This window comes from Thamnophis sirtalis, unplaced genomic scaffold (genome assembly GCF_051295495.1).
Source record: "Thamnophis sirtalis isolate CommonGarterSnake01/CBP01778 unplaced genomic scaffold, rThaSir2_p1.2 scaffold_9, whole genome shotgun sequence".
Taxonomy (NCBI): domain Eukaryota; kingdom Metazoa; phylum Chordata; class Lepidosauria; order Squamata; family Natricidae; genus Thamnophis; species Thamnophis sirtalis.
This window is the reverse complement of record NW_028261389.1, coordinates 29,160,418-29,285,333: the sequence shown is the minus strand read 5'-3', so window position 1 is coordinate 29,285,333 and position 124,916 is coordinate 29,160,418. Positions and strand designations below refer to the sequence as shown.

Here is a 124,916-nt window from a genome sequence, read left to right as displayed (position 1 = left end):
GCAGGAAGTTGGAAGTCACTGTCATGTAAGGTCGGCGTTTAATGATCCACACAATGGTCTCTTAATGATGAAAACTGGGATCGCCATCCCTAAGCAGCACAGTCACAGGAAAATGCACCACTGCATTGCTTACCAATGGCAATTCCAGTCCCAATTGTCTTTATAACCCGAAAAACTACCGGTACTGCCTGCTGGCAAAGCTGACTTGACTATTTATTTACAACTTTTCATAAGTTATCTAAAAGATGTTACAAGTGTCAATTCCTAGAAGCATAATTTCACAATTAATTTTATAAGACTATAAAAGCTATTATATTCATCAGTGAACATTTCACTATCAGAGAAATGCTAGGTATAAGAGGATTTTTTTTAACACATGCCTTGTTTTTGCTGATATTGTCAAGTGGAAATCAAGACATTCAGAAAGTTCACATGAGTAATAAAGATTTATTGCAAGCTTAAGCTCTCTACAAATCTGACCCACTAACAGTCAAGGGAAATGAGTAGAAGAGAAGCATTCAAGGTGGGCTGGACTTGCACGTCTTGTGAACATGCAGGGACTCGTAACTTATAACGCATTTGACCCTTCCCTCGGGCTCAGCCTAGTTATCTCCTGCAAATATTTCTGATACCAGACAAATGTTCTTAAATCATCCATCGAATCTAACTAAAATATCTTCTACTTCAATTTGCTAACTTTCAATATTTTTAAACTGTAAATTGGTTTTTGATAAAAATAGAGAATATAGTTCTGAGAGAAATCTGTCCCTTAAGAAATCTTCTTTCTGATATTTTTCCCCTGAAACTTATGGATCAATATACTTTTAAATATTTTGTACACATATACTCAAGTTAAAGACTGTTGGCTTACGTGAACGGTTGTTCTCAGGGCACTGCGAGGAGAGTCCAAGTGTGGGTTAACACAGTCTATCTGCTCTAGGACTGAGTGAGTTTTTTCTCTTGGCCACGCCTCCCTTTGCCTCCATTATTCAGTTTAAAAAACGAGGAACCACCGAGCAGGAAGCCCATACAGTCATGTCCAGTCATCACCCTCACATCCGCGAAGACCCGGGGTGGGATTGGACTCTCCTCACAGCGCCCTGAGAATGACCGTTCAGATAAGCCAACAGTCTTTCTTCAGTGTGCTGCTTGGAGAGTCCAAGCGTAGGACATGCCCAAGCTATAGTGTCCCCGGGTGGGAAGAAACTTGAGTCTCCGGAACATCCACAACCTTCTGTAGAACTCTTCGCCCAAAGGAGGCTTTGGCTGAGGCAAAGGTGTCAATCTTATAGTTCCTGATAAATGCAGTGGGAGAAGCCCACATGGCCGCTCTGCATACATCGAGAATAGATGCCTGGGTCGCCCAAGCCGCAGAAGTGGCAGCGCTCCTCATCGAACGCGCAGTCACCCGGCTAAGCACAGACCTGCCCTGATGTTTGTAGGCAAGCTTGATGCAGGCCTGCCACCAACGCCCAGTGGTGTGGGAAGACGCTTTGTGACCAAACGACCCCAGATGAATGGCAGGTCCCAGGACGGGTAACGGTGAACAGCTCGGGGGCAGATGTTTGTCGCTTCCTTCAGGAAACTCTTGACCTGCGGGTGTTGGCTCAAGGGCCAGGAGGACCCCTTGATCAGGATGGTAGAAAGGGCCACAACCTGATGCTGGAGAGTGCTGGGGGCCAGACCCCTGTCCAAACCCTCCTGCAGAAAGTCCAGCAGCTGGGGAACAGACACGGACACATCCCTTATGCCTTGTTTCTGGCACCAGGAAGAAAACGCAACCCAGGTCAGCTTGTATAGCCTGGTGGTCAAAGGCCTCCTGGAAGCCTGGATAGTGTGAATGACCATGTCCAAGATCTTCTGCCTCCTCAGGAGCTTCCCCTCAAGTGCCAGACAGCTAGTTGCAGCCACTGGGGATCCAGGTGGCGAACCGCCCCCTGGCAGAGGGAGATCTGATCCTGAGGAATCCTCCACAGTCTCTGCATCGAGAGACCCACTAGATCCAAATACCAAGACCTCCTGGGCCAATGGGGGGCGACCAGGAGGATCTCCGCACCTTCTGCAATGAGCTTGGATACCACGTGCGGAATGAGAGGTAGAGGAGGGAATGCGTACAATAGTCCTGGAGGCCACTTGTACTTCAGTGCATCTGTCCCCTCCGTCCACTGAGAACGGTATTGGGAGAAGAATCATGGCAGATGTGTGTTGGTATGTGTGGCAAAGAGGTCCACTTGTGGTTTGCCGAATCTCCTCACAATCTGTTGGAACAGGTCTGGATGCAGCTGCCATTCGGAGTGGTCAATCTGCTGCCTGCTCAACCAATCTGCCTCCTGATTGCTGGACCCTGAGATGTGGTCCGCTCTGATGTATGCCAGGTGGTGTTCTGCCCACCTGCCCACAGATTCCGCCTCTGCCATGAGCTTTTTGGAGTGGGTACTGCCCTGACTGTTTATGTGAGCCTTCATGGCCATGTTGTCCATCAGCAAGAGTACATGGTGCCCCGCAACCAGGCTCAAGAACTGCCTTAGGGCGAGGCTGGCGGCCCTCAGCTCCAACCAGTTTATGCTTTGGGAGGCTTCCCTCTGGGTCCACAGTCCTTGTGTGAGTTGGCCCTGACAGTGAGCCCCCCACCTGAAGAGGCTGGCGTCGGAAGTCACCACAATCCGCTCGGGTTCCTTGAAGAGGCACCCCTTCTCGACTGTCGCCGTCCTCCACCAGGCAAGGGACCAGATCACCTTGGGGGAAGGCATCACCCATCTTGAAGAGTTGCTGGTCTTGGCTCTCTGCATCAGCAGGAGAAACCATTGCAGCTCCCTGGCATGGAGATGTGCCCAGGGAACCACCTTCAAACAGGAGATCATGATCCTGAGGAGCTGTGACAGCATGACAATCGGCACCAACTTGGATCTCTGACATTGCTGTACTCTGTGTCTGAGGTTCTGCAGGCAGTCTGGAGTGAGAAATACCTGACAGGTGAGAGAGTCTATGACCGTGCCTAGATTTTGGATGCGCGTGGTCGGCTCCAGCTGGCTTTTGGCCAGATTCACTGAGAAGCCGTGTAGATGCAACGTGAGAATGGTCAGCTGGACGTCTCACCTGGCCTGCTCCCAACTTGCGGAGTGAATGATGATGTCATCCAGGTAGCATTCTAGATGAATCGGGTGGTTCCTGAGTTGAGCCGCCACCACCGCTAGGATCTTTGTGAAGGTCCTGGGCATGGACGAGAGGCCAAACAGCAAGGCACGGTTCTGGTAGTGCCTCCCATCATAGAAGAACCTCAGGAACTGTCTGTGAGTTGCGTGTATTGGTACGTGCAGGTAGGGCTCCTTTAGATCTATTGACGTGAGAAGATCTCCCCGCCTGACGCAGTCCAGGATGGAGTGGAGCGACTGCATCTTGAACATCTTATACACCAGATGCTGATTTCGGCGTTTCAGATCCAAGATGGCTCTCCACCACTGTTCCCTCTAAGGTGCGTGGCTGCGCGGCCGCGCACGTGGCAAGAAAACCCCGCACAGCAGTTTTAACTGCCGTGCAGTGATTTCTGCCAAAGCAAACGTGGGGAAATCCTTTGCGGGCAGCTAGAACTGGCCGTTCACAAAGGACCTCCACAGACTTGTTTTGATGAGCACGGAGCTGGCCGCGGCCGCTCAAACTAGCGTCAGTCGCCCCTGTGTTCAGCAAAGCAAGCCCGGGGAGGTCCTTTGTGGGCCGCTAATCCTAGCCGCTTGTGCCCGCGCTGCGGCTGAAGTAACCCCTCAATGCCCCTGCCGCCACCAGAATATCTGCTGCCTCTTCCTCCTCCTCCTCTAACAGCACCGGATTTGCCGCCCGACGCCGCGGCTGAGATGAAGCCGCCAAAGCTCCCGTCAGCAGCACCCCTCCCTCCCCCTCCACGCGGAGCACCTGAGCTGGCCCTCATGTTATCCCTCCCCCTTCCACCTCTGCCATGCTTTTGAGGAGCCATGAGGCCACAGGAGTTAGTAGAAAGGCGACGAAGGGGGTGGGAGCAGAAAAAAAGGCCTCCTGGCTTCTGAAAAGCACTGTGGAGGTGGAGGCAGTGGCAGGGGTAACCCAGAGCCCAGATGAGGTGCTCCGAGCAGAGTGGGAGGCACCGCTGTCGCTGCCATGGGCGGGGGCGCCTGCGGGAGCTTTGGAGGCTTCACCTTGGCTGCAGTGCCGGGCAGCAAATGTGGTGGTCCTCTTGGAAGAGGAGGGGGAGGCGGCAGCAGTTATTCTGGTGGGGGGGGGCTCGTTGGCATCTTCAGCAGCAGCCCTGCCCCCTGTGAAAAAAAAATGAAGATGGAGCAGATCCATGCAGATGACATCGCCGCAACATGACTGGAGGAGGAATTCTGGGAATTGAAGTCCACAAGTCTTAAGCTGTCAGGTTTGAAGATCCCTGTGTTTTTTTCCCTAAAGGGTTATGGATGCAAGGATCATATAACTTGACAGCTGTAAGACTTGCATGCTTCACTGCCAGAGTTTCTGAGCCAACATGACTGGAGGAGGAATTCTGGGAGTTGAAGTCCACAAATCTTAAAGCTGTCAGGTTTGAAGACCCCTGGGTTTTTTTTTTCTAAAGGGTTAGGGGTGCAAGGGTGTTGTAACAACAGCTTTAAGATTTGCGTGCTTCAAAAGCCAGACTTTCTGAGCCAACATTTTGGTTGCTAAGCAGTAGCGTTGTTAAGTGATACTGATATTATATAACACTTTTAATTAAGCGGGTACCTTGAATAAACATAACTTTGAGTTTCAAATAATACTGATTTTGTTGTTGTCTTAGGTGACATCTGTTAAAAAAATTCAGGTGCTCAGGCATGAAAATATGCCGCTCAAACACTATACTTTTCTGCTCACACTGAAAGAAAATTAGAGGGAACATTGCTCTCCACCCCCCTGAGCTCTTGGGGACTAAGAACAGTATGGAATAGAACCCCTGCCTCTCCTGTTCTTGGGGAACGGGTTCTATGGCCCTGATCTGGAGAAGATGAGCAATTTCCTCCTGCATAAGGGACCTCTTCAGGGGATTCTTTGGGGTTGGGCACCGGATGAATGTCCTTTGTGGAAAAGAGAGAAATTCTAACACCAGGCCCCTCCTGATCGTGTTGAGGACCCAAGAGTCTGTGGTGATCTCCTCCCACACATTGGCGTATAACTGAAGCCGACCCCCTATGCGAGGACCCCTGTGATGGTCACTTGCCCTTACGGAACTGGCGGGAGTTGTTCCCACCACAGTACAGCTTCCGAAAGGAATGTTGCTGCTGCTGCCTGCCGTGTGACCCAAAGGAACCCCTGTTCTGATTCCTATCCCCACCCTGAGAATAGGGTCTCTGGTAGGTGGAAGAAGTGGACGGCTGGTTGGCGTCCGGAGCCCGAAAGGACTGCTTCCGAAGGGAACCAGAACCCTTGCCTTCGCCCTTCTTCAAGGTGGCCAGGAGAATCTTACGTTTGTCTTTCGTCTCGATGACAAACTTGTCCAGGAGCTCCCCAAAAAGCAAGCTTCCATTTGGCTTCATGTTGGCTTGCCAGTGATGAAGCCACAGCCGCCGCCATGAAGTGACATTGATGCCAATGCTCTAGAGGCAAATTTTGTGGTGTTCAATGAGGAATCTGCCGAGTATTCCACAGTCGTAATGATCTTGCTGAGGTCATGCTTCCACTGGGATCCCCCGGCGGGAGGCCTAGCCCTCAGCTGTCTGAGCCAAAGAAGGGACGCCATGATGAAGAAAGAGGCCGAGGTGGATGCCCTGATAGTCCAGGTGGCCGCCTGGTGCGTCTTATGGCAGGCCTTCTCAGAACATTTATCCTCCGCCTTTAGACCTTCCAGGAGGTCTGCTGGCAGGTTCAAGTCGATGTTAAGGAAACCACTGGCGCATCCACCTCGGTCAGTTTCAGCACATCCTCCATTTTACCCTCCATGGAATAAAGGGATTTATCCACTCCGCTAGGATTGGTCAAGGTACCAGGCTGAAGCCACTCTCTGGACTACGTCCAAAAATAGATCTGGAACTGGAATTAGCTCCTGAGTGGGAGCAGTCTCCTTGAACAGACCTTCTTTGGAATCCTTGGTAGAGGAGGATGCAGCAGCTGTAACCTTAGGGGTAGAACCTAAGTCGGTAGCCACCTTGGCCTTATGCAATATGGACCTAAACAATGTTGGTTTGAACAATCCTGTAAAGGCTGGCTTGTCAGGAGGCAAATCCACATCCTCAAACAATTCAAAACTTCCAGCCTCCCCCCATCCTAAGACTGACTCCTCTGTGGCGACCGAAGTGCCCGGAGAGGCTGGAGCCTGAGCCTGAGCGGAACTCGAGGTTCACTTAGGCCTGGGGGTCCCAGATGCCCCCGCTTCTCTGTGCTTAATGCCTTCAGCGATCCCTTGGGATATGGCAATGGAGATGACCTCCTTCATCTCTGCAGACAAGGCCGAACCTTTGTCCTCCCTAGGCTGAGGCCTAGCTGGACCAGGCCCGCCCTGATGCCTCTCTGAGCTGGACCTCTCCTCAGCAGGGAGGAGACCTTGGAAGGGCCCCAGCTCCTCCCTGACAGAGGAGCTAGGGGAATCGGGGTAACCCCAGGATGCCTCTGGGGAATCACCCCCAGATCTTTCGTCTATCAGGGAAAGGGACCTGCTGCCCTGGAAGGAGTGGGAGTCCTGCATTTCCCCATGCCACGTGGGCGAGCCCACCTCGTGGCTCATGTTCACCAGAGACCCTTGTGGTTATGGGGCCTTAACCTTAATAGCCCCCCCTGGTTGGGAACCTTCCCTGGCCCTGTCACCAGTCCCAGAAGTCCCCAGGGAGGCTTCTCTCCTTTACTTCCTACAGGCGCCCTTCCCTCCTTTACTTCCCTTGGTTTGAGGGGATAGCTTGCTGCGTTTAGCGGAGGGCCCTGCCTGCACCTCCTGTGCCTCCTTGCCATCGTCTGCCATGATGTTCTACAAAGACAGGAACTTTCACTGCAGCAGCTGGGCACTGGGCACCCTGCCAGCCGGCAAAGGTGTGCCCGCAGACCAAATGGGGAGGATAGGGCCACCCAAAGGCCGGATTCCCTCCTCCTGCCTCCCTCGGAGACTCCGAGCAGTGGGGAACAGGAAGGCAGGCCTGGCCGGTGCCCTGGACAAGGCCCACTTTCCTGGCGGTAGTCTGCAGCTGAGGGGCTTAACAAGGTCCTCTTCCTTGGTCCGACGGCACACAACTGCTCCCTCCGTCCACGAAGCTCAACCAAAATGGCGGCCGATATGTGCGTAGCCGCAAGCAAAAGCATGCAAACTACAAAAATGGCCGCCGCCTTTCCCAGGCAAGAGGAACACCGCCGCTCTCGCCGGAGTGCCCAAGCTCACCGTGCGAGCTCACGAAGGCCCAGTGGGGATCAGCGCCATTCAGGAAGCTTCCCAATGTCCCCTTGCTGACCAGCCCTCACCGGACAAGCGACCTCTCGTTCCTGCCCGCGTGCGACCAGCAGGTGAAGAAACGGCCCGGAGCCCTCTCAGCACATAAACTACCTGTAAGTCGATCTTCCGATCCTCATAGAACACCTGAAACAAAAAACTGAAGCAAAACTTTAATCTCAACTAAATGCAACCAATTTAGACTATATAGCTAATGTGGGGAGTCCAGTTATCTGTTCTAGGACTGGAGCGCTCCCCAGAACAGTCCAAATGGGCGGACTGAGTTTCTTAAACTGAATAATGGAGGCAAAGGGAGGCATGGCCAAGAGCAAAAACTCACTCAGTCCTAGGGCAGATAGACTGTGTTAACCCATGCTTGGACTCTCCAAGCAGCGCACTGGAGAAAAAATAGGATTATTGTTTTAGTATATCAAGGCACTTACCTGGCTCAGCTTATTTACATAAAAAAATATTTAACTATTTTATATAGAAAATCTGTACAAGGTGGAAAAATACAAAAATTATGAAATCATTCTAGTGTAAATATTGGTTCCTGCTTTTTCTTAAAATTCTTCTTGCCTAAAAGCAGATATGAAAAATTATTGAGGGAATAGATTTTATTAAAAACACACAAACACATTCATTATCATGTTGTCTTACAATTTAGAAAGATGCAGCAATTTTATGCCCATTTAAAGTGGAAAAAGTATGGCTGTGCAGGCTTCTGAATATAAAGAAATGCTCTAGAATATGCCAAGGATTAAAGGGGCACTAATGCTGCATTGGTTTGCAAGTCCTTAAAACAGCTACACTTTATTCTGGAATCAATCATACAGCTTCTGCACAAAAATGCATTTCATTTGAAGAAGTGCAGAGTTGCCTGCCTTCAAAAATCTGCGTAGTATTTTTAAAAGAAACATTGTAGCAGTTTACTGTTTATTTAAAACCAAAATGGGCAACCATCTGAACATAAACTACATTTAACAGGTGGTCTAATTTTATACAACCCCCAACATGTGTTATTTTCCTTTCTCTCCTTTTCCAAGTGATTCATGGAAAACAAAGAGTACCAGCAGGTTGAAACTAGGATGCCTGTCACAGATTGTGGTGTTTATATTGTTCTCTGTTTCATGTCCTGCACAGCTTAGTCTTTCCAAAGAGGTATTCACATTCTTTTCTCTACCCATATTCCTCACCCACACAATATTCATAATTTCAGGCATGTCCCTATACAAGCCTGCAAGCAATCATTATTACTACAAAGCAAATTGACAGTCCTACCACCTTTACACCAAAGTTAGCATTTGAAGTTTTGAACATTCCAACTGCTGTTGAACAATAAAATCATAGTCACATTCTCTGATTTAATACATAGAATAATAAGGTTGGAAACGACCTTGAATATCTTTTAGCCCAACCTCCTGTTCAAGGCAGAACTTAATTTACCTAATTAATACATTTTGTAGGTGCTCAAAAGCATCTTGTTTCAGTTTTTTTGAATATGCTACCAGTTTAAAAGTATCATGGAAATCATCAATTGAACCAATTTCTTTCCCTTTCTAATCAAAGTGTAGAAATATCTAATAATCGTTAACAATGTTAACAAACCAAAGGTCCTTTTACAAAAGGCATTGGGACTTCGCTTTTCATATCTCATGATCCAAGAGGCTTCTTCAGTTCGGACCATGGATGAGAAGCAAAAGATCTTCAAGGGGAAAAACAAAATGCAGCTGCCTTTTGAAAAAGCCCCTTTGGGCTAACCATGACCTGGATGGCCGAGAATCTCCAAAGCCATTAAGCGTTAACAACAGGATTTCTTAAATAACACATGCTTAAATCAGTGTTTCCCAAACTTGACAACTTGAAGATGTCCGGACTTCAACTCCCAGAATTCCCCAGCCAGCATTCGCTGGCTGGGGAATTCTGGGAGTTGAAGTCCGGTCATCTTCAAGTTGCCAAGTTTGGGAAACACTGGCTTAAATAATGCCAAAAGCTCTGTGGCCAATCAGTTCAAAGTTGAGTTTCTCAATAAATGTGCTTCGGCAGGATGAATCCAGTGGTCGTACGAAGCCCAATTCAGTTCCGTTCCCGTTCCTGTTCCCATAGACCTATTGTGTGCCTATCTTAATACCTCTTTCTTTTCGTTATACCCTACGATAACACCACCGCTAGTCTCCTCCTTTTGCGCTATTCCCTATCTCTCCTTGTCCCAACAGTTAGGCTAGACGACGGAGGGTGTCCCCGTTATTATGGGATACACAGCCCTCCAGCGCCTCCTTTGAAGAAGCTCGGGTCTCCCACCGTTCAATTTTACACTCCCTTCTCCGAGCCCAGCCTTCAAATGCCGCAGCGGAGGACGCTTAAGAAGAAGAAAAAAACCACGGCTCCTGTTTTTATTCAAAAGCAATGACGTCAACTTTTAGAACGCCCGCTAGAAAAGTTGGTTGGAGGGGGGGGGCGGAGGGCAGGAGAGCGTCGAACTTAAGCCGCGCCGCAGTTCCATAACGGAGGCGGAAAGAAGAAAAAACGACCACCGTCCATAACAGTATTTCCCAACCGTGGCAACTTTGAAGATGTCTGGACTTTAACTCCCAGAATTCCCCAGTTGATGGTGTAGACAGCTGGCTGGCTGGGGAATTCTGGGAGTTAAAGTCCAGACATCTTCAAGTTGCCAAGGTTGGGAAACACAGATCTATATGGAGATTCTCAGTCATGGTTGTCCCAAAGGAGCTTTTTTTTCAAGAGGCAACTGGATTTTCTGGGGTTTTTTTTCTCCTTTCCTTTGAAGACTTTCACTTCTCATCCAAGAAATGAGCTGAAGGAACTTCTTGGATGAGAAGCGTCTTCAAAGAAAATAACAACAACCAGAAAGTCCAGTTGCCTCTTGAAAAGCAGCCACCATTCTCCAATGAGGGTTTTGTGGAGGCAGCTTATAATTCACTAGCTTGGCTTCAGTGGCATCCCAGGCGTGAAAAGCTGTTGGAAGGGCGAAATAACTGTGAATGGGAAATAGCCGGAGGTTTTGAAAGCTGCCTTTCAATGTTGAGCCTGAGTGAAACTGCAAGGTCGGAGTGAACTCCGGTTGTAAAATCCGTCTTTCTAGGCGTTGCTGCTGCTAGTACCATATCAAGCCTGTCATAAGAATGATGGTGTAGACACCCAGCCGGAGGGTAGCACGAACCTGACAAATGGTCAAAGTGGGACATAAAATAAAGTTCTTACTAGCAATAATATTCCACAAGAGTAATTTTTAGTTCCATTTCTGGAGAGCCACCAAGATATTTAAAGTCATAAACAGTCATCAACTACTATTTCTCAGTCGCCCCCTCCCCCACATTTCTATTCTTGCAGTGGGGATAATCATGAACTATATTGCAAAGCTGTGGGTAAATTGTTTACTTTTATCTGGAGCTTCTTGGGATGATAGAAATAGACAACGACAAAGCAATTTCTTAAGTGCACACACTGCCTTTATAAAAAGCCCAACAAAATCTTTTTGAGAGGCTGCTTTGTACAGTCACAGTTGTGCTGAATGCCTCTTTCCCTTTCACCACCATGTAAGCAGTGCAAATGCTGCAGGTATACAGGAGGTCCTCAACTTACAACAGTTCATTTAGTGACCGAAGTTACAGTGGCACGCAAAAAAGTGACATGACCATTTTCCACACTTACGACTTGCAGCATCAACATGGTCATGTGATTTACATAGATACCTGACAGCTGGTTCAGATTTATGAGAGTTGCTGTGTCCCGGCATCATGCGATCCATCCTTTTGCGACCTTCTGACAAGCAAAATCAATGGGGAAGCCAGCTTCACTTAACAACCATGTTACTAATTTAACAACTGCAGTGATTTACTGCAGGAAAAGTAGTAAAATCAGGCAAAACTCACTTAACTGATTTTTCACTTTACAAACACAGTTGAGCCCCGAATTTATGTTGCTAAGTTTAGGGCTACCTATACATGTGTAGCCAAGAAGCCCCCTCTGTAGATAATCAGCTTGTCAATTGAGAAATATGTCCTAATTATGTACAAGTATTTGGTAGCACTTGTGGCAGATTGGCCGAAATGTGCTCAAACTGATCCAATCTTATCATTTACAGAAAACACTGCATGTGACATGGTGGGCAGGGTGGACTCAATTCTACATTTTCTCTGTATTACTGAAAAGGTGTTATGTGAGTGTCTTTGTTCACCAAAGCCATGATGGGCAACTGAGATCAATATTTGGTGGGCCCAACTGTGATATACAGAAGGCTTTATACAATATAGGATGTAGGAAGAGTAAATGATAAATGGCATGGATTAACATATGGAATGGAAAAAAGAAGGGGGAAGGATGTAATGTTTCTGATTGAAAGTGGTCTGATCTTGTGGAGCAGAGTTGATGTGGTGGCATGGTGGTTAGAATGCAGTATTTGCAGGCTCTACTTCTGCTGATTGCCGGCTGCCAACAGTTTGGCAGTTTGATCCTGACCGGCTCAAGGTTGACTCAGCCTTTCATCCTTCTGTGGTCAGTAAAATGAGGACCCAGATTGTTGGGGGCAATATGCTGACTCTGTAAAGTGCTTAGAGAGGGCTGTAAAGCATTGTATATAAGTCTAAACGCTATTGCTATTATTAAACTGATTCCCTGACAGCTTACAGAAGGCAGTAATAATTTAACAACAGTTAAAGCATCTACAGTAACCTATAATCCATACATTTGAAAACTCTAATGAAGATATAGACTTAATATATAAGTGTGTGCTTTGCGCAAAAGTAACCAATGATGATCTTTATACTACAGGTGTCAAACTTGCAGCATCACATGGTCATCATGTGACATTTTGCGATGTTTCCCTCTTCTTGGAGCTGGGTGGGTGTGGCCTGTGTGTGATGCATCTGTCCCGCAGGCCGCCAGTTTGACACCCATCTTATACATATTTGTAGTCGCATTATAAGTCACATTATCTCATACTCGAGATGCAATCCTGTGTTGTGTGCAGTACTCAAAATATGTCCCACTGAACTAAGTAGGACATTTTATCAGGTGAATTGATATAGTACAACTTTAGTATTCCCTAGGAAGCTTGGACCACAGCTTCAGGGACACTTCATTCTCAACATGTGACCTAGCATATAGCATATAGAAAATGCAGTGCAATACCAGAAAAACTTTAAAAGCTTTAAAAATTTCAGTGATGTAATTATATCACTACATGTAATTACGGAACTAGCTTAGGGCCTTTCAAATACCACTGGCTTAGTACTTGGTATTAACTGAGCCACTATAATCACAGCTTATGGCTTGATAGGAAAAGTGAATTTGGCCACAGAATGCAATGGAAACTTCTGACTTCATACTGAACTTCAGTAGATCCATCTTTTCCTAATACTTAATACCTAATGAAAGTATGCTGTATAAAACTCGATTATTTTTTGTGAGTCCTTTGCAGTTATTCTTCTCATATTTACCATCTAACTACAATGAATAGTAGTTTAGGTAGGAATAGATCTTTGAAAGTACTATTTATAAAAGGAGAAAATGGAATGAAAACACAATGTCTGCAAATCTCAACACATTTTTTTTTTGTTTTAAGCTAAGTAGGGACTCTTGTTAAACAGTATTTATCCCACTTGACTCCAACCCACCAAAGCCCATCACAACACTAGTAACAGTTGCATGGACGTCAGCAACCGTAGTTGTATTAATTCATGAAAAACTATATAAATTCATTGTTGGCTTCACCAACTAAAGTGGCAAAAAAGTACACGCAAGTGTTACCTTCTCTAGAACTCAGTCTACCACAGAAACAAGATTTGGGGGGGAGGGGAGGGGAGCCCAAAATTTAAATTTTCACAATGTTTCCACCATAAGTGCTTGTATGGAAAGGAATCACTTTGTTATTTAATATACTCAAGAAGTAGAAAGCAGACTGAAACTAAAGCAGCCTTTCCTACTAATACCTTCCTCAACTGCTTGGCTATAATTCATATGAATTACAAATATCATGGCCTAACAAGCCAATGGTGGAAGGCAACCTTAAAAATAAACTGCAAATCACAGCCAATTTCAGTTTACTGATAGTAATTGGAATAATTTTAATTTTAAAAAAAATACTTCAAAAGTTGTCAGTTTTTATTAAGGTGCACTAAGATGCTCAAAAAAATGGCCAAGGATTAATATAACTAAATCACAGATAATATATTGCTGAGTATCAATTAAAATTCTTGTACAAAGCTTATTAGTAAACACTGTATTTCTATATGTATTTAAACATAAGCATAGCCATATATGATATACAGGCCACTTAGGTTTTATAACTTAAGGTGTCTAGAAGCAGGCTAAAGAAGGTTCATACTCAGCATTAAAAGACAAGGATGTATGTGTTCCTTGTGCATTGATTTTACATCCTTTTTCGAGCCAGTTATACCACCTATTCCATATCTTGTGGTACTGTTTCCTCTCTATCTCTTAGTTCCATCGTAAACATAATGAAAAGAGATGGCATATACTTAGAAAGCAATAGAAATGGAAATATTGTATATAGATGTATATATTGTAAAAATGAGAAAGTATGAAACAAAGAATATGTATAAGATAATAGAATGGAAAATGGTAAACCCGAAATCAGAAAAAAGAAATACTGATAACGGAAAGCTGTAAAAGTATAATTGTGATTTTAATGTTTAGAAAATGTCAAATAATACTTAAAAAAATAAAAGACAAGGATCACAAAGAGAATTATTTTAAATAAAGGACTGTTATCACAGAACTTTTAAGTTTTTGGAAATATTTTTATTTTGCATTCACCTGTGTTTCAAAGAAAAAAAACATGCTAATAATCATTTATAATTTTCATTAAATTAAACAAAATGGTAACAATCTTTTAATATATATAAAAATAGGTTTAAAGTTAAGGCTCATATTTCAGCGGCAATATTCAGAAGTACTTAGCAATCTTGGCCACAAAACTAAACACTTAAAGCTGCAAAAAAGGTCAACTTGCTAGAAATCCTGAGGGATTCATAATTCAGAACATGTAATATACCTCAAGTTAGGTATTCTATTGCCATTTTGAGAATTTTGAGAATTATGCCCCGTCAACTAAAATAACTTCAGTAGCTAAAAGATAAATTATACTGAAAACTGAGTCAACAAAATAGCAACCTTGCTGAATTTTCTTACTTTCTTCAGCTAAAAAAACCTAGATAGTTGCCATAACATTCAAACCATGTCTGCCATTCTTCATATACTTTATGGATTTCTTCCCTTATGAATGTTTATAAATCAAATGGTGGTGTGTCTGTCGCCTGCAACAGACATCTCTCTGGGACTGCCTTCTGCCAATTACCTCCCTGCGTCCCATCAGATCGCACAGGGTAGGCCTCCTCCGAATTCCATCCGCCAGTCAGTGCCGACTGGCGACTACGCGGAGGAGAGCCTTCTCAGTTGCAGCTCCGACGCTATGGAACAATCTCCCCGTGGAGATCCGCACCCTCACCACCGCCCAGGCCTTCCGCACGGCCCTTAAGATCTGGCTATCCCGTCAGGCCTGGGGATAAAAAATTTTAGTTCGTCCCCTCCCGAATGATGAATGAATGTTGTGTTCTATTTTTAATATTATGTATTGTCTTATGTTTTTTTGTCTTTGTACCCCCTTCCCCGTGTTTTGTAAGCCGCCCTGAGTCCCCTCAGGGAAAAGGGCGGCCTATAAATTATAATAAACATTAAACATTAAACATTAAAAACCTAACTACTACCTTAGTTGAACTAGTCAGCAGTATTAAACTCCATTCTTTGCGAGCTTAAAATCTTTCCCCTCTCCAGCTTTGTTGGGTTGTTTTATTTTTTCTCTTGAAATAAAAGGCACGATTTGTGAGGGGTATTTCAGAAGATTGATTGTCTTAAAATACAGTCTACAAAGGTCGACAGTCCCACCATTTAAGATTTCTGCTCTCTACTCATGCAACATCCTCTAGGTAATCTGCTTCAACGCTTAACTGAGAAACAGTGAAGTCTTGTGTGAGGTCTTCAAGCTAGAAAGAAAAAAAATAGGGAAATTACTAATATTAAAATTTAGATTAATGTATGTTGTCTGTTAAATACATTATTTTTGTTTAAAAAAGGCTGTATCAGAGACTTTAGGAAACATACAGTGCAAAATATATATACAATAATACAATAGCAGAGTTGGAAGGGACCTTGGAGGTCTTCTAGTCCAACCCCCTGCCTAGGCAGGAAACCTTATACCATTTCAGACAAATGGCTATCCAACATCTTCTTAAAGACTTCCAGAGTAGGAGCATTCACAACTTCTGGAGGCAAGCTGTTCCACTCATTAATTGTTCTAACTGTTAGGAAATTTTTCCTCAGTTCTAAATTGCTTCTCTCCTTGATTACTTTCCACCCATTGCTTCTTGTTCTACACTCAGGCGCCCTGGAGAACAGCTTGACTCCCTCTTCTTTGCGGCAACCCTTGAGATATTGTAACACTGATATCTGTTATTGAAGAAAGGTCCCGTTCAGAATGTGGCATAATCCAATCTTGATTCAAAGTTTCAGATTAGCTTCAATTTTGCTTTCGAATTGGCAGCGAGAAATAAACTAAACTAAAAGGCTCATACCTATTGGCAGCCATGGTGGTGCAATGGTCAGAGTGCAGTATTGCAAGCTAATTCTGCCCACATTCTGGTTTTGATCCTGACCAGCTCAGGTTGACTCATCCTTCCATCCCCCCCGAGGTTGGTAAAATGAGGACCCAGATTGTTGGGACAATATGCTGACTCTGTGAACTGCTTAGAGAGGGCTGTAAAGCACTGTAAAGCAGTATATAAGTCTAAGCGTTATTGTTATTCTTCAGGTAAGATTATCGTACCCTGCATATCTTGAATATCTGGCCATCAACCACTTCAAATATTGTATTCTGGGACTGGGTTAACTAAATGAAATTCTGTCACTTGTAGCCAGGTTTTTCGGTGCAGGTTTTTCCTACTTTGTCAATGGAAGAAGTATGACTAGATTTTGTATTTGTCCCCCATTTTGCCATGCCTTCTAAAGCAGCAGGGCTTCTTTTTCAAGCACAATATTAGAGCCGTGATGGTGAACACAGGTGGCACATGGAGCCATTTGTCAGGGCACACAAGTCATTGCCCTGTCAGCTGGCCAGCCTTCTTTTGAGGCCATTTTTCGCCCTCCGGAGCATGCGAAAACTGGCCCTACGGGCAAACCAGAAATCACTTCCAGTTTGCTCGTAGGGCCGTTTTTCGCCCTCCGGAGCCTTCAGGGAAGCCTCCTGAAAGCTCCTGAAGCCTCCGGAGGGTGAAAAACGGACCTATGGGGAACCCGAAGTTCGACTTCTGGGGCCTTCAGGCTTCTCAAATCGGAAGTCACCATTCCCAAACTTCCAGGTTCCCCGTAGGTCCATTTTTTGTCCTCCGGAGCCTTCAGGGAAGCTCCTGAGGCCTCCAGAGGGCGTCGGGGAGAAAGCTGTTTTCGCCCTCCCCAGGCTCCTAGAAAGCCTCAGGAACCTGGGAAGTCCAAAAAAGTCATGGCAAATGTGGGGTGGGGGTGTTGCTGGTCGCGCACATGTGTGCAGGTGGTGGTGGTGTCGCACGCATAGCATTATGGGTGTGGTACGCTGGCGCACGACCCCCCTTGTGCTCCCCCCACTTTTGGCACGGCAGCCAAAAAAGGTTCGCTATCACTGTATTAGAGTATACAGATGATACTTTCGTGGTCATTGTTCTCATTAGTTTTCCCCCTATTACTCATTTTGTTATTTGTGAGCTTTATTAAAAGCTGCAATCGTATAGATGACTGCAAAAAACAGTGCATGCATTGTGTTCCCTTTTTCTCTAGCTCTTCCCACTCATGCCAACAGTTATACTAATCAAAGATGAAAAACGTATGGTGGTGTTCAAACTGGAGTTTATTACATTTAAGATCCTAAATGAGGATTTGCTTTTTGCTTATAAATTGTGGACTGAAAGAAGTAAAATCAGCTAGGATCTTAGACCTGTGCATCATATTAATATTTGAGTTTCTGATCATTTAGCACTGCTTACACTAATGCAAAAAGCCACACAGAAGCAAACAAATGCAGTCCATATGCATTTGTAACAATTAGTATTTCTGCAATTCCTCCTTTATATTTTTGTACAAACTGGGGACCTGCACAAACAAGTATGGGAACTGCTCACTTATCTTGGAGTAATATTCTCAATTCAGCTACAAAAATATCATCTTCCTTCCCTTTTCTTTACCATATGATTGTCTCAAACCTTTGTTGTTTTAAAACATATCCTATATTGAAATCTGCTAATATTCAATAGCCACCTCATTTATATTTTATTGGGAACAGTTCTGGATCAAAAGCAATATATTGACTCTGTGTGTGTGTGTGTGTGTGTGTATCAATTTGTGATATTAATTCCTTTGCAAGTAATGGTTTATTTTGCTATATACTACATAGATATATCATCAACCCCAATTAGAGTGTTAAATTAAAGCAAATCATACCTTTTCACTAGTAATGAAGTCTTCTATTTCCATAGAAATATCATCTATTTCTTCACCAATGCTGACTTCACTTTTCTCTGACCGATGACTGGTGCTATAAAAAAAGTTAAAATATGAAAATTAAATGATCATATTACATAAATATTACTGCACTGAAATTTGTCTTGAAACAGTACAATATATGATTTATAACATTACAATAAACATGGAGGCAAAGAACATTTAATCCCATTTATTCTTTTTTGAAACCTCTACAAGAAAAATCTGAAATCCAGAGATATAAGAAGCCAGAAGCATTTATTACACAATAACATAAATCCTGATTTCCTTTTGAAATGATTTAGTATTTGTGCAATGAAATTTATTATAAAGGATTTATTCCTACATATAATATTGTGCATATAAAATGATACATAGACTACTTCAAACAAAGTTCATAACTTGGCATCAAATCCAATTTGATATTGATTTACAAATAATTTTGCTCCTAAAAACTCATCTAAGCATTTAATCAGATGCAATGTCAACTGACTTTACAGTTAATGACATATGAATTGCCAGATATCAAAGAATTTATAAAATTAACCAAACTTAAAATTTTATAAAATGTTTAAAATATTAAATATAAAACAAATTTTCAAGCCCCGCTTTTTAAAGTGTAAAGCACTTGAGTAAATTGAATAGTGCTACTGCAGAAAACAATTATAACAATGAAGAGATTTAGGTGAGTTTTCCTGAAAAAAATGATCTCCATTTTGTATTCCTGTGCATAGCATGGCCAAGCAAGATTAGATTTCTAAAAGCAAGCTTTTCCTCCAGCTGCTTCTCTTAATTAGCTATTTCCCCATCCAATTTATCTCAAGTGTTATCTCTCTCCTTTGGAAATACTCAATCATAGCAGGCCTGAAAGGACCAGATAGGTAAAAGGTACTGTTTCACATAACATTTTTGATCATTTCTAGGGAGGAAAATATAAACAATGTAAGCTTAATTAGAAATATGTGAAATTATAAATAGAGTATATCTACTATAGCGTATAAGCTGGGAAAGTCCTCCTAGGAGTGACCTATCCTTAAGGTGACCAGATTTTCAGATTGGTAAAGAGGGACACCATTGACCGGGGGGGGGGGGGCACGGCGGCGGCTTGATTAAAATTTTTATATTTTGTCAAAAGGTCACACATGGCGATTATATGACCCCAGGACACTGAAAGCATCATAAATATGAATCTGTTGCCAAACATCAAAATTTTGATCACGTGACCATGAGGATGCTTCAACGGTCGCTAAGTGTGAAAAATGGTCACTAAGTGTGAAAAATGGTCATCGGCCGTTGTAACTTTGGTCACTAAATGAACTGTTTGAAAGCTAAAGCTAGCTTGCATTATGCTAGCTTACATTTTCAAGAGAGAGAAGCTAAACTCCTTATTAGAATTGAAATAGAAATGAGTAGAGTAGAGTAGAGTAGAATAGTTTATTACCCAAGCATGATTGGACACACAAGGAATTTGTCTTCGGTGTACATAAATAAAATAAAATACAATACATTCATCAAGAATCATAAGCTACAACACAGTGATAGTCTCTCTCTCTCTCTCTCTCTCTCTCTCTCTCTCTCTCTCTCTCTCTCTCTCTCTCTCTCTCTCTCTCTCTCTCTCTCTCACACACACACACACACATACACACACACACACACAAATACACACACACTCCTCCTCTGGATTCAATGCGGTTTAGGACAGTGTTTTTCAACCTTTTTTGTGCAAAGGCACACTTTTTTCATGAAAAAAATCACGAGGCACACCACCATTAGAAAATGTTTAAAAAATTTAACTCTGTGCCTATATTGACTATAGGCGGGTGTTTTTCCCACGGCACACCTTACACTATGTCACGGCACACTAGTGTGCCGCGGCACAGTGGTTGAAAAACACTGGTTTAGGAAATCCCCCCACCCTCATACACTCCCTTTCTTTCTTTCTCTCTTCCCTCCTCTGGATTCAATGGGGTTTAGGAAATCCCCCCACCCTCATACACTCCCCTTTCTTTCTTTCTCTCTTCCCTCCTCTGGATTCAATGGGGTTTAGGAAATCCCCCCACCCTCATACACTCCCCTTTCTTTCTTTCTCTCTTCCCTCCTCTGGATTCAATGGGGTTTAGGAAATCTCCCACCCTCATACACTAAGGTGACCAGATTTTCAGATTGGTAAAGAGGGACACCATTGACCGTGGGGGGGGGGGGGGGGGCTTGATTAAAAATTTTATTTTTTGTTAAAAGGTCACCCCAGGACACTGAAACCAGCATAAATATGAATCTGTTGCCAAACAAAAATTTTATCACGTGACCATGAGGATGCTGCAACGGTCGCTAAGTGTGAAAAATGGTCGCAACGGTCGCTAAGTGTGAAAAAGGTCATCAGTCACTTTTTTCAATGCCATTGTAACTTTGGTCACTAAATGTTTTCCCCTTCCTCAAGACTCCTCACTTCTTCCTTCATTCCTCTTGCTTATCTACCTTCACCTTATCCGTCTTCTGCTCTTTCCCTCTCTTCCTTCCTTTCTCCTTCCATCATCTCTTCTTTCCTCACTCACTCCCTTCCTCCTTTTTTCTCTTCCTTCCTCCTTCCATTCTTTCATCTTCATTTCTTTTGCCTATCTACCTTCTCTGTCTTTCTGCTCTTTCCATTTCTCTCTTCCTCTTCGCTTCTGTTCCTTCCTCCTTCCCTCCTTTCCTATTTCTTCCTTCTTCCTTCCTTCTGCCTATCTACCTTCACCTTCTCTGTCTTTCTGCTCTTTCCCTGTCTTCCCCTTTCCTCCCTCCCTTCTTTCCTTTCTAGTTCCATCTTTTCTTCTTTCCTCTCTCTCCCTTTTTCTTTCTTCCTTCCTTCCTTCCTCCTTCCTCTTGCCTCTCTCTCCCTTTTTCTTTCTTCCTTCCTTCCTTCCTCCTTCCTCTTGCCTATCAACTTCATTCTCTTTACCTTTCTGCTCTTTCCCTCTTCCCCTTCTCTTCCTACCTCCTTCCCTCTTTTCTCTCTCCCTTCTTCTTTTTCTTCCTTCCTTTCTTCTTCCATCTTCCTCCTTCTCCTTCCTTCTTCTATTCTTTCTCCTTCCTTCCATCTTTTCTCCTTCCATCTTCTCCCCCCCTCCCTTCTTCTTTTCCTTCCCCCCTCCCTCCTTCCTTCCTCTCCTTCCCACTCTCTCCTTGGGAGGGGACAAAACCCAAGGGCTAAGGGGGCGGGGTGGGGGGTAGCAGAGACCAAATAAAGTCAGTAGATCTTATTAAAACTTTCCTATTTGTTGGATCGCATTGCTGCGAACTTATAAACCAAATCAGGGGAACATTTTGCAACCGAGGGTGCTGCAAGGAAAGTCCACTCGGTTTCGGAGCTTCTGCCGCCCGTGGCGGCGCAGCACAGGGGCTGGCTGTGACGCGAGGAGGTGAAATGAACTCCGCAAAGGGGGAGAAGGAGGAGAGGAGGGCTGTCTCCTCCCCCCCCAGCGCCTCCCGATTCCCACCGGTACCAATTCATAACATGATTACTCACCAGTGAGTAAGCGCAGCTGCAACCCCAAAAGACGAAATGAAATGGAGACTCGCGCAGGGGTGTTCAGCTAAGCGGAGTCCAGCCAATCAGTGAGCTGGTTGGGATGGAAAATTTTCAGCACGTGGCATGCTGAAAATTTCCCATCCCAGCCAGCTCACTGATTGGCTGGAGTCCAGGCCAATCCAATCAGTGAGCAGCAGGCTGGGCTGGCTTAAATTTGTAGGATAGAACGGAACGATGAGCCAGCCCAGCGAGCTAGCAGCTGATGGGTGGGGGAGCGAGGGAGCTGCGAGCGCCAAAAAAAGTGTGTTTTTTAAAGAACCGTGCAGGACACGGGAAAATTTATGAAAAAGTGTGGCTGTCCCGCCAAATGCGGGACGCCTGGTCACCCTAAGCTACACCCATCCCAGCTCTGTGAAGGGGGAAAACATCTTGAATCATCATGTGACAGCAACGTGACGCTGCAAGTTTGACACCCGGGAATTCTAGAAGATCTCCAAAGTCCCTTCCAACTGTTATTCTGTTAAAATTCTGCCTTAACAAGTAATAGGGCATGCCTTTGATTTCCTCCCATTAAAACTCCAATTGTTATAGAACTTGCTATCAATTCAGAATTTTGCAATAAGAAGGGCTTTGGATCAGTTATGAATGTGGCTGATGACATCACCAGTGCCAGAAGGCCAATTATGAATTATTCTCTATTATTCATGCCTTTGTCCCTAGACTGAACAAATATGGTTGGGCATCTTCCTGGCTATTTGCTTTATTATCTTATTCCTGCAAGATTCCAGGAAAACATCCTGTCATATATTATGCAGCACAAAATAGATTTGTCAGATCATAATACAATAATTTTCTTCTACTTCTGTTTTCTACTAAAGCTGTGTTCTTGGGGCTACAATTAGATTTGCAGTTGTTTCTAGAGAGTTGTTCATGATGGTGCTTGGAAATATTATTTCAGACATGCATATTTATACCATGTCTTGATTGATCTTGTTTATTTTTTTTAAATTTTATTTTATTTTCATAATTTTGTTTGTTCTGACATAAATGACATAGACATAAATATTCTGCAATGCTAGTAATAATAGTGCCTCCCAAATGCTGATTTATATTGCATCCCAGTATCCTAATTCCAATGAGGGAAATATTTTTTCTTTTTCTTTTTTTAGTTTTCCTTTCTTTCCACAGAACTGAGTAACAGGATGCACACATTTTGTTAAGACCCAGTGTTCGGCTTAGCACATTGTGGGAACCTAATTATTCTTGGATGTAGAGTTGCTGTTTTGTTGTACTAAGATTTCTTAGCTCAACATTTGTTTGGCTATGGAGGAAGATCCAGTTGAGTGCAAATCCAAATGGAGTATCCTTTCTGTAATGGTAGCTAGGGAGTCACATCTTATCCCAATCCACTCAATTTTAGCTAGGATTGATTACACTACGAGAGAACATTGCAGAAGGAGAGCTTCATAAGACTGTGGTAGCCAAAAATCAGAACTTGTCTGGTAGTTATTGGGCTACAGATGCTACACATTATCTTCTTTTAATGCAATGTATGTCAGCATAACCCTTCAATGCCCATCTGGATTCTGCATAGGATAATACGACACATTGCACACAAAAGAATTAATGGGCACACATTTGACATCAAGACTCAAAACAAGGACAAAATAATAGCAAAGCTTTTTAACTTCCTGGCCAGTCCATTACAGATGTCAAAGTAGCTGTTTTGGAATATAAAGGCAACACAACCGAATGTGAAGCAGCTAAACATGCATACATCAAAACATTCAGGCTGTCTCAGAAGGTCTGAAAAAACTGCCAGTGAGAGAAAAAAATTACATGTGCTATATAATCTATTTGGTTGTTACAGAGCAAGGGTGTCAAAATCAAGGCCCGCAGGCCAGATCCGGCCTGCTGGGTGCTTAGATCTGGTCTGTGGAGCCACCCTGGAAACAGCGAAGGACTGGGCTGCGATGCCTCTGAATCCCAGTGAATATGGAACTCGGGAGCCCCCCCCCCCCAAAGCTCCATTTTCATGACAGAGGGTTGCAGGAGGCTGTCGCAGCCGAAAACTGAGCTCAGGAGCCCGTTTTTGCTGGCAGAGTGCTCAGGTCACCACAGGCACCCCCTGACACAATTGATGTTAAGCTGTCCATGCCCAACCTGGTCCCCCAAGGTCAGACACAACCCTGATGCGGCCCTCAATGACATCAAGTTTGACACCCCTGTTATAGAGTGACTTTATAGGAAGCCGCATAGCAGAGTTCTTAAAAACAAACAATATTAAGCAAATACTACATATTTATTCAATATTAAATAAAAATAAAGCTGTAATTCTGGGTTAGATCTAGTTAGTGTCCAGTCATTTAAAAATAATGGTGAGCCAACTATTGTTTGTAGATTGAATTATATCCCACAGGCAGATACAAATCTTAACTTTAATATTTATATTAATCAGTCTGAGCAAAATCTAGCACTAGCAAATAAACATTCTACTGTGTTTGACTCTCCTGTGAGTTTGAAAACCTGTTATGTTTTTATAAGTTGTAATTATGTCACTTATAGGAGGTAACATTTTCTGCAAATTTGTAAGAGCAAAAAATAATTAATGCAAAATATAATAGAACATCCAGAGCTCAAATATGAGCTAATATCAAAAGAGCTTTGTCTTGCCAGCCATTTATCATCTACTGAGAACAGTAAGAACCATGAATGTTCTTTAGGATAGCCAACTCTATTTTTCCCCTCTTCAGCCCATGTTTTTGTTCTCTCACCCATAAATTAGCCTGCAACCTCTGCCCTCTATCAGGCTTGGTTCTCCCTGGACTGCTCCTTACCCTTTTCCATGTCAAGTAAAACCAATTACTCAGAGAATGGTGGGTTCCCTTCATTGGTTGTGTTCAAATGGAGACTAGGCAGACATTCATCCAGAAAACTTTAATTTGGATTCTTGACTTAAGCAAGAGGTTGAACTTGATGATTCTATAATGTTGAGGTTCCTTTACGTGGAAAGATTTATTTATGCATAGCTTTCACCTCCCTCAAGCAGATATTTTTTAGAAATAGTTATCCTTTGTGGTTTTAATGCTTTTAATGCTGTAGGCTGTCCAGAGTCACTTTGAAAAGAGATGAGTGGCAAATAAAGCTAATAAATAAAATTAATAAATAAAATATCCATCTTCTTTCAGTAGATGGCTGAGTGTCATTTTGGTCACATAAAGATTTATGAGAATTTATTCCCACACTGGTAGTTTTAGGTAACTATTATGTCAACAACTAGCTATAAAAAATAGCTTTATCAGTTAAGATAGTCACTCTCTTCCTTTTGGTATTAAGAACCTGCTGCTTTTAAGCAATATCACAGCAGCAATCTCAAGTTCCACCGATTTGGGTCATATGTATAACATTTTGATGTAGGTAGAAAAGGTTTGCATCCAACAGGGCAATGCTACCTTCCTCGGTCTCACTTGTTTAATCTCTCCTTACGGATGCTGTAAACAAAAGAACCAGAAAGATTTTTCCTTAAGTTACATGGAGATGCTTTGTTGATGAATTGGAAATTGTTCGCATTGAAATTCTTGTCCCCCTACCCTTCTTCATTTCAAATAGATCTTGCTGAAAAGAACTTTGTGAGAATCAGAGAAAAGAATCCCTTTTGATTTAGGCAGCCTGCTCACTGGGGAATTCTGGGTGTTAGTCCACACATCTTAAAGTTGTCAAATTGGGTGGGGGGCACATTGATTTAGCTCAGGGGTGGGGAACAATGCCTCTTTATGACCTGTGGACTTTGACTCCCAGAATTCTGGCTCAGGAATTCTGGGAGTTGAAGTCCACAGGTCGTAACAGGACCATCGTTCCCCACCCCCAATTTAGATGGCTTGAAGAGTATGGCACTGGCAAATTTAATCTAAAGAGATACGGATACGGTAATTTGAAGAGTCCTGATGCTTTTAGTAGGAGACTTCTGAGCAGGTGGGGGGAAAGGATAGGAAACCTATTGAAGTGAAATTGGACAGATGCTATGGAAGGGGACTTTGAAGGGCATCTGTACTGAACTATGGTTATCTCACGGACTTTCTATAAAGGACTGCACAATATCATTTATAATTATCTTTTCAAGTTGAATAGTTTCTCTTAGAAATATATGGTTAAACATTGAACAGAGAAAAAGGGGAGATCACTTCTTCCTGAATGCAAATGTTTTGTTGCTATGGCAATTGGTACATCTGGAAATATGTGGCCTTCACAGTTAGGCATTGTAAATAAAATGTTCCTGTCTCTCCTTGCCCATTATGTAGTTTTGCTCCAACAAGAGCAGGGCCTTTCAATCACACTTCTGTTTGCATGCATTAAGCCAAGGTTAGTTTACTTCAAGGCTTCACATTCTCTAACCCTGACAGTCAACTACTGATTAACCTATTTAAAAAATCCTCTGTTCTTATACATGATAACAGCAGCATTATGTGCAGACATCGAAGGACTCACAAATACCAACAATGGAAGAATGGCTTGTGAAGAAAATAGATTTTGAGGAGAGGGGGAAATTGGCTGCTTTGATTAAAGAAACACTTTATCCATCTTTGTTTTTATATCGAAACCATTTTTGGACTTTTTGCTGGACACTAAAAGAAAATAGATTTTAACCTTGGGATTTGAGGACCAGAACTGCTAATGAGTACAGAAGTACAGTCTACTATCATTTATTCCAGTTCAAAGGAACATTATACCTCATGTTTGTACAATTGTATATAAAAAGTTGGAAGTTAATCTTTTTTATAGCTTTTTCTACAAATTGTCTGCATCCCCCTATTTCGTTTTATTCCCTGCTCACTCTTTTCCTCTTTCTAACTTTCCTCTTTGTTCTTGATGAAAGAAATGTCCTTCTGGGTTCGGCTCCAAGTGGGGAAAAAGACACTGGAGACATGGAGGCTGCTTGCAAAGATGGTTTAATGGTGCACAGGACCCCATCGCTTGAGTCCTGAACAGAAAAGGTGATCACGTGCTTCAATGTTGGTGGAGAAGAAGGGAAGGGCTGAGGGAGGGGCTTGCTAGGCTTTTTATAACCTGTTCAGTCCCACCTCTCTGTTTCCTGTTCCTGTGTAAGAAATGTATTCTGATTGGTTGTCAGACTCCCATGGGGCCATTCAGGGGCAACTTTCTAAGCTGTGTTTTGAATCCAGGTTTGGTTGAGTTCTCAGTTGCCATGTGGTCAGTTGAGTAAAGGGCCAATATTATCATGCTTTAATCCCATCCCCCTGGAGCTGAAGTGGAGAAGTCTTTATTATGTAAAGGAACTAGCTTGGCCTTCTTAATGGCCCATTGACAAAGTGGGGATGGGCAGGAAGCTACAGGCAGCTATTCTGTTTCTTTCTTTTCACATCCAGAGAAATATTCTGCCTTTTCAATATTTCCTAGGATATTTCATTTTTCTGGGAGGGGCTGGGTGATAACTTCCTACATTCTTTTGGAATGTATGTATGTTTTTGACATTTAATAAGGTTTTATTGGAGGGGAAAAACACAAATTGCCTGCAAGACTTTCTTGCAGTGAAAAAAGGACTGAGGGGCAAGAGAAAAAGTCAGACCCCAAAAGGAAGAGGGCAGACCCATAGAGAACCAGCAAAACCTGTTGGAGCCATAAATTGGCTGACGTAGAATATGTAGTTTCTACCTCCTCCATGAGCAGAAATGCATTCTACCTGACCAATAGTCTTCTGGGACATTTAATAGATTGTCCCTGCATCAGGACCAAGAGACTCTGCAGGTTTTCTCTTAGTAATATGAATGTGAACCAGGTTTTAGGAAGAGAGTTAAGATGGCTGCATTTATGAAGAACTTTATATCTCTTGTGCCTGGATTGTTCAAATTATTATTTTGGTTTCAGAAAAAATACTGGCAGGTGTGCCCTCCCAATTTTTGAGCTGACAATCTGTGGAAAGGAAAAACAGTAATTTACGTACATGATCAAGGTTTAATTTTTTAAAAATTGAATTGTATTAGAAACGTAACATTGTACATGGTTTTTCATCTTTTATTAGTCTTGTATTAAATACAAATAACAATTTAAAAAGAAATAAGGTGTACATGAGCAACTGGCATCGCAAGGTATCACCCTGGGAACCTAGCATTAGGGCATACTTAGTTAGTGTGGTGCACTCCTTCAGAAAAGCTGAATGAAGTGGCCATTGAAGATAATTTAAAATGGCCAAAACAGGACAGCATCTTCCAGTGAACAGGAAAGCAGCGGACTAGACAGAAGAATGGTTTAGTTTTGTTTTCTCAATCATGTGTCTTGAAAACATTACACTAGTTTTGTGACAAAAACAAAACATGTTTTGTTTTTAAAAAAAATGAATTTGGAGGGAGGTGAGTTATAAGTTTCTTAGAAGTAGCTGTTTTGTGTTTGTGTCTGTATAACTGCCAGAGTTGCCTTGGATAATATGAATAGTACTGTTCAGATTCCCAAAATGCAGGGGGGTGGCAATTCAGATGCATAAAGATACTCCAGCTGTAAAACTAGATGTCTTGTCAGTATGGGAGTTTTAAGATGGGGCACTTCTTATAAAGAAATAATAGGGGCTGGTTGTAACAGCTGACATCTAGGCATAATAGTGATGGTTTTAGCTTAAAAACTCTCCATTTCCAAGAGCTAATGCTAGAGGTATGTTTGAATAATATCTTGCTTTTGCACCAGATAATTATTGTTCTGATGTAATTACCGTATTTTTCAGAGTATAAGATGCACCTGACTATAAGACACACCTAGTAGATATTAGAGGAGGAAAACAAGGAAAAATATTTTGAACCAAATGGTGTAATAATATATTTCACAAAATATAGCAGAATAATTTTTACAACCATGTAAAAACAACAGTGGTATAAAGAACCATAATCACTGTCATTAACAAATGGGGAGAGACTTTAAGGTTCAAGCACCCTTCCAATTTTAAAATTATTTTTCTTCCTGGAGTCTTATCACAAATGTATGAAAAAACAGAATCTTAGATTCATACTCTTTTGGCATTTTTTGTGCAATTCTAGTTTTAGTGCGCATAGCAACGCCATATTGCCTCATAAATCTGAAGCACCACGATGGTGATCCAGTAAAATCCTGAATGCCTTTCTGTGCAGCAATGCATTTGGCTTCACATATCACTGTTTTTGTGGAAACTGTGAAGCTATTATTCTGATGACATGTGATTCAGTCTTTCATGTCCACCAGTAGGTTCGGCAGCAATGCAATGGGGCGGCAGGTCCGGTGGCAAGGTGGCAGGTCTGTTGGTGAGGGGGGCAGCAACATTTGATGTTTAAGACACACCCAGATTTTCACCCTCTTTGGGGGGGGGAAGTGCTTATATTTATACTCCAAAAATACAGTATTTTTCTCATGACTGATCTATTTCCTGATGAAGCATATTGTTTATTATGAGTTTTCTCTGTACTGATTTACCATCTATGCAACAGAATATGATTCCTCAACATGTTCTACTGCTTCATTGTAATGTCAGAATGGGTCCCAGGTCACGAAAAGATCTATAAACTGGGCTAACCATTATTGCCTTTACAAAACATGCTAGAGTGAAGTTTCAGATAGGATTTTAATGGAAGAATTTTCAATTTTCCAGAGAAGATGAGGCATGTGTCATCTCTTACGCCTGGCCATTGAACATTTGTCTTATTGGAGGATTTCTAGTAAAGGTATAGAGTAAAAAGAACCATTCCCAGTTTTTCATATCCCATTGCTGGAGATGAAATCAAATATTTGAATGGTTGCAAGGTCTATCTATGTTCAGGTTCCAAAAGAACTCACCAATTCCAGAACCACAACTGTTATGCCAAACATGCAAATTATCCAAATGCAATTCAAGCAATCGAACCAAAGCTCGGTATGCAATAATCCAGAAACCACTTTAGTGTTACAATAATCTGCATACATACCAAATTAATGGTCTACCTTGAGGAGGAGGGGGAGGATTTAGTAAAAATCTGAGATAGCCAGGAATGATGGATTTGTGATCTGATCCATCTGCAGGGTTGGGGAATGCTGATATAGACTAAAAATTCAGAACCACGTCACAATTTGACAATGGCTGCTGAATCCAAGCCCTAGCAATTTAAAACAATTGCTGAATTTAGAGTTATTGAACTACTAATGCTGATTATAGCATATCATTAAAACCGTAGGTTATCAAAAAGAAATGTCCAAATGGCTTAAATGAGGGCTATCCCCCGCCCCCTGTCTCTGTTTATGTCAAGGGGAGCCACAGTGCTGTTTGTTATCAAAGCCTGCAAGTAGGGTAGAGGGGAGCTGCTAAACTCTGGGTCAAAAGGCTGATAATAAAAGAGGTGGAGAGAAAGAAAGCCTCATAAGAGTTAGCTTGCAGCAACTGAGACAGCTTCAAGTCTTGGAAGAAACATGGACGTTAAAGTGTGGCTGGCTTGTATGCTGCTTCTGGAGCAATGGAGCCCAGGCTTCCACTACATTGAAGCAATTTTTGCCTCTCAAAAAGGAGGCTTTTCCTTAAGTGGAGCTCCCCGACCATCGAATAACATCAGAGCACTGGAGCAGTCCAATCCTGACATACATCTTACTTGGAGTAAGCTGCCGACTCAAGGAAAGCCTTACAGCCTCTCCCTCTCTCCTGAGGACTACCACTACTCTGTGCCCAAGCCAAAGCATTTGCGTACTTCCAAGCTGATGAAACTTCTGGGATCTTCCTATGACGCTTTCTGGATGTCTCCTGAGGACCCACGAGGTCGGAACCCAAGTGCTGAAGAACTGAGCACCCAGAACCGAGAGCTGGCTAAACATACAGCCCGCTTTAAGAAGACGCTTCTGCAGGAGACAAGCAGATTACAGCTTCCCAAGTTGCAGCTGTTGCTGCCTTTTGAGGATGGGATCGCTGGTAATTTGAGCCAGTCCTTCATTTATCGTCTACGTCGATGGCTAGTGGACAGCGCAACCTGTTCTTTAACCTCTTCCTGGGTAGACATGGGATCTGTCTTCTGGCCACGCTGGATACGCCACACACACTGTGAGCAAGCAGGATGCTCTTGGCCTCCAGGCATGACTTGCCAACCAGCCCAAATTACTCACATCAAACTCCTAGCATGGCACTGTTGGATAAATGGAACCCAGTCTCTGAATCGCAGAAAATCTCGTAAGGAATGTGTTTGGAGACAGATTCCTTATCCTGTTGTGACTGCATGTAAGTGTGCTTGCTCGTGATACGGGCTGAAGGGAAGTTTTATACTGAAGCATTGGGCTTTGTGAGGATTTTGTGGTCATTTCCCTTAAGACCTGGCTAGCCCGTCAGGCCTGGGGATAAAGATAATCTGTCCCCACCCGAATGATGAATGAATGTTGTGTACTATTTTACTTTTATGTATTGTTCTGCGTTTATTGTCTTGTACCCTCCCTTCCTTATTTTATGTAAGCCGCCCTGAGTCCCCTCAGGGAAAAGGGCGGCCTATAAATATTAATAAAATCACTAAAAAAAAAAAAATTCCCAATTAGATGAAAGGTGGTCCTCAAGATGACATAAACTTGAGGTTCAAATCTTAAGAGCAATAATTGTCATGAAAATGAGAGAAATCCTTCATGAACATCTGAAAACCTCTGCCTGGAGGAATCTTCACAGCTATGTAAAAACAAAACAACACCAGGTATTAAATTTCTCTGTCATATCCAAAGAATGCTAGCCAAATGCAAAACAGAAGCACCAGCAAATGTGCAATGATAAAATAATAGCAGAGACTAAACATGTTTTCATCAAGAGATTTGGGACTCTGGAAATTTAATAATAGCATTTTTTTTCTTTTAATTGAGATGATGCATGAGGTTAAGATGAACAAATAAAGAGGGACAAAGAAATACAAGGTATGAATTAGAATTTGGCTTAACTAATTTCATCATATTATTATCACTATGTTACTATAGAGGTTTGTAGTCTTGGTTATGCATAATTTAGTAAGCCTTATATATAAGGTATATGGACCCAACCTTTGACATTTTTCATTGTGGACTCTTATTAAAAAGTTTTTTTTTAAAGTTCTGCTCTGTGGTTTTGATCTAGGTCTTTGAAATTAAAGAACTGCTATTCAGTTTACTTTTATCTCTATGAATTCCTAGCAAATATTTATGTAAGTAAATGGAAGATTCCTGCTTTGCTAAAACCTCCTTTGGCCTGGTTTATTTTCTATGTATTCCTTCCAAATATCTTCCATGTCTGGGAACATAAATGATGCATCTGGGAATTGGGATAGGCTGTTGTATAAAATCAACAAAGTGCAATGCAGCTGCAACACTATATACATGGTTCCCTAAGACTTCTAATTGGACTTGGGTAGGATGATATCACAATAATAATTTCATAACCTTCAAGAAAGTTACATACCTGATGGCATATGTCTGAAATGACATGTAAGTTACTAAATAATCCAACCTTCCAGCATCTCAAAAGATGCTTGTCTGGCTTGTCTGGAACCAATCTGGACAATTTTAAAAAGCTGAGTGATATTTTGATGTAATTTAATTTACAGGTAAGAAATCTTTGTGATTGAATGGCTTGTTACATGTGAGATAGATTGCCAGTATGTTATCAATTAATTGCAAACTGTTAAAAATCTGAAACTCAAATACTTTGGCCACCTAATGAGAAGGAAGGAGTCCCTGGAGAAGAGCCAAATGCTGGGAAAGATTGCGGGCAAAAGAAGAAAAGGACAACAGAGAATGAGGTGGCTGGACGGAGTCACCAGAGCAGTTGGCATGAGCTTAAATGGACTCCAGAGGATGGTAGAGCACAGGAAGGCCTGGAGGAACATTGCTCATGGGGTTGCGATGGGTCGGACATGACTTCACAACTAACAACAAAAATCCTTTGTGATGAGATGTTTTGATGTATGGGCTTAGCAATCTTTTGCTTGGTGTTGCTTAGAGTAAGTCTTCTTCTTTTAAAATGGTCACCTTGAGGTCTGTAATACAGTATCTTGGGAGACTGAAATGCTCTGATATAATTTTATTCCATTTTCTGACATTGCTCAATGACATCAGGACTGAAAACAAGGACAATGTAGACTATCAAGCTCAAGCAGATGTTATGCAGTGCTTGATCTCTGCAGGGTAGGAATTCCTTGGCTTTTGCCTCATAAAACAGAACAGTATCATTGCTTGAAAGAATGACTGATAGCTGTTTTTCCTTCCAGTAGATGATATCAGGGGCCTCACTGTGAAGGCAGAATATGATACAGCAGTGAAGGCAGCATGAGGTATACCAGAATATTTTTGTGACATCTCCTTGCCAGAAAAACACACATTACTACTGCTTTGAGGGGAAAACCCTGGCCAGAGGAACTCCTTATTCAGCTTGACTTAATGAAAAATTAGACAATAAGGACCTTATCAGGAATCAATGTTGACTTCGTAAGGCAACAGATCTTCCAGAATGCACTTCCTCCTAAATCGTTTCCTACAAATGCAACAGAAACCCAACATTGCAAGACAGTTCTGGGCTCATAAGACAGAAGCGCTCCAAATTCTTTGAGTGTTATATTTCAAACCTTCCTACCTTGCCTAAATAATGTCTCAGTATTTGGGAATATCACAATAGCAATAGCATTTAGACTTACTGTATATATTGCTTCAGTGTTTTACAGCCCTTTTTAAGAGGTAACAGAGTCAGTATATTGCCCACAACAGTCTGGATCCTCATTTTACTAACCTCAGAAGGATGGAAGGCTGAAATGCTGAGTCAACCTTGAGCTGATGAGACCTGAACTGCTGACAGTCGGCAGAATTAGCCTGCAGTACTGCATTCTAACCACTGTGCTACCACAGTTCCACAATAAACATTCCAGAACATTAGTGTCCATAACTAGTGTGAGGTGGGAATTCCTGCTAAGTCTATTATTAATTCCTGAAGCTGAGTTGCTCTTTCAACAGATGTCCCTGTGTCTTGTTTTGTAATTGTTGATTGCCTAAAGGCTTGTTGAGTCAAAGGCTCTCATAACGTAATGGTCATAAGAGCAGAGCATGGAAGATCAGACGTTTTCCAGCAATTGAATTCAAACAGGCACAACACATATTATTACAGTTATTGTTCTTATCATGAAATCTATGTATATGCTAATAATTCCATTCTAGCATCCAGTCTGATATAGTAGTTACAGACTAGAAACCAGGAGACCATTAGTTCTAGTCCTGCCTTAGGCACAAGCCAGCTGGGTGACTACGGGCCAGTCACTTTCTCTCAGCCCTTGGAAGCAGACAATGACAAACCATTTCTGAAATCTTATCAAGAAAATAATAAATAACTCAAGAAGGAAGTCAGTTGCCAGGTGGCAAGGCTGCTTCAAAGGAATACATACAATTTCTAATTTTGCAATTACCGTATATCCTATGAACATTGGCAAAATGTATGTGAATATCCTACTTCATCATCTTTTTAAAGTGTTCATTTCTTGTACCCTTGACCTTCCCCACTCAGCAAAAGCACCATAACTTGGAAGGCTGTAATAATGGAAAGGATGAAGAAAAAACACTTTTACTTGTTTCTTTCCTATTCAGTTCGCTGTTGCTCAGGACAACAAAGTCCAAGAGATAACACTGCAAAACATCTTGAGTAAGATTAGTCATTATTGCAGGAGATTAGTGAGAAATAGGAAAGGCACATATCTCTGGTTTTTCTATGTATTTCCCAAAGGTACCTCATGTAATTCATTGATAGTACAGAATGTATGTTTCTAGCCATTATAACCAGCAGTGGGTTTCACATTTTGTTACCACTGGTTCACCTCGTGCCCCTTCCATGCATGCGCCTGGCCTCAAAAACGTGCCTAAATAATACGGCATAGAACTGAGGCAGGGAGGGGGGCACCCACGATTTCCGCTACTTGTTTGGGCAAACCAGTCCGAACCGGCTGAATACGACCTCTGATTATAACTGGCTCACTGGTTGCCACAATCCCTGTATGTAACATGAGATGGGTAGAGATTTTATTTTTGCCCCAGACAGAAAAAAGGTTGGGTTTGTGCTAATTTAATGAGCGGTCAATACTCCTTTTTAGAAAAGAAAAATGGCAATGCTTTAGGATATATTCTTATACCCTATAAAGATATACATTATATTTTATAGCTATGCCAGTCTGATTTTACAGAAGGGAACCCAACCTTTTTCTTAATCCTAACAGTGGTTTGTGCTAGGAGGGCTTCCACAGGCAGGCTACACAAATATAGAGTCACTAGACTGGTGCACAATATTTCTTTGTTGCTGTGTAGTGCCGTCCAGCTGTTTACAGACCAGATATGGTAATGTCATGTACATGGTAGAGCTGCAAAATTACATTTGGCTTTATCCCATTACAAACATGTTTGTACTCTGGCTCTTTTGTCCCGTTAAGAACACATTCTATTCCCTTCCTCTTCCCACTTATAATTGGTACACACACACACACACACACACAGAGGAAATGATTAAAATACAGAGAACCAATAATTGTTTAATATTTTTAGCATGTTGTAAGGAAAATGAATATACAACGATGATGAGATTGCATAATGAAAACCAATAAACCACTGCAATGTATGTATGTTCTGCTGTCTTGGGGTCCCTGAGGCCAGCGTTACAAATATGCCCTCTAGTGATCAATCTGAAGAAACTGCTTCCATAAAGAGAAATTTGTGCAAGGATGAGGGGGGGGGGGAGTTATCTTTCCCTCTCCTTCCTCCAAGTTCATTTCTGCAACAAAGGAGTAAAATGGAGCCACAATGGTCTGAACATAAGACACAAATCAGAATGGCATATTTTATGCAACCTTTCACCTTGTGTTATAACAGGGGTGTCAAACTCGATTTCATTGAGGGGCACATCAGGGTTGTGTTTGACCTTGGGGGGGGGCTGGAGGGAGAATTGTCAGGGGGCGTGGCCAGCTTGATGTCACTCGGCCCACCTGGGCTCTGTTTTTGGCCTCAACAGCCTCCTGCAGCCCCTCTGCCAGTGAAAACGGAGCTCAGGCTGTGCATGGCCTGCCCATTTGCAGTTTCCAGGGTGGCCCCATGGGCCACATTCGGCCCCTGGGCCTTGAGTTTGAAGCCCTTGTGTTATAAGCTCTGGTTGCCTTTGACCACGGGAGAGGCAATCTTTATTAATCTTCTAGCATAGTAGTGAACTATAGTTCTTAGAAGAACATAGACCTTCAATTAACACTGTATCATTGGAACTATAGCAAAATAATCCATATAAAAAGAGCAGGCAAACTGGGAAATTTGGAACTATTAATTTCCACAATCCTTGTCACTTGGAAAGCAAAGAGGTATTTTGGCAACATTTGGTTCCTGTTGTAGAAAGGCACGGTTCTTTTCCTGCAGCTGCTTAAGGCAAGGCTCCATGTTTACGCCCCACTTCAATGAAGGCCTCCACACATCGATCAATATCCTCTTCGCTGTGAACAGCTGAGATCTGAACTCGGATGCGGGCTTTACCTTTGGGCACTACAGGATAGCTGAAGCCAATGACATAAATGCCTGTTGGGTGACAAAAATGGTGCTGCTGTTAGTCCAACCTTGGTTTTGCTCTGGGTTGGTATGAGGGAGTGAAGGTGAGAAGGCTCCACTTGGGATGGGTAGCCGTGGCTAGGTAAAAATGCTTCCCACTCCCATGTGCCTCCTACATTCATCCACTCACCGCTCTATTCAGAAGCGCCCCAGTTGGTCTTTCAGCTGCCTGTAATAATTGAGTCACATCCGGCATTTTCAAGGATAGGCTGTCTTGCACAGGCAGCCAACTCCCACCCAGGCTCTTAGCTTACGAAAGCAAACACTAAGACAAAGTGGGTGTGGAGGAGAAAATGAAAGAAGCTAAGGGCATGCAGAAGGAGGGGTGGGGGAAGCAATGCCTGGAGATTGGCAGCTATTACAAGCAGGCAATTAGGACTATTATTCAACTAGCTATGGTGAGCAGGAGTCCTGCCTGGAGCTTCACTCGGAGCTTGATAGCAACTAGAATACTGTAGGAACCACCCAGCACATTGTCCTAAGAAGTGCAGGATTTTTTAGAAAAAGGCCAAGGTTGTATGCTCTTTTTAAAAAATGGAGACTTTTGTTTGAATGCAATATTAAAAGACTGAGCATAAAGGACTGTGTATTGAAGATCCATTTGCATGTCAACAGCAAGAGGGTATTGCTGTGCCTTGAGCAAGGGGTTGGATTAGAAGACCTCCAAGGTCCCTTACATCCCTATGATTTTAAGACCCAAAACAATAGCTTGTTGTTGGGAAGGTGTGCACTGCAATAAAGCATTGTGTATACAGATTTGCTACATTTTGGTTTGTCCAGTCCTAGGAAGCTTCTGAAGCAGACCCCGGTTGAATCTTCCTTGGCATCCTCTGCTTTGATTGGCACTCCAGGTGTCAGAATCTTTCCTAATCTAATTAGAAGGAGCAAAGTCCCAAAGAATGCAGGAGAATAAACAGAGAAAGGAGATGCTCTTGGGAGAGTAGATGGCTTTAGGAAGTAGATGGCACATTTTGTGGATCGTTTTGAGACAAAAGAGAAGTTGGAAATTGCTAAATGTTCAGTTGATATTTGCCATGACTCATCATAAGGAAGATAGTCATGAATTATTTTCCACCTCCATTCCAGTATTCATAGATACTAAGGTCAGAAATAATATAACTTGCAACTACCTGGATTTCACTTAAACATAAGCAAAGCTACCCAATAGTAAGATCAGTACAAGGGTGGAACAGTCTACCCAAGAAGGTTGCAGGTCCTTCATCTGAGAAGCCTTTTAAGGAGGACCCTTCTCGAGATGACTTGGATCTAGTTCCCTGAAGTAAATTACCTCTGAGATAATCTTTCAGTTTGATAGTTCCGTAATTCTATGAATTCCCAAAAGGAATTTCTATTTCATTCTTGAAAATAGAAGAATTCTCAGAAGCAGCAATTAGTTCAGATATTTCTTCTACAGGCAGATGTTGAATTATGAGGGCAATTGGGACCAAGATTGCTGTTGCTAAGCGATGTGATCATGAAGTGTGATGCAGCACTTAGCGATGGCAATCCAAGCAGCCTCAGTTGTCGTAGCAAGCCTAAGAAACATGGGTTATTGCATGGGGAGTAGAGGAAGTCCTAAGTCCTAAGTAGAGGGGTGCCGGTGTGCAAGCACAAGATGGCTAGGGAAGAAGAGGGATGGTGGCAGAGGTGGGCTGCTGACGGTTCAGACCGGTTCGGGCAAACCGTTAGCTCCAATCAGCAGCTGGGCCCGCCCCCTTGCCCCAGCGCTATCCCATCCTACATAATTGCCAGGTTTGAAGTGTGCATGCTCACATTTTCGGTTCTCGGTGAACCAGCTGTACATTATGTGACCCACACCTCTGGATGGTGGGTGCGTGCCTGGAAGCCCCAGGGAAGGAGGGTTAAGAGGGAGCTAAGTTAGGCAAGCTAAGAGGGAAGGAGGGCACAATGCATGTGAACAAGTTAAGAAAAACTGGGGGAGGGGGGGGACTGGGAAAGGGACTGGCTTATCTGAGTGACTTGTAATTTTCCCTGCCAGCTTCCCATTGACTTTATGTACAGAGAAGGTCGGCAACAGCGATCCTATGATTGTGGGATACTCTAATTCAGGAGGGTCCAACTTTGGCAATGTTGGTTGGGGAATTGTGGGAGATGACGTCCAGAATTCTTAAAAGTTGCCAAGATTGGACATCTCTTCTCTGTTGATAAGTATGAGCTGGATGCCAAGTGCCCAATTTCTGTCCACACGACCGTTGGGGGTGGGGGTGGACGCAGCAATGGCTGAAACTTTGAGGAGTGACCGGAATTCCCTTGATTCCATAACTTCAAACAGTCACTGAACAAATGATTGTAGCTCAACTCTTTGTAATTAAAAATTGCCAAGAAGTTATCCTCATTTAGCTGTTCTGTTAAAGGATGAATTGAGTGGGATAGGAAATCACTGGTTCCGACTTTGAAGGCCTTCAATGCAGAAGGTTGTAAGAGATTTTTTTCCTCACAGTGCTAAGATTTTAAGTAGGCTGTTACAGATGCCCTCTAGAAGTTACGGATTATTACTGCCCATAATATCTATGACAGAATGCTTGAAGGAAACTAGGTATAGAGTGACAACTTTAAGCCTTCCTATGATTTAATTGGCACTGAAACCAATTTCTTTGGGGGGGGAAATCACTTCAGATTCTATGATATGAGCCTCCTACTTCTCCAGAACATTTACCTCTTTTTAGTATATCATCAGCCATCACTGAAGCTAACCGGGCATCACCCAACATCACAGGGCAAATAGGATGATTATTGCCTGAAATTGTAAATCCAGCTGCTGCCATCTTACTTCGGAACCTGCAGGTTAGAAGAAAATCATCATTTCATCTTTTTAAAGATAAATGCATATGCCTGGTATCTCAGCAATCCAATCCTTAGGACTAATAACTTCCTAAGAGAATTCAGATGATAGGTGCCAATAGTTATACAAAGTGAGAACCATTGAGAATATGTGAGGTATAACGGGACAAGTTTTTCCTCTGAAAATAGAATAAGGTCTAAGCATACTTGATTATTTAGTTAGGCAACAACTGGCTCCAGCAACCAGTTCATTTCTCTTCTTCTCCTTCCCACCATTGATTGCAAAAAAACTAAAATCCTTTGGTGAAGTATGCATGTAGACAACTCATTTAGGAGTCAAGGTGGCTCCTGTTCTCTCTCTTCCCCCATCTTCACACGCAGAAGACAGGCTGAAGTGCTTTCCCCATCTCATAATTAACCATAAGAGGACTCAAAGCTCATTTGCAATGGAGGCACAATTACTTCAAATTCCATATTGCTGATCTCAAATCATTAGGAAGAGTTCCAGGAGAAGCAGCACTTGTGCTGTCAGTTTTGGATGGGTAGGTTCAACACATTATGATACCTTTAAGAAGAGGCCAAGAAAGAACAGAAAAAAATAGTTCTCATGAAACAGACCAAGGCAGCTGCATAAAAGCTCTGCCAGCAGCCACAGAATGCTGGAGAAATATCAGAAAATGAAACGGAACATCCTGGAGGAGAGCTACACTGGCTGGCTAGAACCAGAGAACTATGTCACCACATTTTAATAAAAGTTCTACCTTTTGTACAAGCTCAGCAAATTTCATTGCTTCATCTAATTGGCACAGCAGTACAAGGTATTTCATTGCCTTTGCCTGAAATGTTAAGTATTCAGCAAGGATTAGGGTGAGAATATAGAAAAAGCAGATCAAACAGGAGGCAACGGGAAGAAAAACAATCCTTCCTATAAGGAAAAATTGTGGAAATTAGATCAGTCTCAACTGTGTAGCAATTCTTAATACATATTTTAAGAGACAGAGCTATATATGGAATTATAAGTATTTCCACAGAATTCAGTGGGAGTACATTTGTCTGAGGCAGAGAGAGTTCAGTTCATTTCCCAGTTCCCATTTGAAAAATACTTACTGGAACTGGATAAACAAGGATGAAAATATAAACGTACCGCCCAAGCTGATAAGCTTCTTTTTTCCATTCGTGTCACACAACATGCCTAGATTCAATTGCTAAAAAATGCATTGCTGAAGGGAAGGCAGAGTAAGGACTGCTGATTTGTTAAATTCTAGACTAGAGCGTGTTTCTAAATTCCTGCATCATGCTAAGACATCGCACAACTTTGCTTAGTTTTGGCTTGGCATTCTATGTTTAAGGTTTAACCATGGCTATCATGCAATGCAAAAATAGATTTATTCGAACAGTTAAGAACCCATACGCTTATTCAATAGGTAAACCAAACCCTCTTTCTCTGCAGAGCAGTCTATTGTTAGATAGATTATTAGAGTGAAGGGCACAATATATTCTCCCTTACTGTGAAGTCTTGGCAGCCATGGACTGCGCAATGGCATTGGACTCCATGAGTAGGTCCAGAGCTTTGGAGGCACAGCCCACAACAGCTGGAGGCAAGCTGTTGGAGAAGAGGTAGGGGCGGGAACGTTGGCGCAGAAGATCCACAAGTGCTTTAGGACCAGTTGTATAGCCACCTACAAAGAGAAAAGGTGGTTTTTTGTTTTTCTTTTCTTACTTAAAAAAGTTTATTAGATAAACATTAAAAACATTGGACATAATGCGACATTTCTGGCATAAACGTTTCCATATCGTGATTGGATCTTACAAGGATTACATTTTATAGCCATTACATAGGTATGCGTAGTCAGTCAGATTACCTGTTCATTGATCCTTTCTTTTATATAATCAATAACCATACAAATACATATCCAATTCCTACCTATCACACCTTCTTAATGCCATATTTTCCAATTCTTGTCTCGGTTTTTCTATCCCTAGTGCAGCATTACATTTCCAACATCGTGGCAATAAGTTTTTCTTAATTTTAGCTAATCTTGTAGGTGGGATGTGCCACCTACTTATACCTCTTGTATAAGTTTTCCTTATATGAGGTGGCTAAAGTTAACTTTCTGTTTCTTTCGCATAGGTCTTGCCAATTGTCCAAATTTATGCTGTAGTGGTTTTTCTATTACAGGCACCAAGGCTTGAGTTTCACCAACTTGTAACCCCCAATAAGTCTTCCAAGAAGCTGACACACTGTATTTTTTCTCTTTGTATAATCTAAAGATCGAAGATCCCAATGGAATCTTCTCAATGAGTAGCTGGCGGTCTGTGCTCCTCTTGATAATTCATACACTTGTGCAGAAAAGTGCAATATTCAGCCTAAAGAGTATCCAAGTTCTTTTCTTCACTTTTGAAAGGAACCCGCATTAGATGCAGGAAGAATAAGTTAATGGCAAACATAGGCAAACTATTTTGTTTTCCTTAAGGAGAGGTAAAACAATATTTTTGTGATCAGAAACTATATTTTTGAATGGCTAAGGTATGTAGGTGCAGAGAGCTAAAGCCAGCATAGGGTGGGGAGAAGCTTGAATTTCCATTTTTTTTCTATCGCTTAAAATAGGGCCGTTGTTCCTCTCAGTGGCTTAATACACTTGTTACTTCTCATTTAGCCCCAACATGAAGAAAATTATGTTGATATTACTTGGTGGTTTGCTGCTAAATTTCATCAGGGCAAAAAATGGTTGACTGGATGTGGCCTGCAGCCAACCCAGTTTTATCTAATGGTCACATAGATTATGCCAGAGGTAGTATTTAGAGGGTTGTATATGGTGGGAGGCTTGGCTAGGATTTCATTTCAAAAGGGAGTTTGACCCCCTCCGTAGTTAGAATGGAGAAAAACAATGTGAAGGAACGTAGCTACGGGAAGATAAAACTTATTCAATGCCTCCCCCTTTCATAAAAAAGTTTGTGTGGTGTTGGTGGATCAATTAGTTTGATGTGATACGTTCCCTGGAGCTACAGGTGACCAGGAAATGGACAGAAATAGTACTATGACCAGACAGTTCAATCATTCTCTTAAATTGCTTTTTCTTATGCAAACTTCTGTCTTGCACAGCCTTCCTCAAAATGAAGCCTACCATCTTGGCAAGGAATGATGGAAATTGGTATCCAACACATCTGGAAAGTACCAGATTGGAATAGGCAAAGATGGTGTCTTCAGTTATGGCACAAGACCATAGATCCCTGGTCTCCTTCAAACTTATTTCCATGAAAGGAGCAGAAAGATCTGCAAAACTGTTTTTGATGTAAAGCAAGGCATACATTAGTGAGCTAAAATAGAAAATAAATTGCCCTGTCTTTCCTAAAAAAGCTTCCAAGGTTTAGAAACTATATGTTAAAAGCATTAGCTGAAACTGGTACCTGCTGCTCCCCCAAGGGCTTTTCCAAGTGTTGAGTTGATTATAGTTACTTGATCCATCACTCCCAACAGCTCATCGGTGCCCCTGCAGGGAGAAAATAATCTTAATAGTCTAGGAAGTTCAACTCGAAGTGACAACAATCCAAAATCAGCATGCTTACACTTGCTGTAGCCTTGCCCTTTCATTGTCATTTTTCAGAAGATAAGGATACAAACAACTACCTAGTCCCGTGATGGTGAACCTATGGTCCAGATTGCTACAAGTGGTACGCATAGATCTCTCTGTGGGCACGCCAGCTGTCACCCCAGCCCAGCTCCACCGCGCCAGTCAGCTGGTTTTTGGGTCTCTGCTGCACATGCACAGGATGACTGTGCATGCAGGGTGCGTGTGTGGGGCGCATGTGAGTGGGGCGCTCGCATTGCATTTTGGGAGTCATGTGTGCATGTGCCCCCCACTCTGCTTGGGCTGGGAAGGTCTTCTGCACCAACCTGGAAGCCAAAACAGGGTGCAGGGGAGCCATGCCCTCCCATGCCCCATTTCAGTCCTGGAAGGCCTCCTGCACCAACCTGGAAGCCAAAATGGGGCACGGGGGAGGGAGGCTTGGAGCATGCACAGGGGGTTGGGAAGCCACAAATGGGTGAGGGGGTGTATATGTGGGGGGATGTGTGTGCATGCACAGGGGAGCACATGTGCAGTGGGCTCGCATTGAATTTTGGGGTTGTGTGCGCGCACATGGATACTTTGGGCACTCACCACCAAAAAGATTAGCCATCACAGACCTATTTTGAAAGGGAAAACCTGTAACTTCTAATAGAATACAAGCCATTATTACAGTCTTGTCCAACTCAGCAACAGTCTTGTCCAACTCATGATCAATCCTCAAAAGTATTCCCAGAAACAGTCTGAGAAAAAAATTGACCTATGTACAAGAGGTAGTGCAAGCACAAATAAAAGGCGAATACTTCCCTTTATATACAGAATTTCACACAAATGTAAATACAGTACAGAATGCATTGTACCTGTTGTCATTTTACAAGCAGAATGGTAAACACATTGTTATAATCATCCTTTAAGCAGATCCTTATTCCATCAAACTTTTTATGATGACTTAACTTCCATTCTAGTCCATGATTCTAGTCCAAGTGTTATTGCTATTGCTTTGCAGTGTGCTTTGGACATCACAGTTTATTTAAGAAATTGAGGATATTTTGATATGAGAAGTCAGAGAGCAGGTTGTGTATACATACGTATATCCTGCTGTATGTGTTATAAAAATGTATGGGTTTTTTTTGACAAAAAGCAACACAGAAACAAATTTTAATTTGCTATTGTCAACACATATAGTCACTATATAGCTGCTTTTCTAACATCCTTTCCATCAGAAAAAAGTAATAGTTTCTTACCTGCCATTAGGCCCAAGAAATCCAGTGGCATGACATTCATCGACAAAAACAAAGGCGTTGTATTTCTGAGCGAGGCTACATATTTCCTTTAATGGGGCAATATCACCATCCATGGAAAAAGCACCATCTGTAGCCACCATCCGCAAACGACATTTCTATGCAGAACAGTGGGTGACAAGAGTATAGATGAGGGATTCTGGCTAGTTAAAGATTCTGAGAATTTTGTTTGGCTTTGGTTTTTGGCTGATCTGTACGACTGAACAATCTAGGAGCCACCCAGACACTAACCTGTGCCTCCTGCAGCTTGATTTCCAGATCTTGCATATCCATATGTTTGTAACGATACTTATTGGCTTTACAAAGACGGATTCCATCAATTATGGAAGCATGGTTCAGTTCATCTGACAGTATTGCATCTTCAGGCGTCAGAAGTGCCTGTAAATACCAGAAAACAAATAGAATAGTTATAAAAAAACAATCCCATCACAAATGGGAATTCTAACATTGCCAAGGCACTTATTGTTGCTATTTGGAATGCTGGTATGTTTATTTTGTATTGTGTAAACATGCAAATTATAACAGATTATAACACAGATTATAACAAATTATAAAAAGTTTTTACTTAAACATTTATTTTCCTTTGACATCTGTATATGTGTTTTTCTTTATACTCCTACATCTATTTCCATATACAAATTTCTGGAATGTTGTATGCCACACTAAGCCATGGTTTAACCATGAATAAATACATTTGGCTGGGTTCACACAATTCACTAAACCAGATCAAATCATATTATATCATAAATCATATGAGTACCATAATATCATGGTTGAAAGATCAAAACAATTTTTGTTATTTATTGTAATAGCGTTAGTACAGTGAATCATTCCAAAATTACTGCAAATATGGTTGCTTTACAATTGCCATGCGTAATCCATCCCTTATCACATCAATCTCCTATTTACACAAAGTTAACAACCTCAAAGATCCCAGCATTGGCATCAAAGCAGCTGATGTAGAGAATGGCGTCTTCTCTTTGATGGAAACGAGCAATCTTCTCCTCCAGATCCTTATGTATATTCTGAAAATTTGGAAAGTAAGAGAAAAAGAATCCCAAAATAAATGGCCACAGCTATCACTATTACCCATGCAGGTTGAACAATCTACTTCCATATTTTTGGCGATACAAACCACAGTGCAGGCATACATTGATTAATCATGGTGTTCTTCAATCTCATTTTCTTGCAGCAAGTAGGTAAGAGTCATAAGCAGCATTATGTTATGTGACATCCAGGTGTGGGTTCCTGCCAGTTCTAACCTCTATAGAAGAGGTTCCACAAATCTACAGTGCCGTTTAGAACCGGTTCCAGCTCCTTCCCCCCACCTGTCTGCACATCATCAAGATGAAGAGTGAGAGGAAGAATTCAGGGAGTTGAAATCCACAAGTCTTAAAGCTGTCAAGTTTGAACACCCCTGGGTTTTTTTCTAAAGGGTTAGGGGTGCAAGGGTCTTGTAACTTGACAGCTTTAAGACTTGCGTGCTTCAAATGCCAGAGTTTCTGAGCCAACATTTTGGTTGCTAAGCAAGAGCGTTGTTAAGTGAGTTTCACCAGATTTTACAAGTTGGCCACGCCTACCCAATCACATGGCTGGAAAGCCACTCCCATCCAGTCACATGGCCAGCAAGCCACTCCCACAAAGCAGGCCACACCTACAGAAGAGGTTCTAAAACATTTTGAAACCCACCACTGGTGACATCTGCCTGCAATTCCTTCAGCCTGGGATTGTGCTGTACTGGGAAAAGGTCCTGGGAGATTTGAAATTGTAAGTATAGAATTGCAATCAACCTGCCTTCCATAGAAGACCTGAATATCACTGATATCAGCTGAGAAGATATATACAGACCCCACACATCCTGGACATAAACTGTTTCAATTCCTCCCCTCAGGACAGTGCTATAGGGCATTGCAGGCCAAAACAAATAGACATGGGGACAGTTTTCCCTCCTCATGCCATCACTCTGCTGTACACTAATTCTAACAGTGCTATCTAATGTCTATGCGTATTTACCCATGTAGTATTACTGTAGTATTATTATGCATCTTTCTTATTGTCTTTATTACCCCCTCTTATTGCTATTATTATTTTGATTATTATTATTTTGTTGCTTTGCATGTATACTGAGAGCTTCTGCACCAAATTCCTTGTGTGTCTAATCAGACTTGGCCAAATAAAGTATTCAATTCAAGATGCAGTACACAAATGAAGGCGAATATACCTGTCCCGGGATAATGTTGCAGGATCTGATCTAAGTCTGTCACTAGGACCCGAGGTTTTGTCTTCCGAGCTAGAGAGAGGTAGCTAGAGAGAAGTTCTCTGAAGATGGGTCCAAAATTCAGAAGACACAACCTCTGGTCCCAGTGAACTTTCCAGATTGGATCCTGCAAGATGCAGCTCCTTCCAAGAGTTGCAGATGGGAGCACGCCATATGTTCCAAAGCAATTTTTTGTCTCCAAATTGAAGTGCTAAACAGTCCTAAGAAATAATACAATAGAACCTTGCCTTGCTTTTGAAAATTTGTAACTCTTAAAAATTGTCCCCAGAGCAACTGCTAAGGAAAATCATATTTTCAAATGCTTGGTTTGCAAATATAGTGCTATGAGGCATTGTTAATTGAATTATAAAATGATAGCTTTTACACAGAACAGCATTCCTATGCCTTCATACTTGTGTTCCACAGATGAAGCGGACAGAACTGAGGCCAGCTCCGTACTTTTCCAGAGCATCATGTCCAGCACGGATGACTTCTGGATGACTAGAAAGTCCAAGGTAATTGTTGGCACAGAAATTCAGGATATCTGTAAAAAAATGACATGTGGTAAGAAGAGAAAATGAATTGGGCACAAGGAGTCCAGCCTTATGCAACTTCTTAAATAATTCTACATTTCTATTATATATCGAAATACGCTCTATATTTCAATTTTTAGATTATAGATACCATATTTTTCGGAGTATAAGATACACCTTTTTCCCCAAAAAAAGAAAATCTGGGTGCATCTTATACACTAAAAACAGCTTTTTTTGGCCTCCAGAAACCCTGCCCCCTTCACAAAAATGGATATGCAGAGGGTTTGGGAGGCCTGAAAAGTGCTCCTGGGGGCTAGGGAGGGCAAAAACAAGGAACAAATGGGCCAATTTTTGCTTGTTCCCCCCCACCCAAGCCTTTAAGAGGCTTGTAGTACTCTACAAGCCTCTTAAAGGCTATTTATGCCATTTTTGGCAAAAAATGGGTCCGTTTTTACAAAAAATGGACTGTTTTTTGTCCGTTTTTGACACCACCACCCCAGTCCCCAGGAGCACTTTGCAGGCCTCTCAAACTCTCTGCATGCCCTGTTTTTCATAAAAATGAGGCATGCAGAGGATTTGGGAGGTCTGCAGAGTGCAATAACTTTTTTAAAAAATGTATCTCTTCAAAATCTTGGTGCGTCTTATACCTCAGTGTGTCTTATACTCCGGAAAATATGGTATATATGGTTTTACTTTACATCATGAGGTGGTTTTGTCCACTTATTCTGTTCAGCTTATGCTTGTCAGGACTTCTAGCAGACATCACTTTGTCTCTTGTTGTCTGAGATTTGAATATTTGAAGATAGACCCTTAAGAATAACATTACTATACAGATCTTCCTCAATAATTACAGGTTTCAATCCTATTCCCCCCCCCCCAAAAAAAAACCCCTTCACATAGAGTATATGCAGGTCCAGGCTTACTGGGTTACTAATAAACACCCTTTCTTTATATTAGCAAATATGGGAGAGTGAATCTTTGTTTGGATCCTAATGCAGAGTCAGAGCTATGGATATAAATGCAAAGATTAATCATGGGACTAGCAAGATCAAAGCTAAATTATAATATTAATCTACTCCACAGGTGGGTAAATTGAGGTCCAAAATATGCATACTTGAATCTCTTTCTTGTTGGCTTGGAACCACCTTTGGCACTGATGGGCTTAAAGAAACCTTAAGAGTCTGTGCTATGAATAAATCTGGGAAATAGATGAAAATGAAAGTAGAAAGCCCTACAAAAGATATCAGTGTTAAAAAACATGATATAATATGGCCTTGTTCAAAAAAGTCTGCCCATTTTCACTTTCCCCACCTATTCCAACTTTCTCCACGCAACTATCACAACAATGCTCATGTGTGTGTTGTGGAAGGAATTGGCCATGGAGGTGATATGAACATTTATATACCAGATTAATTTTCACTCAGAAGCCTGTAACCTGTGTACTGGTTCCCAATTCAGCAAAATTCCAAGTATCAATTCTTTTTAATATATTCTCAAATGACACAGTGCAGGTCAAATTATTTAGATGACCAAATAAAAAGAAATACTAAAGAGTTAAAATGCTGCTTCTAAATGGAAGGCGTAGGGACTAAAATGATAAATGTGGTTTGAAATAAGTAGATGGAATTATGCCTATGGGACAATCTAATCCTTAAAATTGGGCACAATTTTTTTTCTAGAATTCCTGGGGCAGAAATGGGAATTAACATTTTAGAGCAGCTTTTGGTGTTTTGTGAAAACAATTCTGACTATATGAAATTTCTCATCATACATTTGATGAAAATATATTCTCACTTGGTGGTATGATTGGAGCGTGATTGATTAGCTGCATCTGAAGATTCTTAACTTTCATATCATTAGAAAAAGCTCTATTCTTAGAGCTATTTTTTATTTACAATTGAAAAATGGCACTGAAAAATATGGGTAATTTACAGATTGCTTCCAATAAGGAGTTAGAAGATTTTGTTTTAGCAAATCAACGGGCTAGGGTTTTAAAAAAAAATGTCAACAGTATTACTTGACCTTAAGATGAATTTTATTCAACAAAGTACTATTTTTCAAGACTACTGGACACACCCAGGGATGCATAGTTCCCGAGAAAATGACGTGGCTCTTTCTGCAAAGGCAGTAGGAATTGTCCCATGCAAGAGAAAAGTTATCTAAAGTAAACTCCCTGTATGGAGTCAGGGCAACTGGCTGGAACGGAGTCGTTCCTGATTCCTCCGCAGCCACTGCCCAGGATTGAACTGATTACAGAATAACAGAGTTGGAAGGGACCTTGGAGGTCTTCTCGTCCAAACCCCTGCTCAGGCAGGAATTTCTATCATTTCAGACAATGGTTGCCCATACCCAATCTCTCCTTAAAAACCTCCAGTGTTGGAGCCTTCACAACTTCTGAAGGCAAGCAGTTCCACTTTCTCTCAGAAAATCTCTCCTTAGTTCTAGGTTGCTTCTCTCCTTGATTAGTTTCCATCCTTTGCTTCTTGTCCTACCCTCAGGTGCTTTGGAGAATAGATTGACCCCCTTTCTTTATGGCAGCCCTTTAGACATTGGAACATTACTATGATGTCTCCCCTAGTCCTTCTTTTCATTAAACTAGACATACCCAGTTCCTGCAACCGTTCTTCATATGTTCCCTAATCATCTTTGTTGCTCTTCTCTGCACTCTTTCTAGCGTCTCCACATCTTTTTTATAATATGGTGACCAAAACTAGATGCAATATTCCAAGTGTGGTCTTACCAAAACATTATAAAGTGGTATTAACACTTAACTGTGATCTTGATTCTATCCCTCTGTTAATAACTCTCTCTCAAGCTTCTGAATTAACTGACTTAAGCCTTATACTTCATGTTTTTAAAAAAATTCATTTTCTTGTAGTGCTACCAGCACCATTAACATACATCAGATGGTGGTCTGGTTTCTGCTTACCAAATATGTCAGTTCAATAAGAAAGAGGAACATGATTTCCCCGAAACTATTGCCAAATAAGTTTCTGTATCCGTCTCCCCAAGGATCCGTTTCTCTTTCTTTTCTCTTTCCCAATGGCTTACCTCCTCGGCTGCCTTCCACATTAATATGCGGGCCTTGCTTTGATGTTATCACCCTCTCGTTCTTCCAGGTCCCGGCCCCTCGGATACCCTCCAGCTCACCCTCCAGCAGGTGCTTGAGCTGGGCCAAAGCAGACTGCGCCCGCGAAGGGCTGCATTGCCCCAGAACAAACGGGGACCGAAAGAACTGGCTGCACCACATGGCTCCGAAGGAAAGAGCCACACCGACCAAAGCAGAAGAAAAGATAAGACTGGCGAGGGCGTCATGTAAAAAGAGGTGTGGACTGAGAAGCCAATCAGAGAACAGAAAAGGCTTCTCCCCTTTCAGCCGCACCAATAAGCAGCAGAATTTATTTAAAGAGACAGGAAAATGTTAAGAGGCGGGGGATGATATTCTGACACTCTAAAGCGGAGCAGAAATTGAACTGAAATTGGTAAGGAGCGGGATGAAAAATAGCCAGATGGGTTATTGGAACAAGTAACGTAGGCCTAACAGGAAAGAATATAAGGAAACCTGAAAGCTTGCTTAAGTTAAAATTGCTTAGAATTAATTGATCAGGTTTGTCCGCAATTTTTATTTCTTTACTTAAGCTTTGCTTCTCTTAGGATGCCTTTTCACTTTTTAAAATTATGCAGGATCCGCAAAAAGTTTTGTTCGTATTTGTTATATTTATTGATGTTTATTGTATTAAAAACTAAACGGGATGCATTTGCTGCCATTATTGCTTCTTATGATTATTTGGTGGGATTTTAATGGTGTATTATTTTTCAACATAGGCTGGCAAATAATTTTGATTTTACAGACTCCTGAGGGGGTCTTAGGGACACTTTAAGAAATACTGGTTTAAGGAGATGCCTGGCTAGAAAAACAATGGAAACTTTTGAAAATGTTGATATGGAATAATAAGAATGGTTGCGAAATAAATGGTATTTTCTTCCCTCCTCCACCAACTTAATGCAACTGAAATCTGTGAAAAAGAGAAGCTCATTTTTGCTGAGTTAACAGAACAGACCAGAGCAACATGTGATTACTTGTATGTGGCTCAACACAAGCAATGGCTCTTGAAGCTACTGGATGTTTCTGGAGGTGGAACATAGTACAATGAATCTACCTGGTTGCCTGTTATCTGTGCTCAATCTTTATTTTTCAAAGGAAATCAAATAGTATATAGTATATATTAAGACTATTTGCCTCGTTTTACTCTACTCAGAAGCACTGAGGTTTTAGACGCTCAAACTTTTTCCTCTGAGTTCCAATACTTCTCCAGACAGGTAAATGGCTGTATCAAATAAAGTTACACTGCCAATTGCAAACTTTCCAAAGTAGAAACTTTAGAGAGTTTTGCTAAGTTTCATGGTTAGATTATTGTCAGGTTTCCCCTGTGGAATTGCCTTGAAGTCAGTTTGAGAGCTACAATCAATTCACTATATATAATTTATCAATAGAAGTCAGGACATAGGATCAGTTCAAATTGCCAGTACTTTTCCTTTTAATACAAGCCCACATGGGATCCCAAAATTCTCTGGAATTGACTGATCCACACCCAGGGAGTTTAATGTGATGTTCTGCTGAGTAAGATAAGAAGGGTGGAACTGGAGGGGAACGTCTGCTGCAGAATAACTTCTCTTCTTGGCTTGTAGAATGACCCTTCCAAATATATCCATCCTGCTCTGATTCCAGACTAGAAAATCTGTTTCCAAATTTTAAAAGTTTATCGCAGAGAGGGACAGCTCGCTCACACTTCCTAAACTAGCTTGCTGATCTAGATATCTTGTTTGTATGCTGAAAAATGTCCCAAAGGTGCTTTTTCAAAAGGCAACTGGACTTTGTTTTTTCTTGAAGATGTTTTGCTTCTCATCCAAGAAGCTTCAAAAAGCTAAATAAGAAGCAAAACGTCTTCAAAAGAAAACAAAGTCCAACTGCCTTTTGAAAATACACCTTTGGGACAACTATGACCTGCATCACTGGGAATCTCCATAGAAATTTATGCTGAAAAATGCTATCCTGTTACCAGTACTGTAGTAAGAGTCCATTGAAATCCTTCTGCAAAAGAAATATGAGACGGATTAGGAATAAGTGTTTATTAAAATAAGTGTTTATTAGATTAAACAATGTGTTTGTCTCAAGCAGAACTACCTTGTCTAGTTTAGGAAGCACTCCCACATTGCTGAAATGTCTAGTATATATCTGGTTTACTGCTGGAGACCACTCAAAGTGCTGATTACAATTTGTACAATTAGTGGTTTAGGATCTAATTACTTGAAAGACTGCCTTTCCTGTATAAAGTTGCCTGGCTTTTGAGATTTATAATAGTATGTGATATCCAAACAGTTCCCTGATAAAGAGACCAAATTACCCAGATTTGATTTGATTTTTGTTTTGTTATGTTTGTCATTGTTACATTTCATATTGTTCCTTTGTGTTTTGGGCTTGACTCTAAGTCCCCTACAGAGATCAGAGAAGGTAAGGAACAAATGAGTGAGGAACAAATAACGTATCTATATCATGCAAAAGAAATGGCTATAGCAATGCATTAATAAAGCAAAATTATAGATCAGGCAGTGAAGTAAATCTTCTATATGTTGTTTAAAATCTGCACATTATTCTCTTGCCTGCCTTCAATGACTAAAGATGTACTTGAACAAATTAGGAAAAATACACATTTTAAGCTCTATGAACATCTGGTTCCCTACTATTAGTTCAAAAAAATTGAAACTGAAAAGTCCAATTGTTAAGGGACTCAGGAAATTGTCCACAATCCTCAAATAATGTTGGAAATAATTAATCAACATGCCAGGATCTTTTTGCTCCTGCATGTAATATTTGCAACCCTGTAGATCTGTTCTAATTTAATATGTTGCTTATATGTGTTGAATATTTTTATTTTGCTTGGAGAATGTTTGCATACGTGAAGAAAATCTGGAAAGTAGCCAAAAAGGTTTTATTTAAAATAATACATTTATTGACTTGTTAATGTTAACAATAACATTCACTAGGATTGTTTAAAGTGAACTTATTTAGCTGGATTTGACGGTGAAAATTCAAATTTGGGGGAAAATGAGTTTTAAAAATTGTGTTACAATTGGAAGGAGGATATGCTCTTATTCACTGTTCTTTGATAATGTTTACCATATCTTCCTTTGATCTTCCAAGGACAGAAATTCACCCCAAACCTGCTCAGGTTTTTATATTTCAGCTAAGAATGTTAGTTGTTCTTATTCTATTTCTCAGATTTTTTTTCAAACTGGAAATACCAGGGTTTTGTTTGCATGTCTGCTTTCAAGACCAGGTAATACTGGGGCACAAGGCCTGTTTCCCAAATTGTTGTGTTTACTTTGTATTTCAATAAGACTTGTTCAACTTGGAGCCTTTGGCTGACTTCAGAGAAACCTATTTACAGCAATGTGTGGTGAGTGAGTGCAGGCATGCTGGCTTAAAGCAATGATTGTGAATGTGGATGCATCTTTTCCAACTGCATCACAAGACAAATGACATGCATATATTTTCAGCTATATGTGTAGCACTATATGGAAAATGATGCAGATAGATGCATGTCGCCTTTCAATTCCCCTTCTCTATTTGCCTTTATTTTATCTCAATCTTATGGCTGGATGCAGGAGCCATTGTGAAGATTTAGCTACAAAGCTAACATTGCTGCACAGAAATTTTCCATTTGGAATTTTGATCTTAAATTGGTCAGACAAATGTCAATTAATTGTTTAACTTGATAAAGCTATATCTTCATGGTATTATTGGAGGAACAGATGTATTTGTTCCTTTAAAGTACTTTCTCCATTCCACAAATATTCAAGTTGTTCTGATCTCTATTACAAATTCCAAACCACACTGTGGGACCATCTGATGGTTCTAATATCAAATGTGTTTGCAATCCATATGTAAGTTTTCAACATTGTAGCAGACAATTATGACATACACAGACATCTGTAATGTAAATGCAACTTTGTCTATAGTTCACACAGGGTTTAGACAAAGAACTAAATAGCAGATTGGATATTTTTACTGTAAAACACATTTTCATAGTAAAATGAGATTATGTCTTGTTGTGCTGACATCTGGTGGCTGAGTTACATTGATTTTTCCTTGAAAACTTCTTTTCAACCTGTCAAATATCCAATTCCTTAATTTGCCAGCAATGCTATGTCTATATAGAATAATAAAGCTTTATTAAACACATGCTACCCAGATATGTTTGATACAGGAGTGGGAAAATAATATCTGGAGAACACCAGAATGGGGAAACCTAGGCTTGAGCACGTATTTTTCCTGACTGCTTTGTTTTCATTACCAAAGAACTGTCTCCTTTCTCCTTTCAAGTTAACATATTTGATCAAGAATAATGGTCTTGTTCTATCTAGTGTTGAGGATATATAATTCAATCTGCAATGTTATAAAAATGATTTCTACACAACATAATGTAAATGAAGAATAACTAAAATATTAGTTTGTTTTACATTTTATTTTAAACCCTAAAATTACAAAGACGGCTAAATCTTTCTTGCACAAAATTACACATACAAAGTAAAATGAACGATCAGATATCAATCCTATAAGAATTTTCTTTTGTTTAAACATAAGCATATTTAATTTTTAAAATCTGGAGTACTTAAAATTATGTTTTTCACTCCCCTCTTGGGGGAAAACCATTCCAAATCTTAGCAATAATTGTATACAGCTTCCTAGATTCAATATTGGCTACGTTTGTGTTATCTAATATCCCCTAACATTTGTTCTTCCTTACCCTCAAAAGACCATAATTAAAAAATGAAGGCTGGGAGGAATCTTGTAGATTATACTCCTTATATAAAAGTTGTAATTTTAGGTGGCAGACACTGCAGAATTGGGAGGCATCCAGATTGCAATAGCAGGTAATAGATAGCTTTTGTAACACTTTCTCTTGAAATTGCCAGAACCAGATGGTGATCAGAGTCTGCACCCTCCCCCCTTTATTATTTCTATTTTCTTTTGAGGAACAGCTTTAACATCCTCACTTTATTCCAATGTGGCCAATATGTACAAATGTTAATAGGGAGAAATTCAAATATTTCCAATATTTTTTACTGATCCCCATTTCAATCTTTCCTGCAAATAGCAGTCCCCTTCTGAAAAATGAAGTCAGTGGAAAGCTTATTAACCTCAACCAATCCAGCCTTCACTAGGTCTAGAAACAATCATCCACCATATTAGCTAAATTGGAAGCTTATTCATCCATGATAAAACAGTTGTTTTTCTTAAAAGCCATTTACAATGATCAGTTGTGGGTATATTCAGTCGAGGAGATCCAATTAAAGGAGGCCCACCATATATAACACATCTCCTCCATCAAATATTTCTCAAATCTTCCTCCAAAAATAAGAACACTAAGATTTCCCTCATTAATCTTCCCTCATGCTTAGACACATGTATTGCATACCTTAATAGAGAAGGGAAATAAAATAATGACATAAAAATCTTTCAAATTACAATAGAAAAACAAAACAAAACCCCCAATGTAGCTTCCATATGAATATTTTTTTTTAAAGTATAGGGCAAGAATTGTTCAGTCTTTATAAAGCTGCAATAGAAATGAGTAGAGAATAAAGAAGAAATCTATTTACAGAATAGAGGTCAAGAAGAAGTTCCAAGAAAGAAGTCCCAAACTCGCCCCTCACTTTTTCTTGGTCGACTTCTTTGCACTGGACTTTGCTTTGGGTTTGGAGGCTTTCGCTTTTTTAGGCTTGGAGGCCTTCACCGGCTTGGCCTTGACAGTCTTTGGCTTCTTGGCTTTCTTTGGAGCTGGTGCTGGCTTCTTTTTGGCTTTCTTGGCTGCAGGCTTAGGCTTTTTGGCCGGTGACTTGGCAGCAGCTTTCTTGGGCTTAGCGGCTTTCTTGGGTGTTGTAGCCTTCTTGACTTCCTTTTTGGCCTTCTTGACTGGAGCCTTCTTGGGTTCATCACTCTTGGCCAGGCGGAAGGAACCTGAAGCCCCGACACCCTTGGTCTGCTTCAGGACACCTGTGGTGACCAACCGCTTGATGGACAGTTTGATTTGGGAATCTGCATTCTCCCCTACCTTGTAGTGGCTCTTGATGTATTTCTGGATAGACTGGCGTGAAGAACCAGCCCGGCTCTTTTCAGCCTGGATGGCAGCCACAATCATGTCAGAGTACTTGGGGTGGTCCGTGGACTTCTTGACCGCCTTGGCCCGCTTGGGCTTGGCAGCAGGTGCCGTGGTAGAGTTTTCAGTCATCCTGCTGCGCAGTCTCCCTTCAGAAAGAGAAGTCTGGTGTCTAAGCCACCAGGGATGGTCCTAAACTTTCTTTAGGCACGTGGGGACTTCTTCCCAGCAGCCTGCGTGGTACAGAAGATCCTGCTGAAATGATACTGAACTTTCGCCAATAGTTTCTCTGACAAGAGTTCTTTTTTAAATGTCCAAGGAGGATGTCCCCTCCTGACAGTCTTTCCAGGCAGCTGGTGGCAGGGTGTGGTCAGGGACAGTCTTCTTCCAGAATGCCCCCTCCTGAGAAGCAGCTCTGGCTAAGGCCTTTCTGCTTCACCAGTCTTTTCAGGAAAGCAGGTGTCCGCACTCAGGCTTGGGGACTGCTTTGTGCCCAAGCCCAGCTCCTGCTTGCCTTCTTTTTCTCTCTCTCTTTCTCTCTCTGGGACTCAATTCCCCACCTCTTCTGACAGCTTCTGCTGCGCCCTGCCTCCGCTTCTTGCTCTGTGTCTGGCTCTCTAGGCAGCAGCCGGCGCATCCGGGTATTTAGCGCTCAGGCGCGGACCGCGGTGAGGACAGGGTTGCTGGCTGCCTGTTCAGGCCCCGAATGGCGCCGCGCCGCCGACATCTGTGTTTCTTCCGCCGCCTAAAGCGGCTTTTTCCCGCTTCTGCCCGCGGCTCTTGGGTTCCGCACCACTGCCGTCGGCTGCTCCGGTCCTTGTGCTCTTGGTCCCCGCGGCCGGCTCCCTCTGCAGCCGTCCTCCGCCGCTTCAGGGCGCCCCAAACGGCGCTGGGTGCGAGTGGGGCGCCTCGACATTTCCCCTTTGCTCCCCCCTAGCGAAGCAGCCGAGGGGAGCCCAGCCAAGAGGGAAAGCGACAAGCAAGAGGCACCCCTGGGCCAACGGGAAACCCCTGTTCCGGCACTCCAAGAGCCCCAAGAGCCGCGCGGGGAGCCCTGGAGCAGACCCCAACTAACACAGGGAGCCCCGAGCCAGCCGAGACTCAGCTAAGACCTGGCCAGGAAGGGTGGGGGGAGCGGCTCCCCCCGGGTTGGGGGTGTCTCTGGGGGGACCCTCGCCCCCCATGCTGTGGGTCCCGTCCTCCAGCCGCCCCCTCCCCAAGTCCTAGCGCTGAGAAAACTTTCCTTTTTGTTAGATGGGAAGTTTGCAGCCATCCCCTCCCCCAAGGTCCACCTGGCAGCCCCCTGCTTGGAATTGGGGGGCACTTGGCTTGGGGACGCATCTGGATCTTCCTTTTGACTTCGGACGAAGAGGGGCAGAATGGGGTCTTTATTCAGTCGCCCCCCGTTACCCCCAAACGCACTTCATTGCCTGCAATGGGATCAAAATAATAAGTACTATATGTCTACATAAGAGGGAAAGGGGAGGGGGACACAACACCCCCACTGCCTAAGTACCCCACTTATCGACTTATCTCAGACACCTCTCATCACTCCCCAGCTCAACTTGCCTTCGTGCCCCCGGCCCCCCGATTTATTTTGTCCCCCACTAAAAGACAGTGGAGATTTATACGAGCTGTTTGTTTGGGCTTTTCAAGGTGGAGTTTCTCCTCTTACTTAAACACTTTCTCAACCTAAGTTCCCGAGAAGCGAAGGGGGTAAGAGGCGACAGGGGCTTGAAGAGCCATTTCCCTAAACGAATTAACCCTAATTTGCCAGCCTTGGCGGAGGGCTTAACTGTTGGAAGACTACATGTACGTGCAATCGCCATCTTGCTGGAAGAACTGAGGTTGTTTTTCCCCCCTTCTCCCCTCTTAGGAGTGTTGTTGTTTTTATTGTTGTTGATAAAGAAATTAATGAAAAGCGTCGTGGCTGCAACCTGAAAGACTCGGAGCTCCTAGGTGTCGGTTTCTGGTATCGGAAAAACTCGGGAGGAAAAGTTAAAAAAAAAATAAGCGCACCTCCGAATACTTTTTTAAAAAGAGAGAAATGTAAGATCGAACTGGCATCCTAGCAACACGGAGAATATCACCCCTAAAACACGTCCCGGTACATTCGCACCTCTCCCCGTTTCTAAAATACCCCGTCGCTTCTCAGTTCCAAAACTGAGCAATATGTGTTTTATTTTGTTTTAAGCACAAAACCATGAGATGCAGTTATATGGCAGCAGTAGAATGCGAATAATAAAACGTCAGCACCTTTGCGATGCCTGCGTCTTTTCTCTTGGGAAGCTTCCTTAGACTCAAAAAAAGAAGGGGGAAAGCTGGCGTCCCTCGACTTGAAGAAAGTAGAGACCCCCGTAGGGTGGGGGAGGTGGGGGGTGTTTAAGGACAGATGAATAGAGTTAAACCACAAGGCAGCTTGTTCTACTCTCTCTAACTCCCGATGTTGCTCGCTGACTTCCAAGTAAGTTGGTGGCTATAGAAGGGTGGGGAAGGGCCTTGGCCCCAGCCCCCGACCCGTCTCTCGATTTAATTGCTTTGACTTCGACATCGCAGAAAATGGTTGGGATTGGTAATCATATTGCTTTGTCAAATGATTAGGATCTAGGCTCACTAATCTCTATCCTTTATCACTATCTCAGTATCATGCACATTATTGAAAATAAATATTGTTTTTTATATCCAGGCTACTTTTAATTTGGACAGTTGGGGGGGCTGGGGGGGGGGCGGAACACACACTCATGTGAAACTTTTCTTTTAAGGCTGCCTTTTCCCTTGACTCATTATACCGAAAAACTGCGAGGAACGTAATAGGGGAACAGATTGCGCCAGTAGATTAAATTTCAAATTTACCCATATTCCAGGATTGTAAATGGCAGGAGGATGTACAAAAATTAATCGGTGAGATCGAAGGTTACTTACAGGATTCACCAAAGATATAAAAAGTTTTAAAATGTAAAATTCTAACACGTTTCCCCGAAAGTTAAGAAATAATGTTTAATTTATTGAAATTATAAAGTTGGATTCTGCTTCTTTAGTGTTTACTACAAGCCAAGATATCAGGAAAGTAGTTTTGTATGAGCCGTGTAAGTATTTACTAAAGAATTTCTAAAGGATTGCGATAAGGGCCAGCGATTCAACAGCCCCATGGGTTGCAAGCGCGTTGACAGTTCTCTGTTGACAATAGCAATAGTTTCTTTGAAGAGCTCTCAGCAATCAGCTGATTAATTCTTACCGAGGGGGAGGAATCCGTCAAAGTGGTTTGTATGGCTAAAGGGCCACCGTACAATGTGAGAGCAATGCTTTGTGGGAAATGTAGTCGGAGAAGGAAGGCTTCTACCTTACTTGACAGCGCCAACTTTGGGAGGCTCGAAGAAATAGGAATGTTATTCCTCCCTGCAATTCGTCTCTGACGGCGACTGTAATGCTTCTGGATGGTCACACACGCTTCCTCTTCTCCACAGACTACACGCATCGCCTGAAAGAGGCTAGCCCCCCTTTCCTTTGTTTCCCATAGCCAGAGATGGGTACTGGACGCACGTGCCGTTCGCTTTCTCCGTTGGTTTACGACAAACATCGAGTTTAATTTCGGCGTCATCCTTTAAGGACCACATCGGCTGCTAGAAAGGCATTGCGGCGGGGAGGGAGCGGGTTATGAAATGAGAGAATGAAGGAGTGGAGACGCATACACGGCTCTCTGCAACGACAATGAATTTTTTTTTGCAGAGGACAGTTGACAATTTTTAGTAGGATTTCCTTAAGATGAATTTTAGTTATTTCAAACCCAGCCGTAACTTACAAATGTAATTCGCAAGAGCTACATTTCCCCTTACATGGCTTTTCATGGCTGTGTTAATGCGACAAATTGATTCACAGCCGCCTTTCAGCCAGAGGGATCTGGAATTCAAGTCCATGCGATGAGCATTATGGTTGATTTGATAAGAGTAAACCATGTTTAATCAGAATGAGGCTGGATAAACAAAAATACAGTCTTCCTTAACTGGACTGCAGTATTATATGCTAACTTCTCTTGGTTCAGTCAAGGTCGTTTTTAGAGGGAGATGATTTAATGTTTTTCTTACAAATGAAATTACAGCATACATGAAATTACTGATTATTTTTAAACTGGCTTTATCATTTTGCCATATCTTGTGAATGAGACGCTTGATATGCCAGCGTTATTAAAAAGGGTACTCTGTGTGTGTGTGTGTGTGTGTGTGTATGTGAGAGAGAGGGGGGGAGGGAGGGAGGGAGAGAGCAAGAGAGGAGATGGTAAATGCAAGAAATGTTATAAACTTACTGAAATTGTCTCATAAAAAAACCTTGGCTAAAGCCATGCATGTTAAAAAATATGTATCTGCTTGTTTTATATGGGAAAGGGAGACCAATTGTGGTCTAATTAAATTGCATAATGGAATGGTAGTGTGGGCGGTCTTAATATTTTTTTAATTCTGAAAGTTGTTCTTGTGCAATATAATTAATACAAGGACTATACTAAATGCAGAACATTTTTTTAAAAAAAGCAAATTGGGGTGGAATATCTGAAAGTATAATTTTTGGAATATTTACTACTGATAACAGCATTTTAACAAAATTCAAAACATTTATATATTATACATTTTTATAACAGATTTGCAAGAATAGAATGCTTTATCTGCATACTTTAGCTTTCAAATAACCTTTGCATTGAGATGTGATATCACTGATATAGAGGCTCAGCATATGGTAGGAACAGAGAAATAAATTCAAATTCCTAAGTAGCCCATTAAGATACAAAAGTAGGGTGATTTGGGGTCAAATTCAAAATCAAGTTTGGACATTTATTAACTCTATGCTTCCAAAATCTTGGTAATTTCCCAAAATTGGGTAAAAGTGTTTACTTTAGGTGACAACACACAAATCTATTACCCAATCAGAAATGGGACATTTAAATTAACTTAAAAGTGTTTTATCTATATTGGTAAAAATGATTTTCTGGCAAACCGTTTTGGATAATGAAGGAAAAAGTTTGGGGAGCACATTGTAATTGCTGTAAATATATAGTTGCATTCCTACTTGAGGGATGTTTGGAGCTTCCACATTGAGCCCAGTATCTGGTGATTTTATGACATGTTTTCTTGGCAACAATAGAGGTGAGTTGTTTTCTTCTGGTTTTTGGACCTTCCATTTGAGTCTGCCATTCTGGGATTTTCTGATAATGTCCTATTCAATTACTAAATAGCCATGCTTTCTGAGCCAGCCAAGTTCAACTTGATGCTACCAATTTATTGAAATAGCCCTAAGTAACAGGAACATTAGTAGTTTATCTAATCATGCAACAAGCATGAATAGATTTTATAGTTACTCTTTCTTTAATTAAATAATGAAAAACTACGTTTGCAGAATAAAAGAGACGAATTTAGGAGTGGAAATTTTTTCTTGTTGCTATTGCCAAACAATTCGGAGTCAAGTATTTGATGATCTATTGCAAGTCATTCCAAATGTAAATAATCCCCTCCCCATTTCTGCCTTAAAGGTTTCTAAGATTAGAGAGAAAATAGGGAAAACACTTTGAAGCTCCAAAGGACATTACGTGCCAAGAATGATAATATAAGAGGAGGAAGCGCCCACCTTTTGGGAATGCAAAATGGTTCAAGATTTATACCTTCTGCTGTCAAGCAAAAACCACACATTTCTGTAGTCAATGATTTTATTAAGTTAACTCTGCAGAAATAAAAGAAAATCAGCCGCCTTCATTGTTTGGCTCTGGTAACATCAGCAGTAAAATTTCTCCCCATGAGAACATATTAGTTGAATCCAACTTTTGGGGAGGAAGACTGAGATGGGATGCACAGACATTTAACCCACATTTTTTTTAAAAAAAAAATCTTCCTTGGTTCTGAAAACAATTGCTACTCATCGACCCTAAACATAAAAACCAGTTCCACTGACAAATGTAACTAATACAACATTCTTTCGGCACAGCATATCTCCAACATGGATTACTGTGAAGCAACACTGTACAACCTGAACTTGAGGCTTGTGTGATTTTGTTTCTCCATTTGGAAGAAAACTGAAAGCAGATAAATACTTTGAATGTAAATACAGCTAAATATTTGGGAGAAAGAATAATTAGATCTAAAGGAACTTTAGGGAGAAATATCTGGTCCGCCTTTGTGGTTAACTGCTGGGAAACTTAAGTATAAGATTTTAAAACATATCCCCAACCCCATCCCCAAAAATATAAAAATTATTTTCATGTATAGAGTCCCAAAAAGGTGCTAGTAGTAGGATCCAGCCCAAAACATGCCCAAGTGATGCAGATGCATGGGATGGTTATTTGGTAAAGTCTCGCCCAGTGCTCCTGGAGAGGAACGCTGCTTTCTTCTCCAAAGTGGTGCATCGAAAAGTAACTAACCTATGGAACAAAGAAAGAAGAATTAAGAAAATTACATTATGTTCAAAAAGTGTATCTTTGCTACATAGTAGTAGGACTTGTGGCCATGCCAACAATAATGGAAGATGAAAATCTTAAATCAATTAAAATGTCTTGGTGATGACAATTTATGTATTGTAGCTGTAACATCCTTGGCTTATAAACTTATTCTAGATGCAGAATGAAACTGAGCTGGACTAGGCCAATACAATAGTAGTGACCAAACTGTAGCTTTCAACCTGATTTCATGGAGCCTTCTAGAAATAGTTTGTTTATGCATTTGTCCTCTGGCATACAAAAGAGGGGGAGGAATGAGAAGAGAAGGCAAGAAGAAAGATTTTGAACACTGGGAAGCAATCAACAAGATGCACCTCTGCGGTGGAGAGATAAAAGGGGCCCACGCCTTCTGCCTTTGCAGCTTGGCTAGCTCCACTTTACACAACAGGTCTTTAATGCAAATTGTTTTTTTTTATACCGATATTGTTGTGCAGCATCTCTTTCTCTTCTAGGGCTGCCATGGCCAGGCGCAGATGCTCTTTCAAATGTTCGATTTCTCGTTCTGACCGTTGCTTGATGTGATTCAGCTCCAGGTAGATATCATGGTACTTCCCTGAGGCAAACTTCTTGTCCTGCATGGGGAAGGAAATACCATTGTCCAGAAAGAATAGAAATGAAGAATACAAATGAAAGATATTGGCATCTTTCTGAGGTGAAGTGCACGTTATTAATTATACAATAGGCTCAAATTATGGAATCTTTTGTGCTGGAGGTTTGTTGCTGAATATAACAACAGTAGTGTATGATTGCAACAAAGCATATATAAGAATAAATGCTCAGCAGACAGCTCAGTATTGAATGGAACGTTAAGACAGGGATTTTGGATGTTTTCCTGGTTGTTTAATGTATTTGTGGACTTATAGAGATGTTAGAACAGGGGTGTCAAACTTGTGGGCTGTGGGCTGGATGCATCACATGCTGGCCACCCCCACCCACATTTTAGCGAAGGAGAAAGAGTTACAATATGTCACATGGCAACATGATGTCGCAGGTTTGACACCCCTGTGTTAGAAGAATACTGGACATGAACCAAAATATGCAAAGGATTGGCTGAGAAGCTGAATGATTTGAGGTGAATGTTAGATTGTGTGATGCACAATCTAACACAAAGGTAGCTGTAGATAATAGGGAAAATAAGAGGGAAAATGGACTAAATGTTTGCAAGTAGTACATAAATGGTAAAAAGTAAGGCATCTACATGATCTGTACACCAGTATTGTAGAATATTAGTTAAAGATGGGAACCTGGAGAGAATTTTTTTAAGATGTGCAAACGCTTCTAGCAAAATAGTAGGTAGGTCTATTGCAAGAAATGAATGTTCATCAGAAAACAATAGCTGTATATTTAACATGCTTTTGCCCACTTTTTTATGTTAAATATATCACAAGAGAAATATAAAGTTGAATGCAATGTAATGTGATAAAATGAGATCAAGGTGAATTAAGAATGAATGTGGGCTGAATATTAAGTAAGTGACTAATATGAAAGAAATGTATTAGTCAATCATAAACAAGGAGAATCAAATTACCCCCCAAAAATGAATTAAGTTGAAAAGAATGACTGAGAATTTATAGAGATTTGACAATATCCTCAAAAAAGAGAGCCTAACAATTTAAAGAATAAAAGGCAGAATATAAAGCAAGGCATGGATATGAGGGAAGCAAAGGTGATTTGCCAGGGCAGAAAGCTATGGGAAATACAGAGAATTTGATTTGGTGAAAAACAGCTTTAGCTAGGTTTCCTTTTCTATCTGATGCCTTTAATTTCTTTAGCTTTCTAATTTTCTGTTGTTTGGATAACATTGCATACTGTTAGAGGGAATGGAGTGATCGGTTTGCGCCTATGCACTTACGCACTTCTCCTTGCAAACCAGGAACTCTGATTTGCTTTTAGAAATCTACCTTCTGCATCATATGGAGTTCATCCCTCAGACACTGGACTTCTTGTTTCTGATACTGGAGTTCATTCTCCTTCACTCGAAGAAGCACCTTCAGAAGAAAGATGGAAAGGGAAATGTTCAGGACACAATTGTCTACTATCAAAATCATTTTCAGTGTGGTAAGATGGGTGAGATACTGCCCTCAGAAGAGAACAAAAGTTAGGTTGCCCCTTAGAATAAAATGTCTAATACAAAGCAGGAAATTGGTAGTGAACAAGCTGATTTTCTATTGTTTGGCTCACCTGGCCTGATCAACCATGTTTGTTCAACCATACCTTATTGTTTGGTAGATTTCCAAGTTTGACAAAATCTAAACTGATTATCCTTTTTGATTTTCTTTGTGTCGTTGATTACCCTTGATGAGCCATGGTAGTGCATGGTAGTTAAGAGTGCAGTACTCCAGGCTACTTCTGCTGACTGCCCGTTGCCTGCAATTTGGCAGTTCAAATCTCCCCAGGCTCAAGGTTGACTCAGCCCTTCCATCCTTCCGAGGTGGGTAAAATGAGGACCCAGATTGTTGGGTGCAATATGCTAACTCTGTAAACCACTTAGAGAGGGCTATAAAGCACTATGAAGCAGTATATAAATCTAAGTGCTATTGCTATTACCATTTCTACTAATTGTCTTGAAGAAACATTACACTGACTAATCTATAATTTCCCCAATCTCCATTTTAAAAGAACGACTTGTTGCCGCAAAAGCTGTGTGCATCTGCTTCTGGATTTAGCAGACATTTATTTTCATTCTCAATGCTATAAAGCTAAATTATACCTGAAACAAAGAAACTGCAAATATTTGACAGGCGAAAAGTATCAGGTGACAAGCAACCTTCCCTCCTTACCTCTAGCTCACAAGAACTCTTCTCATTGTGTGAAGCTCCGTCACGTGAGCACCGAGCAGCAATGAAGGCTCGTAACTGGCCAATCTCTTCTGAAAGACGCTTCTGCAACTCCTGGAAGAATGAGGATGAAATAGTTTAACACGTTCATCAAATATAATAGGTGGAGGATGCCTTTTTGAAGCTGGGTAATGATTTAAGCATATATTTTTTCAATAATTGAGGGCCATGTAGGGAAACCATTTGATGATGTCTTCAAGGGAGACAGATTGCTTCTGGCTTTTCCCCTTTGATTTCTTAACTTTTAAAGTTATTAAAAGATGAGTTACAAAAAGCAAAATCATGGCTGTCTAACTTCTTATATTGACAAAAGACTCTGGACAATTGCACCATTTTTACGCAATGGCCTGCTACATCTTGTGCAGCCTTGAGAAGAAACATCTGAGGTTGCCTGTTGCCCAGGGCTCTCTACAAAGCTTGTCTTTCCAGAGCTTAATAGTGTTTGCTCAACTTGACTCAGCATCCTAGGGATTCCAAATAGGTCTATGGCTGACATCCCAAAAATTGTTGCTAGATCTCCCAGAATTAGCTGCTAAGACAAGGACCACCAAATAAGGAGAATGGCAAGCTCATTGGTATTTAAATTTAATTTGCATTTTAAATTAAGGAGATTGCAACTGTCCTCTTTTCATGAATGCTACTTTGCTATGTCATTGTTCCTTCTCTCAGAATTCCTGCTATTGGCCGCACCGCCAGCCCTTGCCTGGTTTTGCCGAAGCAGCTCTTTCCCCTCCTGTTGACAACGCTGCAGCATCTGTTCCTGTTCTTCTGCCTTCTGCACCAGGCCCCCAATCTGCAGGCACTTCTGGGAATACTGTTCTGAAACCACTTGCAACTCCCGCTTCAGAGACTCCACATCAGACCTGCAACAGATACCAGGATTTCACTATCAACACAATCTAAGTTTTCTCTGCTAGTCCTCCCCCCCCCCAAAAAAAAATCGGGTCTGTCTCCTCCAAAATAAGAATTTTATTTTGCAAATCCTGAACAAAATGTGACCCTCATGACACAGAAACGGGTTAAGAGGATAATCTACACCAGGAGTGTCAATACTGGATTTCTTCGAGGGCTGGATCAGCATTGTAGTTCTCCGTGGACTGGCCGGGGGAGGGGGGGGAACAGGGCAGACGCCTCCTGCAGCACCTTGCCAGCCAAAATGGGCTGCGTGAGAGCCTCAGAAGGCCTCTGCGAGGCCCGTTGTTGGCCGTCAGAATGCTGGAGGCCGAAAATGAGTTGCAAGCGGTCCCCCCCCCCCCGGCCCATTTTGGCTGACAGAAGCATCACAGGGTGGTCCTTTGATATTTCCAGGCTGGCCCCATGGACCAGATTTAAGCACCCTGCGGGCTGGGGGCCTTTAACACCCCTGATCTATACAAATACAGTCTACTATTATCATCCCCATTTCCAGGTTTGACATGCTTGGGCATCTTTTTGAGTTGCCAGTTCCTTTTTAAAGCTATCTATGGTGGAAAAGGGCCTAAATGGTCCTATTTAATCTTTCTGACCCATCTTTCTATCTGTTGAAGAAAACAAGCAATGGATTCTAGTGAAAACTGAAGGGTCATTCGCTTTTCCCATCAAAGGATTGCACTTAGCTAAATGAGCTAGAGGGGATGAATCCCAAATGCATACGGGGGCTGGGTCAAAGGATGACATACCGTAAAGGTAGGGCAAAAATTGAATTTGATCCAAATGAATTTAAATGAACATACACATTAATAGGACTACTCTCCAGCTCTTTTTCTTTTCTATATTACGCTTAAAAGTGATGGCAAAGTCAATTTGCTCCCAAAATGCACCCAAAGATTTTCATCAAATGCTACAGCAATCAACATTTTAGTAGATACAATTCTTATCTCCTTCCTCAATTCATGAGTCAAGATTCCCTCAATCATGTTTCAATCGTTGCTTACCGATGCTGTTGCTGGAGCACATTTGGATCTGAAAACCCTTTCTGAAAGTTGCGTGTTCTGCCCAACTCCTTGTTCATTTCTTCCCTGTGTGCCTTCTTCAGAGCTTCAATTGCTAGAGCAAATGGAAGGGTAGGAGCAGAGAGACAGGACAAAGAAAGGATCAATAAAATCTGTTAAACTTGTAATGTATATATCTTATGTATTCCAAACTAAATTGTCTTGGAAAGGAGAAAAATCCAGCTGAAGAACTTAAGTTCTGCACTCATACATTGTATCAGGCGACAAAGAGAACATTTGCTCACTGGCTTTTAAATAATGGAGATTTCAGTGGCTACAGCTAAACATTATATTTGAATGATACATTTTATTCAATTGATCTTTGTGAATATTCTTTACAAAAATGTACTACCATAGTATTAAAAGGACGCTGAATTATCGAGTTATTCAATTAAATGGAGAAGTCGCATATATTCCCAATTGCTAACAAACGAGGTTTTACTTTGAGGTTTTTCTTAGGTTTCTCAAAACAATTATTAGAAGAGAAATTCACTTGCTTATTGAAATTCACTTGCCTATTGGGCAAATTAAAGATAGTTCCACAAAAGTGGTGCTTACAGCCCAGAGCAAGGAACCGGTGAATAGGCCTTTTTAACCACTTTGACAAATTGCCTATTGACTATCTCAAAGCTATTGAAGACTTCTGAAACCACAAATATGAAGTCTTCGCTAGGGGAGTTTATCTTGATTCAGAAGATTCTTAAATATAAAATTGGAACTAGGAGTCTTCCTTTCAGGTTTGATGGACAAAGTACTTGAAAGAAAATTTGGAACCTTATAATTATATATGTGTACAGCGGCAAGAGCCTTATATGCAGAAAGATGGATTGACACACTAATTTCCACAATGGAAGGGCAGAAAATAAACATGATGGAGTTAGGGGAGATGGTAAAACTGTTTTAATTAAAGAGAAGAATTTATCTAGTTTTAGTTCTACTTGGGAACCGCTTCTGGACTTTTTACTTGAAACTGGGGAAAATTTGATACTTTAATTTTAGGTTTTGATTATTAGAATAATTTTCTTATTATTATAGAAATGGCCTGGAAGAACCTGAAATGTAAAGCAAAAGGTTGAGGTTGTAATATATATTTTTTGTATCTTACTGCACTGAGTAAGTTGGGAGACACTATTTTTTCTTTCTTTTTTTGTACTCCTCTTTCTTTGAGTCAGTTTTCTAACTTTTGTTTCTTTTTTGTATTTTCATCTTATGGTATTTATTAAAATGTATCTTAAAAGAATGATTTATTACCAAAGGAATTTGAATTGTCTAAAAATGCTGGATGGCAGTGTATATCTAATTAAAACATCTGCTGATTTTACAGTTTGATTTGTATGCGTCAGCAGTTCTATAACTCCTAAAGATTATCAACACTGAAATGTATTTTAGATTACAAATAACTAAAAAAATATTTTTAAGATAGACATCGGAATGCCCAATGCTAACAAATCAACAGCTGCAAGTTCAAGCTATTAAAAAGCATGAGCTAGCAGAAAGGGAGGAATCCAGTTCAATGAATCCAGTCCTGCTATTTCCAGGAGTTGGAGCAGTAGAGGAGCAAGAGACCATAGCTAGAATTCATACCGTTTGAAGGTCTCTAACAAGGACCAATGAAAAATGAAGTAACAGCTTCCCCAAATTCTCTTGCAAGATCTCCATCAAGAATTTTATAGCTTTGGTGATTATAAGATGCCTAATGTAAATTCCCTTTAAATTTCTCATCCTTTGATTTCTCCTCCCCTTTTATTCTCTTTTGGTCCGATTCGTGTTGTCAAGACTCATCTTCTGCTTGTTTGAAAATACTGCTGTGGGTGACAACCATATCTTCCTAAAGTTCTACATGCTCTGTCCTTGGCATTTAAAGGGAAAACTACAGCCTGCGGATGACAACTGTTTTTCATGCTTGCTTGTTTTCTGCCAAAGTACATGCTTTGCCTCTTCTCATCGAGAGAGGGCAGCACGCCATGATTTTAACTATTTAGGAAAAAAATTGAATTTCCAACAAAACAAATATGTACCAAGTATTATGCATGGGTCATATAAAAAGTACTTTGTTATAGTGAAAAGATCTCTCTCTCTCTCTCTCTTTCTCTCTCTGCTTTTGAACTGGCTGGCTATTCTCAAAATGGAAAACTTTTATCAACATGATTGGACAAGGTTTAATATTTTTAAAAAATAGATGGCTAGAATATGCATCTGTATTTTCTTCTTTTAAATCTATATATAGGAAGAAAAAATAAGGATTATGGCTTGGTTTTGTGTGTGCATTGTGTAGCTTCTACCTGCAGCTGTTGCAGCTGCCTCCTCAGACAAAAGACGCTCTTTTTCCTGCCGTAACCGCTCCATCTCCCACTGGTGATGCCGCTGCACTTCTGTCATGACCTGTTGATGGGAATTTTCCATCTCTGCTAAACTGCGCTCACAAGCCTCCTAAAAGAGGAGGGAGGGGGGAGAAGAATGGAAAAACACATTTTAAGTGATGAATTAACAAGAAATGCATCTCTGTTTGCCATAGGGGAGCCCTGAGTACAGATAACCGCAAAAAACTTAAGGGTAACATAATGTATTAAAAAGCATCTATCAGGTTACATGTTAAGACATTTCCACTGGAAAGACTATGTTAAAATGCAGTTTTAATTGAGGAATCAAGACATTAATTGAGGAATTCTGAGGACGTTAGAAACCATGAAGCAGAAGTCCCATGTTTGGGCTGACATGGGGACAACAAGGGCAGGAAAGCATCAGTATGACTGCTCAGAAGATCTCCCAATACCACTCTTTAAGGCAAAACTGGCTGGAGAAGTCTGAGAGTTGAAGTCCACAAGTGTTAAAGTTGCCAAGTTTGGAGACCCCTGCTTTAAGGTAACCCCTACTGAAGGACAGGTTTGACGGTTTTCTGTCAGACTCCCATGACAGCAAAAACCCTGTGCAGATAAAACTGCTTTCATTTACTCAGATCGTATCTTCCCATCAGCAGAATCCAATTAGATAATTGGAGCACTGTCTTGAAAGTTTTCCTGCAATTCTTTTGATCTTGTGGACTCTGAGGGTATGGGCAGCATGCTAGAAGGCATAAGATCTGCCATCTGTTTCCTTCAGGCAGTTCGGGGAATCAACAGCAGGCCTAAGGAGGTAGTTAAGGACTTTGAGGGATGGGGGTGACAAGTACCTCCTGTTTCAGATGGTCATTTCTTGATCTCAAAGATAACACAACTTCTACTGGGCCCAACCTTCTTGCTTTGAAGGTTCGGAAGAATTATGATTTTAGAGATCCCCTTATGGATTATCTCAATCCTTTGGGTCACAGTTCAGACCTGGATGTGGGATGAAGACTATTGCATTATGCTGTTTGTGATATGGATGGTGAGACTATGGTCCTCCGGGTCCTGTTAGATCTCTCAGTGGTATTTTATTTTTTTGGATCTTGATTCCCCATGATTTTGCTCTTAGAATGGAACAGAATAGAATTCTTTATTGGCCAAGTGTGATTGGACACACAAGGACTTTGTCTTGGTGCATATGCTATCAGTGCACATAAAAGAAAAGATACATTCATCAAGAATCATAAGGTACAACACTTAATGATAGTCACAGGGTACAAATAAGCAATGAAATAACATTAGGAAACAATCAATATAAATCGTAAAAATACAAGTAACAAAGTTACAGTCATGCAGTGGTAAGTGGGAGGAGATGGGTAGATAGGAACAATGAGAAGATTAATAGCAGTGCAGACTTAGTAAATCGATTGACAATGTTGAGGAAATTATTTGTTTAGCAGAGTGATGGCGTTTGGGGGGGAAACTGTCCTTGTGTCTAGTTGTTCTGGTGTGCAGTGCTCTATAGCATTGTTTTGAGGGTAGGAGTTGAAACAGTTTATGTCCAGAATGTGAGGGGTCTGTAAATATTTTCCTTCTTGGCTATGTAGGCACTTCCACTCAGTAGTATTGAGAGGAGCAACCAAATCCTTGGCTGATCATATATAGGCTTTGCTCTTTGACCCATGTTATTTAATATCTATATGAATCTGGGAGAAATCTGTTTATTCATCATCGGGGATTATCAATATGCTGACAATTATATACCTCCATCTCTGGCCAGGTAGGAGATGCAGTGGATATCCTTACCCAATGACTGACAGCAATAAAATTAATGAAATTAAATGAGTAGAAACCACACTTCAGCCACATGGAACTATTTATGTAGAAACCATTGGATTTGCTGTTGCCTCTGTGCTCACTTTGGATAAGAGTTACACTTCCCTTAAAGGAGCAGGCCTACAACTTGGGGGTTCCACTGGATGGGATTGTTCCCCATGGGAAACTCTGCCCAACTTCAGCTAGTCTGTGGCTTTTGGGGGGAAGCCTCAGCAACAATGATTCATAACCTTATTACCTTGAGACTGCATTATTACAATGCATTCTACTTAGCCCACCCATAAAGACCACCTGGAAACTGCATGAATATAGAAAATAAGGATGCTGTATTTATTATCAATATGTTTTTAATACAATTCAAGGTGCTATTATTGTCCTGTATGTACTATATCTATGGGACCAAAAAGCAGAATCTGTCTTCCTGTTAATTACAATAGTCCTATTTCTCTCAGATTAGAATGTGAGTCTGGAATCAGCCTTTGTGGTGGTGGCTCCATCTCTCCAAAGCATTCTGGAAGGCTGTGAAAACTTTCCATCACAACTGGCCTTTCTGGTGAGGATTTGGGGTTTGAGCTATGCGCGTTGCAGTGTCATTTTCAACTTTTTAATTATAACTGTTAATTGATAAAGGTTTTTAAATATTTAATTTTATTAAAAGTCACCTAGTGTTTATTGAAGTAATCTGGATATAATATAAATAAATAAATCTCATGAACAAAGTCAGAGGGAAATCAAGTAACAAAGTTAGATATTAACATTTCACATTTTAGTTTGTAAATGTATGTGTAAATGTAAAATGTAAGTTTAATCTAAATAACTCAATAACAAGTCACAATACATGTTATGTCTTAGTATCAATAGGAGTATGTGGAGGATTAGCTTTGGGTATCATTTAAAAAAAATCAATTCTATACGTTAGTCTTTTTTAGCCTGTAACTTGTACCTTCCATATTTTTTTCCTTTCATTTTTAAATGAAATAAAGGTACTTTATTTATTTCTAATGTTTATAGCCTGTTCCAATGTATAGTGACCCTGAGAGGCACAGCATTTTCAAGTTTTGATATACAATCAATTAAAACTATCCACAATCATCATCTTGCTATATTTTAGAATGATTTTATAATTGGTCTAAAAAGCTTTAATAACACTGAAATATTTTTAATAAAAATAAAGTTATCAAAAGAAGTTTTAAAAAGTAGACAGGTCTCCAATTTACAGTTTCAGCTAACAAGTTCAGCCTGTCCAATTACTTATTATACAATTTAGTTGATGATACTAACAGCATCCTATTTTGTGCTATAAACTGTAGATACTCCTACTGCCTCAAAGGCAAATACTCCTAACCATATGTATCTTCAACCATCTTATTTAGAAATGCTATACTGTAATTTAACATTATAAAAACAGGACATAATGAACCTTGGTTTCAACCTTCTCTGTCGGTTGTGCAACCAACGAGCAAACTTGACAATTCGCACTGGTTAGAGTTACAGTTTTGCCTGGCCTCAAAAGCACTCCAAATAGCCTTAGCTAAAGTTAAAACAACCATACATTACTGTTTGAAACTAGTTTTTTCAACAAGTCATAGTTACTTTATCCATCCGTTCATTCAATTTTGAAGTCTGTAATCATTCCTAAAAGAAATCCAAAAGTGGGAAGGATTTTTTAAAAACAACAACAACACTATTTTAATGAATTCGAGTTGGTGCTAAAAGTCCCCAAGATTTGGTAGAAACTGTGCAGTGGAAATTCCACAGCTGAGTGCCTTCTATTGAAAATACTGTCTTGCGTCACTGTAGAGTACACTAATGTCCAATACAGCAACTTTGTGAGACTATTCCCACTAAATCTTACTGGTCAGTAAATATGCAAGAGAATCGCTCTGTTCAGTTATGGATAACTTAATGGCTTCTGGTCAACATGGAAATAGACATTTCCTGCCTTGTTCTTACTCATATCAGATAAGCAGGCATTTACAATTATCATCACTGGTTGAGATTGAAATGGGGTGGGATGAAACCACACACACACTTTAGCCAACTTGGTAGCTGTTTCAAACCCTACAGCCTCTCAGCTATTGTTGAACTACCAACATACTTTAGCCAACATGGTTAACATCAAGAGGTTCTGCAAATCAAAGTTAGCAGCTTCTGGAGCTCCACAGGCTTCCCATTCCTACTTTAAAGACCAGTGCAATAAGAAAGAGCTTGCATTAGAAGTCCTTTCCTTTCCAACATTTGCCATATGTTAAAAGCATTGTCCCACTGTGGCTAAATCAATCATAGATAGCACTGAAAGGAACATGGGCCCAGCTGTCTTCATTTCTCTATGCACATTGGCTGATTAGTGACTAGATTGGAGAAAGAAAAAGCCAGAGAACATAAAGATTATGTTGGGCTATTATCATTACCTGAGAAATGTATCCTTGGGGCACATGCCCATTTTTATGGAGGTTTGCCTCACTGTGGGAACGCAAGGACTCCAGCTGTGATCTCAGAACTTGGACCTGTTAGAAAAATGATTTAGCAGAATAACAAACCACCACCAAAGAATAATTTTCTGTTAACCTGAATCCCAGGTCATCAGGAAAGGCAAATTGACTTATAATCCATCCACACACCCATGATGTCATGATAACATGTTGGCATGCTAATTCAGTACATCCATTTTAAACTCCTTAATATTTCCCCCTTTTTACTGCTCCAAAATATCATAATCACTGCTGCATGGAAGTCAACTTCTATGTGATAGTGGATTTTAGAAGCTGCTGGCTACATTCAAAAGTCACTTTTTTAGCCAGATGACTATGCTCTGCCCACCATACTCAGACAGCTTCTAAGTACTATGTTGTTTCTGCAAGTAATGAAATATAGAACCGTTCCAGTGATCTGTGTGTGCTGGTTTGTGTCACATTATTATTTAGTATTATGAGCAAGCCACAAAAGTTGCACAATAGCTTTATAGATGTTTCATTGCCTGTATTAAACTAATGGTTTGTTCCATTTTGCTTTAGTGTGTCAGGAAAATCTAGCTACTGTGGTTTGTGAATCATAGTTTATATTTTATTTAAAAAATGTAGCTGAGCCAGACTTATGCATGTGGAATGGCCAAGTGACTGAAATTTCATTGATGGATGTGTCAAAACTATTCAAAATGAACCTGGCCTGGAACATCATCTTTGCACAATGTTAAAAGCATGGAAGGGAGTCTTTTCCTATTCAATACTGTAGTGTTCTCAGTACACCAGACTGATGGCATGCCATGTGGTTCAGTGGTTAGAATACAGTATTGCAGGCTAACTTTGCCCACAGCCTGGAGTTCAATCCTGACCAGCTCAAGGCTGACTCAGCCTTCCATCATTCCGAGGTCGATAAAATGAGGATCCAGATTGTTGGGGGCAATATGCTGACATTGTAAACTACTCAGTGCTGTAAAGCACTGTGGAGCAGTGTACAAGTCTAAATGCTATTAGTAAGTGCTCTCTCTGCAGAGCTTATGTTTCTCCGTCCTTATTTCAACACGTTTCAAAGAGTCAGCATCAATAGCAGAAACAATTCAGAGAATGTGCACATTTGCATTGTTCAGGCTTGTGAAAAGGACAGAGGTATTTCCTCCCGCACATGTTGACTCAGGACGTTACCACTGGCTACTTCTATTTAGTTTATTTATTTATCTAATTTTAAAAGCACCCATTTCCCTTTTTTTCTACCTCTTTCTCCAGTGCTTCACTTGCGTCCTCAGGGTTCCCTTTGCCCTGGTTCAGCAGCACCATCAGTGGGGCCCGTTTGGAGTCTTTTAGAGGCAGACGTTCCAGCTCCTGCCACTTCTTCTCAATGTCTTCACTTAGCCGACTCCTCTGAGCTTCCGTAAGAGGTCTCTTAGGACAAGGATTCTCTGCTGGGCCATCGGTTTGCAGGCCCCCACTGACTGAAGACTCAAACCACTTGCGCCTCTCTTCCGACCGGAGGGCCAGGTCCCGCTCCAAGTCTTCCCGCTTGACTGCTCCATCTGAACTTCTTGTGCTCCCTCTTGACCGCTGAGGGGATCCCTGATTTAAGGCTAACCGCTGTTGTAAAGGGGATAATTCAACACAGTCAAAAGCCTGTTGCTGCCCTTCAGCTTTCCTGCTGCCAGCTCTGGATATCACCTCACTTCCTGTGTTGGGCTGCAGCTCAGTTCGGAAGGAACTCTTGGGGGATTTATTGTTGCAGAATGAGTTTTCCTTGTTGTGGTCAGATAGCCTGGAACCAGGAGGAAAGCCATGCAAAACTTAGAAGCAGAAATCATTCAGGAAGCGTTTGCAGAAACTGCCTACAAATGGATCTCCAATCTCAGTGTAGATGACACCCAGATCTGGAAGCCACCCAAGTACAGTCAGCCCTATTATCACATTACATAGTAATTCAAGAGGAACAAGTTCTCAAGAAGTTACAATAACTGGATTGTTGAAATATAACAACACATTTGTGGTGAATAATCCTAGTAAATATTTTCACCTGGCTCAATTGGAGAGAAGGGCAGGCATTCCAGACTGATAGCATTGGATCAGACTGGACAACCTCTGGGAATCGGAAAGAGGCCAAGCACAACAATCTAACTCTTAATCAACATTTAAAGAATGCTATATCCAATCTCATCAGGGCTGGGGAAAAGGGATTTCTGAAATCTAGAGAAGAACTATTGACCAATGCAGACAGTACTGACAGTAGTTTTCTCCCTCAACTCCATAAGAAACCTGTTTTTCACCAAAACCTTCACTCTGTAAGGCTCCTAAAGACTATGCACGACCATTTTGGTTAAGGGGCGGGGTTTCGGGAGGCCAAAAATGCTGTATTCAGGGTATAAAACGCACCCAGATTTTCAGCCTCTTTTTTGAGGGAAAAAGGTGCATCTTATACTCTGAAAAATACAGTATATCTGGCTGAATGCTGGAAAAACACAACTGCTCAAACATTCCTATAGATTGAATTTAATAATTTAATAATTAGAAAGTCTGATGCACCACATACTTTGTGACATCAGGCACACTGGCTGGTCGAATACTCTTTCTTAGAGCTTCAATCCAGTTCCGGCGAATTCCTGATGTCATTGCAGATAATGTAAAAATACCATCTTTAGTCTGGAAAAAAAGAAACAAAATATGGCTTAATGATTATAGACCTCAAGTATACCTATGTTTCACCTTCAACATAGGAAACGTAATGAGGCAAATGGAAGGCAGCATATACTGGCAGCGGAATATATGTAGTTCAGGACTGAACTGTGGAGTCCTTGGTGCTCTCTGAGCTTTGTTGTTTACTTGCAATGTTTCATTTGCCTGAGAAGTTGGGAAATGAAACATCTGTAAGCAAACAAGGGAGCTCAGAGAGTACTGAGAACTCCATATGCTAGCAAGTCCTACAAGTACATCTGATTTCAGGTTTGGGTTTTGATAAAACAGGAAAATAGGAAACAGCCAGATTTCAAACAGGATAAAATCACAGAACTTCTTTATTATCTAAGTATTATAGGTATTCCTCAACTTATGACTTGTTACTTAGCAACCGTTCACAGTAAGGATGATCCCCCCCCCCCAGCCGTGGGATTCCAAATCTTTTCCTACTGGTTCTATGAGAGAGTGCTTCGCGCACGCATGCAGCATTCAAAGACCGCCCTCGGTGTAAGCACTGGTGAGCGGATTGTTGTTTAGTTCAGCTGAGAGATGGTAGTCCGCTCTGCCGCGTGAATCAGCTAAGCTAAAAAAACAAGGGAATATAGGACAAGGAACGGCAGTGGTGAGAGGATGGGGCCAATCAGAGGTGGTATTTGCCAGTTCTCCAAACTACTCAAAATTTCTGCTACCGGTTCGCCAGAACTGGTCCGAACCAGCTGAATACCACCTCTGCTTTCCCTAAACCTGATTTTGAATTTACAATGCCCACATCCCCCCATAGTAATGCGCTGGTTGGGTGCTTGGCAACCAGCTCACTTTTACAGTCATTTGCACATATTATATGACTGCACTTATGGCATTGGGGGGGGGGGGGCTGGTTTTCAGCATTTACTTCCAGATCCCTTTAACAACCATTATCATGGTGTTTGATTAATGACCGCTGCAAAAAATGCCAAAAAAACTCAGGTCCAGTCATGTGATGCCTTAAGATCGCAATGATTCACAACTGAAATCATGGCCTCCATTACAGTCCTAAGTCAACTAACTATAACTAAAGCTGGATCCCACTTGGTTTAACCCTCTGTTCAACAGTATTTAGGCAAACTGCAGGCTACTCCATTTGGAAAACTTCAGCTGGGTCAATTCTACTCCGTCTCTTGGCAAACTTTCCTTTCTGTTGTAACTTTATGACTGTGGTTTAGAAAATAATTTCAATTCACAAGGTAAATTGCCATCTTTTGCGTTTACATCATTATAGTGGCTAAACAGAAGCATCTTCTCCACAACAGTATTAAAGAATGTTAGAGAATTTCTTGCTGGATTCAGTAAACTATGTGGCCTTTTACTTCATTTCCAAGCACTTTTATTTCATTTCTGAGCACTTACATTTATCTGGAAGCCATAATTCCTCTGCACTGCATATTCTGTCACATCGGTGCAAGTTCGTAGGTCAATTTCTCCATCTAGATCATCTGCCTGAAAAGACCTCCAGAACGTAAGTGTTATGCAAATCATCTGGTCCAGGAATTTCCTATCTCCAATCTACATTTCCAGTCTACTGGAGCCTCCTCCTTCATCTTATGTGCTTCAGCTAAATAATTATTTCCAAGCTAAGCAATCCCATATTATCTTTTCAGTGTATAGAGAAGTACATGACACTTCTTTGTCACTTTTAAATAAGGACATCACTTCTACTTCCCCCCCAAGGAAATACATACAATCGTTATACAGTACTCTTCCCTTGAATACCACATCCAAAAGATTCCATGCAGGCTAGGCCACTTTCTTACCTCTTCAGCATTGGAATCCCTGTAGTACTTCAGGCTTGAATCTGTCAGCACAAACCAATGCTTTGTCCACTGTTGGCCAAACCATCAACCAAAGGAGAACAGGAAGACAAAATATAAGATGTGTTTGTTCTCAAAAACACCTTTCAACACCTATACTGCTTAAAAAGCACTCAGCCTCAGGTGTAGCCACTTAATTATGAAAAAGGGCTCTCCCAATTTATTTGTCAGCCATTTTTAACAAGGAACATACAACAGAATTGTGAAGACATGTTAGGCAAAGTATCCATATTGGTATTTTATGGATAAATATAATGCATTTATGATACAAAGCAAAAGCTTCTGTAAAGCATTACATTTGACTATAAAGAAAAATCAAAAGCATATTTAGTTTCCACATTTTAAAAAAGGGGTTGGCATAAAATCATTATTTCAGTGGGAATAGAAGAAAAAAAAAGAGTAAGAGTAAGAAGTAGAGTCCTAATAATTCTTCAAATGGAGAGGTGGGGATGATTGGGCTCCAATAATTCTTCCACCTTACCTCTCCTGGCTCATCCAATATGGACATCCATCCCTTCTTGAAATTCAGAAGATCTGGCTGGAAAGAGAGATGAGGACAGAACAGATTTAATACAGAGCACACAAGATTAAACTGACCAATCCCTGTCCTTGTTCTCTCCAGTATGCAATGATTATCATTCATAAATTTTGACAAAGAAGGTGGCACAATAGGACCTTTCCGTGCATTCTAGAACAGTGCCCCCCCCCCAACCTTTTGGGCACCAGGGACCGGTTCCAAGGAGAGAAATTTTTCTGTGGGCCAGAAGGGGCATGGTTTTGCATGCTGCATGCACCCCACAGATGGGGCTTCATTTTGCGTGGCCCGTTTTCCGGCATGCCACAACCCAGTGCCAATCCACAGACCGGCGGTTGGGGGACCTGGGTTCTAGAAGATGGAAAAGACTAGATTAAAGCATACATTGGGGAAGTGTACAATAAACCCTTGAAAACATGAAAAAGAAGTCACACATAGATCCATTACTACATTCCCCCCCCCCCCCCCCGCATATGACTCATTAACACCGCTTTACAACTACAAGTAACTCTCAAAGATTAGTTTCTGGGTTTTTTATTTTAGCCTTCTGGGAATTGTAATAATAAGAAAAGGATTCAGATGAAAGGGTTTCCTTCCTTAAAGCTCTTACTTGGTTTCTATGCAGAAAGAAGATGAGAGACCACGTCCTCTACAGTATATCTCCCCAATCTATCTACACAATCAACCAGACCTCTTTTATGTATTCAAAACATCCACATCCCCCCATTTCCCTGAATCACAAGAATGTACATTAAAACACAAAGAATAGCAAGCATCTACACTTACAGCTTCCAGAATATCTAGGAGGCTTATAAGCTTATTTAAAAACAACAGGCACGCAAACAGGTCTTTCTCACTGTATCACTATATAAATGCCTTTAGGGGAATAATAAGGATTACTGCTTTTCCTGTATTACAGTTGTAGAACTAAAAAGAAACTTTTTTGTTGGCCCAAATTCAGTTATTAGATGTGTAGTAAAAGTGGTACTGAACCCCAAAGCAAAGTGAATTTATTGTCGCTCTAAAATAGAGGAAGGCTTTGTTCTTAATATAGTGTGTGTGAATATACATGTTGTCTATATGTAGCAATGTTCTGGACTAGCTGACTATATTTGGTCAGATTTCTGTTACATTCCATTTTCAAAGAATTAAAACATAATTTTATTTATTACTTAATACCCTGACTTTCCTCAGGGTAGATAAGCATTTATTGCCATATAAGCTGTTATGATACGGTACATACACGATGTGCTACTTATTCTATTCTTGGCTCCATTTCCCACTTGCTTATGGCAGACAAAATTAGAGATTTTAACCAAAAAAAAAAAAAACCCTTTCCTAAGTTCTGGTAACTCATAAGGCAGGAACAACATATAAAAAGTGAGCTGTATTGTTTTAACAGCTTCATGTACTGGTGTTATTTAACATTAATGTTGTTTGTACAATACATTTATTAGCTCATACGTATTAAATTTGTTTGCATAACCACATTAAATCTCAAATAAATTAGTAATCACATCTCTGATAATTAGATAGACATAATGCAGCAACAACAATACAGAAATTGTTTGCCACTGCCTTCTTTTGGGTTGTTTTCTTGATTTCATAACGTTGCTTACAGCCCTGGCATTCCATGGGGCTCCCCATCCAGGACTAGGTCAGAAGCTCCTTTCTCTGAGACATTTTAAAAGGTGCTCAATCCATAGTGATTGATTAATAAACACATTTAAATTTACCTATATGAATAAGTAATTAGACTTGAAATAAATGAACTACCCACATTTTTTTCCAGAAAAAAGACACATTTTTTTCATCATTTACACAAATTATTCCTTATGGGCAGCATCTTTTTGTGTATTTTCAAAAATAATAATAATAATAATTTGAACTTTTTTTTAAAAGGTTATCATCCTGCACTATGAATCACATCTTTTTTTTAAAAATGCATTTTCCTTTTTCCTCGTACAAGACACGGTGCAAACAAATCATAGTTAAGCTCTGCTTAACATAGGAGGTGTAATGTATAAATATTAAAATCACCCACTCAAGGCTATGGCACAAGTCAGATTTGAGAAAAAAACTTAATGTAAAGCAGGCAGTAGAAACTTCTCAGGTGAGCCAGAAGCTTTCCACCTTTGCCATTCCCTTCCTGTTTCTGCTAGCAAACTCTTACACCTCATAAACATAGGTAGGGTGGATGCCATTCAAACCAAATTTGTAACGCCACACATGCCAGCTGTTGCTGCACCCCAACCAGTTTGGCTTCCTAGTTCAGGACAGCTGCCATAGGAAGATCTCTCTGGTTTCAGACAAATAAAAAGGATACTAACCCCCTTCAAACACAGAACACAACAGTATTTGGATGCACTATGTAGTTCTAGTGTTATAATAAAGCAAAATAAGACGCCAACAAAAATATTTAAATCGGTTATATAAGCTCTGTTTACACAAGCAAAATGAGCCTAGGCTTCAAATCCTATAGAATATATGAAATAATATATCCATACCAGAGATCTGTCTGCAGCAAGAAAAGCATTTATAGAGAAACCATCCAATGACTTCATCTGCCACATTCTCCACTCAGGGATACAGTATTTAGAAGCAGTTCTTGGATGGATCCTCAGATGTCGCTGACTTTCCAATACTTCTAAGAAAGGATCAAGTTGAGTCTGCCCATTCAGCTGGAAGGAAACTTTCTCTGCTTCCATCTCAAAGGACTGAGTTTGGTTACACCCAAGCTGATGGGCAGGCCTACCGAAGCATGCTATGCCCATCCCTGATTGTACAACCTGATTTGATACGGGGGAAGGCCACCTGTTGCTACAACTACAAATCCCAACCTATCATTTCGGTTAGCTTTGTAGATGGCTTCCGACACGAATGTGACTTAGTTTGCTGAGGTGCAGAAACTTGATATCAATAGGAAAACACAAAGAAAAAAAAACACTACATGGAAACTAGAGCCGGGAAAGCAAGGTTTTCTCATCCCTATGTTTCTAGCCACTGGAAAATGAGAGATGGTGTCCAGACATTGAATGTGTGAAGACAACAGGGAAATTAGGATCTTTTCTATGTACATCCTCAGTATTTGTCCATTGGTATTTAATAGATGGTAGTTCTTAGGTTTCTTAGCATAGCAGGAGATGCTAATACCTTTTGGTGCCCAGCAAGATTTCTGCCATTCTTGACTTGGAACATTTTAAAAAAGAAATGTTTAATTTTAAAAAAGCATCAGCTAATGACATTGTTTTTACTTTCCAATGCCAATCAGCTCCACAAGTACAGGTAGTTCTCAGCTTACAACAGTTCATTTAGTAACTGTTCAACGTTACATAGGCACTGAAAAAAGTGACTTATGACCATTATTCATACTTATGACCATTGCAGCTTCTCCATAGTCATGTGATCAACATTTAGACACTTGGCCACTGACTATTGTTTATGACGGTTGCAGTGTCTGGTTCACTGACAAATGCGTGGCGAGAAAACCGCGATGTCGAAATCGCGCCCACATAGGCGCACTGACAAAAGTGCACCATCAACAAACAACGCGAAAATAACGCAAGAACCCTAACCCTAACCCTTACCTTAACCCTAATCTTGCTTCTGTTGGTGCTCTTTTGTGGGCGCGCTGTCGACGTTGCGGTTTTATCGCTGTGGTTTTGTCGGCGCGCTGTTGTCGGGCGCGTATTTGTCGGGTCACGGCAGTGTCCCTGGCTCCTGGGATCACCTTTTGTGACCTTTTAAAAAGATAAATCAATGGGGAAGCCAGATTCGCTTAACAACCATGTTACTAACTTAACAACTTCAGTGATTCATTTAACAACTGCGACAAGAAAGGTAGTAAAAATGAGGCAAAATCCAGTTAACAACTATCTTGCTTGGCAATGAAAATTCTGGGCTCAATTGTGGCCAAGTCAAGGACTATCTGTATTTTTTAAAAAAAAAATAAAAATGATGGATGGCTGCTACCAGAGTTTTTATTTGGATGTATGCCAGTTTAAAAAAGGATAAAAAAATATAAGAGGCAGCACCTAGCAGGAGAAGGGAGATGAAATTATCCGATCTGAATGAGAAAGAGCCCCTATTTCAGAGTAGCTATTGAACAGGGGATATGATCTATTCTCAAACTGGTCCTCGCACTTCCGACTGTTGCAGTGTCCTTGTGGCCATGTGATTGTGATCCAGGCACTTGGCAACCAAGTTGCATTTATAATGTTTGCAGTATCCCAGAGCCACATGATCGCCATTTTGGACCCAGATTGGGCACAAATTGTTGGGGCCAATATGTGGACTCTGTAGACCACTTAGAGAAGGCCGTAAAGCACCGTGAAGCCGTATACAAGTCTAAATGCTATTGCTATTGGTGGGCTTCCCAATCAGCTTCCCACAAGCAAAGCCAATGAGGAAGTTGGAGTTCCTTAATGACTGCATGATTCACTTAGCAACTGGGGCAAAAAGGCTTGTAAAAACAAGGTGTGGCCACGTGATAGTTCCCTTAAGACCACTTCACTTAACGACAGAAATTCTAGTCCTGATTGTGGTCAAAAAGTGAGGACTGCCTCTAGCCAACCACTCTAAAGAGATTTATTTCAATTTCAATAGATTCCTACATGCCAGACAAGTAAGGACAATCAAAGTCATGAAGAAAATGTGTAAAATTTTGTTTCTGTACCTGAAAAAGCTGCAGGGTAATTTTCTTGCCTATTAACTAAGTTTCATGTATGCATTCTACCATAATATTTTATAGCAGTAATTTTATTTGTTTCCTAATACAATCTGATAGCTTATTAGTAACCTTGACTATCACTAAGTATTGTATCTTTTTATTCTTGATGAATGTATTTTTGTTCTCCTTATGTACACCAAAGACAAATTCCTTGTGTGGCCAATCACACTTGGCCAATAAAGAATTCTATTCTATTTTACCTGGTATCTATGCAATGGATTCAAAATGGTGGGAATCAATGTCTTTTTAAATGGCCTAAGACCAAAGTCTTGGAAGGACCAATTATTCTCTAGGAACTTCAACAACTACACTAGGACCTTCCACATACGTTATATATAATTCCGATCGTTTCCCATCAAATTATAGAAGAGCTTTAAAATATCATATCATCCTTGACTTACGATCATAATGGTGACCAGAACTTCTGTTGCTAAGCAATGCAGTTATTAAGTGAGTCATCCCCAACTTTACAACTGATACCACCTGTCTCCCACGGCACCTGCCCAACCAATTTGATCCTGCAGAGTTGGTGTACTCGGAAACAATGTTATCTAATGGGATCCTGGAAATCTGCCTTCTCTCTGCAGCAGAACCTGCCCTCTGAAACAAGAGTCACAAGCAAAATTCAGATGGCCCTGATTCTAATGGCCCCATTATGATAAAAGGAGCTACTTCTAGCTCCCCATGACCAAGCCTTAAGAACTAGCGCATACAAAAATTGAGAAGACAGCAACAGACAGCAAATGCAAATTTTTACAAAGAAGTGGGAGAAATGGTGGATGCCAAGTTAGCTGCTGGAAGAGGCTTGCACTGACGGACTACAAATGACATGACAAACTATGGTTTTGGAGGGGGGGGGAGGGAGAGGCTCTTTCTCAAGAAGCTAAAAGACGAATCAGCTTTGAATCCTTGGTATGCCGAAAGAGCCCCTCCCTTCTGCAACCAGCGCCAGATTCCATCACATTAGAATATCTGCAAGAAATACCATTTGCCTACGAGCAAAAACCTGGTGCAATCACAAAATAGACAAAGTAATAGCCAATGATGAAGCTAAAGTGCTCTGGGGTTCTATAATTCAAACAGACAAGCACCTGCCACATAACACCCCAGACGTAAGAGTTATTGATAAGATAAACAAGAAAAAAAAGTCTGGATACTGGACCTGGCAGTACCTGGAGACAGCAGAAAAGAAGTGAAGGAACTAGAGAATATTACAAAATACAAAAACATGCAAATGGCAGTAGAACAATTGTGGCAAAAGAAAGCAAAGATAGAACCGTCTCTTAAGTTGCCATTATTTTTTTTTTGTAACACAATTTTATGGAATAGTTGATCTTGGCACCTTCTACATATACAGGTATTGTATACATCGGGGAGGGGGTGTCAAACTCAATTTCATTGGGAGCCACATTAGGGTTGTGTTTAATCTCGGGGTGGCCAGCAGGGGACATGGGCAGCTCATGTCAGAGGTGCTATGGTGGCCCGAGTTCTCTGGCAGCAAAAACAGGCTCCCGAGCTCCATTTTCAGCTGCAATGGCCTCCTGAAACCCTCTGCTCACAAAAATGGGAGGTGCCTCTGCCCGCAAAATTGGAGCTTGAGAGGAGCTCCATTTTGGTGGGCAGAGCCAACGCAGGTCAGTCCTTCGCTGTTTCCAGGGCAGTCCCGCAGGCCAGATTTAAGCACCCCGGAGACCAGATCCACCCTGTGGGCCTTGACTTTGACACTAACAATTAACAAGAATAGTAGAAAAGATGTGTCCTACAAGAAAACAACCATCAGCAAATTAAATAACATCATAAGTATTACATTTCAGCCTAAAACAACATGCTATAAAATAGAATGGAATAGAATAACAGAGTTGGAACGGACCTTGGAGGTCTTCTAGTCCAATCCCCTACTTAGACAGGAAACCCTATACTACATGTAGTAAAGTGTGTGTGAGTGTGTGTGTGTGTGTGTGTGTATGTATGTACACGTACTCGTGCATTTCACAAATCCTCCTGCAAGTCTGAAGAGGCCTATGCTGCATGAGATTAAAAAGAATAAAATTTGCTTACCCTGCTAAAATGAAGTTGATCAGGAATATGATAATAGCGTGCAAGTACGCCAAGAATGTAAATACCAAAGAAGGAAAGGAATTGCTTAGGATGGCAAAAGGGGAGAAGAAGAAGAAAGGAATGCTCATAAGACATCGACCAAGTGTGAGGTCTAGTAGTTTTACAGCAAGATTGCATAAAAGGGGAGTCAACAGTTCCTGAGAGAATGACAAATATCTTAGATGTCTGAGAGGTTTGGGAGCCACCTCTCATGCTCCTAAGCATAAAAACTAAATAATAAAGCCATAATGTCCTGAAGTTTCCTCCAAGTCAAAAAGTCAAAAGCCACGTGGAAAAAAGGGAGGCTAAATAAGTCAGGAATCTTTGGAGCACAATTTAATAATAATAATAAATAAAACCTAGCTCAATGAAATTGCTGAGCAGTTTAAGCAGACTGGTTTTCTGGCCAAATTGGTTTCTTTGCCTATGGCTATTTCACAGGATTGTGGAGAGGATTAAAATGGCACAAAGTCCATGCAAACTTTGGACGCCAAGTCAAGAGAAAGCATAAAGCAACCTGTAGCATGGACATTAGGACAACCCTCCAATTCCATTCCTACTTTCGATTTACAGTGGCTTATCTTGGCAGGGAAAGGCATAATCTTTTTCACATGCAAGTCAAACATATACTGCCAAAAGCAATTAGCAAATTTAAATAGACAAAAGTTAGTACACTAATTCCCTGTTACCCAGGCGTTTGGTCGCAAGAGCTGACCAAATAATAATATAAACTTGATGAAAAGGAGGTGAGTTCAAATTTCACTGTTGTCGGTGGCTGTGCAATCTACCTTTCCTCAACTTAAGACTTTCAGATACACAAGACATCCTACTATTATTAGCCAGCATAGCTCTGGGTAGTCCACACACCTGAGTCTATAATGATGAATTAGTTAATTAAGGGATTACTCAATGGATACATTAAAGCATTCTTGGTCACTGTGCAGTTATGCTAAAACGAAACTGAGCCATCTGCAGCAATGATCTGATTCTAACCAAACTTCATGATCCGACATAAAAGGCTGCTGTTATCTACAATCTCTCTGAACTTCACATTCTCCAATATACCTGAAATTGGAAAACAACAACCTGCTCGTGTTTTTCAGAAATGAGGTTACAGAACCCAATTGAAAGTATTTCACAAAATCCATCAAATCAGAATGGTTCATCACAATTAAATAGTGCATCCACCCAAAAGCAAACAGGACTTCGTAACTAGGGCAGAGAAAAAGCAAGCAAACAACAAGCCCTTTAATAAAAAGGTTATATGACAGAGAATGAGAAATGTTCTGGACACAGCGCTAGAGAAAACCAAACATGGCATTGTGTTCTCCACCTTAACCACAACAATTTCTGTACTTCAAAAAATAAATCCGGCTTTCTCTACCTGACGCCTTACTAACAATGTGTTGGGACTGTCATAATCAAAACCCACAGCTCAACGTATCTTGAGGATACCAAGCAGTGGTGGGTTTCTGCCGGTTCGCATCGGATCGGGGGAACCGGATGGTTAAATTTACCGATCTGGTGAGAGGAGGTTTGACCGGTAGACCCAGAAGTAACTTCTGGAATGCCTGCCCCAGCCCTGTCACCCACCCGTCCGGAAGCTGCTCCATCGTTCGCTCCCCCCGCCTGTCCGCACTATCCTAACCCAATTCGGTGTCAAGTCCCATACCTGGCAGTGGAGGTAGTGAATGGAGAAGCATGGAGAGGTCCAGCGGCACAATCCACCAGACAGCAGCGGCAAGCTCAGGAATTTTCTCCTGGATTCCTCTCTATCATGCCTCCTCCGATCTCCCAAAGTTCTTTCACCAGCATGTGACAGCTTTCTACTGGATTCCTCTCTGTCCTGCCTTCTCTGATCTCCCTAATTTCGGCCATTAATCCTCCAGTTGTCTATTTTTGGGAGGTTTTCCCCTCTCCCCCCCCCCTTCATAGGAGTCCCAAAAAGTTTTGCCACATGGCTTGGGGGTAGTGGTCATGTGACTAAGTGTGCATGAGTGATGTCAAGTTGGCCATACCTGCCCGGTCACATGACTGCCAACCCACGCCCACAAAATAGGCCACACCCACAGAATAGGTTCTAAAAAAATTTGAAACCCACCACTGCTACCAAGCTAAGAACATCTATAAAAGGCCTGACCAAGATTTAATTTTTTTCTTTAGAGCAGCACTGAATTACTCTGGCAGTGTACAATCTTTGGGTGAACAAAGGTCACACATAACATTTGAGGGGGAAGTGAGAGTGACTCACTTCCCCCTCAGGTTGGGGCTGAGTTTTATTTTTATATATATGTAGTCCTTGAATTACGGCCATACAGGACCCTGGAGTTATGGTTATAAGTCATTAAAAGGGTCACTGTGCGACCGTACCTGATTTTACAATCTTTTTTGCAGCGGTCATTAAACAAACCTGTTTTACTGAATGGGTGTGGGGAGGAATTGGTTTTGGTTTTTTGCCAAAAACCAGCTGAAAACTGACCAAAAAAACCCCACTGAAAATTGTGGTCACATGAATTCTGGAACTGGGTCATAAGTAGTTTTTGGAAGGTCTGCTAGAATTTATTAAGTAAAGACTACCTATACATATAAGTTTCATTAAAAGATTTTAAAAGAATATACAAATTAACCAAGAACTAATATAAAGTAAAGAAAGAGAAGAAAGGAGAGAAAAATAGACAAAAGGGCAAAAAGATAAAAAGAAATAGAAGAAACTTCTGATTTTCTTTGCAGCAAATACACGAACAATTACAACATTCTCTCATATTCTATGTCTGCAAAATGGAAAGACCTCTTTTTTTCTATTAACTATTTTTTTAAAATCATCAAAACCAAGTTCTTTTTTTCCTGATTTATGTCTATAAGGGTTTTCAGGCAGCAATAAAATGCTGAGGGCTGAGTTTTGGAACATTTCACCTTAATTTAGTGACGCATCTATTTAGCCAGTATTTCATCCTAGTCATACCCACAGGAACATTAAGGAACATCAAGCAACCTGAAAAAGGATACCTGAGGACTGCAAGCAACTTTAGAGATTTAGCACACCTGGCTCTGCTGACCTGGATTCAAATTTCCAGCTTCAGAGCTTCATCTATACAACCTAGTTACTTTGCTCCCTCTTGCAAGACTTAGCACATTTTTCAACACTACTTGTGGTTTAAACTTGGAAGAAACTCTATATATGAGATATTATCATTCAAGGATACTAAATCAACTTGAACTGTTAAGAGATTTTGAGTTTATTTATAAAAGAGTTGCATGTAAATGTCTTTAACATTAGAAAGCAAAGTAAAAAAATATTTTTACCCCACTTCACTGCAGATATAAACATCCTTATGCAAAACAGTATAATTTGCATAGGAAAAATAAGCTCATTTTTTTTCTAAAATGCTATAATAATGAATGGCTACCTTTGGCTGCACTGGACCAGACTACTGCAAGGTCATTCCAATTTGCAAATTCAGATCTGGAACCATCACTGTAAGATGTACCAGTCAAAGTAATTTTACACATAGATATTGCAGAAGTATAACCTATTTGTGGGTTTGAAAAATACAACTTTTGCTGTACATTTTTTAAAAAAAGCAATGTCTCCTGATAGATATGTTTATTTGTGATGTGTACATTGGAATGGACCGTTTATAAGATGTTCTTATATAATCACCTGTGTATACAGGTAGTCCTCGAATTGCAACCACAATTGGAATGGAAAATTCAACATTAAGTGGTGCAGTCGTTAAGCAGGACACCCATTTGACTGCGACCTTTCCTGCCAGCTTCCTCACTGACTTTGCTTATCGGAAGCTGGCTTGGAAGATTGCAAATGGCGATCACATGATTGCAGGATGCTGATCATGATTATGTAACCATGATGGGATGCTGTGGCCTCCATAAATACGATGACTAGGTTATTTTCAGGGCCCTCATAACTTTGATCAGTCGCTTATCAAAAGTGTGTAAGTTGAGGCATATTTAATTTGTATAAAAAAGAGGCAATAGCCAATTTCTTTTTAAAAGTTCCTTTGATTTACATTGATTTAAAAATTGATTTAATTTACATCTGAGCAGAATCAGAAAGAAAGACACTGTTGAGGAAGAGAAAGATGCTTCATCCTTCGCCTGCATAGCTAGGCCATTCTGAAAATGGACCCAAAAGGAGGATAAAAAAATCAAATCCAGCCTAAATATCTGGCTGACTGTGTGATGAACTATACTAATAAAAAACAAAAGAGAACAATGTTCAGCTCAATTCTGCCTTAGGTTTTGGTATTAGCAATTTGAGAAGTAGAAAAAAAAATATTCATTTACTGTGTGGAATATAAAACACGTGTAACAGAAGAGATTCTAACGTAATGATATACACTAGACAGCAAAGGTAAGTAGAGCAGCGAGGGGTGTTCTGCTGTGCTACGTGATTTAGATTAGCTAGAAAGCAGGAAATAAATTGCATGTCGCAGCTGATCGTCGGAAACACCGGTTCGCTTGAACCAGTAGCATGTTTTTACTACCAGTTCGCGTAAACTGGTAGCTTTTTTTTACTACCACTTCGGATGAACTGGCCCAAACTGGTAGCATTTCACCCCTGCCTTCCATCCAAAGGAGGGTGATTTAAAAGTTTTCTATTGACCGAGAATTCTGTACAATTGTATCAGTCTTAAAAATTCCATTTCTGAGAAAAGGAATCTAAACACATGGTTCATGTTCTTGACACATTTCACTTACAGTTTTTGGCCAATTTAGTGATGATCTGCAGTGAAACTGGGAAATGGTGAATGCAGTTCTTCTGGAGCTTTTGGACCCCCCAGTTGCTTTCAGAATTATCAACAAGACACCCTACTAGATTATCTGATGGAACTGGGCCTTATAGGAGAAGCTTTTACTATAGTTTCAGCCTTTCATATAAAGCAATACTCAGAATGTGGTGGTTGGGAACTTCTATTTAATATTAAAGCTTTGATCTAAAGTATTCCATAGATTCCCTTGTGTTCTCTCTGTAGTGTAACATCTACATCAAATTGCAGGGGAGCACAATAGCAGGGTGTTATCCAGACTGATGAACCCAGTTCCAGTGTTTATTAGCATTTAGATATTTTACCTTTGAGTCTTGCTTAAGTCCAAATAATGGATTGGATGAAGGAGAACAAGGTGAAACTTATGTAATATTAATGTGTTACTGATAAATAGGTAACTCAACTCAGTGACTGAGGTCCAGACTGTTTTGTACAGGGTTGTACTCCTCCAGAAAGAGAAAGAGGGCAATTATAGCAAAAGTGTATTTGCACAATTGTGGGTAATGCCAATTCACTAATAATTATTCTAGGCTAGCAGCATTTAATGAGAATGACTATGCTGACTACATCTGACTATTGCAACTTACTGTACATGGGCTACTCTTAAAAAGCATCTAGCAACTCCAGTACAACTACTGTATATAAAATGTTTCAGTCTAAATATATATGGTTCTGCTTATATCAGGAATTACTTTTCCTTGCATGAATTTGTTAAAATGGATAGAAGAGTGAGAGTCCCCTTTGAAGATCTCCTTGCTATCAGAGGTTTGCTGGGGAATTCTGGGAGTTGGAAATCCACACATTAAAGCTGCCAAGATTGAGAAACACTGATCTGAAAGTCTTTGTGGGCATATCTTTTACTAGTTTTTCATGTTAATATTAACAGTGATTCATATTTTGATTTTTGGGAATTGTTAAAAAATGATAGATGGTTTGAATATTGTTGGGGTAGAAAGATGGAACATAAATCAAACAATGTTTCACAAACTATAATGTCTAGTTTTTAACATGCCAAATCAAAAACAAGTAAGATACATTATAGTACCTTATAGCAGAATTGGCACTGCATCTTAACAAGCGGTCGTCCACAGCTTACATAGCTTAAAATCAAAAACTTAAAATTAATCCTTATTTGTAAGCTATCACAGATCATTGCCTCTTTGGATGAAACTCAAAGGCTTTGTTTCAACACGAGGATCAAGCATCGCTATGCAGTTTTGTGTTTATTTCACAAAAGTTCAGCTGCCACAAATTCCAAGATTTCCCCCCACCGCCTTTTCTTTTAGCATTTGTCCTACTTGTTGAGGAGTTTGCTGGAAGGCTCTGTGCTTGCCTACTTCGCAAAGCAAAGGCATGATGCAAGGAGAGGTTAGTTCTTCAGCAGGCTAATCAGCGAACTTGATGCTGCTTGGGAGCTGAAAACAGAGAATGGGCCAAGGTCACCCAGCTGTCTTCTCTGCCTAAGGGAGAACCAGAACTTTGGTCGTCCTACCGCTAGCCCAGCACTTAATTCCAGCACCTAACCACCACAACTGCAGCATATTGGCACTCATTCTCAAGAAAAATGCAGCTGCTTTAAATTCTTGCAGAAATATGTAACATTTCTATCATGTGTAATCCACAGCAATTTTTGGAACGGAATTGGAAGCACTGATCTGCCCTTTCTTCAATTGCCATGCCTTGGGAGAGAGACTGAGACTCAAACCTCATTAACATATTAAATTACTTATCATTATATTTGAATATCTTTATAGGAAGCCACCATGGGTGACATTCCCTTATACTTCTATGCAAATTATTGTTTGTTGCCATTTATTAACTACTAATTCCTTTGGGTTAAATGCTGAGGCATGCATGCCTGTAACATAGACTTCACTGTAGAGGACATATTGCCTCCAACAATTATGACCAAAGCACACGTCTGTTTAGGGGTAAAGAAAGATCACCTGACTGTTTTGCATACAAGAGCCATTAGAAGAATGTTCCTGTGTAAGCACTGAGTGAGAACTCACTAAAACTGAATTAATAAAAACAACACTGTCAAAAGGAAGAAAGAAATGTCAGCAGTATCAAGGGATTTGCATCGTCTACTCTAGCTAGGGAGATAAAATTCAGCACTATTAAAGATTTTTTTAAAAAAAATAAATAAACCACCTCTCCCCTTTGCCCTGTAGCCAAAGCTTGACAATCAACTCCACCCACAATAAAAACAGGGAGAACGGAAAACCAAAAAGAGGAAAATCTAACCAGGAATTATGCCATGTTTATGGAACTGTGACTCCACACAGACCTCAAGACAGAAAATCATTTTCACATGCCCATTTCCACCTCCTCTCTAAGTAATCATTCTGAGCCAGGAGTGCGGAGGGTGGTCAGAAGGGCTAAGAGAAGAGGAAAAGGAGTGGTGTCTCCAGGAAGGATAGGAAGGGCTGCAGGATGTTAATGAGGCAGTAGGAAGCACGGAGCAAAACTCAGGGTCATGGCTTTCCCCTAATATGGTTGTGAAATCACTTGAAGCCTTCATTCTTCATGCAGCCAGCATAAATAACCAAATGCTATCAACACACACATACTCTCTCATTATTCCAGCCCTCTCTCACAGACTTCGGGACATTACAAATATCCCTCGATCACGGCTCTGCCCTCAGATCTATGCAGAGGCATTTCATGGCCGCTAAACTAAAAGGTAAAAGAGCCGAGATTCCTCATTTATTTTCTCCTCTTCCACAACAGGCTCTTTCACCTCACAATCTGACAAGCAGGAGGCCTCACATCAGCCACCATGACCGACTGGCAAGTCTGTTTCCTGCCAATTGACCTGGGAAGGTAAGATTTTTGCCAGGGGCATCAACTTGTTGCTGCATTCAGTTTGTTCAATCTCAGGCTCAGTAATTCTGCTCCAGGGTCACAAAGCATTGGAGAAAGGTCCATAATGCAGATTTACAACAAAAAGCAGACAAAGCTTTTGATTGTTTCAGCATTAGTCCTCCTGTGCCCCATATCCCTTTCCACAACCCAGCCCATCACCCTTTCAGGAACAATCTCCTCTCCAGGTTCCTTAGTTTCTTAAGCATGATAAGAAACACCATTATTGCCAACTATTTCAAAAATTCCACAAAATGTTGGCTGCTACTCTTCTCTGTAAAGATGCGGAATGAAATGTTGAATATTTTTCAGCAAGCAGGAAGCCACACATTGTTTATTTATATTGCAATATACTTTATAATGTCCAATTCACAGGCGAAGGAAAAGAAACAGATCCAGAGAATATGTCTGCTTGGCTAAGTTCCCCCCACCCCAAACTTTTCCACAAAGTAAGTCTAACAACTCATATGCAACAGCTATTAAAAAAAAAACCCTGTACTTTCCAAATCAACAAGATGTTCATCTCAAAACTGCTCCATGCTATGATTACAACACACCCACTCCCAGGAGGTCAAAATGGGAAAGAGAAGAAGTTGAAGACAAGAGATTGCACAAAGCCAATTTTTTTAGGCCTGCCTAGGAAAGATGGTAGGTTCTGGGACATGCAAAAGAGTATTTTCCCCACCCAGGAGCAGCGGCTCTTCCTAGTTATAAACATTATCTGCTCTACGGATATGGATATTTTATGAACACAATACTTTCATGGGAATACCTTTTCTGCCTGGAATAAGCGTTCAACATGTATTTAACAGACTTTTCTACAGAATTCGTTATCCGCTATCCAACGAAAGAATTCTGTGTTACCGAGAAAGCTTGCATGGTCTTTTTTCCAGTAAAAGTTAGAAACTTATCAAGCCAGTTTCTGCTTGTTCTGCCCACATTTTTTTTTTTCCATCTCCCCTACGGGAAGGGAAAGGAGAGAACCGGCGTCCGCCGTTTTCAAGCCAAAGCGGGATCGGGGGGATCTCTCGCCCTCCGTTTCTCCCTTCCGAAAAAGCTGCCGGCGCAAAATCTACCCAAGTCATCCCGGCGCGCTGCCGAGCTCGTGTGTGCAAACGCGTGACCTCTCCCCAAAAAGAGAGGAAAAACGAACCCGTTGGAGGAGGAGGCAGGCCTAAAAAGCGGGGAAGTCCAGGTGTCAGCCCACCTTTAGGGGAGGAAAAGCGGAGAAAATCGACCCCTCGAAGCCGAAAGGTAGCGGATTGCCCGACCGCTCCGCTTGACCGGGCACGCCCTCCCTCCATAGACAAGCAACCGGAATCCGCGGTCACGAAAACCTCAGGACCGACGCTTACCGTCATGCTGCCGTCTAAAGCGAACGGCTATCAAGCCTCCTCGGGGATGTTTTAGTTATCGCCCCACGTAAGCGGCGCTAAAGTCACCGCCGACCGCAGCGACATCCATGGCCATTTCTCGCCTTCCCTTCGCTCAGGACTTCTCCGATCCGCCCAGGAGAAACTTTTTTTCCCCCTCCTCCTTTTTCCTCAAAACTTCCTGAGAGGCTCTTCCCCGCCAATAGGAACGTATCGAGTTGCAACGTTCGTGACGCGCTATTACCGAGAAGCCAATGAGGGAGCGAGAACGGAGATGGGGCGGAGCCCAACTGCCCCGAGGCGAGAGTAACCAATGGTGGAGGCGGGCGCGAGAGACTAAAGCGGCCGAGGGAGAATAGGCAGAATTCGGCTAGAGGCGCCGCGCGATCCATTCCCAGACGGGGACCGACGTGCGCCGGGCAGCGCCTGTCAACCCCAGCAAAGGAGAGGCTGGCTTACGAAAACCAAATAAAAAAAGAGACTATCATTTTACGAAAAGCCTTGAGGCACTAAGGCCGAACTACAATCCGACTTAGAGGCTTCCAGATCAGAAGATTAGAATACGAGGCTTCCTCCTTTTTACCACCCCTCCAGATTCCCGCGCGTACTTCCTCCCCTGCCTTTCTCTAATCCTGGGAATTATTGGGAAGGAGGGAGGCGCCTGATTGTAATTTAAGGGGGGGGGCAGAGAAACACTCTTACCTTCCTTTTTCTTTTACTTTTTTTCTTTAAGAAAGGGGGGGAAAAACACTCTAGTGCCATTATTTCTAATTTGGTGTTAATTGTGGAAAGAAGCCTGAGAGGGGAAACCTAAGTAGGATAAAAAGGGTATTTTGTGGAATTCATGATGATGGTTTCATATAAACTATGGCTTGCAATAACCGGATAGCTTCAGCCTTTCCGGGAGTGAGGGGGAATCTATGGCTCCTATTTTTGCACAAAGGCTGACAAGATCAGACAATGTATTTGGCTCTGAAGTATGGAATCCTGTAAAAATGAGTATCTACATTTCTGCCTTTGCCTGAACCAGAAAAAAGTTACTCACAGTTTCTATCATGCAATCCAAGAGGTATGAAAGACACTAATACTTTAAGTGAAGGAAACCCAATTAGAGCAAGCATTGTGCCAATTACTATTTCCTAAATCAAAACAGGGAATGACAGCATCAAGACCAAAAGCAGTTTTAAGTGTCAACCTTTTAAAAACAATCTGACTACATTTCATTTATTTTACCTTCATAATTCTCAGCTCCCTATTTAAGCCTCTAGTCTCAGAATACCTCTATAATCAAGTGAGCTGTTTCCATTCACAAAAACTTGGGACCAAAATATCAACTATCTTCAAAATGCCAATGTAATGATAGTTGCTTAGGGTACATCAGTAAATTGAGATGACTATGTATCTGGAAATGTACACCATTATCCATACCTTCTAACCCAGGGGTGTCAAACTCATGTCATCATGTGACATAAGTGACTTTATTCCCCTTCTTTAAACTGGGAATGGCCAGTGTGTGATGGGTCCGGCCCGTGGGCCGCAAATTTGACATCCCTGTTCTAACCCAATAAAGGTTAAAATATTTGATGGCAACTTACAAACTTCCCAAAATCTAAAGATAAGAGGACAAAAACCATTAAATTGTTTACAAATAAGGAATAAATACAACATTCTAAGGTAAATTTAGGTGTCCTCTCCTATTTTCCATAGTTCCTGCATGGATTTTGGTCCTTAACGTGACTGATGAAAGTACAAACATGTATGACCAAAATTGGGATCAGAATTTTCATTGCTAAGCAAGATCATTTTTAAGGGAATTGAACCCAAGTTTATGACCTTTTTTGCCATGGTGGTGAAGGAATTAAATGAATCATATGGTTAAGCAAATCTGGCTTCCCGCATTTTCTTTGCTTGTCGGAAGCCAGCTGGGAAGGTCTCAAAAGGCAATTACACGACCCTAGGATGCTACAACCATTGTAAATGTGAGGTAAATGTGATGACCAGTAATAAGTCTTTTTTTTTTCAGTGCCATACAGTAGTGACTTAGAACGATTGCTAAACAAATGGTTGGACGTCAAGGGCTATCTGTATTTAAGTTTCACAAAGACTACGGACACATAGCTCCACCTTGAATTTCCTTAGGGAGGAGGCTGCCTCAAAGATGCTCTTTCTACCTAGTTGAGCTGAACTGCAATCTACCCAGCTTTGAGTCAGGAGAACATAAATTTGCTCTCCCTGCTGCTGCTCCCTGTCCTGATTCTATTTCAAAGCATAGTAGTCTCTTAATTTGCCTGGCAACACTGACAAAACCTATGATTTTATATATCTTGAGACTGCCTGTGGTTAATGCCAGAATGAGGGGGGAAATACTACCTCACTAATTGTAATTACTTTCCTTAATATTAATTAAGGAAAATTCAGGCCTTATGCATGGATTGAGGACCAGATGAAGGCAATGCTATGTTTGGGCCAAGGATAGAAAGAAGAGGTGGTATTCAGTCGGTTTGCACCATTTCGGGCAAACCAATAGCAGAAACTTTGAGTAGTTTGGAGAACCGGCAAATACCACCTCTGGTTGTCCCCACCCTTTCACCATGGTCCTATGTCCCCCTGTTTTTTAGCTCAACTGATTCACGTGGCAGAGATGTTGCACCTCAGCTGAGTTTAAAAAAAACAGCTCAGCTCACCAGCGCTGACACCGAGGGCGGTCTTTGAGTGCTGCAAGTGAGCGCAAAGCGCTCTCTCATAGAACCGGTAGGAAAAGATTTGGAATCCCACCACAAGTAGAAAAGCCCCAATCATCAATAGACTGAATAAAAGCATGAAACCACCACAGGAAACTCAATTAACACTGAACACGATCTTTTCCAAATGATCCTCTCTTTTATCATTAAAAATAATGTTAAGAATTTTCTGGTTAAGGAAGGATTGCGTTTATATAGCTATATGACCGGGCAGTTAAAGCATAGAGCAAATTTAATAATATAAATCATTCCACGGAGAAATCTGAATTACAGGTAGTCCTCCACTTACAACCACAATTGAGCCCAAAATTAATGTTGCTAAGTGAGAAATTTGTTAAGTGAGATTTGCCCCATTGTACAACTTTTCTTGCCGCATTTGTTAAGTCACTGATTAATGTTACTAATGTTAAATTAGTAAGCCAGCTGTTAAGTGAATCTGGCTTCCCCATTGACATTGCTTATCAGAATGTGGTCAAATATGGTCACATGACGTTGGGACGCTACAACCGTCATAAATGTGAGTCAGTTGTCAAGCATCTGAACTTAAATCACATGACCATGGGGATGCTGCAATGACATGAACCATGAGAAATGGTCATAAGGCACTTTTTTCAGTGCCATTGTAACTTTGAACGGTCACTAAATGGACTTTTGTAAGTCGACTTCGTTGTTTTTTCTTAAATGGAGTTCTGTCAGGTACCAAATGAAAAGCTTACTGCTTCAGAAAATGCACACTTCCCTTCACATTTTACTAGCACTGGCTGAACTTGTAATGACATGATCTCTGGAAAAGCCCTAAGAAACATGTAGCGTTACCATCAATGCTTCATTCAACCAGGACACAATAGGCCCTAACTGCCTTCCGGGAACTCAAATGACTCTGCAACTTAAAAACCTCTTACATATATAAAGTAAGGGGGGGGGGGAAATCAATCCTTTTCAAGCATGCACAGTTGGAAACAAAAGTACTTGCTCACTGTACAGCCCAGCAGCTGAAAACATTTATTTGAGAAAATCTATTGGTGCCCACTAGAAAAAACAGTTTGATGAGAAGGCTAACTCCTAGCAAGAAAAATGCAGGATGATGGGAAGAGAACACCATGTCAATGATACCTATAGAGAAAACAACCCCAGCACTTCATCGCCTAAACAGGCTGCTAAGCAGCTGCTTCTGTCTTCCACCTGTCAACCTTGCTCAGTATTACATCTGTTGTAGCAAATCACTAAATTGCTTCCATCTTCAATTAAAATTACATGACTGTACTTAAGAAATTGCCAGATAAAATTACATGGATATACTTAAGAAATTGCCAGCTTTCCCTTTTGGGTATTTGTAGGATGTCTAATGACCCTTTATTTCCTAGAAGGAACAAAAATTATTGGCAAAGGTACTTCAACATTTTCTATTCAGAAAATACAAATTCTTCATTTTGAACATTCAGATTGAAATGCAGTAATTAGTTTTAGTTTTAGTTTAGTTTTATTAGAATTTGTAGGCCGCCCTTTTCCCTGAGGGGACTCAGGGCGGCTCACATAAAACTGGGAAGGGGGGAACACAAACATCAAGATAGAAGACATATAATAAAATAGTAGGCAACATACATTCATCATTCGGGAGGGGTAACTATCCTTATCCCCAGGCCTGACGGGCGAGCCAGTTCTTCAAGGCTATGCGGAAGGCTTGGACGGTGGAGAGGGTACGAATCTCCACGGGGAGCTCGTTCCAAAGGGCCGGGGCTACTGCTGAGAAGGCCCTCCTCCTTGTAATATAGGGGTGAATTGCTTTACGGACAAAAGAAATGAGTCTACTACTTTATATTGCCCAACTCATTTGTAAGAATGTACTATTTATTAAAATATGCCAGTGGAACCTGAAAAACCAAGAGTTTTCTTGGATAGCCATGGAGCCTGACATCTACAGCAGCACTCTCCCAGCTACACCACCCCCTCCCTCCACCCCCTCTGATTTCTCTCAGAAATCATGCAATTCAGAATACTTAGATGTAGAAAACCTTCCTAGTTGGTATCTGTAAAAATGTAAACAGAGGCCTATTTTTACAGCAAAACAACAACTGGATAGTGGATTTTGTCTTTTTTAAAATTAAAAAGATTATATATTTGCAAGCTCTCCTCAAATATGTATCTATCTTGTATTGCAGAATATAATTTCTTCCCACTCCAGAAATATTTGCATATAACCTTAGGTCATTTCAGTGTCATCACTTCTAAATAGGGATTAATGGTTGTTTCAGGCTATTTACTTTGCTGCTGCCTCCCTTAAGGGTGTAACATGCTTAACAGTAGAGGCAGTGTCTGGAAGAACAGATATACAGGTGCTAAGCTGGCCTAAAGCACGAAGGCAGATTCATATCAATCACTTGCAGCTGCAGTTCCAGCAGAGGCTTGCTCTAAAGGGGTTTGGAGGGGGGGGCAGGTATTGATGCAATGACTACAGAAGAGACCAGCCGGCCAGCCATCTCCACCTGAACAATAAATAATGGTCTCCAATGTTGTCTGCATGCCCCTGGTATTCATGCAGTACTTTCTAAATCAGGTTTTCCAAGTTCAGATTCAACACTGCACTGTTCCTGGACCCATAAATTCAAGCCAATTGGCATCTTATGCCCAAATATTAGTGCGACTGGAATTATTTAATCTTAAAAGGATGTTCTAGTATTTTTTAAATTCTGCGCATTTCATTTACTTGCAGTCTATGACCATTTATTTGAAAACATTAAAATTTTCTGTGGGCTTGTATCAGTAATTTCCCATGTGAGATACAATAAGTATTCTTCATGTCAAGCTCCAACTGCAGATGATTTCATAGGTACTTCTATGTTTTTTTTAATCACAATTCCGAAATGGCTTGTCATTGTATTTTTACAAACTTTTAAACTTAGTCAGTTTAACTTCTGACTACCTGGTGGTCTCTAACTCTGCTTGGTTTCTGAGATCAGGCAGGCTTGGCTGATCTCAGTACCATCAGCCTCCTAAGAAGAGGAAGAGTTGCTTAGGGACAGAGTACCAGTTTAAAAGTAATAAGGCACACAGCCATTGACACCTCCTGCAAAAAGCATCTAGTGGAAAAAGATGGGAAACTCCTCTAAAGAGCAATTTTCATCAGAATAATATTTAACTACCGGTAAATAGATCAGCAGACTGATCACATATAAGGCAGTTGCCTGTATTCCTATGAGAACACAGATCTGCTTTTCAGATTCTTATAATTACAGTATTTGTCCAGGATATATCAACAGGCATCTGAAGATGCTAATGACTGAATTTGCACCAAGTATGCCCTGAAGAATTGGTAATTATTCTTTCCAAAGAAAAGTATAAGGCTTTTTTGAGGTACCAACAGTAGGCAATGCTGAACAGCTAAATCAAGAGTAGATACCCTGTGGCCATACAGATATTCAGGACTTCATTTCCAATAGTCCCTTCCTTTTGACCATGTTGACTGGAATTGAAGAAATCCAAAACTTAGAAGGACATCAAATTGCATATACTTGAGCCAAAGGATAAAGTTGTACTGTACCTTATGTTTCTTACTGGAGTCCAGATAAAGGATTTGATTTCTAGAGGAACAAGCACTTGTTGCAATATGGCCTTCGCCTTGCTGCTTCTACAAAGAAAAATGCAGAAAGAACTTTATTTTAGGAGAATCTCCATTCTATGTAGTTCTGACTGCTTACAACAGCCCTTTTCTAAAGACTTTTCAATAGTTCAGATTTGTTCCACTGAATGAATAAGCTTTCATCTATTTTAATACTGCAAATGCAGCAACCATTTATGGATATTTGGCTAGATAAATGGTTTTTAAAATCTTGAGAACCGACATTAGGGCCACAGAATTTTCCCACACATCTAGGTTAGGTTAGGTTAGGTTTATTGGATTTATATGCCGCCCTTCTCCCAAGGACTCAGGGCGGCATACAACATAAAAGAAAACACATATTACAAAAATTAAAAGGGACATTAAATAAAGTATCCAAAAAAACCCCAATTGATATTTACAATAAAAATTTAAAAATTAAATTAAAATTAACAACCAAATTAATCCTATATTTTATTCTATTCAGGCCAGGCCAGCTTGCTGGAAAAGCCAACTTTTTAGGGCGCGTCGGAAGGACCTGAGGTCGGGGATTATACGAAGCTCCTGGGGCAGCTCATTCCAGAGGGAAGGCGCTCCCACAGAGAAGGCTCTCCCCCTGGGGGTCGCTAGCCGACACTGTCTGGCCGACGGCACCCTGAGGCCAACTCTGTGGGATTGCACTGGATGGTGGGAGGCTACTGGTGACAGTAGGTGGTCTCGCAGGTATCCTAGGCCTAAGCCATGGAGTGCTTTAAAGGTCATAATTAGTACCTTAAATCGCACCCGGAAGAGAACCGGCAACCAGTGCAGGCCGCCTAAAAGTGGTGTAACATGGGATTATCTAGTTACCCCCATGATCACCCGCGTAGCCACATTCTACCAAGATGTACTAGCTGCATTTTTCTATTTTATAAAATTCCACTCCTTGACTCATACAATAGTGCAAATGACATATTTTACAAAATACACACACACACACACACACACACACACACACTGCATATACATACTTAAAAATGAGACATATCAATGTTGCTTCAGGAGACAAAAAACTGGATTCTTTGAAGCATGCCTGTTTGTCAATACTGAATTTTGAGGATCAGACAAAAAACAAACAAACAGAAAATATGGGACAACATGAAAGCAATTTCAGGCAGTGTTTTTAATCTCTTCCTTACCAGATAGAAAAGTTTTTCCTTATTATTTCCCAGATGCTTCTCTGCTGTTGAGGGACTGGAACACCTCTGCCAGTTTATCCATTCATCCTCTGCCCGTTTTACTGGAGTTTCTTGATGTTCCCTGTTATCCCCCAATTGTTGCTGCCCTGGCCTGGCAGAATGGAAGCACTCCCCTTGGCTTAACCACTCTTTTTCCAAGGATGGGATTGGATGTACATGGCTCTGGGAGCTTTCTTGGCTTCTTGGGACAGTCTCTGGTTTGATGGAGTGTGCAAGAGCTTCTTGGACCATCCCTTGCTGTCCAAAAACTGTAGGGTCTGTGGGGCTACAGGACGTGCAACAACCCTTCCAGTCATTCTCCTTCTTAGGAGTGAAAACAATTGAATGGTCTCTTTTGCTCATCCCATCACTACTGGCACCGGCCCTTACACTCCTGGTTTCCCTTCCACTTTTCCAGTTATTCTCTGGGCGCTGCTGTGAAGCAGCACAGCATCTTGCCTGCTCAAGGCGTATTTGGCTACTTTCCATTGAACTCCCAGGATTTGGAGAATGTCTGAGTTCTCTCACACTGGTCCCACTGTCTTCAATGCATCTTCCTTGGCCACAAGTGTTTCTGATATCTCTTTTGCTTCTACTAGCAGACATTCCAGGTCTAGAGCTGTTCACAGCTGCACTAGGACTTTTCAAACCAGTTCCCATTTGTTTCCTGGGATTAAAAGGATACTTTTTCACTTCTTGGACTCCGCCCTGATCATGCCCAAGCCTTGAACAAACCAGCGGCTGTCCCCCTTTCCCTCTAGCTGCAATTTCACTTCTTGAGCCAACAGCACAAATAACTTCTTGGGAGTCTCTTATGTCCTTTCTTGGCTGGTCAACTGCACCTATAAGGAGCAAAGGTTTTCCTCGTGCTTTCCGGTCACTTTCTTTATACCTATCTAGTTGCCTTATGGGCCTTGCTTGATTCTTGTCCAAAGTATTTGAAGGATTAGCAGTATGCAAGGTACCTGGACTGCTTTTCCATCTAGTATCTGTGCCATTCTTCCCAGGGCTCTTCTGATGCAAGATCTCTGCTCGCCTCTTTTTATCATTATCCACTTGCCTCCCATGACTCGTAGGAAAAAGGGCAACCCTCTCTGCACTGGAACTCATACGAGACACAAGCTCCTCCAATTTCCTTCCTTCTCTCTCCTGAGAGGTTGAAGTTGCTGAGTACAGAGGCATCCTTCTACTTTGAATTTCTCTCTCCGATTGCTGCTTTGGGCTCCTTAAATGCAAGGATTCACCATGGCTCTGGCTACTTATCTTGAGTTGCTGTTCTGCTCTTCCTATGCAGAGAGGTTCTCTTTTCCTGGGCTGTTCTGGCTCTCGTGGAAAACTTGTCTTTACCTGTAGAAGGGAAGGGAACAAATCATGCAAGGTACTGTATTTTTCAGAGTATAAGATGCACCTTCCCCCCCCTAAAAGAGGGTGAAAATTTGGGTACATCTTATACACCAAATGCAGCCCCACCAGCCCACCAGCTCCCACCCTTTGGCCTCTGCCTCCTAGCAATTTACTTCCTTACAGCAAACTAAGAAAATGGGGCTTGCAGAGATGGCAATAGGCTATGGCAATCTCTGCAGCCTGAAGCAGCTGATCATCAGGAGCCCCACTTAAACTGAAATTGAGGCAAATTGTTGGGAGGCAGAGGCAAAAATTTTTTCCTTCTAATCAGACTAAACCAAAACAGGCTATTTACTGCAAGAAAGTAAGTCAATAACTATAAATGCCTATAAGAATGTTCAAATTATCAGACAATTTTAAAGACTGTTTTATTATTGTTCAAGCCAACTTAATAAAATGAAGCAGCTTTTAAAAATAAATGCTTGATCTGAAGAAGCCCAGTGCTATTGTATCGTCTTAGAATAATGTATACTTCCAGAAAGCCACATCAATTTTAACAGCATCTGTACAAATATAGTCTGAAATGTAACACCACAAACAGTGTTTATTTTCTGTACTATTTGCTGCTTGGTGCAAGGAGGCAAATTGCTGGGAGAGAGGCAGATTTTTTTTCTCTTGTTTTCCTCCCCAGAAGCTAGGTGCGTCTTATACTTTGGAGCGTCTTATACACCGAAAAATACGGTGTCCATTGCAAACAGTTCAACTTGACACCAAGATATCCATTGCAAACAGTTCAACTTAACATCAAGCTATCCATGCATGCGCACGCTGGCCAGCTGAGTTCACCCTTTTTAAAAGCCATTTTTTGCCCTCCCCAGGCTCCAGAGGCTTTATAGGAGCCTGGTGAGGGCAAAAAGAGCCTCCTCACCCCGAGGCCCTCCAGAGGCTTCATGACTTCCCCGAAGCCTCCGGAGCGCAAAAAAATGACACTTTGGGCAAACCGGAAGTTCTGGAACGGACTGAAGTCACTTCCGGAGCGCTTAAAACGACCCTCCAAGCAAACAAGAAGTGACTTCCAGTTTGCTCAGAGGGTTGTTTTGACTGCTCCGGAGGCTTCAGGGAAGCCTCCTGAAGGTCCCTAAAGCCTCCGGAGGGCCTCTGGGGGACGGGGGAGGCTGTTTTCGCCCTCCCCAGGCTCCTATAAAGCCTCTGGAGCCTGCAGAGGGCGAAAAAAGCATGCAAAAATGCAGGTGAGTGCACTGGTGGGGTTGTGCATTGCATTATGGGTGCGGCACGCCCGCACATGACCTCCCTGCGCTCCCCCCACTTATGGCACGCGAGCCAAAAAAGGTTCGCCATGGCTGATATAGAGGATTCTCAATAGTCCAGAAAAGTTCACACAGTGAAATCAAAAAATCAGTATGAGATTAACAGGTCAAGCAGGTTATTCTGAGCTTCTGACCATCCCATGTCCTTGCTGCCCCCAGTATATTTAAAACAAACAACAAAATATTATTTTCTAAGGATAAAGTAGATGCCTATATCATGTTGGTTCATACATAGTGGCTAGTGTCTATTTTTCAGATTTTCATGTTTGCATCTATTATTACAAGAACAGACATGCCCTGGGATTGGGCCACTGGCAGTCACCACTAGCACTTGAGGAAATTAAAATATAGGTTTCAACTATTTTTAGTTGCCATGCCCACACATCAAAAGTGATCTGCCATCCTTTGGCAAATGAAATGGAAAAGCAGTTTCTTCCCAACACCATGTTGCAAAGATATATAAGGGACAAATCTGATATCCTTGCAAAGTTAGCACATCAAAGGGAAGAGTAAATTGGTTTGCTTCTCCCTTGCACCATGGTGAATTTTGTGCAACCGGGAAGAGTTTGTTACCACAGCATTTTCAAGCTAACAACTCTTATGTGCTTAGAAGTGGTACAATCTTCAGCTGCCGTGGACTGGCCTGTTCTTCAGTATTCTGCCCCATAGTTGAAAAACAAAGCCGGAAAAGCAAGAGTTTCATTCTTCAAGATTGACCATCACTGAAAGCAAGGCAAATTAAGGAATGCAACACTGAAAATATATTGTTCTTTTCCCCTTAAATATCCAGCTGTTAAATGAAACTGAAGTTCTGTCTGTGGACCAACCACTTACTTCTCGGCACAGGGCGGGGCTCGACCGCCTTCTGACTAATCGGCCTTCCTTGGCCAGCTTCAAGGACTTGCTGTCCAAACGTTCCAGGAGGCCCTCTTCCAAGGCCTGGAAGACTTCCAGTGTCTCTGACTTCCTAACAACCAAAAACAAAAAGACAAACTTTAGAAGCAATTGAAATAACCTGCAAAGGATCTCCACCTTCAAAGACAAGGCTAATATGGGCATTTACACTCCAGGATACGTTTTTCATATTATTTCTAATGCCTGTAAAAACTTTTCCCTGTCTGGCAGCCTTAAACCCTGTTTGATCATGAAACCCATTATTCTCCCAAAGTCAAGTGAATGTTGATAGAATAGGTATGTAATACAGTCAGTCCTTGACTTATGGCCACAGTTGAGCCCAGAATTTTGATCAGAAGTCAAGTCACCACATGAGTACACTCAATTTTATGACTATTTTTATGATGATTGTCAAGTGAATCACTACAGTCAGGAGAGGGAATGGGTCTGGGTGAATGGTGGGTGAGCACGGATAGCTCCATTTACTCGCACAAGGGGAACTGTGTATGCATGCTCTGCTGCCTCTACATGCGCAAGAGGTGCTATGCGCGTACTCACCCACAGCTTCTGTGGCCCAAATATGAACAGACTGCACCCCAGGGCCTGGGGATCCCTGCTATAAAGGGCCCAAAAGGAATGTTCTCCATATTGTCATAGATTAATCTTTGTAGTAATAGCAATGGCACTTAGACTTATATACTGCTTCACAGTGCTTCACAGCCACCTCTAAGCAGTTTGCAAAATCAGCCCACAACGATCTGAGTCCTCGTTTTACTGACCTCGGAAGGATGGAAGGCCGAGTCAAACTCGATCCTGGTGAGAGCCGAACTGCCAAACTGCTGGCAGTAATGTTGTTAGCACAAAGACTTGTCTAGTTCCTATGCTTGTGACTGAGAAAGGATGCAGTTTGGGATGCACCAGCATTTCTTACCTGCGATCCTGCCCAAATATCCGTTCCACCTCTGCTCGGCCTGGACTCCGAGCACGGCTGTGCTCTTTTTCAAAAGCCCCCTGGCGATGGAGCCGTTTGGCCTTGGGTAAATCAGCCAAGATTGTATAGTTTTGCTTTATCAGCCCACACCGGCCTTCTCCACTGCCACTCCTGTGCCAGTTCAGCTCTGAATCTGCCAAGCTGAGGGAGGAAGCAGTCCACCTGCTTGCACCAGTGGCATTGCTAGGGGCAGGCAACATGCTATGGTTAGGACAGGAAGTGGAAGAGATCCAATTTGACTCTGATTTACAACACTCCAAAGAGAAATAGCCACTCTCAGCTTGATGCTTCCTCTTGCTGTCCCCACAATCCTGGCTCAAAGCCCTGGATTCTAGAAGGGAGAAAAAAAATTACATGACAAATTGTTCAAAAAAGGTGCACACTCCTAGGAAGAATGCAGCTCAAAAACATCTCTGAACAGAGTTGCTTTCAAGACAGAATTGGGAAACACAGATCCCAAAGGACCAACAAAAAGCATTCTGGCTTATTCTTTATCCAAATCTTCTTCTACAATGATGGAGTAGTGTTATTCCAGACCAACTGTCCTCCAGACATATCGAACTACCAGTTTCTAAGCCTCAGCCTGCCTGCCCCTTGGCTATGTTGGCTAGTGAAAACATGAGTTACAATCCAAATATGTAAGTGATGTCAGTTTGGTGAATGCCAGTTTTATTATCAAATAGCCAATTAGCCAAAAACCCAGTGTTGCCGAGGTATTTATTTATAGGGGGGAAATGTCCGGACCAAATGTAATTTCTAATGTTGGATTTTCCCCCTTACCAGAGGGAGCCCCCTTGCAGAGTACTGTGAAGCCATTACCATGGCAACTCCACTGCGCTGTACAGTAGAAGCCAGTACAGCAGTAATGCACAACAGGCTGTAATCTTAACAGAACACACACCCCAAGGGGTGTTAGGGGTGTCTTCTCCCCCCAATATTTTTCTTCAGAGAATAAGTCATCTGTGTACCAAGTGTGGTTGAAATTGCTCGAGGTGTTCCAGAGTTATTCTGGAACACACATACACACACCTCTGTTTTTATATATGTAGAAGATTATGCTTGTTGATGGCCAAATTGACATAGCAGGCCCTTCTGGCCAATAGAAAGCTTAATTTAAAAATACTTTTACGAGACCAGGGAATTGAAAAACAACCTTTTGGCATTTGTATGGTGAGCAAAAAGGAAAGCCCTCAATCCCCATTTCATAATTTCAAGGTGGTTGACAGGAATTGTGAGTGGATGAGGATAAAGACAGTTTTGATTGGTTGCAGTTGCAGTTTTTCCACTACCCCTCGGGACAAAATAAGTCTTCATCGTCAATGAGGAGAGTAAGATGAAAACACAGATAATCTTTACAAAGAAGATTTGTAATTGAAGATTTTGTACACTGAACTAAAGCAATGTGCATTCCATTCCTTCATGAGGCCATTCCATGAATAGATTCCAGTTTCTAGCTCTGAGAGACAATCTGCAGAATGCCAGCTTTCAAAGAAGGGAAGGAAGAAGAATTTCTAAGTCCCTGGTCCAAATTTGCTAACACACTGTATGAAAATATTACTGAATAAATACATATTAGTATTTACAGTAGTAATACCAGGGGTGAAATCCAGCAAGTTCTGACATGTTCTGGAGAACCTATAGTGGAAATTTTGAGTAGTTCGGAGAACCAGCAAATGCCACCTCTGGCTGGCCCCGGAGTATGAGTATGAGTAGTTTATTTATATGCCGCCCTTTTCCCTGGGGGGACTCAGGGCGGCTCACAATTCGGAAGGAAAGGGAGAACAAACAGATTAACACATAAGACAGCACATCATTAAAAGCACAACATTCATACAATTCGGGTGGGTTACGGTCTTTAACCCCAGGCCTGACGGGACAGCCAGGTTTTAAGGGCTGTGCGGAAGGTCTGGAGGGTGGTGAGGGTACGAATCTCCACGGGGAGATCGTTCCATAGGGTCGGAGCTGCCACCGAGAAGGCTCTCCTCCGCGTGGTTGCCAGTCGACATTGACCGGCAGATGGAACTCAGAGGAGGCCTAATCTATGGGATCTAATTGGTCGAGTGGAGGTAATTGGCAGTAGGCGGTCTCTCAAGTACCCAGATCCACTACCATGAAGGGCTTTGTAGGTGACAAGTAGCACCTTGAAGCATACCCGGAGATCGACAGGTAGCCAGTGCAGCTCGCGGAGGATAGGTGTTATGTGGGTGAAACGAGGTGAGTGGGGTGAAAATGGGGATTTTGCAGTATCACTCCCCTGCCACGCCCATCAAGCCACACCACGCCCACCAAGTCATGCCCACAGAACCGGTAGTTTAAAAAAAAAATGAATTTCATCACTGCGTAATACAAAGGCTAATTAGAAATCCAATGAAAACAGGGCTGGGCTTTCACTGGTCAAAGGGAAAGACTTTAGTGCCCAATACTGATTCACTTCCTCTTCCTCTGAAATTTTCTTATTTTTTTTTTTTCTGTCTTCTCTGGGAGGTTGTTTCAAGTTTTTAACCAGCTTCTTAATATTACTTTCTTTTGCAGCTTCTGGGTGAGGATCTATGACGGGTTAGACATTCCTGTGAGTGGGGACAGCACCACGGCAAAGATTGGCAGCCAGGTTGCAAGTTCTGATTTAAACATGTGTCACACAAGGCATTTGGAAGTTCTTCTACTCATTCTGCCAACAAAATTGTCCCCGGAGAAGAGATCAACAGATCATCCACTTGTGTTCTAAAGTAGAGGAAGAGGCCACAGGAATTAAGCTTTCTTGCAATCAATCATAGGTTGAGTGGTTTTGAAGTAGAGGGATTACCACTGCACTCAAAAACACTGTGCAGCCCTATGGACACTTGACACATCAAAGCCTCATTTAAAAAAAACACTTTCGTATATAATAAATGTATGTCTTAAGAGAGATTTTTCTAAGCAACAAGAAAGAATAAAGACACTCAGTTGACTTCTTTTTGGAATTAAGAAGAGAAAAAAACTAATTTTGATTTAAAAGCAAACAACTTAAGATTGTGATTTAAATTTTATACAGATAAATAATAAACAAAACAATATTTTTTTTAAAAAAACAAGAATTGTCTTTACTATTTTAAAAATAGTAAAATTAACTTGACAACTAGACTGAAACTTCATTGGAATATCGATTACTTATTAAGTAAATTAGATATTTGATGGATTTTACAAAATAAGAAGATATGCGTAATATGAGTCAGATTGTGTGACTGTAACTATGGAGAGCTAATTAGGACTAAAGTGTTAAAGACCCAGAGAGAAAAACAGGAGAAGTCCCCTGGGCGGACAACTATTGCTCACCAAATTAAGCTTCTACGGAGGTAGTTGTCTATGTTAACAATGAGAGAGATGGAAATAAAGATGAATTATGCGAAACAAAAAAATTTTGAATCTGCAAGTAAATCAGGGAAATTGCTGGCATATGTTGCGAAAAGAAAAATAAAGTTACAAGAAGGAAATACTGAAATAACAGATAATACAAATATGCAGAATGTTTCTCCAGCATTGTTCTACTCTATATAAAGGGCAAGAAAAACATACTAAATCAGGAAAGGCAGCTGCACCAATTGGTCTGCTGGCCTCTTATTATAAATGTTTTGAGGATGAATGTTTACAACATTTACAACAAACAATGTATATTATTCTACAGAATGGAAAGATTCCTGACAGATGGAAAGAGGCCAACATAGCATCACAGGGTGATAGAAAGAAGAGGATTATGATGTAATTTTACAGAGAAGTTTGATCAGAATTGTATGTATGATTGCCAAGAGGATGATCAGAAGTCTTTTCATGTTTTCTGTTCTCTTCTCTTTTTTTATATTAATTATATATTTTTTCTTTTAAAAGAACTTGTATATAAACTATTTTTTTAATAAAAACTATTTTAAAAAAGTATTATTTCTTTTTGCCCTTCAACCCCCTCTAACCCATCTAAAACCTTCAAGTTCTTTGAAACCTAGACAGGGCTTTTCCAAACAACCACACAGTATTTCCTGACTACGGTTTGAAATCCAGTGTAACAGAAAGTTATATGAACTGAAGACTAATACAACTGGAAATCACCATATTAGGGAAGATTGATATAAATGGGGGAGCAAAATGAAGTGTGTGCATGAGTTGAGAGAGAAAATAATTTTTAGTTTACTTATAAAATAAATAAATAAAACATTAATTTGACTTGAATACAGATTTGTTTTCCTTTGTGGAGCACTAGGACAGAACTCTTCTTATGAGTTGAGTATTTCCTTAAAAAAAAAAAGGTCAACAGAAAGTTGTTGGTGATAAGAAAACACACCTGGTTTTAGACAACTCCAAGATACTGTTCTTCTACAGGATTTTGCCTCAGCCCATCTGTGCCTGTCAAGGTTCACGTTTCCAGATTGTACCTTTTTCTTCAGACTTGTGATGTGTAGTGAGTTTTCTTTGTCAGATTCCAAAATGTTGCTGAGCAGTCTAGTCATTTCCTGGTCCTAAGAGAATAAGAATTAGCATGTCACTAAAAAGTCCCTACCAAGAATCAGGTTTATTCATGTAACTTATATTTCATAAGGTGAGAATGTTAAGAAATAGCGAGGTTGCAGGGATATGAAGCCAGTGGTGGTTTTCAAATTTTTTTAGAACCTCTTCTGTAGGTATGGCCTCCTTTGTGGGTGTGGCTTGTCGGCCATGTGACTGGGTGGGCATGGCCAACTTGTAAAATGTGGTGAAACTTACTTAACAACACTCTTGCTTAGCAACCAAAATGTTGGCTCAGAAACTCTGGCATTTGAAGCACGGAAGTCTTAAAGCTGTCAAGTTACAAGACCCTTGCACCCCTAACCCTTGCACCGCTAACCCTTTAGAAAAAAACCCAGGGGTGTTCAAACTTGACAGATTTAAGAGTCGTGGACTTCAACTCCCAGAATTCCTCCTCTCGCTCTTCATCTTGATGATGTGCGGACGGGCAGTGGGAGGGAGCTGGAACCGGTTCTAAACAGCACTGTAGATTTGTGGAACCTCTTCTATAGAAGAGGTTAGAACTGGCAGGAACCCACCCCTGTATGAAGCACTATTAAAATACTGATCTTTTGCTTGTGGAATAGATGCACAACCTGCTTAATGTTTGTGTGAAGACTGCATCAGGACAATTAGAATAATGTTATTATTATTCTTTTGAAGAAAGAGAAAGTTTTAAGAGTGAATGCAACATCTACCAGGGTCTGGTTTGTTAACTCTGCCTGCAAAAGATATGTTTCCAGAAGAGTCCATGAGCAAATTTTGGGAAGCGCTATATAACTCTTTACCAGGAGAGAATGTGCAGACTCTGCCCTTCAGGTCACTAAAAAATGTATGAATGGAAAAAAGTTCATTGTACGTTTGTTGATCTAGAAAAAGCATCATTGTAAAAAGAATCATGTTAACCATTGAATGTTTTGCATGCATATAGACTAGTAGATTGTTAAAGCAAAATATGAGAATCGACCTCTCACCTCACTAAGCATGGCATTGCCATCTGCCTCAGTGCTGAGCGTACTGCTGGCATCAGGGCATATATTTGCTGCTTCAGATTCGTCATTGCTGCAGTTGAGCTGGGTATACTCCAAGTTTTCTTGCCGGCTGTGGGCCAAGCAATAATAAAAAAATATTTTTATTTGGTGGTGACTTTACTGACTTAAACATGTATCACACAAGGCTGATGCATTTAGAAGTTTTCTACTTATTCTGCCAAGTGAAATTCTATATTTTTGCCCTGATGTTCTGCTCTTCTATCATCACTAGTCTACTATAAGAGCCAAACATGAATGTACTAATTTCACTGCTCTACTCATAGTTGTCTGAAGTAAGAAGGCTGGATGTATCCTACCAACCAAGAAAGATGTAAGGTTGCAGTTTATGCGGGAGAAACTCTATATAGAATCCAACCAGCAATGGATTTTACTACTTTGAGATAAAGGTAAACATAAAGACTCCCCTTGCACATATGTGCTAGTCGTTCCTGACTCTAGGGGGCGGTGCTCATCTCCGTTTCAAAACTGAAGAGCTAGTGCTGACCTGAAGATATCTCCGTGGTCATGTGGCCGGCATGACTAAACGTTGAAGGTGCATGGAACCGCTGTTACTGTCCCACCAAAGGTGGTTCCTATTTTTCTACTTGCATTTTTACATTCTTTCAATCTCCTAGGTTGGCAGAAGCTGGGACAATTAATGGCAGCTCACTCTATTACGTGGTGCTAGGGATTTGAACTGCCAACTTTTCTGATTGACAACCTCAGTATCTTCGCCACTGAGCCCTCTTGAGATACTTCCATGCAAATAATTCCTTCACTAGCACCATTCTCTGATCATGCTAAAACTGAAATACTGTTTTATTTTATCTTTGTTTAAATCCCACCTTTATTGTTTTTACAAATAACTCAAGGCAGTGAACATATCCAAACACATCTTCCTCCTATTTTGCCCATAACAAAACTATGTGAGATGAGTTGGGTTGAAAGAAGAGACTTACGAAATGTTTTAGCTTCCTGGAAATTTGGATGATGTAAGGGAACTATACATCAACAAATAGTCATTGCTTAAAAATATTTACAAGTCTCTCAATAAAAATAACATTGAAAAGAATGTATACAATATGAACAGCCAATTAAATGGACCATACTGAACATCTTCCCTTTATCAAATATTCCAGTTCAATTACATGACTACTAATAAAAAAACAACTTTAAATTAACATATCACAAAATAAAAGAATTGCTTCCAACATTATTTTTTTCCTTATGGTTAACATGAAAAGAGTGAACAGCTGAGGATAACCAGTAACATCACAGAATGTGAGATTAAAATAGTGGGTTCTTTTGTTCACTTGTATCTCAGCAGAAAATGAATTACATTTTGATTTTTTCCAAAAAGGAAAAAAATACTATCTTGCCAAAATAGTTTTAAAAAGTTCTCAACAATGTGAAGTCACAACTGCCAGTACTTTAATTGGCGTTGACCTTCATGTACATCAAGTTCTTTCCAACAATATGCATTGTAAATATGCATCATGGTATATTTGTGGATCCGAAGCACGTGGCCTTTTGCTACCGACAGATGGACATTTTGACAATACACAGAATTTCTAAGTCCTGTCCAATTTTGTGTGTGTGTGGCACCCAGTGTGTTAACGACCACTAGGACCACCATAGCCAGTTTATGCCATTATCTTTCTACTTCCATTTTCAGACCTCAATACTTTGTGATCTTCTCCAATTCTTAAATATTATTTCAGAAATGGTTTATTGCAGTGATGGTGAATGTATGGCACGCATGCCACAGGTGGCACAGGTGGTGGTCTGCGGTAATGTGAGCCGTCGCCCAGGTCAGCTCCACCACGCATGTGTGCGCGCCTCCTGCCAGCCAGCTGATTTTCAGGTGTCTGCCGCGCATGTGGGAGATGCATATGCATGCATTGGGGTTGCAAGCACATGTGGGTGGGTGGGAGGCACAGTGTGTGTGATGCGCCCTCCCCCCGTACTCCTTTTTTGGTGCCAGGAGGCTTCAGGGAGGGCCTCCCGAGCCTGGCAAGAGGTAGTTTTCGCCCTCTTGGAGGCTTGAGGAAAGCCTCCGGAGCCTAGGGAGGGCGAAAATCCCTCCCCCCCCCCGCTGTGGTGCAGGAGGCCGAGTAGACCGCACAGGGGGCAGAGTCACACATGCATGCACAGGGGGGCAGGTGCATTGCATTGTGGGTGTGGGCACGCCCATGCGCTCTATCACGCACATGCACATGATTTCGGCACACAAGGAGAAGAAGGTTAGCCATCACTGGTTTATTGTCTTCTTCCTAGGACTGAGCAAGAATGACTGGCCCAGGATCACCCAGCTGGCTTTGTGCCTATCGTGGGATTAGAACTCAGCGTCTCCCAGTTTCTAGCCCCTTGCTTTAACCACTACACCAAACTGGCTCTCATGTATATTAATTTCACTTTATATGTAAGCCTGTGGACATTATGCAAAATCACATGTTGTCTACCATACAAAAAAACTGTTCATCTGTTTCACACTTTTGAAGTTCGACCAGGAAACTCTACATGCCTACTAAAGAACCAGCTGTAAGTCTCAAACATAAACCATCTTTTGTCTCACAAATACAGTACTTACCTTTCTCTTGTGTCTTCAGAGCCCACATATACGTAGACCTTACACTGGGATGCTAGAATGCACAAGGGGTCCCACGGATCACCAGGATCAGATTCGCCAGTAGCAGCAATACAATTAGGAAGGTTTATGACATCTTTTTTGAATACCTGCCAGGAAGAATTGAGAAGCTATAAAACATGGGCACAGAGGCACATTATTCCTTCTTCAGCAGCTCACAGAGGAAAGAAAAAGGATGACCTGTAAACAGTTAAAATCCCCATTATTCCAATGAGCCTTTAGCCTCTGTTGGTTTGTTCATAGGTGCCCATCTTTTGGTTCTCTGATTTTGTTTTAATTCAGTTTGTTGATTTTTATAACTTTTGTTTCGATGTGTTGTGATTGCATTGCCCAGAATCCTTCAATACAGGTAGCCCTTGACTTATGACCATAATTGAGTCCAACATTTTTGTTACTAAGCAAGAACATTCGTTAAGTGAATTCTGCCCCACTTTACCACCTTTCTTGCCACAGTTGTTAAGCGAATCACTGCAGCTGCTAAATTTATAATCTGACTACCCCATTTGACTTGGCCTCAAAAAGTAATCACATGACCCTGGGACCCTGCAACGGTCATAAATGTGAGTTAGTTGTCTAGCATCTGAATTTTGATCACATGACCATGGGGATGCTGCAACGGTCGTTAAGTGTGAAAAATGGTCTTAAGCCACTATTTTCAATGCAGTCGTAACTGCATGGTCACTAAACAAACGGTTCTAAGTCAAGGACTACCTGCACTGGGACTCAATGTTTTTTTAAGCAGCACCTCAACAAAAAAGTTATCTCAAACATTTTGTTCATTTTACAAGATTTAAGTTCGCCTTCAGTCACAGCAATGCCAGGGCAATCTGGGCCAATGATGCTCTTAGACCAACCAATCAGGTTAGTTGTTAGGATCCTCACGTTAACTTCCTCGACTCCTGGAGGAAATGTTGCTCTAATCTAACAAATAAAGAGGCCTAGAACAGTGATGGCGAACCTTTTCGGCACTGAGGGAGCATGCACACACGCCGGAGCCCCAGAAACTAGAAGATCAGCTGGCCTGTGTGCATACGTGTGCCGGCCAGTTGATCTTCTGCTTTCCATTGTGCCCATGCAAGCCAGCCAGCTGGTCTTTGCGTGTGTCGGAGCTCTGGAAATGCGTGCACCAGCCACCTGGTCTTTTGGTTTACGGCACGCATATGCGCGCTGAGCAGCTGGTCTTCATGCATGCTGGAGCACCGGAAACCCGAAGACCAGGTAGCTAGTGTGTGTATTCGTACCAGTCAGCTGGTTTTCAGGTTTCCGCTGCTCCGGCACGCATGAAAATCAGCTGTCCAGCGTGCATGTGCACACCGGAAACCAGAAGAGCAGCTGGCAATGGCCTGCGTGCCCACAGAGAGGGCTCTGCGTGCCATCTTTGGCACATGTGCCATAGGTTTGCAACAGTGGTGGGTTGCAGGCGGTACGCCCAGGTACAGGTGTACCGGAGCCTGCCTAGAGCACCGGATACCGTTCCGGTATGGTGCTCCGGAGGGCTCACCTGCCCGCCCGAGCTCCTTACCTGTGTTTTAAGGATTCTGCAGTTCCGCACATGCGCATGGCACATACAGCACCTGTGCAATACTCCACGGAGCAGCTGGAGCATCACAGAGGCTCGCGGAGGCGCTAAGACATATGCGCGTGCTGCATGCATCCATGTAGACGCCACCGGGCCTGTTCCAACCATACTGGTTGGAATGGGATCCGGAACCCACCACTTGTTTGCCATCACAGGCCTAGAATGAACTTTGGAAATCCTGAACCAAAAAGCTCATAGGAAAAAAATATATAAATAGCCCATTATGAACACTGGTCTCCAGCACCTCAGTCAACTTCCTCTGGCCATTGGTTCCTACCTTTCTTCAGAGGGGATAACTCATCTTAACATTTAAGATAGTAATCTAGCACCCACAACATATTTGTAATACAACTTTCCCCAGCCCAGCCGACAGAGAAGAGATACAAGATCTATAGTCCAAAATATCTGGAGAGAGGCCATGTACTAGCTACTTGTATCACAGCTACACCTCTTTATGGACACATCTTTGTTTGACAATATTTCTAAGCTCCCACTCAGGCTGAGCCCACATACTGTGCGAGGTTGCTGAATAAGCCATTAGTTGGGGTCACACAACAGGAACAAGTCAAAACCAAATCAACCAATACAGCTTCATGTAATGTACAAACCCAAATTAAAGAGTACTTTTTAAAATTTCTAGCTTGTGCTAGGCTAACGGGATAATTGTATCCTGAAGGTTACAATTGGCCACCCCAGTTCCAATTCTGCAGGAACTGTTCAACCACAGATTTGCTCATTGTAGCTTGGGCCTTAGGTGGAGATTTCCTCTCTGATTGCACATATCACAGAACCATAAATCACTATTTAGAAGTGAAAATCAATCATATTATGGCTTAGCATATGGCTCCTGATCAAGCCCATGGTCTACCAGGATGAACCATCTAATGGGAAGCATTGCCTGCTCTCCTCCAGAGAAATGAAGTGGCTAGCAGCAGGGGTCTAGGTAAATCGTCCTCTTCTACTCAGATCCTAAGTTGAATTTCAAATGTGCCTGTCCCTTTAAGAGCATCCTATTGCCTTATTCAGCCAGAGAGCCATCCACCACCTCATCCCAGTCAGGTTACCTTAACAGATTTTGATCAGCAAAGGGAGGGTCCTAGCAGGCTGGCTGTCAGCACCTCCATTTCCCTTCCATTGTCCTGCTGAAGCTCAGGAGGACTGGCTCTGGGCTGCACATAGCTGAGCCAGGAGGAAATACTAGAGGGCCAGGACTGGAGAGAAGAAACCTCATTACTATTTCATAATCCTGGGCTGATGCAGCCCAGTGAACAAGACACAATCTAAGCCCCATTGTTTACATTATACAAGTTGGCACTCTATAAGGAAGGATGGTGCTGACATTCAACCAGTCAGTCTGCACCAGGCCAGAAAGCATGCTACAGCATTGCAGGAAATAAACAGGGCAGGTTTTACCTGCTGAATGGCTGCCTGCCACACAGCGATTAAAGACACAGAATTCCTGGCCCTTTAAGAAAAGAAACCTGTTGGGATCTCCACAGTAAGACTATGAGCTGTCATTTTCAGCCACTGACACTCTTAACACAATCCTTAATTTATCAAGTTTTTAACTAAAGGTTAGAATTTTATGGATATTCCACATTTGCAAACAGCACTAAAGCAAGCAAACTATGGCCAAGGAGTGTTTTTCCCCTTTCTTTTGGCAAGCCATCATTGTTTTAGGAAGTGCTGGGGCTGTGACAAGAGTAACTTCTCTGCCTTCGTCAGGATGCTCCAAAACAGGAAAATAGAGGATAATCCCTTCTGATACTTTCAGCAGCCTCTCCCTACCTTAGCAGTCTTCAGCATGCTACCTGAGAATTGGAAGTGGGGAAAGAAATATAAGCCCTCAAAGAACACCAGGTGGAGGAAGGTTAGCTTACAGGCTGAATAATCAGCCTTCTGGTATAACAGGTAGTTGTAGAATTTCAGTAGATGTAGTGTTATACGGATTTTTAAAAGGACATTATTTTCAATATTCCCACTTCACATTTTTAAAGGTAGAGGAAGGAGCATGACTTGCTGATTCTATGGCCAAAAACCCTGGTGAAACCATCTACCTAAGCAGAAGCCAAAGGAATCTAGAGAGAACAAAAGGAAATAGAATAAATCCCAAATAAAGAACAGCCACAGGTCCCAAATGAGGGATTGAGAATAGTTTATGAAGAAAATGCCCTGTCATCTAATTCTCCTGGTGGGAGCAATGGAGAGAGGATGAGGCAATTTTCTCCCTAGGTATTTCGACCACAACAACCTCCACTATCCCAAACTTAGGATCATGGACCTGCACATCTAGAATATTCTTGTGGGAGAGAAGAAATTGCAAATATTCAGTCATCCCTGCTTCCCTCAGTTCTGAAAAATAGGTCAATAACTTTGGAGAAGGCCAAAGTTATTGAAGACACTTGCCATTTTTCATATTGGTTGAGAATGATAGAGTTCAATATATCTGGAGGACACTAAGTGCTTATTCCACAATAATCTGAGTGTTTATTTCTAAGATAAATCATTTAGCCCTTCTATCATGATTACAGGATACATATAATTTTCCTTCTATGGCATGTCTAACTGAAGTACATCTGCTTCAAATGTACCACCTTTCTTATAATCACTCTGCTAAGTATCCAGAGTTAGAACCTTCCTGTCTTTCAAATGAAGAATTCCATAGATGCATGCCCATTTTTTTTCCAGAACTGGCAAGGGACAACTATATTCCATCCCTTGATAGTCCACTCTTTAAGATTCCTGTCCGTCATATATTACCACAGTGCCTGTAGACTGTTCCAGCAATTTATGTTATATTCTGTATCCAGAACTGCACAAGAAATATCCCATTTTATGCACTGAAATTGATTAAGTTAACTACTGAAACTTATTTTAAGATTACTTTAGTCATGTGCATGAAAATTATAAATATTTATTCTAGGCTGGTTCAGTATACTGTAGACTTGCATTTAATTTAACTGATTTTATTTATACATGTTTTCCTTTTGATGTTTTAAAATTGCAATCTACAGTATGAGAAGTGTATCACAACAAAGATAAAGATTCCCTTGAGTTCAGTCAGCTCCTGGCAACTACATAAATAGATCCACTCAATCTTTTCTGGAGGATTTACAACATGGAAATGATTAGCCATTACCTTCTTCTGATGTATTTTTTCTTTCTTTCAACTTTCTAATTTAGCCTACAGCCAGATGAATTCCTAGTTGTGTTTCATCCAAGTACAATATTAAAAACACCTTTTGCCCTCTGAGGACATCATCTGATTGGGGGGTGGGGGAGGCTCATGATAAATTGCCAAACTTCTTGCTTTCACCTCCATTTCACACCTGTAACATCCACAAATATCTGTACCAACTCTAGCACAAAAGTGCTTTTAAGAATATAAAAAATGTAAAATGGAAGAAGTAGGTTCACTGAACAGGATTACTACCTTTATCCTTTGTTACATTAAGAATTAGTCTGTTGGTAAGCTGAAGCTGATGAACTCTTATCCTTTTTGATAAAGTCTACTAGCTGGAAAAGGTGTTAACAGACACTTGATTTTTTAAAAAGCAGATTGGTTGCCATCACCTTAAATCTTAATTATCAGAAATATTGCTTCTGTTTTAACACCTTACTGCTGTAAAGCTCCCCTTGTAACATTTATGATGCTCCCCTTCCCAACACTAAGCATGCCTCATGAATTAATTTTTCCTCCATGTCAAAATCAAGCTCACCTGGTTACCATGTTGATGAGCAGTGATTGTTCGCAAACAGTTCTGGCATCTGTTCTTGGCAAACATATTGGCCTCAAATTTCTCACAGAGAGCATAATCAGCTGGTTCGGACATAGTCTAAGCATGGAAGGAAAGATGCCTTAGGCAAGAAGTTTTGTGGAGAGATGGAGAGAGTAAGGAGGGAAGAGCACCTGTGAACGGATCAGGAGACAAGACACAACAATACCTCTAGTTTCCTCCAAACTTATCAAAGAGAAAACATTTTGTACAGCCTGGCATCTACTAGCAATTGTCAGATTGCTCTCTCATCACCTGAAAAAGAATCTTCAGATGGGAATATCAAAGCTAGAAAGATGGCTACAGTGACATGGGAATCAAACACTCACCCCCACAAGTATATTCTGTTTAGGTAGACTGGCTATGTGCATTTTCTTACTTGAGAAAATCACCTTAAAGAGCTTTTCTCAATCTGCTGTTTCCAGTACAACTGCAGATTCCGCCCCCCCCCCCCAAATGTTAGCTTGCTGGGACCCTCCAGCAAGGTTTATTCTTCAGGTAACTGTGGTTTACAAGAGAATACATTTTCACAGTTCTAACCTGGATGCACATAGCTCAGCAAAAGCTTTTCTAATATTAAAAAGCTATCATTGGTGTGAGTATGATAAAAGGCAGCTGAAAAAGTATTGTCTGCCTAAATATCCTGTTCCATCATCCCAGCTGGGAGATATTGCTTCTAACTTTCGGACTAACTATAGCATGTGCCTTGCATGCTAAAATGCTTGTAGTTATTTTGATGCTCCTGCAATATGCAATGTTTTCAGATGCCCACGTTACCACGTGCATCTCTCTCTGAAGTGTTTGACAAGCTGGTTCTACTTTCTAACAGATAGTGGAAATGGTGTGGGTCAACATGAAGCTTAAGGCTTTGGAAAAGGAAAATGAGAGCAAATCATAACCCTTTACTTTTAACAAGGAAGCAATTATTGCAGATTCCATCAATGTAAGAACCAACTTAATGACAGTGGGTACTTTTCTATACTTTTAATTATTTATGATCATGAGGATATAAATTTAAGTCCAATGTCTTTGACTGAACTAATTAAACACAATTGCCCTTGCCATTTAATATTTTAAACTTTAACATTGGTTTTATATCCTTAATTTCCCATCTCAATTTCTTCTGTATCTTTTTTATATATTCTATTTCTTGTGTGATTAATTTATGAACCCTACTGTGCTTTTTAGTGCCAGTTTGGTGTAGTGGTTAAAGCAATTGGCTAGAAACCAGGAGATGCCTTAGAACAGTGTTTCTCAACTTTGGCAACTTGAAGATGTCCGGACTTCAACTCCCAGAATTCCCCAGCCAGCGAATGCATTCACTGGCTGGGGAATTCTGGGAGTTGAAGTCCGGACATCTTCAAGTTGCCAAGGTTGAGAAACACTGCCTTAGAAACAAAGCCAGCTGAGTGACTATGGCCCAGTCACTTTCCCTCAGCCCTTGAAAGGAGGTAATGGCAAACCACTTCTGATAAACCTTGCCAGATAAACTGCATTGACTTATCTAGGCAGTCTCGGAAAATCAGACGTGACTGAATAGGGGGGGGGGACTTATCAGGGTGCAACATGAAAGGAATGGCTATAACTCATGCTACTATGCAGTTATATATCAACTGATTCTTGGGATAACTTTTTTAAAAAAACACCACAGCATAAGCTTTCCTACACAAGCATCTTGTGTAGTTTCTCTTCCTATCACACAAAATGTAGCTTCTGCTCATTCATTAGAAACCTGACTTAAGGATTTAGCACAATTTAGGAGTTAACAGTAATTTTTAGAAAGAAAATTAGAAATGATTTTTCCAATGCATGCTATGCATAGACTCAAATTTCATAATCCATGTCTGCTGAACATCTTTATTTTTATATGCTTCCTTGCGTGATTTCCCCCCCCCCTTTTTCTGCCAGTGTTTTAAATTATCATGTAATACATTTAGAAACACATAAAAATCAAGCACAGCCACTTAGAACTATTCTGGAACTTAGTAATAGAGGAAAATTTTATTGTACCCGCGAGAAATACACAGCCTCTAAAGAATTCACTTTCTGCCTGCAACTTCAGAAAATAAAATAGATTTTCCAATTATCAACAATTGGAAAATGTAAATTCTTTTAAACTGAAAATTTAAATAAAACAGTACCATCTTATTAAGAATTGGATAGTTTTGAGTACTAATCTATAGAAAATAGCAAGCTCATACATTATCATTACAGCGTATAAGGGAAAAAAGAACGCACCTTGAGAAGGCAACTCCTACTACGCACGCCTACACTTAGCTACAACTGGGACTCTTCCACCGCTGACTTATTTTTTTTATGAATACAAACTTTCCTCCGAGGAAGTGGATCCGGACTCCACCCACTACCCTCCTTTCCATTGGTTGAATGAACCACACTCATTTGAATGTAATATCTCAATTGATTGTCTGAGGGGCGGGGCCGATCAGCAACGAATAAAATTTCTGGCGATATTGGAAGTTTTTGAGTTGGATCTTTTTCGGCTGCGGGGTTTTTGCAATTAAATCGACGCCTCCTCCTCTCCCCCAGCATTTTATTACAACCCGCGTTGCGGAGTCGTTGGGCGTGTGACTGATTTCTCTCCTTCGTGTTTTCTCTCGAGTTAGCAGGCTTTCCTTTCGTGCAAACCATTATTTTCTTTCACGCTTTCGGTCTTTTTTTCACGACGAGGAGATAAAATGCGAAATAGCGTACATAAACAATGCCACGCTTTGACACCGCGTGGAGTGGATCTTGATTTTTGCCGTGGTCATAGCGTCTTTGGAATCTCTCCTTTCCATGACAGTGTGTGCCAACTTTCCTGGGCCCTGCTCTTGGTCAAGCCTACCACAAGAGTGTATTTTTGACGAGGATGCTGCTTGCTACTGATCCAGCATTGTAGCGTTTTAGGCACATAATACTGTTTGTTGTATGCGTATTTAGATTTTGTTCCACCAAATGCCCTCTCAAAACAACCTGGGTAGTGTCTAATATAGAAATCATAAATATAAAACAGCTAACTCAACTAACTTGAACCTCACCAAGCCCCTTGGTATAAACTTCAAATATAATTAACTTACGGGGTGGTTATAATGAAAAATGATAGGAGGAAGCAGTGTTCCCCATGAGTTCCAGACAAATGAGACCATTTTCATTGAATCAGGATATAAATCAATTTTATTTGTTTGTCAAGCATGTATAAGATAACAGGTAAGTATAAACATGATTATGAATACAGAAAATGGGTATGAATGAGGGACAGGACAGGGACGGTAGGCACATTGGTGCGCTTATGCCTGCCCCTTACAGACCTCTTAGGAATGGGGTGAGGTCAACAGTAGACAGTCTAAGGTTAAAGTTATGGGGGGCATTCCAGGCATTGACCACTCTTTTGCTGACAAAGTAGAGTCTATTGCAATTATCTGTGTTTCTTTCATCTCTCATATACAATTTATCCTTGTAGCAATGTCTTCTCCCTTTTCTCTCAACCGGTCTCTCCCTTGACAACTTTTCTTTTAACACTCTGTAGTTGGATCATCATTAATCAGGATTATGTGTCTCTTCTTTCTACACAAGAGGAATTTTGATTAAAACAAAGCTTAAGCATCTCTTTCTAGACCACCCAAGCTTACTCTTCTGCATATTAGTAGGAAAAACTAATCTGTTGCACATTTAAATACAGTATACAGTAATTATGGATGGCCCCCAGATGTAGCAAGCCAAATAATGATAAACCCTGCCATTCTATGCTATAGTAGCAAAAAAAAAATCTAGTCATAAAGCATTACAAGCAATTTCACCATTATCTGCTCATACAACACACAAAGCCAAAATTAGAACTTAATCTCATCTAAGAACACCAGCCATTGTAGCAGCTATCTCCAGTCTGGCATCCTCCTTCATACATTTTGGCCATGTTGGCTGAAAATTCTGAAGCCAGAATCCAAACACATCTGGATGGCATCAGGATAGGGAATGATCTATACATTTAATGGGGATGGGGGGTGGAATCTTCAAAGAAGGCAGGGAAGAAATGCAAAAATTCTACTTCAAGGTACATGTACTCTCTGGAAATTAGGATCAAAGGCAACCTCCCTTTCATTGCTGTCTATTGGAGAACAGTGAGAATATTAATAATAAACCTCATGTCTTAATTACTGAACCTCTGATGGAATGATACTGAAATTGGTCTGATCCAGCAGGGCTCTAAATCCTCCCCCCTCCCCCCCACTTGTCTGGTGTTTTCCTGTCTTCCTGCAATCCCCGTTATAGAAGTGGGGCTGAGCTATCTGGCAGTTGCTTGTACTTCAGAGCAAAGTTAGCAACCTGGTCTCCAAATGTTTGGACTAACTCCCATTAACCACATTCACTGGAGACAGTGGGCTGCCTATTTGTTTTAAGTGTTGCAGGAATAATTCCAAGATGATATTCCTGCTAACAATTCGTTTCTTGTGCTGGCTTCTACTATGTTTAACGCTGGAGTACTTTGTATGACCAAAGTCCACTCAAGGTGTTAGCGGCTAATCATTTTATGCTATGTGTCCAATATAGGTGATGCACCTGTGTTCCTGGTGATGAACTGTATTCGGTACGTGGTTAGATTCTCTGCTCCAACATGACATTGGAGGGAGACATACTAACCCTAAATTCACCACCAACTCCTATGAATGGTCAGGAAAAGCAGTTTGCTAGCATAAAGTGAGATGGGCAGAGGTTGGAGTCATGATTTTCCAAAAATTGCAAAAATATACCCATCACACTATTAACTAAACCCACTAATAGGACACCCCCACCCCACCCAAGGCCTCCCTTCCTGATTGTAATGGAAA

At 41.2% G+C, this 124,916-nt stretch overlaps 4 protein-coding genes across 4 annotated transcripts; 1 reads left to right on the top strand and 3 right to left on the bottom strand.

Moving 5' to 3' along the window:
- The first annotated feature begins 29,861 nt into the window (after positions 1 to 29,861).
- On the top strand, positions 29,862 to 30,674 carry LOC106544363 (noggin-1-like). Its single transcript, XM_014060611.1, has one exon. It carries the CDS (start codon positions 29,862 to 29,864, stop codon positions 30,672 to 30,674), a length of 813 nt encoding a protein of 270 aa, XP_013916086.1.
- Positions 30,675 to 34,922: 4,248 nt separating this feature from the next.
- Positions 34,923 to 49,742, bottom strand: GCAT (glycine C-acetyltransferase). Its single transcript, XM_087723173.1, has 9 exons — positions 49,507 to 49,742; positions 46,336 to 46,466; positions 44,589 to 44,690; positions 43,897 to 44,043; positions 43,609 to 43,763; positions 42,207 to 42,289; positions 40,306 to 40,477; positions 38,674 to 38,795; positions 34,923 to 35,966 (listed from the first exon to the last, which is right to left on the bottom strand). Exons 1-9 carry the CDS (start codon positions 49,703 to 49,705, stop codon positions 35,815 to 35,817), a joined length of 1,263 nt encoding a protein of 420 aa, XP_087579299.1. The 5' UTR covers positions 49,706 to 49,742; the 3' UTR covers positions 34,923 to 35,814.
- Positions 49,743 to 53,962: 4,220 nt separating this feature from the next.
- Positions 53,963 to 56,248, bottom strand: H1-0 (H1.0 linker histone). The gene has a single exon (XM_014060643.2). The coding sequence runs from the start codon at positions 55,746 to 55,748 to the stop codon at positions 55,170 to 55,172; it is 579 nt and encodes a 192-aa protein (XP_013916118.1). The 5' UTR covers positions 55,749 to 56,248; the 3' UTR covers positions 53,963 to 55,169.
- Positions 56,249 to 61,287: 5,039 nt separating this feature from the next.
- On the bottom strand, positions 61,288 to 120,147 carry TRIOBP (TRIO and F-actin binding protein). The gene is made up of 21 exons (XM_087722543.1): positions 120,034 to 120,147; positions 114,679 to 114,824; positions 112,032 to 112,158; positions 110,858 to 111,032; positions 106,489 to 106,879; positions 105,498 to 105,630; positions 102,520 to 103,338; positions 81,095 to 81,304; positions 78,534 to 78,590; positions 77,996 to 78,064; positions 77,592 to 77,681; positions 76,063 to 76,172; positions 74,763 to 75,294; positions 73,464 to 73,559; positions 69,178 to 69,325; positions 66,839 to 66,950; positions 65,629 to 65,788; positions 64,869 to 64,979; positions 63,990 to 64,076; positions 62,507 to 62,660; positions 61,288 to 62,013 (listed from the first exon to the last, which is right to left on the bottom strand). The coding sequence occupies exons 1-21, from the start codon at positions 120,145 to 120,147 to the stop codon at positions 62,009 to 62,011; spliced, it is 3,846 nt and encodes a 1,281-aa protein (XP_087578669.1). The 3' UTR covers positions 61,288 to 62,008.
- Between the last annotated feature and the right edge of the window lie 4,769 nt (positions 120,148 to 124,916).

Bases quoted from the DNA above. Each gene is read 5' to 3' on its own strand.
- TRIOBP (XM_087722543.1), bottom strand. From the start codon at position 120,147: ATGTCCGAACCAGCTGATTATGCTCTCTGTGAGAAATTTGAGGCCAAT. The intron at 111,033-112,031 runs GTGAGAGGTCGA...TTATTCTCTTAG, and splicing joins GCAATGCCATGCTTAGTGAG to GACCAGGAAATGACTAGACT. The intron at 105,631-106,488 runs GTAAGAAATGCT...TTTGGTTGTTAG, and splicing joins ATATTTGGGCAGGATCGCAG to GAAGTCAGAGACACTGGAAG.
- H1-0 (XM_014060643.2), bottom strand. From the start codon at position 55,748: ATGACTGAAAACTCTACCACGGCACCTGCTGCCAAGCCCAAGCGGGCC.
- GCAT (XM_087723173.1), bottom strand. From the start codon at position 49,705: ATGTGGTGCAGCCAGTTCTTTCGGTCCCCGTTTGTTCTGGGGCAATGC. The intron at 38,796-40,305 runs GTAAGGGAGAAT...TCTAACCTGCAG, and splicing joins ATGGCTGCCAAGACTTCACA to GTTCCGAAGTAAGATGGCAG. The intron at 35,967-38,673 runs GTAAATGTTCTG...GTCACCCAACAG, and splicing joins TGATGATATACTAAAAAGAG to GCATTTATGTCATTGGCTTC.
- LOC106544363 (XM_014060611.1), top strand. From the start codon at position 29,862: ATGGACGTTAAAGTGTGGCTGGCTTGTATGCTGCTTCTGGAGCAATGG.